Source organism: Melanostigma gelatinosum (assembly GCF_949748355.1).
Source record: "Melanostigma gelatinosum genome assembly, chromosome: 7".
Classification (NCBI taxonomy): Eukaryota; Metazoa; Chordata; class Actinopteri; order Perciformes; family Zoarcidae; genus Melanostigma; species Melanostigma gelatinosum.
The window spans coordinates 10030549-10152444 of NC_136640.1; the positions used below are offsets into that span (position 1 = coordinate 10030549).

General features: G+C 41.8%; 8 protein-coding genes across 13 annotated transcripts in view; 3 read left to right on the forward strand and 5 right to left on the reverse strand.

Moving 5' to 3' along the window:
• The window catches only part of msantd4 (Myb/SANT-like DNA-binding domain containing 4 with coiled-coils), a gene marked incomplete at both ends in the record, with an annotated part of 4154 nt that extends 1511 nt beyond the window's left edge, over positions 1-2643 (reverse strand). The window contains 5 exons of the mRNA XM_079271575.1: positions 74-373; positions 478-573; positions 1212-1400; positions 1876-1897; positions 2627-2643. Of these exons, the coding sequence (XP_079127701.1) occupies positions 74-373; positions 478-573; positions 1212-1400; positions 1876-1897; positions 2627-2643 (624 nt within the window). The remainder of the gene's footprint in view (positions 1-73; positions 374-477; positions 574-1211; positions 1401-1875; positions 1898-2626) is intronic.
• A 632-nt stretch (positions 2644-3275) lies between these two features.
• aasdhppt (aminoadipate-semialdehyde dehydrogenase-phosphopantetheinyl transferase) lies at positions 3276-10002 on the forward strand. The gene is made up of 7 exons (XM_079272428.1): positions 3276-3637; positions 3755-3868; positions 4325-4454; positions 5722-5843; positions 6560-6721; positions 8506-8574; positions 9020-10002. Exons 1-7 carry the CDS (start codon positions 3494-3496, stop codon positions 9185-9187), a joined length of 909 nt encoding a protein of 302 aa, XP_079128554.1. The 5' UTR covers positions 3276-3493; the 3' UTR covers positions 9188-10002.
• A 16020-nt stretch (positions 10003-26022) lies between these two features.
• gucy1a2 (guanylate cyclase 1, soluble, alpha 2) lies at positions 26023-52689 on the reverse strand (the record flags this gene model as incomplete). The annotated part of the gene is made up of 9 exons (XM_079272500.1): positions 26023-26242; positions 26376-26530; positions 31274-31417; positions 33258-33530; positions 34543-34755; positions 43168-44084; positions 45359-45483; positions 46647-46708; positions 52372-52689. The coding sequence occupies 9 exons, from the start codon at positions 52687-52689 to the stop codon at positions 26023-26025; spliced, it is 2427 nt and encodes an 808-aa protein (XP_079128626.1).
• A 5214-nt stretch (positions 52690-57903) lies between these two features.
• Positions 57904-72089, reverse strand: cwf19l2 (CWF19 like cell cycle control factor 2; the record flags this gene model as incomplete). Its single annotated transcript, XM_079271668.1, has 19 exons — positions 57904-58204; positions 58531-58632; positions 58751-58831; positions 58936-59091; positions 59200-59316; positions 59555-59767; positions 61592-61729; positions 62189-62317; positions 63653-63754; positions 64642-64750; positions 66033-66279; positions 66489-67173; positions 67803-67921; positions 69007-69094; positions 69223-69342; positions 69587-69697; positions 69996-70118; positions 70560-70670; positions 71997-72089. The coding sequence occupies 19 exons, from the start codon at positions 72087-72089 to the stop codon at positions 58064-58066; spliced, it is 2985 nt and encodes a 994-aa protein (XP_079127794.1). The 3' UTR covers positions 57904-58063.
• A 2359-nt stretch (positions 72090-74448) lies between these two features.
• Positions 74449-82973, reverse strand: alkbh8 (alkB homolog 8, tRNA methyltransferase). Of its 4 annotated transcripts, XM_079272711.1 has the most exons (13): positions 82827-82973; positions 82216-82349; positions 82019-82119; positions 81672-81803; positions 81336-81431; positions 81010-81114; positions 80493-80563; positions 78356-78462; positions 77964-78139; positions 77229-77506; positions 75741-75890; positions 74897-75320; positions 74449-74797 (listed from the first exon to the last, which is right to left on the reverse strand). In XM_079272711.1, the coding sequence occupies exons 1-13, from the start codon at positions 82962-82964 to the stop codon at positions 74541-74543; spliced, it is 2169 nt and encodes a 722-aa protein (XP_079128837.1). In that variant the 5' UTR covers positions 82965-82973; the 3' UTR covers positions 74449-74540. The 4 variants fall into 4 exon arrangements, with proteins under 4 accessions (XP_079128837.1, XP_079128835.1, XP_079128834.1 ...); XM_079272709.1 differs by having other exon boundaries at positions 74449-75320; positions 77979-78139; XM_079272708.1 differs by having other exon boundaries at positions 74449-75320.
• Positions 82974-87520: 4547 nt separating this feature from the next.
• On the forward strand, positions 87521-89131 carry sln (sarcolipin). The gene is made up of 2 exons (XM_079271206.1): positions 87521-87865; positions 88319-89131. The coding sequence occupies exon 2, from the start codon at positions 88423-88425 to the stop codon at positions 88516-88518; it is 96 nt and encodes a 31-aa protein (XP_079127332.1). The 5' UTR covers positions 87521-87865; positions 88319-88422; the 3' UTR covers positions 88519-89131.
• Positions 89132-89700: 569 nt separating this feature from the next.
• On the reverse strand, positions 89701-95533 carry kbtbd3 (kelch repeat and BTB (POZ) domain containing 3; the record flags this gene model as incomplete). The annotated part of the gene is made up of 9 exons (XM_079271576.1): positions 89701-91666; positions 91913-92062; positions 92217-92507; positions 92628-92870; positions 93313-93603; positions 93712-93885; positions 94222-94404; positions 95035-95200; positions 95289-95533. The coding sequence occupies 9 exons, from the start codon at positions 95531-95533 to the stop codon at positions 91544-91546; spliced, it is 1866 nt and encodes a 621-aa protein (XP_079127702.1). The 3' UTR covers positions 89701-91543.
• Positions 95534-97593: 2060 nt separating this feature from the next.
• fam168a (family with sequence similarity 168 member A) lies at positions 97594-121183 on the forward strand. 3 transcript variants are annotated; one of them, XM_079272224.1, is made up of 9 exons: positions 97594-97695; positions 107831-107938; positions 108594-108685; positions 110888-110968; positions 111710-111733; positions 114693-114838; positions 115377-115563; positions 115883-116009; positions 116169-121183. In XM_079272224.1, exons 2-8 carry the CDS (start codon positions 107877-107879, stop codon positions 115993-115995), a joined length of 705 nt encoding a protein of 234 aa, XP_079128350.1. In that variant the 5' UTR covers positions 97594-97695; positions 107831-107876; the 3' UTR covers positions 115996-116009; positions 116169-121183. The 3 variants fall into 3 exon arrangements, with proteins under 3 accessions (XP_079128350.1, XP_079128351.1, XP_079128352.1); XM_079272225.1 differs by lacking the exon at positions 111710-111733; XM_079272226.1 differs by lacking the exon at positions 107831-107938 and having other exon boundaries at positions 97627-97695.
• The last annotated feature ends 713 nt before the right edge of the window (positions 121184-121896 follow it).

Consider the following 121896-nt stretch of genomic DNA (forward strand, 5'->3'; position numbering starts at 1 on the left):
TCTAGGGTTTAATTAGAATATCTAATCTACAGTTATCGTACCCGCACAGGAACGACTGAGTTTTCTTTCTTACTCGGTATTCACTGACATCGTCCTCCATCTTCACACCCAGCGGTGGCATCATGGCCTGCCCATTCGGTTCCCCGAGAGATGCCAGCTCCGGCCAGTCACAGTGGCAGTCCTTCGAGAGGCATGAGAGGTCAAGCAGCTGGTCACACCCGGATCCCAGAGAAGCTGCCTCGTGCTCAGGGGAGAACTGATCATACTCACTCTTCAGGGCCACAGAGGAGGAGGAGGAGGAGGAGAGAGAGAGCTCAGCCCGAAGCTGTTTTCTCTTCACCAGTGAACGCCAGTCCAGGTATCGACGCTTCACCTGAACAGGAGATTAGGAAGGAAAGGTACTGGTGTTTAATCGGAACTGTACATATATGTACACACATATATAAAAATATGATTCAAACATAGAAATAAACACACCTCAGCAGCAGTGCGTAGCTCACCCTCCCCCAGGGAATTAACACCTTCAGCCACTTCCTCCCATGCCTGTCTCTTCAACTCATTGATGGCTGTGTTCTGTTCACACGCAAAGAAAAGAGACGCAAAACACACAACAATTGTATTGTTTTATTCCAACAATTGTAACATGGCTTTTGTGAAGTTCCTGTCAAAATAACAGAGCTGACACGTCTGTAAAACAAAATGCTCCTCTATAGTACAGCCAGAGGATCATTTTGTCCTTTTATCATTCTAGACTTTTTTTTTCCACAAATACATCAAATAAAACATTTTTGACAAGGATCCCGTGAATTGGTTAGGAAACATGAAATGTGTCAGTGCTCTCTGGTGGTGATAATATAAATACTTCTCAATCATTTCAAATATATTTTGGCCTTTCTGCACTGCACTCATTTTACGTAGCAGCTGACCTGTATGGGACCCGGTTGGTTGGTCTAGGTTTACTCTTTATCGGATTCATCATTGTATATCTGAGTTGTGGCTTGCTTTTTGGATGAGCATGTCAGTTGATTGTGTCAAAGACAAAGTTGTTTGTCAGTAATTATATGAATGACATTAAACAACTGGTTTGAAAGCTATTTTCACATATTTAACAGGAGGTTACAAACGACTTAAAAGAAGTTGCTGCTGTATACGTGATAATTGGTTTGTGCTGCGGTTGATCTGTCCAAGAGAAGTGAAGAAGAAATCTATACCTGCTGTCTGGAGAACAGCACGTCCGTCCTCTTGTGGATTTCCCTGATGAGTGTCTGTGTTTCTCTCACACTGTAGTTGCTCTTCCTCTTCCTCTTCAGATGCTTCACCTGCAGTAAATCCAGCTTGGCAGCAAGAAAGGGGACAGAAACCCCAGAGACAGAGAGAGAAAAAGAGACAAGGAGAGACAACTAGGGGAGGGAAGCAAGAAGACAAGGGGAAGAGAGGGAGGGAGCAATAGAAGAAGAAAAAAAGGAGTTAGAAAAGGAAGGGTGAATGGAAACAGGTGTACAAAGAATGATAGATCACAGGTTAGAGTAAAGGGGGGATGTTATTTGTAAAGGTTAGTCCATGTCTAGGAGTGTAGCTTTCCTTCAAAATCACAGTGGCTTTCAACATGGAGGAATCCCTCAGTGGCTCCAGTATTCCCTGTGAAGTTCTCCAGCTGGGAGACTGATCCCAGCTGTTACACTAGATACTGGCTCTGTGTAATGGCATGTGAGAGAGAAGTGTGTGAAGTTGCAGAGGTCACACCTGGTTGGCTGGAGGATTAAATCATCAAAAGTATTCTTTTTTTTCCCAGTGGAGGGTTCACGTTTGCCTTGATGAGGCCCTGATTTGATGTAGATACTTCCACAGAATATTAAGACTTGCAGCGTGTTTCACCTTTATTCCCTGATCTGCACTGCTGCCAGTTGATTGTATGCAGGTAGAGAAGCGTCACAGGCTGAAAGGACTCTGCAGTCTTCCTGTATGCAAATCGGAGAGTAGTTCATATTGTTGAATAAAAAAAGACCTCTCAAGATATTAAAGAAATAGGATTACAGTATAAAATACAAGGGGCGTAATATACTACAACATAAATATTAAGTGCAATAAGTTATTCTCTCGCTTTCTTTTGATGAAAAATGCAGACATGTTTGTTATTTGTCTCTTGAATTGGAAAGACTATAAAGGGTATTTTTTAATAAATCGTAAGGGAATAATCTTTTAAGATATTTCATCATGTTACATTTTTAGTAAGGCCTCTTTCATTGACTGATTACCTGTCAATATGAAGAAATGCAGTATTTCATTGTCCCCAATGAAATACTGCTGATGTTTAAATTTTTTTCTGCAACACATTAACACACATTGTTATACGATGTTTACATATTCTATTAGGCTACTATAAGCAGACAATATCGACCACATAGGCTTACGTTACTAAAACATTAAAATCACAAGTGTAGCCTTGGGAGGTTTATTGTAAGTATATTTGAGATGTGCGTTTATTCTGTTAGTCTACGCGTAGACAGAATACATACAAGCAGTATGTGTTTCAGGTTATGCCCTCTTGTATCTCTAATATATTTCGAGTTAAAAATAACGTTGTTTTTTTTAGGAACGGTACGCTATGAGACTGTGTTCTTCGAACCAAACGAGTTTCATCATCATTAACAGAAATGTAACGAAATCGTGTGTGTTGCCGGTCCAACGACCACCTCCAATTAAACATTATCTTTCATATGTTGTGAAGACAACTCACCTTACACACACAGATGTACCGCAATCAAAACAACATCGTGGAGGTACAATTTAATGGTGCTTTCAGGTACGATTTGCTAATTTAAATTCCTAATATTGAATCAGTAAATAGGACGGTACAAGTTTAAATTGGATAGAAACATTTGGAAAGGCAAAATAAAACCCTGCATTAAAAGCATTTTTTCTTCTTTTTTTTATGCAGCACAGCGTTCTTTTCACAATTATGTTGCAGAATAGATATTTAATTGATTTTAAAGGATGAGCCCTAGCTGAGAGATGTTTTTTAAGTAGGAAGATTGAGATACACCATTTTTACAGTTAATATGCTTCAGATTATCCCATATCTCACTTTGGTATCAAAAACTGTCATATTCATTGATACCACAAGACATTTCTTTCATTTTTACAACATTCCCGAGAGCACGCGAAGGTATCGTTAGTTGTGTTCCGTTTTGATCGCTCCTATTGGTCAATTCTCCCCCGCGCCCACTTATGACGACATAGATATCTCGTCTCGGCTCTTCCGGGTTGCTCAGCATGCTCACCGCTGTCAGACACAAAACGTGTGATAGTAGTTTTAATAGTTGTCCCCAGTTATGCACTGCACACGGGGCACCACTGTGCAAGTAGTAAAGCATCAGATGTGACGTTCACAGAGTGTTGTCAGTCAAACCTTACGTGCTAACGCGCTATGCTAACGTTAGCTCACTAACAACTAGTTGTGGAAGAGTCCAGATGACCAGACGGAGGTGAGGAGATGGGCTCTGTTCGCTGGGCTTTTCGCTGCGGGTCGTGGACACCGACCAGGTCTGACTGGCTGTTTGCTGCTCGTTGCATTCAGCGGGAGGAGAAAGACAGAATCGGACAGTTTGTGTTTGCTAAGGATGCCAAGTCAGCCATGGTGAGTCTGACTGTAAAAACGTTTGTTTTTGCAACCAACTTGGATCCCTTCCCACTTGTCAAATCCAGTTATCCCTGTGTAATACACTCGCTGTGTGTCCCTGTGTTACCTCGTCAGGCTGGCAGGTTGTTGCTGAGGAAATGTGTGTGTGAGAGGATGGGGATCCCCTGGTCAGAGATCAGACTAGAGCGATCCCCCAGAGGGAAGCCTTACCTGGCAGCACCACTGAAGGTTCATACCATTATTATTTCTATCTGAAGTGTCTCCATAAAGAACAAGAAATAAAGTTCTGTGGGTTTGAACAAAGTTCTGATGCACAGCATGAGTTTAACTAGCTTGCCTGCTAAACTAGCGGAATAAGGCTCACATAGTATTTTAGATGTTGAGTCACCAGAACAGACACATTGGTCAGGTGGATGTGTGCACATTATTACATGCTGCACAGTATGAATATAATTACTTCAGATGTAACTTGGGCACTGGTAATTGTTGAGCTGCAGACATAGTTTATGTTAATTCGATTGTACGGGACTGTTGATCTGACTTGACTTAGTTTTCTTTCTTTCTTTCTTTCCCCCTCACTTTAAAAGCTTTTAGAAGATGTTAAAGTAGTTCTCTGATTGACGTGTTTTTTGTCATGATTGAAAATATCCAGAATTTGAATACTGTCTTGCTGTTGGCATCCAGGTCAGTCCAGATTCAGGTCCTGAACCCCCGGCCTGGAGTTTCAACGTGTCCCACCAGGGGGACTATGCGGTGCTTGCTGCAGAGCAGGGGGTGCAGGTGGGGGTGGATATCATGAAGACCACCATGCCGGGTAAATGCTGAGGGTAACAGTTGAAGCAGCATTCACAATATCAACAGATATGTGCACATACATTGATATCTGAAGAGAAAAAAAACAAAAGACAATGAATGATTGTCATGATTGTCTCAGCAGCCCACTGCTCCCAATAAGCTAGGGATGGGTTAAATGCAGAAGTTACATTTCATGTATGTGTATATGATGACTCCAATACAATCTCTATTCCTCACTAACATGACAGATTATATCAGATATAAATGAAACCACACAGTTAGTTGCATATGACACTATATATTATTGGAAATCAAATTCAATTCAGCATAAGTTGCAGTGAACAAAAAAGCTGTGAGGCTCCCGCTGTACTCCGGCACAATAAACAACTAAACATTCACAAATTATAACAGAAACCCCGTGTCCCATCAGTCCCAACGTTCCTTAATTCAACCCAAAACAAAATCAATAACGGGTGGAAGCGTGGCGAGGTGCTGCTGTTTACGAAATCCATAGAACACACGCTATCTCACCACAGTCTGTTTAGCTGCTGGGTCTTCCTTGTAGTAGTGCAGTGAAAGTTTCCTGCTTTATGATCTACAAAGGTTCATTCGGATCCTTTGCTGAGCAGTCGCCGGAAAATCCTACTCTTTCGAGCCCACTAAACGCCGACTGCTTCCCCTGTCTGCCCGCTCCATACCCACATCTTATACAATGAGGCCAATAAAAAGAATAGCAACCACAAAAAGACCCTGTATGATAACCGATGTTAACATAGCAGGTCGCTGATAACATTTATAAGTGCAGACAAATCTGTATTATGATCATCTGATGTCCTAAAGGCAAGGCAGAAATGGAAATGCTTTTGTGTTTTCCAACTTGACCACAAGAGGCCACTGTTGCCTTGTGTATGTAAAAGGTCTAGGCCGTGTGTGTGTGTGTGTGTGTGTGTGTGTGTGTGTGTGTGTGTGTGTGTGTGTGTGTGTGTGTGTGTGTGTGTGTGTGTGTGTGTGTGTGTGTGTGTGTGTGTGTGTGTGTGTGTGTGTGTGTGTGTGTGTGTGTGTGTGTGTCACAGTCACATAAATCGCTTGTGTTCAGACATATTTCAGAGAGGAAACAGTCCACAGTAATCTCAAAACCTGACTATGTTTGAATAACCCTGCCTTCTTTGTCTGTCCCTTCTGTCGGTGTCTCCGTCCTTCTTCCTCTCTCCTCTTCTCTTTCTTTGGCCCTCACACCTTTTTTCCTCCCTTTCTCCCTCCTTCCTTCCCTCCTTTTTCCCCTCCAGGTAGCAGCTCCGTGCCAGAGTTTTTCCGCATCATGACTCGTCAGTTTACCGCGTACGAGTGGACCGCCATCCAATCGGGCGGCTTGGAGCACCAGCAGCTTGCCGCGTTCTACCGCCACTGGGTAACCACGGCAACGTACTACCCTGTTGTCACATTGCTGTGTGTGTGTGTGTGTGTGTGTGTGGAACATAGAAAGAAATTACATTGACAATATCCTTTGAGACACACATTTGCACATACGTGTGTGAACTCATACATGTGTGAATGTGCCTCCTCAACTCTCATTTTTCTCCTTTTCTTACCTTTTGTCCTTCTCTACATTTCATCCTCACAGTCTCACACAATGGCCCTTTCTTTCTTTCTTTCTTTCTTTCTTTCTTTCCCCTTTCTCAGTGTTTGACACGCACACACAGATGGACAGCAACAGCACTACGGTGGTGCTAAGTATAAAGATGTGGTGAGATTGAGAGGGTGGCACAGAGACGTCAGGCTCTGATATCACCACACTGTTGACTAATGGCAGAGTTCGACGGTTGCCATGGCGATTAGCCTTGTAATACTGTTATTGTGGCTCATTGGCTACCGAGCAGGGTTGGTTTTGGCTGGACACACACACACACACAGTCACTCTTACATAGATTCCCATCTGTTGTGGTTTGAAGTTATTGTGATACTGAGTCAAAATATACCGCACGTACGCACACACACACACACACACAAAGAAGCACACCAGACGGACCATCTCCGCCCTGTCAGGCATACAAATGTATTTGTCCTTATGTGCTGGTGATCATTCTCTGCATGTAACTGATTGAGTTTCCTTCCTTTTCCACCAAGGCCTTGAAGGAGAGCTTCATCAAAGCCATCGGCACGGGTCTGGGCTTCAACCTGCAGAGGGTGGAGTTCCACCTGTCGTCTGAACTGCTGACACACAAACATGCACTGCGCCAGACCAAGATGCATCTGGACGAGGAAGAAGAAGAGGACTGGGTATTCGAAGTAAGTCTGTTCGAAGACGGGTGTGAAGAGTAATGGGGACACAATAGAAAAATCATCTGTTGCCTCTTCTCTCCTCACCTTCATTCCTCCTCCTCTTTGCATTTCCCTTGATGTAGTCTCCTTTATTTCCTCCCGTCCCTTACCTTCTCTCTTTATTTTACTGTTCCCCCTCTCCCCCCCCCATGTATTTTTCCTCTCTATTCCCCCTCCCCTTCCTCTTTTCTCCATGCCCAGTGGCAGGTGGATTAACAAGTGACTGCTAAAAGGTGACCACTGGTTTAAAAAGCCAGATGTTACGTCTCCTCTCTCCATCTCTCTTGAGGTCACGGAGGCTTAATGCTGTTTTAGTGTCCATGTTTTCACACCGGGGACTAAAGGCTCACTTCTATAGATTGCAGGGCATGTACATGTCCGCTCTTTAACTATAGACTGTCCACTCCATAGACTGTAGGGCAAAGTGAAGTATGAAGAGTTGCAAGTCGAAGAGAGAATCAGTGAAGCATAGAGAGAGAGCGAGAGAGAGAGAGGTGGACGTTAATATTTTGTTATAAATGTGCACTTTGTCCTTTACAGCTGGTTTATTCCACATTTGTTCAATATGACTTTTGGTTCGAATGGCCGTCAAGTACATCACCAGCATCTTAACAGAGCCATGTTAATACCTACATACATGAATAAGGCCAAATTAGCTCAAACAGTTTGTAAATGAATTGATTTGTTGTTGACAGAATGTTAATCTGCAACCATTTTGATAAACAAAGAATTGTTTGAGTCACTTATCAAGCAAAAAAAGCCAAACATCTTTGAGTTTGAGCTGTTCAGGACAAAACAAAGCATCTGAAGACGTTCCCTTTGGCTTTGAACTAAACCTTATTACACTCATCATACACATACAAGGTATTTGACGTCTGCACCCGCAGAGCTACTTGGGATTCATTGTCTGGCTCAAGGGCCGCCAGCCTTGTGGTTAAAGGATGAGCAACTCAACCAGAGTTTCTCTGTGCTTTGTTTACTTAGCCGGTGTGTGTGTGTGTGTGTGTGTGTGTTCCACTGGTGGGTTGCAAAATACAATCTCTTACATTAGATGCTTAATCCTGTGAAGTGTAATTACACAAAGGCATGTGCTTCATAATGTGCTGTTGACCTTGTGTTCTCTGTCTCACTGTCGGCTGATTCGCTAGATCAGAGCGCAACGATGAGGTTTATTATTTCCTGCTGACCTCAGGTGATGTCACCCCTGCAGCCTTTACACAGTACTGAGGGACACAAAAGCACACATTGAAGGCAGACTATAACATAATCTGAAACCGCAAAATTACAACATGTTCCCATTTAAATACAGTTCCTTCTGACGTTTCTCTCCCTATCATTTTTCTTTGAGCTTCTGTCTACATTCCCTTACTCTCTTCCATTTTCGAACTAAACCCGCACTACTCACCACCACCTGTTACTCCCACGGACACACACTCAGCTTTTGGCCTTTAATGTCCAAGTGTATTTTTCCAGCTACAAAGGCAATTTCATTTGGAGTAGAAGTTATAGAGTTTACACCAATTCTAAACAGACAATATGTCTTTACCATTCTAAAGGCTCAGTAGGTTGGGTATATGCATCGTGTGTGTTGTTTGAAATGTGAGCGGGTCTGATAAGGTTGCACATATGCATTCTATGTCATGTGGTATTTGCTCTGAATTTGAATGAGTGTGGAGTTTGTTTTTTTTATCATAATGTGCAGGCTATATATGTGCATGTGCTGATACATGTGTGTGTGTGTGTTTGTGCAGGAGAGCTTGCTGGATACTGATCATCATGTTGCTGTAGCACTCGGACCAGCAGACAATGCCGGCTCTGCAGTAAGAACACATAACATTTACAGGCTGCTCTCGTTCAGCAGGATTTGTCTCAGGATGCAGAATTAAATAAATAAAAAAATAATTCATTTTGATGAATCAATCAGATGATGGATAGATGGTTATAAACAACAACTTTAATTGATTTGAATAAGTTTTACACTATTTATAGAATAAAAATGGCAAACGTGTAGGTTTAATTTTCTCAAATAATGATGTACAACATTTCCCAACCTCATTAAAAAAACATGTGTTAAAACATAACACATTGGTCTCCAGGAATATGCGATGTGGGAGCATTTTACAGTCTAAATAACGAATAGATAAATGACTGAATGAATATTCACTTCAATAACTTTTAAAAACTGAAATGAACCATGAATTGCAGCACTATTAGGGACTCCACTCTATCTCACTAATCAAAGACTCTCTTCTCTCTTACCGTCAGCGTCTTCGTCCATCTCTTCCTCCTCCCACCTCATTCACGCTGCTGTCGTTCAGAGACCTCATCGCCTCGGCCTCACCTCTGACAGAGGAAGACCCCGCCTGCTGGGACAGCTTCAAGATGAAGGCTGAAGCTCCACAGAGACAAAGAGAAACGCATGCATCCAAATAACCACCTGTCTCATGCTGACACCTACACCCCCCCCCCCCCCTTTGCACAAACACACACACCTTTCAAAAGGGCCAAAAAAACACTAAAGCTGCTTTCAAGACAACACAAGTCAAGTCAGGTTTGTCTCTGAGGGCTTCAGAATCCATACGGCATCCGACACCTTCTATCTTTAGATCCTGATGCAAAAAATACACCTTCACATGCCTGATACACACGCACAAAAACACTGTGCAGCACATCTGAACTTTAAATGTTGATCAATAGATTGATATCCTGTGAAATTGTGTAATTTCAGGGTACACATTGTCCAAGATTCTGCACCGAGCTATTCATTATTACCCTTGTACACCTTTTTAAAAAACACATTGATTGAAATAAATCTGTAATACTGTATGTAGTGTAAGATAAGTAAGGCATAATTCACAGATAAATTGACGATTAATGACCATAATTACTTCATTTTTAGTCTACTCCCGATGTGGATCATAGATGCAAGGATCAAATCTAGAATTACTCCTTAGTGGCAATGTCAAAGTGTTGGTGTTCACTTGATGTTGCTCTTAACGAACAAATGTTTTTATTCTCTTCTCTCTTTCCTCCAGCAGTTATAGTGACTTCAATGCAGAGCAACTTATAAAGTATCCAATAACTACTGCACGTTGTGTTGGCCATTTTTTAATCTTTTCCTTGTGGTGATTTTGCATTCGTTTGCCATACTGGGTATCTGAAAGACTTTCTTTGTAACCATATTGCTCTAGAAGTGCATGTATGTGTTGTACATGTGTGATGCTTGGGAGTCGTGTGTCTTTCTACACTTCCTCTGTATAACAAAACATATCTGCCTCTCTTGCATTTATTTTCTCCTTCCTCTCTTCCTCATCTCTTTCAGTTTGTCGCTTTCTTTCCTTTTCTCTCTATCTTGTCTCACCATCTGGTAGCACATCTCTTTCAATCAAGAATATTTCGTCAACCATCGCGTTCTCTTTGCAGTTCATATCTGCTCCATCCTCCCTCTCTCTCTTCAGGGCAGCTCGTCGATGCAGTCGGTCTGCATGTTTACCTTCTTTCTGCATCGCCTTACTTTAATCGCAACATATAATCACACTTCTCTCCTGCACACCTAGAAGGAATTGACACGTTCGAGGCCAAGTGGTACGTACGGGCAGTGGGGAATGCGCCATGTTTGTGACATGACACACGCCACCGTACCTTCTCACAACCTGAGCTGAACAGATACATAAACACACAAAGTGGATGCTGCAGACATTTTTCATCATCTCAGCTCTGTCTCACGGCTTAACCCGCGACTTAATGTGTTATGTGAACTGTTGTCCACCAATGTGTCTCTGGCCGCTGAGCGGCGTTGATTCAGTCAGTGTTTGGCCTGGTTGTTCCTTCGCTGTTAGCTGACAGTCAAGCACACCGTCAAAAACAATAAAAGTGAGCGAAACTGTTCTCCCCCACTGTTTCTCTGGCAGCCGAGCGGTCGTGATGCACTCAGCTGTGTTATCACTAGCGGGGCCCGGATAAGAGTCGTGAATGAGGAGTCAACAGTCAATCAACATATCAGTATGAAACAGACCATGAAGGGTGTTTTGAAAAAAGTGTGAGTCACTACAAAGATGAGAGGTCCTTGAACTTTCAGCCATTAATGAGCCAGCGAAATACAATCCAGTTTGATGCAGCAGTATGTGAGATTAACCACAGACAAGAAATGCGCACACACACAACCAATCTCAGTACCTCTGGCTACAGAGTGAAACCAAGATCAATGACTTATCTCAATGCCAAAACCTACGGGAAGTTGAAATCAAATTTGTGTTAAACTATTAAAACCATCGACAAATACAGACAGAACATCCTAAGAGCAGAAAAAGGATATTATTGGCTATTGTATTTCTGACAGACAAATATACAATTGCCTGAACTACCTTGGACATGAGATCAGGTATCCCTCTTTCTTGATTCCTTCCACCTTCACATGTTCTTCCCATCGGCTGTTTTGGTGTTTTCTCACCATTGATTGTGCTTTTGTAATGATGGGAAGTGATGGTATTGTAACCTGCTTATGAGGATGGTTTCATGAGGTCCTTTGTTTGTGTTTGTATGTGAGACACAAACAAATGTAGACATTGTGTCGGAGGAAAAGTGTAGTCATTCAAGTGGACGTCGTAGAGCGTGTGCATGCACGTGTGTAATGCTTTGAGTGGAAAAAATAGAGCTTGAAAAACACACACATGTAGTCATTGCCTCCAGCTGGAGTGAATTTAGCCTCTCCACCATCTTAAATCGTGTGTTCTCTGCAGCAGGGAAGGAGGAGAGAGTGGGCAGCAGGGTCAGACTGGAGTCACACAGGCTTTCCTTAGAGAGAGGCCATTTTTAGTTGCCTCAGGTTTACGCATGTGTCAGAGAGGATACCTTTTTTTTTTAATGCAGGATGGAGACCAGTACTTTAGACTGAGGATTTATCTTTTTTTGGTTTAATCGGCTAAAATAAAGACGCCAGAGAGTAGCAGTGTGCTCATTGGCTGGGTAGGTACGCATTACAACTTTATAACCACGATCTAGAAATGTCTTTCTGGCAGAGAGATGAGAAGATGGATACCACCGTCGTATCCATTGCCTTTAATACTGAATGGACAGGTATGATCTTCTTGAGCAAGGATGCAAATTAACATTTTTGACCCTGCTTTGGAACATGCTCTGCACAGCTCAATATATGATGAGAAAGTTACAAAACATTTGACACAATCAAAGCACACACTTATACAAAGTAATACCGACGCAACCCAATCAGAAACATTCGCGCTTGTTTTCACTTGTTGGCTCGTACTGATTACAGACTCATCCATTATGTCTACTTCATGCTTCAATAATTGGGTATTTGTGTGAGCTCTTGTGCTACGTGTTGTGTGTATATGTGTGTGTTCAAAGTGGGATTGAGGTTTACAGGCAATCACAGACCATTGTTTTCCTCTCAGGCTAATAACGCCGTGTTTCAAATTGCCCATAACTCTGTGTTGCATACAGTGTTTGTCCATAAAGACATTTTTGTCTGGTTGACAGTAGTGAGGTTGCAATGGAATTTCTTATCGACTTTTGAAATACCAGCAGTTGTATTGATGTCAAGATGTGGTGTTGTTTTCCTGATCAATACATTTGACATACCTTTGTTGTCATTTGATAGTTTATGGACAGGCTCTGTTATCTGGAGTTAACTTGCAGCTCAGAAAATGCATATAATGTCCAAAGACTAATTTACTGTCTGATTGATGTGTTTTTCTATCCTTTGACACCGGTTTTATTGCAGCCCTGTTGGTCCAAGACTGGTGCGAAGATATTAATGACGAGGGCTTTTGGAGAATAAATTAAAACATCAGGGTAATATCGATAATCGATTTAAAAGGATAAAATATAGTATGTCAAAAAAGTCACAATATGGTATTTCCAAAACATTCGTTGGACAATCAATGTTGAAAATAGTGATACGTCAAAAAAAGTCTTATCGTGGTATGCCCAAAAAGTCTTAAAAACGTCATAGTTGAAAAAGTCATATTGCATGTCAAAAGAAGTCAAAAAGGTTATAGTATATTATGTTATAAATGTCATTGTATGGTGAACATTGTATGTCATTGCACATAGATTTGTCACTTTTATGTAACTGAAAATATTATGCAGCACATATTTTGCACATTTTCTTCCATGATTTCTTCCAATCTGCTAAGTGGTTGAATTTTGCATTATGCCACATTAACCCAATGCCTAACCATGAATCTAATCCTTCCAGCTGCGAGAACAAATATTCAACATGGAGGCTTTTACTTACACACACACACACCAGTTTCCAGGATCACATTTGCTCACCCATCTCTTACATGTGCAGAACAAGATCCTTAGGACACACATACACGCATTCACACAACTTAATCACAACCACTGTCTGTCGCTGCCCTATTTTCCATGTAAGTAGGGAACCTACATCCAGTGTGTGTGTGTGTGTGTGTGTGTGTGTGTGTGTGTGTGTGTGTGTGTTCCTAGCCATCTGCACAAATGCAATCGAGTGCTGCAGGCAGAACTCTAGCATCAGTCACAAGGGCATGATGGAGAGGAGGGGGTGGGAGAGAGCAACAAGAGAGTTACTCCAGTTTCCTTGGAGAGAAACCGGAAAGGAAATTGGGGGAAGAAGCAGGAGGGGAAATTGAGGCTACGAAACAAAAGAAAACAAAAGCAAGATCATACAAGATGAAGAGAGGAAGTAAAAAGGCGATATGACCAAACTAAACTACTCTCACCACACAGTGATGCCTGTGAGTAGGAATATTATTTTTGATAGAGCCTCTAAAACTGGTGATGTGGAGCATCCTGGTCATGCATGAATTGCTGGTTTGGAGAGGGGAGATTGATGCTGGGGGGGGGGTTGCAATTTATGCAGAATTTCAGGGAGAAAAAGTGAAATGACAGTTTGCCTTCAGGGCTTTCTGCCACGAAGCCACTTAGGTTTAGGAAAAGATCATGTTTTGAGTTAAAATAAACCCTTTCTGGCAGAAAGACCTGAATATAAATTGATCCCGTGTGCAATGAAATAAAGAGAAAATTGAAAGTGTGAAAAGAGGAAAAGGACTGAAAAGAAAAGAAATGCACCGAGAAAAACAGACGATACCTCCACCTCTACTTGTTGCCAATAACAGCAGCAATCCTTACTTTGTGAAGTTAAACATAATTGATTCAGAGCTGGACTTTGAAACAATTGGTTATCACACAGACACGTACATAAGCCAGTGAAACTGATCAGTAAGTGCTCGGGGAATGGTCATGGGTGCATGAAATCAATTCACCTTTAGGAAATTACACGCACACACACACACACAGCGTTAACGTCAGAGCAACGTCAGAACTGCCGCAGTGGATTAGACCTCAGTCTGGCTCCCATGTCCTGCACCGGTCCCCCAGAGAACATGTTGTTTCTCTAAGAGAGCGACTGTAACTGTTTGTGAGAAAAAGTTAGAAACGAGTGTGATGGAGACAGCTGGAAGGGACAAGGGTCAGCATAATGTAAGTCATTTCCAGTTTTTCCTCTCCTATTGCAGGGTAGCCTTATCTCACAGAAATACGTGAAATGACCACAACCTCCTAACAGCACATTCCGTGGAAACAATGCCAATGGAAAGTGAATATGGATTAGTTGTGGTGGTGGACACACATTTTAAACGCATCCACTTGAATGCTGGACTCAGAGCCAGTGACGTACTATGAACAGTGAGACAGAGTAGTCGGTGGGAGGGGAGGTGGACGGGTCAAACTAACTTTCAGCCAGGGGAGATTGACTCTTTTGTCAACAGTTTGAGTCGGCCTGTGGGTAAATTCCAATCTGCTTTTTTCCCTTTAACCTACTTATGATTTTTGAATCTTGTGTTATTTTTTATTTTTATGTGGTAAATCTATGCTGCAATCAAACTATGCATGAAAGGAAACAACTATACTCAAGACTATAACATTGCTCTGTTGTCTAAGTTATGAATAAATTTGGATTTTTGGAAGTGAATATGAATTCTAAAGAGATGTGTCATTTTGGGGAAATGTGTTAGGGAAAGGATGCATAAAATGTATCTCATCGTTTGCTGCAAATATCACTTGTTTTCATAATTTAAATTCCTTGTACTACTATTGTATTATATTATTATGCATCTACAGTGTTCTAAAGCAGGAATACAACTGAGATCAAATACCATGGTGACAAGTACCTTAACATTTGGCATTTGCAATTACTCGCACACAAACCACGTCTGGAAAAGATCTCTGCCGATCTGCGTTTTATAGTGTACGCCTTGTACGAACTCGGTCCCGGAGGAAATGGCGATATATTGTGCAGTCCTTTTAAAACCATTAAAAGCATCAAAACATAAGGCAAAAGAAAAGGAGATTTAACAGCAATTAAGGCAGCTATCAACACCGTTCCTTAAAGCTATGAGCTGTCCACTAATGTCACTTGGTGGCAATGTATGAAATATACAACTGTTTTCAATCAGAGGATTTTAAAGCTAAAAGAGAAAATATGTTTGGTTTCATGTTATCTTGATTGGCAGACTGAGTCACACAAAGATTGTTTGTTTCACCTCGCCACCAACATATGGCCTGAGTTGTAGTACTCTAGATAAGAAAGAATTAATTGTGTCTGAAATCTAAGATTAAAAAAGTATTTAATGTTACAGATGTGACTGTACATCCATGTTAATTGGAGTCTGTTATCTTGTGACTGGCAGCAGTAATGAGGCGTGGGGATAGTTTTTTTTTATGTATTAAAATAACCTTGATTTCAGATTCCTGTCATTAACTCGAAGTAACATGGCGTGTTTCACGCCTTTCACCTCATATTGGGTACTAATTACAGTGTGATCGATGGGTAAATGTAAAAGAATATCAAATGAAATTAACAAATGCACTTAAATATATATTTCTTGATGAATTCCCACTGTTGTCTCTGTATGATTAATCGCTGCCTATGAGATTTGTCTTAAAATGATGGGTAAAACTCTCCAAGATCATTTCCCTCAGCTGTCGGGGGAATAGGTTGACTCCATTCCAACAACAACAACCAGTGCACCCGTAGCAGTGTGGGAGTCTTGTGTTTCCTCCCTTTCACTCTCTTCATTTTTCGCATATCTCTCGATCCACGACTTAACGTTGTTTCATCACTTTTCTCCTTTCCTCCTCCCTTTGTGCATTTCCATTCATCTCGTATACGTCCCGTAAATTAATGTACTCACTTACTGTAAGTCGCTCTTCTTCATCTGCCAAATAACCAAATCTTATCTCCTCACAATCACATCTGTCTTCCTCTTCTGCTCTTGTTAAGGAGGTTAGACAGTCAGCATTCAAAAAATGACAAATATGTGAAAAAAAAAGAACTTAAAACAACAGAAAATACACACTCTTCACTACACACAAACATAGACTTGAGTGAGAACACATCCAGGCTTTCTGAGTCATTCGGATCAAAGCCAAGTGAGAGTAACTCCCAGCACACCACACAACCTGAGTTATTACCAGGTCAAGGCGACCGCGTTGTCTCTCCATCCATAGCTCTCAATTTGCAAGAGCCGGGTATTCCTTTGGAGGCCGCACACATTCACATGAACACACAAGCCTGCTCTCTGTTTCAAACACGCACAACAGGACCAAAAGAACTCTCCTAAATCTCCAATATATGTCTAATGTCTCCAAATTTTAACCCAAACCAGCTCAGGGAAGAGGCGAGGGCTGTCTAAAATGTACTCGCTCAGTGTAAATCCCTAACCATGTACAGTGACACAAACACACAGCAGGTGGTGCGTCCCTGTTCTAATTAGCTGGACGTTTGCAGTAATAATGGATTCCTCTCGTACTATATTCGGAATGATCAGATTACAGAGCAATCTGATTGGTCTGAATGAGTATCTAATGAGAGCATGATAATGAAGTTACACGATGTTCCAGGAAGTGGGAGGGTATTGAGAGCGTATCCTTAAATCACACATATTACAAGACACACACACACACACACACAGATACGTGCAGTTTATTTTATCAGCTGTGTATCTATGACCTTCCAGTTCCTTTGAGCAGCGATGGATTGACTTCAAAGCCTGTGTGTGGGTGTCTTTTACTTGTCTTGTAGGGACACAAATCTGTTTACACAGTCACATTGAGGGGCCTCGCTTCCTTATGGGAACAATATGCATGTTAGGATTAGGCTGGACGCGATTATCGTTGGGGTCGGGTAACTCTCCAGGAAATAAATGTAAGTCAATTTAAAGTCCCCAAAAGTCATGAAAACAAGAAATACACACAATTCAGACGGTTAAGTGAGGACATTGAGTATTATCTCTTGTTTCAGTATTTTGTATACTTCTCTTACCACTTCTGGTTGCAAAAAACAAGATGGCGACAGCCAAAATGCTTTACTCGAAGCTTCAAAACCGTAGCCCAAACAGAATAGGTGACGACGTGCACGTCTTACATAAAAGCCTAAAATGACAATTTGATAGCTATGGGGGCTGAAAGATGCTAAAATGCTCTGGATGAGCTGATATTGTGTTTTTTCTGCAACATTGGTGCTAATGGTGTATTTTCTGCAACAATAATTATAATAATAACAATAATAACAAAGGATTTCACGTATGGGTAACTGTAGAGACTTCTACAAAGAATATACATTTGTGTTCCAGTCAATACGCATCACTTTGTTCATCCTATGCGGATTAATGGAAGCCAAATGGAGTAAAAAGGCACATGTGCAGGGAGATGGGCATGATAGTGGAGGTGGTTACAAGCTGTCCCACACAGACACTTACTGTTTGCACTCACACAAACACATGCAGATACACGGCCTTGTGAGGTTGCCTCTGTGGATCAACACTAATCCCCAATCCTGCTCATCTCTTTTCCACTGTGGTGACCGTGGTGCAAAATATCAGAGCAAGGCAGGATATGCGGATCATTGCTTGTTTGGGATAAAGTGTGCTTAGATTTCAGTTTGTCTGTCATCTCGTTCACTGTTTATAAAGATTCTTCAACAGTTACACTTGATCATATTGTTTTCGTCTTTTGCTTCCCCTTCAGTAGGTTAAGGGTTGTCAAGGCCATCTTTTTCCACACTGTAGTGTCGTATTTATTGTGTACCTATAATCAAAATGTCAATTCTGGGGTTTTGAACAGTGTCACACTTCAAACGCAAGCAAAACTATAATGATTACGGAAGGATATAAGGAGATCAGTACATGAGCCATGTACTGAATACAGATGACTTAAATGTTACTGGCATTCAGCTGAAATGTAAAAAGGTGGTAAAAAATATAAAATAGCAGAACAACAGAGACTTTTATAGCCACGCTGATTAGAGAGGGACTTGGCTTGGAAAAAAAGAGGAACAGAGTGATGTGAAAGAATTGAGGGAGCTAGAGAGAGAAATGTAGAAAGTGATGGACGAGAGAAAGATGGAGGGAGGGAGAGAACAAATGAAAGTAGAAAACAAGTGACGAAGGCAGCAGTGATTCATTATGGACGATCACGCCCCTCGACTGAACTAATGCACACAGATACTGGCAGGGTGGTCTTGTAGTAGGAGTGAGTGGACACGCCCTGTTAGTGAGAGACACTGACAGTTTATTACCTAACAAGAACCAAGAGGAAGATGAAGGTCAGTCCTTTATAAATCTTCATCTACATGTTTACAGCGTATGGAAACATATTAATCTGATGAAGACCTTGATGTTATACATTCTGTTTTCAAATAGGCTTCGAGTATAACTATGTAAAGGTCTGCTTACAGTGAGAGATTTCCTGGAGCATTTTACCAAGCCGGCGCCGACAAGAAGTCCTAAAACGCGACCCACCAATGAAGACTGTGAAATACGGTTGAAAGAAGTGGATAAGTGGACCAAGAGTTGAGTTTGTTTGTTGTGTAGAACTTGAACTTCCAGAACAACTTCTAGACATTTTTCTTCCAAAGATCTGAAGGCACATTTTCAATATGTTCACGGTGACACTCGAGTAAAATATAAGAAAAACATGATCTCACAGTAGAAATTCTGCTCAAGCAGAAAGGAAAACATACTAAACCACACTCAATGTTCTGCTATACGGACAGCATCGTCTACACATGCACCCATGAATAATGGCTGCATAATTAATTCTGATGCAGAGTGGTCTGACACACATATACAATACACGCACCTTATTAACCCCACACCACCCTCACAACTCCCTGACAAACTGTAATACTGTCAGCACCCCATAACTCGGCCCTGCTTCATTTGGTTAATGTGACAAGCACAGTGTGTAAATTGCATGACCTTTGTTCACTCTTTCATTCCTACCTTCAATATATATGTGTGTGTGTGTGTGTGTGTGTGTGTGTGTGTGTGTGTGTGTGTGTGTGTGTGTCTGTGTGTGTGTGTGTGGGGGGGGATTTTCATTAGCACGTAAGCTTGTGCGATGTTATGCCACAGCCCATCCTCACTCCTCTGTGTAGTGAAGATGGTTTGATATAATCAAACCTCCCACAGCCAATTAGTGTAATAGTGATGTATTTGCAGATACAGGGTGCGAGGGGGTAAAAGATAAAGGAGAGAAGGACAGATTTTAGGGCTGGAAGGTTAGAGGAGAAGATAAAAAATGAGCAGAGAAGAGGGAGAACTATTAGAATGCATGGGAGGGAAATTAACCATCATCTTGGAATTGGCATTGAACGTTTTGCAGGCTTCTGGCTTAAGTGTTACGTGACTGTTATTACTAATTAAAGCTGCACGGTGTGAGAGGATTTCTACAAAGAGCTGCACATGAAAAACAAACATAACAGCAACACAACTCTGCTGGTTACCACAGTTTACATGGAAACCAATTTAATTTTGCAAATTGCATGCAGGCTGAGAATCATCAACACAATTTGAAAGCCTCCTTAAACTTTCAGATTGGTTGGCTGCCATCTTCTCTTTTACGTGCTTTTGTTTAAAGAGCTTTAGTTACACCTTGACAAGTGAGTACTAGGAGACTAAGTTAGGGAAGATTCATTTCCACCACCACCACCGCACACGGCACTGTTCAGAAGGTGCTCATGAAAGCTGGGACAGATAACAAAAAGCATGCTATTTTGCAGAATTCGAGCTTATTAACTGATACAATTAGGTTGACAGTCCCACGACCAAAGGACCTGATGACTAGCTGAAACCTGCAAAGACAGAGAAAACCGAATGCAACGATTGTTCATACCAACTTGCACGGATTTTGTTTAAATCCTTGACAGTCGTGAAGGAGCATAATATGCTGAGGGTGGGGCTCTGCTGAATATTACATAATGTCGCCTAATACCTCAACATTGCAGAAAGAGTTTCTGCTGTATTTATTTTTGCTCTCTGGCAACTTTACTGTTTTGGTTCAATCCCACAGCATCGGTTTCCACCGCAGCAGCCCAAGGACACTTCCACATGCGGTCCGATTACGAGCAACCCGCTCTACCTCGTCAGCCACAACCGCCCCCGCTGAACATAGTGCTGCATTTAGCAGCTAAAGAGCCCGATATTTCCCTCAAGACTTGCTCGAGACCAAATACAGTGCAACAAGAGAATGCATATTGGATTACATTCACAAGGTGGTCAGAACAATAACTCCTGATGATTCTCCTAAACTGAATGTATAAATAAGCAACTGTTTGTTAACGAGTTTGCCATTTCAACTTAAAAGTGAGCGATTGATCAGTGTTGTGTTCAACACTTGTTTCTGCTGCCATCAAGTGGACAAAAAATCTGTTATTGCAGGTTTTGTTCCTGCTCATCCGTCATATACAAATGTGTAAATGTATGTAGTAACAGCCACAGTCTTTTCTACTTATTAAAGATACTTGGTGTTTTTTTTATTTATTTACATCATATAAGACAGAAGATGTGCCCTTAATGTCAGTCAAAAACAAACGGCTGTCATCAAGCCTCTTCCACATACACACCTGATTCCAACGACAGAATCAAACGGGGTTCATGTCCAGGGTCAGCTCTGCAGGTTTACAACATGACATCAAAGTTAAAAACACTGTCCAACCAGCGGTTTCCAAAGTGACATCTGAGAGAGATCCCAGTGAAATCTCACTGAATTATATTAGTCTTAACGTGAGCTGGTGAACACATGTTATGGAAGCTACTATTCTCATGTGGGTGAAGCTTTACAGATTGGTGGAGTAATATGCATCCTTAAGGAGGGCTGGATTTTTTTTTGTGAACCCTGGACATGGATGGTAAGCACCCACCATGTTTGTTTCTGCTGTTAAAACCAGGCAAATGTTAAATAGGGACCAGTTTCCCATCAGCTTGGACCCACTCTACTGCAAGTCAATGGGGGTGAAGTTGATCTTGGCAACAAGACAGTTTACAACAATGTCCTGCAAGAAACATGTCAAGCAACTTTGTCTTTCAATAAAAATGACAGCGTCATGTTCATTCAGTTGCTTCATAAATCCATAATTTAAGAAAACCATTCCAAATTTGATGTGTAATAAAAAAAAGTACAACAGAGTAAATGGAAAAATCTACGTTCTTTTTCTTCTAAATTCTTTAAAAAAACAATACTTGAGGGTGGGGGAGGTTTTGTGGGACACTGGCATGTTGGGAAACCCAGCCTGGCTTTAGATGGCACATATACTGACATAAAGTATCTGAAATAGAAAACAGACAACAAAGCAGTGAAACATGTGACTACGTCAAATCATTTTGTGAATTATAGCCCAAAGAAAATCAGCGGATTTTATAACAATTTCCATCGTTTTATATATTAAATAGATCTAAATTGTACAGATTTGTTACAAGTACAATAGGCATTAATTAACAAATTATTATGTTTGTACATCTCAATAGGTTCTTATATTGTTTGACACACACACACACTCACACAGACAAATGTTGCTGGAGTTCCAGATGTTTTTGGCTTTCGCTCACTGGTTACTGGACCCTCCCTGACTTACCTCAGGCTCATGACAACATTTGCTCATATTCATTGTTTAACACTGCTTATACAGTACAGCTCAGTTGTATTGCCACTGCAACTGTGATGGCTGCCTGTTTATGAGTAAGCAACCTAGAAAAAGGTCCATTAATGACAACAACACGGTAGAAAACCAGTACCTGCAACCCCTCAGCTTCATAACAGCAAGATCTGACCAAACATTGAACATTATGCTGAGAACTTACAGACTTGGAGGCATGAGAGTTGGGACACAAGTTGCGTGGGTGTAGCGCTGGTGTAATGTCCTTTATTTAGCCGAGATACAGAATTCAGGCACTGCTGAAGTTGTATGTAAATGACATCTGCTCTACATGTATGCTATATTTGATTAAGTTCGTACACATAAATGCACGTATGCATTGTAGAAAATTGCAAGGATGGCAGTCAGAGAGTGCTGAAGCGTCTCTATATATAAAACCCCAGGCTCAATAACACTAACTCAATAACTAACTCAATAACCTTCTTTATGGGAAACCTAAAGAATTTTTTTTTTTATTGCATTGATCAGTACAGTATAACCTCATGGCAACAGGACAATATCTTGGCATCAGAAGCGTTCTGGTTTCCATTTGAAGTCTGCGTAGTATTGACTTATCCCTCTATGGGACTGTGTTGCCATACATCTTCTTTCCTGAGTAACCTCAAACTGTTACTTGTTCTATGTTCCTGGTTTGACCCACTAAAATAAGCTTTTACACAAGGTACTTCTGATCGGTTCAATTGTGCATATGGGATTTTGAGTAGACTAAAATGGAGCTACAGGTTCTTTCGTTATCTCTCTGAAAACTGATGTTTTTTATCAAATTGTCCATGTGGCCTTTCGTTATACTTTACTCTATTATCAGGGGGAAAAATAAGGCAAAACAGAATCCACTTTCCCGGAACTTTAAGACTCGGACACTTCTCATGGGTTTTTGTTAAAAGATGAACCATTCTCTAGTGTATTATATTGAACCTATTGGGCTTTTTTTAGGCAGGCATGTCAACATTACTATGAAGAGAAACGGCAATATGCCAATCTTCTGAAACACTGATGTGTGCATGTACACAACGTATGTTTCACTGATGTCCCAGGTAGTGGTTGCAGATTCTGGTTCTCTATAATATCACAAAAAAACATGAATGTTTGTTTCCCAAAAACGTTTTAGGCTGTGTTTCCACAAAGCAATAAAATGTTATGCTACTTTCTAAACAGGTGTAGCAAAACAAATGATCTACTGACTTGAATTTCGAGTTATCTTTATTAAATCAATTTATACTGTAGATCAATGCCTTAGGCTTCAGGTTACAAGGCTGCCCCTAACAATGGCACCTAATTCAGAGTTAATACACATTTCATTGTGTTCCTGATATTTTTTGGCTAAAAACTATGCTCCCAAGTCTTTGAGTAATTTAATTTGACTTGTTATCGTTGACTAGTCTATTATTCATTTTATATTGCATAGTGTATTTAAAGTAACAGGAAATAATTCTAAAAGTAGGTTATAGTTATTTTTGTTTGTGAAAAAACATGGATACGATTTTCAAAAATGTCTCTTCTCATTGCCAAAATCTTTCAGGACATTTACAGGAAATGCTGTAAATGTGCAAGTGTTTGAAGCTTTCCGATAGTCCATCTGTCAGGGAATCTGATGACAGTTGTTATAATTATGTATGACAATAATAACCTTTGACAAAAGCTTTCAAGCATTGTGAACTATCTTTGATTTAAACACTGGCAGGTCAAAATGAAATATTTTATATTCCCATCCTCCCCTCCTCACTTCATATGTGGCACACAGCTTTCTTATGCTGGTGTCGATCTCAGGTAGAGGACACAATACCCTTTTCGTGGGTGAATCTTTCAACCAGATGGACATTAGTTTTCATGTCCCAAGTAAATTATCATTCGGATGTTTTCCCACAAGCTGTGCTTTACATATTAAAGCCAGCATATGTTCCTGTTGAATCCCCGCCAAGGCCAGTGCGAAGACAAAGTGTTTGGCTGTCAACATGTGCTGGTCCTGCCTTTAACAACTGAACGTACATAGAAGTCAGCAGGGAAAAAAAAAATCCTTTGCCTTAGAAAGATGAGCCTGTGCTGGTGGTGACTAAGAATTAATTTGGCACATTTTATTAGATATTTTAGAGGTTTAGCTACCAATGTGTTATTTGGCAAAATGTAGAGAAATTGCATCATGCTATTTTCTTTCCATTCCTGGTGAAGGTTTGTGATTTAAAGGTGAATTTAAACCTGTGCTGGAGTTTTTCCATTGTCACAAATGTATGTTATGCTGTTGTTAATAAACGCCATTAACAGTTTAGTTATTAAGTCATATTGTGATGTTGTTGTACAATTGATAAAAACACTTATTTACGCCAAGAAGGTAAGCACGCACAGGTACTACCACTTATTCAAATTTAAGCAACCTAGATCATTTCAGAATTATTTTGTTATCAGTAATACATTTAAATTGGGATGTGATGTTGACAAACCTCTATTTACTTTTCTGTGAACATCAAAAACATAATATTTTATGGAAACTAATGCGTCCTACAAATTATTTTTTTCTTTGTGGGCCTGTAACAGCCATCTATTCAACATAAACTTGATGTATGATTTGTACTTCACTGATGTCACATCTATGTGATGTCAGCAAACAAAGAGAACAATGGCAGCAATGTAGTGCAAGTTAAATTAAGTTATTATCCAAATATGCCAAGTTTATGAAGTTTCTCTTCGACAAAACTTATTTTCTTATGTCTAGTTGTTGAGCTACGCAGAAGTGTTTGGAAGGCCTGAGATTTCCACCGAGTAAATCATGTTCAGTCTACCAGCCAACTAATAGACTTCAATTTGAATCCTGTTGGTGACATTTGCATGGGGCTGGTGTGTATTTTTATATCCACGTGGTAAAAAAACAATACAATTAAAAAAAGATTATGTCTGTAAAAGTGAACCGTGTCAAGCATGCGTTCTGTGACTATGTGTACAAGTTAGTATCGTACTATATTATTAGTACAATGTTGTGTTTATTATTCGTTTATCGGGACAAAGAAACAGATGAATAGAATTTTAAATATTTGAACTGTTGAAGAAGCACTTGATTTATCTTGCCAGTCACTCGTGGCTGTCTTAAAATCAAAGACACAGCTAGTCGGGACTCCTGGCGGCTTGGTGCGATAAGGTGGCTGTCGTGACTTGCTCCCAAATGTGGCTCATAACCTTTGGCACATGTCGTTCCCTCATCTAAATCTCGCACCCTCCAGTGTATATAAAGTGTCATAAAGAAATGTCTTAAAACAAGTAGAAACACAAGATAAATGAAGCGCTCCTTGTGTTTTTTTTCTTTTCAAATATTCAAAAATGAACCCATCTTGTATTTGTCCTGACTTGAGCAGTAAAAAGGCACTGAGCTGGGAATAATTTTCAGTCCTAAACATATTACCTGCAATGAAATGACTGGATTGTTGTTGGTTATAGTTTGCTGTGTACTCGTGTTTTTGGCATTTGTCTTTCGATGACCCCTTTTCAAACCTCGTTTACGCCTCTCATTCCTCACTTCCCACGCCGACCAACTGGTTCGAGAATGTCAGACGTATGGAGCGAGCAGCAGATGTTAGAAGTATGTTTGGTAAAGCGTGACATGACTTAGGGACAGTTGGAAGGGTCGCTGTATTGTCCTCAGTAGTCTTTCTTGTACAAGAGGCCACGATGCACAGCAAACATTTGTGACAATGTTGCCATCTTCTTAAAGTCCATACAACTTAATTCCTCTGCATCCACTTTGTTAATGGAAAGTGGACTTGTTCTGTTTGCACTTTTCGGTTACTAATGAGTGCAACCACGGTCATGTGAATGGACTCTCTCCGGGTTTTCTCCGAGCATTGTTGCCTCCAGACATATGTCAGGGTACTGTTTGTGAGAGTGGGTCCACTGGAGAGACCTAGAAACCAGGTACGGAGCTGAGGAACCCAGCTCGATCACTATGTTTTATATTAAGGTTTCTCTGCTAATTGACCCAATCAGTACACATCCTTAGGGAAGGGTCCATGTGAGACTAGCACAGTTGCTGATCCTCAAGTCTTTTGAACCACATCTCCGTCGCTCAGAGAAAATGAGGACATGTTGTTCTTTTTCAGCGATAATGAGAGCATTTTTTTTTTAAGTTTCATTCATATAGGCCATCTCAGAGGTCTGAATCCAAGTTTTAATAGAATGCATTGCATATCCCAAGATCCATGTGATTCATATCCTGCATGTTCCACAGGTTCAAATCCAGCCTCTCACAAAAGGAACACCTGTGTATCCTAGTCTGTGTGTATGGGACCTACAAACTTGTTTCTCTTAGAAACATGGTCCCAATGCTGTAGGAGACTTTCCTCATAGAGGCCGGGGGAGCGGAGCGAGAGCTGGTCAGTGAGGCATGGCTGTGAGATGTCCCCGCCTCCAGGAAATAACATGTCCCTTTGATCTCTTTGGGGAAATTCTCTGGAAGCTCCAGTCGTGAGCGAGGGACAAATGAAAAAGAACGGTCATCTTTCAGCAACCTGTTGAGAAGAGAAGCTCTCTTAAAGTCCCATTAAATGGCATTTATTGTCATTGCATGGTTGAAAGCAAGGTTGCATATATGTCTGTGTGCATGCATATTTGTTTGTGTGTTCGTTCAGTGCCGTTACTTACTGGTACGTTGTGGGACTAACATTGATACACCTCGGATGGCTCCCCGATTCAAACTTGCTGGCCAGTGTCACATTGTTCCCAAACAGGCAATAACGTGGCATTTTAACCCCGACCACGCCTGCCAGCACCGAACCGGTGTGGATACCTATCCTCAGCTAAGAGAGGAGGGGAGGAAGAAGGTGTTGGGAGGAGAAAGATTAGAACAACAACAAAACCGGCAGGATTTTTAAAAGCTCAAACAAGTTTAAATTCGGGTTCATGCACATTCCTTGACAACAAAATGGAAGTGACGCTGCTGCTGTTGCTACTGTATTTTCAAGTCTGTTACTCACTCCCTCCCCCCCACTCTCCCTGTTTATTTATCCACACTATTTGCATGCAGCTTAATTGCTCATCAACTAAATCAGATCTAGAGATGAAATGATTAGTTGATTAACTTATCAACAAAAACCTATTTGGCAACTTTTTTGATCATTTGATAATCGTTTGAGTATCAAACAAGTTGCTAAACATTCACTGATTCCAACTTGATGATTCCTTTGGCCTTTGGGAGGCCATGTTGTTTTGAACTAGAAATGCTATGTGTGCGTTGATCCGCTAACTGGAAATTGTACTGTAGCAATCATACTTCCATATTACTGTTCTCATCTAGTCTGAGATCTTGCAGAATATTTGATGAAAATCTTAAAATAGCAAGAGTGAGAGAGGAAAACTAATCAAATAAATAATTGCCTCCAACGCGTGGTGCTCATATTATAATCTGGCTGAACTATGAATCTATAAATGGCTGCAGGCAGAGTGAAAGCGATCGAGCTATCATTCCAATTTGACCACACCACTTCATTGCCACTCGACCAACTATTCCCTCCATTTGGGAACAACAAGTTATCACACATAGAGCACACACACATGCATCTCCCACACACACCCACCCACACACACACACGCACACATCATACATCTCACACGCAAACGCGCATATACATCACGCACACACAAAAGCGAGTGGAACACAGTAGATTTCTAATGATCATCCTCTCGGTATCCACAATGTGCATGTCAGCACACTGCGAGGTAGTCATGGCAACAACAGGCAATGGGGGTAGTGAGGTAGAAAGAGCACAGACAGACAGAAAGAAGATACAATGGAGAGAAAGGCACAAAAAGAAACTTATAATTAGATGGCAAAACCTTGACAGCAGAGAAAAAGACAGAAAGTGTGCGAGAGAGAGAGAAAGAGAGAGAGAGATAAAGGCTGGTAGGTGCACTAGTGTGACCTATTTTTCAGCTAAACTGCTTACAGATGGCCATGCACTTGTCTTTCTCTACAACAGACAACCACTCACAGACACACACACACACACACACACACACACACAAATCTGCATCCAGCACACTCTCCTCTTTATTTCTTAGTCTCAAAACACAGACACGGTAACACTCATACACTCTTCCCCTGCTTTTCACTGTGAGTCAGCATCCATAGCACATGGCCCTCAGCGAGCCAATGAGCAAATGGCACAGCAGCAAAGATGACCAATCGCACCGTAGCCTCTGGCCAAGCTGACAGAAGGATACAGAGATGAGGTTGTTATCGAGTCAACTTTGTTACACTCAGTTGCAAGTTCATTAAGTAAATCTATCTCAAACTAATTCAGTCAGAAACAAGAGTCCTGCAATAAATCCTACAGTCACGAAGGTTATAACATATAGAGAGTTGTTGATTCAACTTTATAATAATTTTGGAGGATGTAGTTTGTGGTGCTGTTCAACTGTATTGCAGTACACAGAGAGGTGGAATCTCTGTGTACTGCAGACCAGGAGGTAATGGCAACTGCATGGTGAACATGAGGTCAGGGAAAAGCAGCCACTTTCGGGTGGCATGACAAGTCCCTGCATTTCTGAATTCACAATGCTCATATACTGCCAGTGTAAAGTATGATTGGTGGAAATAAGCCCACATAAACACATTTAAACAATATTAGCAGTGACAAGATAAGTACTACATCCCTAATATCCATACCACTCACAAGCGCACACATGCAGAAGGATCATGCCACAGGCCTGAAATTGAACCAGTAACGAAGCTGAAAAACACTTTGTTTTCTATGTGTTTCTCTCTTAATATCTCCCTTGTATATTATGTCTCTCTGTGTCGCTTGATCACTCTCTTTATTTCTCTCTCACAGCTCTCATGCTACTTTGCATAACAGTGCAACATTGGCTAGAGTTGAGTGCACTCCCTGAACAGCATTTATCATGCCGAAGTGTTGAATAGCTCTATAACTGTCCGTTATACCAACATGAAGTCAGGAGGGATAAGAAAGAGGAGAGCACAACAGAGAGGGCAACATATAGAAAAGCAGGACAAGATTAAAGACTGAGAGGAAAATGAAAAGAATGAGTGAGAGAGCGGTTGCAGAAGAGAGAGTGAGGGAACTAGAGAGGATGGAGAGAAAAATAAAAAGAGGAGAGAGAGAGACAGGCCAAACATTCTTGGCAAGGCCTTTCTATTTTGAGACAAATGACCAACAAATGTTATTCAGCAGTTATCTGTCTTAGCTTGTCTCTCACATACACGTTTTGTATCTGTGTCATTATGTGTATTTTTAAACAAGTTCAAATCAGTGGCGAACAATTTAAAAAAAAGTCGCTAACTTCTCAAAGATAGATACAAATTGAATATTTTCAACTCAAGTTGTAAAATATAAGTCTGCCGTCATTCTATACTTTTCTTACTGCCGACACATTAGCACAAAAAAAGAACAATTAGTCTGACTTAATACTTAATACTTAATACTTAATTACAATAATGAAATACGGGACATCGATGCAATTTGACCACCAACCTTGTGAATAAAGGACAAGCCGCTCTACCCGAAATTACCTACAAGTCTGTTGCAGTCAGCACCAAGGGCATTTCATGCTCCTGAATATTAATTTTTTTCAAAGTCTCAGTCATTTCCTGAAATGTTACTCAGACAGAAGTCAATAGTCTACTTGTAAAGGGCTATTTCTTATTTCATGAGAGCCGTTCGCAGTAAAGAAAAGATAGAACATCAGCATTACCCTGTAAGACAGAACATGACAACAATAACATTGTTCTAAATGTTTAAAATATCTACTGCTCTGCTTCATTTGTTGATTCTGTTTCACTGACGAAACCAAAAAAAAAAAAAAAAAAAAAAAGATTTAGAAAGCCTCATAGCACAGAGACAGCTCTGGTAAAAATAACTAATGACCTTCTAATCGCATCAGACAAGGGACTCGTCTCTGTTCTTGTCCTGTTAGACCTTAGTGCTGCGTTCGACACTATAGACCACTACATCCTGTTGCAGAGACTGGAACATTATATTGGCATCAAAGGAACCGCACTGAACTGGTTTGGATCCTATTTATCGGATCGATCTCAGTTTGTTTATGTAAATGATGAAGCCTCGATGAGGACCAACGTCAGTTATGGAGTTCCACAAGGTTCTGTGCTTGGACCAATCTTGTTCACCTTATATATGCTTCCTTTAGGCAATATTATCAGAAAACACTCTATAACCTTTCATTGTTATGCAGATGATACTCAATTATATATATCGATCAAACCTGACGAAACCAACCAGCTCGCTAAACTGCAAGCGTGTCTTAAGGACATAAAAACCTGGATGACCTGCAACTTCCTGATGTTAAACTCAGACAAAACTGAAGTTATTCTACTAGGCCCAGAACACCTCCGAAATCAGTTATCTAATGATATAGTTTCTCTAGATGGCATTGCGCTGGCATCCAGCAGCACCGTCAATAATCTAGTCTAGAGAGAACGAAGAAAAGAGGCAGTGATACGTCTTTTCTCTATCTGATCGCTTCATGTCCATTTCAGGAGACACATTCTTACAGTTTAACTTTTTTACATCATATTCACAATTTCTGTTGATCAACCGATTATATCGATGTTTCAGATGCAATATTTTTATCAACAATTATCGGATTCAGCCCAAAAAATAAAACTTGTTCAGAACATCCCTAACGGACAGACAGATGTGTGGAGCAGTGTGGGAACGCCCAAGAATTGTTTATGTCATTTCTGGGAGCACATGGGAAGTTCACCCCAAGCTACACAAAGCCAATAGGAAAATCATGATTTTCAATAATTGAGTCATTTCTCAATCAATGTCCCTCTTTTGAAAATGATTGAGCAGATTCAATTAATCCATTCTTTGAAATATCATTCAACCATCTGTTGATTGAGCTGTCTTACCTATATACCTATATCATCCCTCTTCCCATTTTCCACAATCCATCCCCATCCTCAAATGATGTCAATCACAGTCTCCCATAGCCAGACCTATCTCCACATAAAGAAAGGTCTGCCTCCACACGTTATCGTTCTGGTGTAGGGGAAGAAACACTTTGGCTAGTTTGTATTTTTGTTTTTGTCAAAACCAATCACAATTGGACAACTGTGTGATTCAGCTCAGTGGGGGGTTTGTTGCATGGCAATAAAGAAAGCCACAATGTCAAATGTTAAATGAGGAAAGAAAAAATGAATAAATAGGAAAAGTAGAGACAAACTGCCCAATCAGTCACAATCAGTTGCTGGTTTAATCAGTTAAAGCACCGGGGTTAAGTTAGTTTGATAATCAGCAGTTGGACACACAATTTACCTTTTCTCTCAGCGGGAATCCCGAGCTCTACCCACATTTAAATATGTAAAATAAAATAGACTAAATATAAAATGACACACAGAGATAAAGTTATGGATGAAATGCATTAACAAAAACGCAAAAAAAAACCCATACCAATCCCTCAATACCAAGTCGTTAATAAAATAGCAACAATTTAAGATTATTAGGCGAGTTTCCATGCGCTAGTAGCAGATTGGTGTTACAAAAAATAAAATAGCTCACCTTGATAGGTCTCCCATCAGGTGTCAGCACTTCCCCGGACAGTTCCATCATCTTCAGAGCCATGTGTGCAATCGGCTTTGCATGACTATCAACCTTCTTGTGAAGTCCTCCCGCCACACAGTAAGCATCGCCGATTGTTTCGATCTGTATGAGGAACAGTGGAGGAGAGGCAGAAACTGAAATGAATACATGTGGCTTAGCTGATGTGTGAAACTAACTAGCTATTCATTCAATCACTCATAACATCTCCACTGAGGAGCAAATCAAAGAACGCTCTCATTCCTCTTGTCACATTAGAACTACAGTATTTGTCTGTTTTTCTCTCTTGGCCTGAATCATTCAAAATAGGACTTGGTGAGCATTTGGAGAAGGATCTCGGCAAAGCCGCTCACAGCATCTTGCATTGCTTCTGACCCAGTCTGAGGTCAAACACATAAAAACAAGCATTTATATTCATTCTTCTTGAGGCTGTGATATACCGGACCACCACAGAACTGTCAAATGTTAATTAGTTGGCATGTAGAAATGCTTGGATCAATCCGGTGCCATCGTTATCAGCTGAAATACATCGCATTATTGTTTCTATAGCCAATGAAAAAACATCTTACTTGATTTTTTAAGCAACAGTGCAGTGTTTCCCAAATACAGCAAGCAATTAATTCACTGTAATGAGCTCATTCCGTACATTACATCTTCAAACAGAAGTCAAGTCATTCCTAATTCCATGTTTGGGCGTACTATGCCAGAGATGGAAGTACAGTAACAACAACTCTTCCTTGAATGACTTCCAAAAGCCCAATTCTAAACACACGTTAATAAAGCAATCCCAGGAATGCCGTTTTGTGTTGCCATATTTCCAGTTGAAGGAGTGAGCTAGGTGTCATAACAGTTGATGTGGTCGTTATAAAGAAGATAAAATGGATAGCGCAAGAGGAGGAAGAGGAGGGAAAAAGACAACTAGGACTCATTTAGGCCTGCCATCAGCACAATCATTTCGACAGTAACCATGACAATGGCAACATATGCATCCCTCACTCTCTTCACCTTGTCCTCCTGCTTCTCTCTTTTACACATATACACTCGCTCTTTAACTGCTGAACACATAACCCCTCTTTAATACACCCAATCTCTCTGCATCTCTTCTTTCTTTTCCCCAGGCATCTGACACGAGACATTTCTGAGAGATAACACAGAGGACAAGTGTGTTGATGGGATTGTAGCAAGTATATGCTGTTGTTACGCAATGAGAGCGAGAGCGAGAGCGAGAGAGACGATGATGGCAATGGTGATGATGGGGAGGAGAAGCAAAGGTGAAAATAGTAAAGATGAAGAGAAATACTGATGTGATAAAAGATCGTGAGGATGGCGGAGGGGGAGATGGCCCAAAGCCACACTGTCCGATGGACAATATTGACACATCTTTGTTCAGGTCCCACAGACTGGCCATCAGTCTGTTACTTTTTCCACAACACAAGCACACACACACACACACACACAGTTGTGTTTTCATGACTTTTGGGGACATTACATTGAATTACATTCATTGGAGACCTAGTCTAACCTTAGCCATAACCGCTACCAGCCTAAACCTAACCTGACTAACCTTAAACCAAGTGTTTACCTTAAAAATGTAATGATTTAGGTTATGGCGATGTTCAATTGTCCCTATTTTGACCCCCCCCAACACACACACAAACACACATAAATCGAGAACACAGACAAAGACACAGCCTAAAGATTTAGCTTTTGATACAACTGCAACATTTAAAAGACTCCATGGAAGGGGGGGCTCTAAGTTCCTGGGAAACTGTCACTTCCTGGAGAACATTTATCTTTTAAGATGACCTCAGGGTGTGCATATAAACCAATGAAGCCATTACAATTTTAAAGCAATCCCTTAACTGATATCCCATTGTGTCACAGTTTAGAAACAGATATTACGACATCATATGAAGAAGATGTGTGCGTCTTTCTGTCTACTGACCTTATAAACATCCAGAATGCCACACTGGTAGTCAAAGCGCGTGTAAAGCTCGTTCAGCATGGAGATGACCTGCATAGGTGTACACTGGGCACACACAGCAGTAAAACCCACGATGTCTGAGAACAGCATGGTCACATCATCAAATTTGCGAGCGGGCACTGGATGGCCCTGCCACAGTTTCTGTGCCACATCACCTGGAAATATGGAATAAAGGAGATCCACGGTTCTCCTCTTTTCCTCCTCCAGTGCCTGGTGAGTCCGCTCTAATGTGGCCTGAGAGAGGAGAAAAGAGAAGGAGATCCGGAGGATTTGTTCTGTGTGCTTTGCTTCCAAGAAGGCACCGATGACAACAATTCGTGGATGTGGGAGTACTGCACCAAATTAAAACTGCTGGTGCATGTAAATGTATTTGTGTTTGATTTGTTTTTGATTTTGTGTATCTGCATAATGAGTAATTGTGTCTGTGGGCGAGCTTCATAATGCCAAATCTGTCTGATGCAGTGCTATACCATTGTTCAAGCGAGCAAGTCAAACTAAGATACAGCTATTTATAACAGTGGCCTGGGGGAGTAGTTGCAGTGAGAGAGTGTTGCAGTGAGCAGATGCATAGGATTGGGTCAGAACTCGCTGTTGTTCAAGGGTACTTTGAAAGCAAATTATAAGAGCAAGTCCCAGGAGCCACGTTCTTCTAGCCATTATGAATCAGTCAGTGCAGCCAAAGCATTGCATTAAACAAGTTCACTTCAGTGAGTTGTCTCGCTCGCATGATGGAAAACAGAAATAAAGACCAAATATACAGAATATGTTTGTGTATTTTCACTATTTCAACATGACATGGTCACAGGTTGTCATTGTGATTGGTTGCCAATAGACAAGATGGCGGGTCTTAACTAACATGAGCCTGTCAGGGTATAGGCTCCAGAGAGACGGTAGAGAAGGAAGAAGATAGTGGCGTGCTGCTGATAGCAATAAGTCTTGTTGTTGAGTCACTTAACGATAACCCTCATCCTTGAATTGTTTTGGCTTAGTTTCTGTCTGCATCTGTTGTTAACCTAAATGCAGCAACAAAACAACACCACATGGCAAAAGCACGTCGAGCTTACTAGGATGCAGGTAAGGCCTTCAAGAAGCCACAAAGAAGAAAAGCATCTGATTGATTGATTGATTGATTAATTGATGAACTTGTTTTTTTCACGATGGCAAAGTGGTCCAATAAACTGAATTTTTCTAAGTTGTCCTGCTCTGTAAATATAGAATAGAAGAGACCCAGAATTAAGCACTCTACCTTAAGTTTGTCCATTCTCTTCTTCAGGCCATCCTGGGCCTTGGCCTGCTCCCCCACCAGGATAACGTCCCGCGTGGCATCATGGATAGGGATATCTGACAAGTGGAGTCCCCTGCCCATGAGCTCCTCCAACTTATCAACACGCGGCGAACCCAGAAACATCAGGGAGCAGGACTCGGGCACATGGATCATCTGACCCTTCAACTCCATAACCTGGCAGAGCAATCAAATGGCAAAAAGGAAAGCGTTACAAAAGTTAGGCCTTTTGTCAAGGCTGAGGGAACGTGAAAACCTTAAAGACAATCCTGATCATATGCAGATTGCAGAAGTACACTGAGCCAGAGGAGAGGGGTAGTGGAAAACTGATTTATGTTCGTTAATAGCCTCTCACTACTGTGGATTTCATGTCCACCTAATACTTGCTTTTCTTGAAACAATGGTGAACGGTTACATGGTGGCAATGACTTTAGCATTGGAAATGCATTCACAATCATACAAGTAACGAATATATTGAACAAACATGCCTTTCTATGCTTACATGACTGCATACATACTTATCCACAGCTTTATACACACAATGTAGTACATACAACAGAGACTATAATTGAATCGTTGATAATTCATTTAATTTAGCATGGCAAGGTCTGATGTATAATGCAGGCTGACCTGTATAGAGCCTGTAAAAACTGGATTAACTGATGACCTAGTTATTAGGGAGACAATCCTATCATCATCACAATGTCACTGGTTTGTCCCAAACTCCATCCAAATGTCCTTGAACAACCTATGACATCATATTGTGAAACGTCTTTGGATATTAAGCATTTGATTGGTTATCAGACAAATCGAGAAGCAAACTTGACAGTTAAATAATGATATTTCTCTCAGAAGAAACGCTTGCAAGGCTGCAGATCTACCAACAACTGCAGTATTATTGTCAACATAATAAATACTGCAATTGTTGGTGAATACGAATTGGGTTTCACTAGCTTCTTGACATTTTGCAAACAAGCCCTTAACCATGATGACAACACACACCAGGTGTGGGGAGCACAAGCAAAACAGCCTGGAGACATAGAAGAGAGATTGAAACAGGCATTGCACATTGCTGGGCTTTTGAATATGACTCCAGCTCCTGCTCAGTCCTTGCCCCTGTTCCTTCCTTTTCTTTCGTTTCTCTCCCCGTGTTCACCTGTCTTTCATTCCTGCCCGTCGCTCCCTCGCTCTCTATGCTCTTCTCTCTGTCTCTTCAATTACTTCGCTCTCTCTCTTTCGCCATAGTGTCAGATAGATTATTCCGCCAGTGAGCACACTGCAGCTCTGTTTTATTTATAGCACAAGGCTCTCCTAGGTCTGCATAATACATACAGTCTACATCTACACACACACACACACAGTAGTTTATGGTTTTACTGTAGCACTGTATGCCTAACATCTGCACATGCTGCCACACCAATAACAGCAGAAGTCATAGTGTCATATGGGAGTTTAACAACAGTTGTGAGTACACCCACTCAAAATCAGACATAAATTCATCTCCCACATTATAGAATAATTCCAGTTTTATTACAATTTAATATGTTTTATGTAGTTTCCCCATTTCTGATAGCAATTTACTCAAACTAATTACTGAGATCTGGGAACACAGCTGCAATAGTCGGACAGGGAAAGATATACAGGTTACACAATTGCAATACATGTTCTGTGGGATGAGACTGCTACAAGGAGAGGTGAACCATTTGTTACAAGTCAGTCTGCTACAAGCAATAATATGACCAGCAATGCAGATTGTGCAGCTGGGCCTTGCAACTTGCCATTCACATGAAAAAATTGCAAGGTGCACTTTTACTTGACAAGCAGCAGCTGGAACAATGCCTACTCAGGTAAACCTTAAATAGCCTGCATGTTAAAGCTAAGGTCACTACACTATGGAGTCTAGACTGAGTCAGTGTCCTGTACGCACATGTGGGTTTACCCTGCATAAAAACATCAGGAGCAGCAAACGCATCAAGCAAATCCTGCAGGACTGGCATAACCTTCCCTGACTGCAAGACAACTGACATTAATGCCATTGAGTTTCCTGTTACATCATGAAGATTGAAGCATCCATCTAACAACTGTTGCTTTTCTAATTGTGTACAGTAGGTATAATTATACTAGTGTCTCACCAGATTACTCTCTGTTTATCCGTCGCTCTCATTTTCGGTCTCACTCTGTCACAAACTCTCACACACACTGATGCACAGATGCAAACATACATGGACACACACACACACACACACCCGTACACACATCCCTGGAGGTAGTTGTGTCGGCCTAGTTGTGCGTCCGTGTTTAACTCGGCACTCTCTCCTCTCCTTCTGCCTGCATCTCTGGCATCACAGCACAGTGAAAGAGGAGGTGAGCAAACGAAGGAGGACGAAAGGGCAAAACGAGTGGTTTCGGAGAGAAAGCAACACGCAGAAAGAAGGGGGAAGGGTGGGAGAGATAGGAGACAGAGAAAATAACTCTGACACTTCTTTACAGAGAAACTTGTTCGAGTGTTGGAGTGCATGGAAACAGATTGTTGCTGTCCTGAAGCTTTGTGGCTGGCCACCGAGAACTGCCTTTCTGCCACCTGACTCCTCTTCACTCTGTGTACACATACATGTGTGTTTTGTATTTATGCATGATTGGGGCTTGTATTATACTGCATAAGTTTATGTTGATGTTTTATGTCTTACGATAGCGAGGCCTGAGCAGCACGCATTGTGATGTCACATTCTACATACACAAGATCTATCTAAGTTCAGGCTGCTATCGCCATAGGCAACAAGGAGCTGAAGATAGATGAAAAGGAAGGGGGGGGGGCAGCTGAAAGGGCCAGAGGTTACAGGCGGAAAAGACTGAGGGAGACAAGAGAGAGACGCGAGAACGACACACATTGGACTTGAGGTACGAGATACAAAGATGGAGAGAAGGACAGCGGGAGGTGGAACGGAGAGCTAATGGATTGTCTTTTGTGAGCGGACTCTGGCATGTCAACACACTCATTTGCATGAACAAGCACTGAGTAGCAAAGAGTCAATGAGTCAACCTCTCTCATCCCTCTCTTTCTCTCTCCAACACACACACACACACACACACTTATCTTGTCAGACCCTGGCTATATTGTGCCGTATTCTTACCTCCCACTCTCACAGTAAATGAAACGCACACACAGCATGTAGCCTAGATAAGCATCACATAAAAAGCACACACACAAACACACACTTGGATGGGATGTGCTTGTACCTTGTTGTTTCAGATGAAAGACTCAACAGAAGCTTTAATATGATGATTCACATTTAAAAATACACAAATAAATAAATAAAACACACCTGTGAGGTGAATTCATACGAGACTGGAATTAGAGGACAAAACGAGTCATATTGCAGGATCTATGTAAGCTCTGGAAAAATAAACACTGGCAATGTTTACATGCACTGGATGCTGGGAATCAGCTAATAGGACTGTTTGAGTTGCATTTAAATGAATTAAAACAGGAAGATCTGCACACCAAGTTATAGGAGTCACACAGCAATACAAATCTTCTAACAGGAGATACTTGGTGCGCGGATCAATTCAATCTGTTTTAATTCATTTAGATATTTTTTTGATCCAGCACTCATTCTATTGGACACTGGCTTTCTTCAATAATTTCACATGTAAATGAAATGCTGCAGTTAGGATACAGGAGGACAACTAATCTGCACCGGATTGAAAATTGGATCTAAACTGAAAAACAGACCATTTTCAAATGAATGGAAAAAACCCTGTCCACTTCAGCAGCTTTACTGTATGTACATCTTTCACACACCAAAGGTTTGGCCATCAACATGTTTAATGACTACTTTTCAAACCCTTTTATGCAAAAAGACTGAATAGCTCATTTCTGCATCATATGTTTTTCACCTTGAAAAAAAAACAAAAACACTATTTTATACTGCTCATTATACACATGTATTGTTAATACTCAATCATTTTCATTTTCAAGTATGAAGACATTCTATTCTCTTCATCTTTGTTTCAACAATCAGACTAAAATATGTTTGTCTTGTTTATTTCTTCTGGTGTTTTATTCCTGTCTCTGTGCCTGTGTTTCCTCCTTCATTGTATGTTCATTCGGCCTGTTTTTGTAAATTCATCAAAAGTAGACCGAGACAAAGAAGGCTCCACTGAACAAACGAACCATCATGGCAGTGATTTATCTAGAAACGGATCAAAGGTGGTGCCAATGTCGAAATTGTCTTTGTACTCAGACACGCAGCTGCACACATGCACAGACAAAGCTCATTCAGCAACCCCTGCAAATGCAATACAGGAGTATTCGTTAAATAACAAGTATGACGTTGCAAATTTGAACATCCTGTTTTGTGCCTCACGAAAGTACTCCTTCAACAAATCTTCCTCGTCCTCGATCTCCCACAGCATATTGCATTGGGTACAGATGTCATAGAAAAGAGAAGGGCTTGTGTCTGAAGACTCATGGCATTTGGTCTACAACTAAAAAGCAGCTGAAACCAAGACAACTGCTGGTTTAGGGCTCCGGCTCCGCACACAGTGTTCACTTGGAACCATAAAAAAAAGCACTGACTCATCCCAACCAGAATTCTGACTCTTTGACCCAAAGAGTCTGGGAGCTTTTGGGTGTTTACAGCGATGGCATCACTAATGCGGATGGCAGGTGTTGTGAATCATGGATTCTCTGTCGTATTCATCCTGATGTTCTTAAGAGAAAGGAAATAAGTCTACATCCACAGCTGGGCCCTGGCCCAAACACATGACATCAACATTTACATGTCCTGTTTTCAAGCAGGTTAAATACTACATTCGTCCAAAAGTGAGTGCATAACCTTGTTGATGTGTCTTATAACCAATAAAAGCGTATCTGCAGATTTCTGAGCTTAGTTCAACTCTGTTCCAAGCTTCGAAAAAGCATCACCTTTTATCAAGCCTTCTTCACAGTGACTGTATAGTTGTGACATCACGACTGTACGGAAGTCCTGACTGCTTGCTTAAAAGCACAGTTTCTGAATATGGGCAGTGTGCATCTCTGCGTTGATTGAGCGTTTACTTGCACAGTATTTATATCGCACCTAGACCTGCTTCATAATAAAAAGTGACTGGGAAAAGCTTACTTTCTACAATATGGGACCTTTTAAGGATACAGGAAAGTGTGGTGTAAAGGAGACATGATTAACAAGTGAGGAACTGGTTAGAGGATCGCTTTTGACAGTGCAACCTGTGTACGCTCCCCTGTGTGCGGATCACAGTGCTCACACTAAGCGGGGAGACAGAGAGAGCTGGGACTTGACCTTTTCAGGAGGTCTTTGGATGCCTCTTGCACAGCCCATGTCCCTGGGTGAAGAAAGGAAAGAAGTCAAACTGAAATTCCACTACAGGCTACACATGGGTAACACAGGGGAGTGCTCTTTTGTGGCCTCTTTACCTTGGCCTGTCGCCTTCTCTCGCTGCCCTTTCCAGTGAAAATGTCAGCCCGGCCTTCTCTTTCTCTCCCCCTTTGTTCTGCTTCTCCGCCCAGGTGACACAAGATTCATAACGGCAAAAATAAAGTAAGACAATGGCCGTCCGTCCAACTCCACAAACACATACTGCAACACCGATTTTTAAAGTGTCTATGATGGTGTTTGGAGCCAGTGTCTAACTTAAACTTCAGCAGTACCAGGTCTGATTAATGCTGATACACATTAAAAAAAAGGAACAGAAAAGGCAGCTACACTGACTCACTGAAAACAGCATGAATGTGCCCAAGTGCCTTTTTTTCCAACCAGTGGGAGAGATGGGAGAGATAAGAAAGACAGTTTATGAGGCCACCGCACCAAACCAGAACACTGATACTTCAGCCGACCATGAACTCAAATACAATCCTTTGACTGAACCTCCTGTCAGTGATTCACGTACATTGCCAGCCCCATTCATCTGGCATCTAAAAAGGCAAAGACTCAAATGGTATCAATGGTTAACAGCCACAAACACATACTAATATACATTAGTGAGGCAACAGTGACAATGTGCTCAATATGATTGATTTATCCAAAAGCAAAGAATAAGTCTTTCTTGCGTCTTGTACCATTTTACTTAGGATTACACTAAAATTACACCTACATTTCCTCGGATCCACGAAAATCAGAGAGAACAGATGCCATTGAAAACAATAAAAGAAGATACTGACCTGTAAAAGCTTAGTAGCAGTTACAGTAAACTACACATTTGGGAGTGATGTTATTGGTGTGCCGGCCATAAAAAACAGAGTAAAGTCTGTTTCTCTTGCTCTGATAGAGAAGTGAGAAAGGAGAAAAATGAAGACTCGTGAAAGAAAAAGCACTTTTTGAGCAATTGTTGTTGCTGCTTTTCCATTTTTGAGCTATAAACCCTTTTCAAATTAAGTAAGTCTGAATCCGCCTGAAGACGAAGCAATTAAAAAAAAAGATGGGAATATCTTAGAGAAGAAACACTGCAATGCGAGGTCAAAAATAGAAATGGGTAAGTAGCAGAGAGGGAGAGATAATGATAGCGAGTTCATGAGAGACACTGACAGAGTAGATGACAAGTAGAGACAAGATGTATTGTAGTGGTCCTCGAGGAAGGGAATCCTGCAGCTACTGTGAGCATTGTAGTGTCTCATTATGTGCATCCGCATGTATGTATGGAGGATCTGTGAACCCATCTGTTCAGATTAATGCACTAAACCCAGGGATTGGTATATTTGGCCAAAACAAGTCCAAAATCACCCAATTAGAGCTCTGTGTACACACAGCTGGAACACTATCCTAGCCTTCACACTACAGTGCAAACAACATGTATGGGAGGAGGCGGAGCATATGAATGATTCACTTTTGTGTCAAACCAAATTGTTCACAAATTGTAGCTACTCCTATTTATATTAACAACCGTGGGTAGTGTCATCTTGAAATATGTTATCAAAACATATTAATAGGAGATCTGCAGTGATAGTCATAAAGTGAATTGGCAACTATTTTGGTAATCTAATGTTTCAGTAATTTTTCAAGATAAAATGCGAATCATTTGCTGGTTCCAAATTCTCGATTCCCTTCTGTGAGAATTTGACGCTTTTCTTCGTCATCCATGAAAATAAACTGAATATCTTGAGGTTTGGACTGTATTGGATACAACAAGACATTCAAAGACCTCATCTTGGGCTGTGAGAAATGATAATTTTTCACTATTTACAGACTTCATAGACAAAACTATGAATCAAATGATCAAAAAAGATCGCCAAAAGTAATATCTAGATTTATACAAGATACATTGCCCTATTCAATCCTGAACATAAGGCATTCTCTGCAGCACTGACATGACATGAACTGAAATGAAGCCGCAGACCACCCTAATCATCGTGCATCTTGTAGCATACTAAAAAAAATTACAGAAATACAGAAAGTACGAGTATTATAGTACTCTTAAATGAAAAAAAGGCCGGGCTTGACACTTCAGATCTTCCTCTATAATCTTCCTGGACATACTTAAACGGACAAATTTAGTGGAAAAAACAAGTTTTGTTTTTCAAACTTAGTTATAAGGCTGCAGGCTTCGCTCTCCCTCTCTCGCTCTCTCTCTCTCACACACACACACACACACACACGGCACTGTGGTTGTACTGATCCATCGCCTCTCTGTCAGTTCTATTTATCATCAGGGAGTTTGGTGCCGACACTGACAGCCTGCGCTGACCCACCAATCAATAAAGAACTGGATATAGCATACAACTCAACAGTCACAAAGCAAAGTATTAATTGTTTCTGGCAATTTGGAACCAATTCAAACCTCATTCTTCCGAAACATCACAGGCGTGCGGGTGGAATGGCATTCTGTATAGACAGTTTTTTTCATTTTTCGCTTGGTAGACCCAAACTTTAATGGTGGGCAACAACACTGCTATGCTCCCTACAAGGCTCAGACTAGAGCAAATAATAGACATGTTCAACTACACCAAACTCAGACACTACATGGTCTTGACATACAAACTCCTGGAACACTCTGGCAACCTGTGTGTTAGCTTCCAATGGAAACATATAAAACAAACTAGAAATTGAACCACAATGTGGCCGCCCTGCATTCCACCTATGAAACACAAAACTCTCATTTGATAACATTATAGCACAGAGATGGTGATTATTGTACTTATTTCTATCATGGAGTGAATGAATCACAAATAAAAGTGCGGTTATAAACCAAATTGGCAATTAATAAATGTGTTCCTAAAATAGGTGGATTTCATCATGAAGCTTGCTGCACTGTGATCAAAAATAGAGTAGCTGAGTCATTTTTTAAATGAACTACCTTGGCCATCACCATTTAAATAATGGAATTTAATATAAATACTGTCTGTGGTTACACAGACAGTACTTGCTTCGAGGACAGATTCATCGCTGCTTTTGGTCTTTTCACAGGATTTGTTGGTAAATAGAAAAGACAACACAACAGCAGCCTTATAGTTTCAAATTTGAAACTTGATTTGAGTTTACCAAGCACTTACTAAAATTGCAATAATTCTCTAAAACATGTGGTGAAAAGTAGGATTTGAGCAACAGTGTCATCAGTTATGTATGAGATATGTATTACCTTCTCCTTGGTGTCGGACTGTGTGGAATCAGGCCTGGTGCGGATGGTAAATGGGGATGCAAGTCTCAGCAGGATGCCCTGGAACGAAGGATCCATCTTGGGTGAGACAATCTCAAAAAAGTCCTTGAACGAGAGGGTCCGGTGAGGCTCAATGCGAGCCTGTTTCCTCAATCCTTCTCCAAGCTGCAGTAGCTCCATGCGAGGCCCCAGGACAAGGTGAAACGGAAAGGCACGGCAAAACGTGGCCAGGGATATGCACAGATCACTGGAGTTGGTGGAGAGTGAAAGAAGGGGCCGTTTGGTGCCCACTGAGGCAGCATTTGAGAGGGCGGAGAGGGAAGGAGGGCTTGTCTCCTGGATTTGGAAGGACAAGCAAACTGTGGGAACAGAGGTTGTGAAAGGAGAGGGAGGCGATGGGGATGGAGACGAGGAGGGTGTGGCAGTGGGGGACGCAGTCGGGGTTGGGGTTGTGGAGTCTCCGTCTGCGTGTTCTGTGTCTTCATTGGGCAACAAGGGAGTTAGAGGTGGCACTTCTTCCACCTCAACTTCCAAATGAAAGATCCGCCTGGCAACGGCTCTGATAAACCCTGGCATGACCAAGCCAACAACAGAGGCAGGGTTGAAACAATGTAAAAGCAACACCTTCCCTCTATCATCTGTTTCTCCCTGCTCTCCATCTTTATCAAATGTTCTTCTCCCTGTCTCCTCTTCATAGGGATCCTTGCACTGGAAGGAGGGGCTCTCAGATGAGGCCCGGCGCCCCGTGGAGGTGCGAATGTGTTCCAAAATGGCGTCAAAGCCATTGAAGAAGTCCTGGAGGTTGCCGCCTACAGCCCGAAGCACTCGTTCATTTTCTTCAAAGCAGAGGCCAAAGAACTCCTCTCCGAAATGCTCTCGCAGCTCACAGAATGGTACTCCTGTGAGAGAGAGAGAGAGAGAGAGAGAGAGAGAGAGAGAGAGAGAGGATGCAAAACATCGACGTCAGCGATGTCGAATAGCACTCTTTTGAGGATAACATCATGAACTGATGACACAACAATACACCTAACCTGCCCACATGCACACAATTGAATACCCACACTGACTTAAAGAAACCTACTTATGAATATAAGCAATATGATTGAGAAGACATGTCATTCAGCAACAAACAGACTTGCATCTTTGATCGCTGTCTTTCAGTATTATTCCTCAATGCATCACCGTAAGCGTGTGTGACAATTTCCCCTTACAGCTGCCTTTTACATGAAACCCAGCCTTACATCTGATCCATGAAATGTCTTGACCAAGATTTGAATTCAGCAAAAATTATTTGAAGCAAATCAATCACAAAATAACACTGTTCAAAGTAATCAAACATCAAAGCCTTGTTCAAAGAATGAATATTGATAAGATAAAATAATCATGTCACATGCCTACTAACTGAATAATAACAGGAAAAAAATAGGATTAAGGGATTATAGCTCAATTAAAACTGATATTTATTTATTATAAATAAAACTTGATACCACAAAAAATCTCAAAATGCGAAAGAAAATAAACAAAATTTGAAAAACATAAATAACGATTTAAAAGTGTGTAATTATACAGGCTTGCAGAGAAAACTGCCAAGAAGTTAATGTAGGAAGTGACGCAATGGAAAAATGCTGTTGAAAACATGTCAAATTTGCAGTGATCGTACAACATTGTAATAGAGCCATTGTAGGTTGTAGATAGGACAATTGAAGGACCTTGGACATAGAGTGGAATTATTGCTCATTCTAATTGAAATGCGTCAATTGAGGTGGTTTGGGCACAGAGGTCTTTACTGGCAGCAAGGCCTGGTGGACGCCTCCCTGTGGATGCATTCCAAGCACATCCAACTGGGACGAGATCCCTGGGGTTACCATGCTGCAGGGATTTGATATCCCTTCTGGCCTCGCGATCCCACAGGAAGAGCAGGAAGACATGGCATGAGGCGAAGGATGTCTAGTCTACTGCTTGCTGCCACCATGACTCACATTCAGGTAAGCGGCATAAAACGGTTCCATAGAATACTATATTAGTGTCTACCATGTGTTTTGAAGGTCTAGCCTCTGTGGGATGGCTTTGAAAACTAGAATAAATACAAACATATACTCATTAGCACGCCAACTTGTATGCAGTGGAGACCACACACACACACACACACACACACACATCTTACTTTACTCACCCAGTATGGTTGCCATGTACTGTAGGATTTGTAGGACATCTTCTTCTGAACCAGAATTTTCTAGAAAGGGGCACTTTTCATCTCTCCTTTCTCTTTGCTTCTCCTCATTGCCATCTTCCTGACACCTGTCAAAGGCACAAACCAAACACACTCAGCGTAAGCCACGGTTAGCCATGAGTTCGGCAAATAAGAAGAGATAAGAAGAGATAATAAGCTAACGACACAATGAACCCACATCTCATCCCTTCAAGACATACTGTGGACGGGGTTTTGTGTGGGGTTTTTTGTGCCAAAATCCATCAGACTGTAATAGTTCACCACAAACTGTGCTGATGCAGTTCTTTAGGAATATTTCTTCATGAGAAAGTCGATCCAAAAAAAAAAAAAACAATGGCAGTTGTGGGTTATCTATTCAAAAATCAATTTGAATAGATAATACAATAAAAGTTAAGTTAGAATGTACTGAATACACATTTTTGTGATTTGGGTGACACTTTAAGCAGCTTGTGTCGGTTCCTATTTTTGGTCGATTTTTGGCAGATCTAGTGAAACAGCTGGACAGCAGAAAGGCAGGGAAATGTTCTCAAGGGCACCTCGTGCTCTTTCACTTCCCACAGATTTGTTTCAGTCTGGGAATTAGACCAGAGAGCCTCTAGTCACAAGCTTAATCTTTAACTTTTGCACCACTATGTTCTGTCCAGCAGAAGGAATACCATTGCTTTCAGTTGCTTTCTTTGGATTCAAAATAATTGAGACACTATATATATAATTATTGACAGACTACCATGTGTCATTATATGATTTGCTTAAAGTAAAACAGGAGTCAGTTGCACTGTACATGAATAAAACAGGGAACAAATGAGTGCCAACAAGTAAGGCCAAGGGGTGGAGGACAGTTGACAGGACAGAAAAAGAAAACAGCCAAGGAAAAAGAAAAATCGAGAGAGGTCCCAATGTGCTTTTCTATATTTGTATTCAGCATGTGCTTCATGGACAACGTTGGTACGTGTTGTGCCTGGATGAATGTTCTCTTCTGCATTTTACTGTTTTGACAGGGAGGGACCGTGAGAGAGAGGCAGAGACAAGAGGTGAAAGAGTGCGTCTATATATACGAGTGTGTCTGCCTGTCCGTCCTTCTGTCTGTCTGTCAGTGTGAGTGATAGGGACGCTGGGACAAGACAGACAGCACGTAGACAGCAAGTGCGCAGTGGAGACTGACAAGAGAGGACGGCAGACAGAAAGAGAAGCGCCAAGAGAGACCAACGGCAAGCGGTAAAGACAGTCTTACCTGATCTCCTGTTTCCTGTAGAATTTTAGAGTTCGCTGTAGAGCCTCCTGAACAGTCTGCGTCTGCAAGAAGAAGTGAAAATATTACACGAGTAAGTATGAATGTATTTGTGAGTCCATTTCTGCATGCAGTAAAGCTGCAATACTGCACATATTCACTGAAATCATTGGAATGTATTTACACACAAAATGGTGGCTTCCTCTCCTGCCGTTATAAGGTTCGGTGAGGACACTTTATGAGTCAATATATTTGATTATGGATCCAGTATTGGAAAGCATGACACACAGTCCCGCCCAGGCTTCATGCACACCTGGACCATCTGAGCAGACGAGCTGGCAAAGTATCACCTGAAGTGTTTATCTGCAGCCAACACACATTCAAATTGAATAGGTCTCTTTCAGCCGACACATTATGACATGTCATAGCAGGAAGAGCACAGGTGTAAATAATCAAATGAACGATGGCTGATTTCCACGTTGCCGCTTTAGTTTCATGATCTTGGTGTTGGGCACGCTGCCTCACAGGCTCAGCTGTCACAGCTTACTGCACTTGATTGGAACATCATGACATCATTCATGTTATTAGTAACACCTGTGCTTGGTGGAAATATAAATATTGTATATTTTTCCATTTTGGCTGAGGCTGAGAAGCTTCCACAACGTAATTGCTGAGAAAACTATGATTACTGTCGTAAATTTCATTTTATATTCGTGAGAGTCATTTCGACAAGGTCTACTAATAGCCCAGCATCCGTGGAAAAAAAAAAAAAAGAATGTGCTCCCATCAAACCCTGTGTGTGTGTGTGTGTGTGTGTGTGTGTGTGTGTGTGTGTGTGTGTGTGTGTGTGTGTGTGTGTGTGTGTGTGTGTGTGTGTGTGTGTGAAGCTGGCCTATTTTCCATAACTGACAGCCTAAGCTAGAGGAGGCGGGTCCAATGTGATTATCTGTGATACGGCTCAAACGCAAGGCTGTAGTGACAATACTAGAACACAGTGTGCCAGCTGGAGAGTGATTTTGTATGTGGGTTTTTTTGTATGTGGGTTTTGTGTGTGTGTGTGTGTGTGTGTGTGTGTGTGTGTGTGTGTGTGTGTGTCAAGAGATAGAAAAGGAGAGGTTGTAGAGGAAGTGACAGAGACAGTGTGTGTACAGTCAGAGAAAATAAATCTAAATATTCGTCAGCAGGTGTTTTAAAAGGTGAATAATGAATATACGTAGTTATTTCACTATCAGGTTAAATAAGAAATAGACCATAGTAGCTAACCAATTGGTGTTACAAATAACTGGAGCTTCTCTTCTCAGTGCTGACTCGTTTATGTCCATATCGGCTGACATAAAAACACTTTTTCACTATTAGCTACAGTGAACGATACGTCAACTTAGCAACAACAGGAGCAAGCTGGTCACTGATAGCTTGAGAAATACGCAGTGGGCCGTATTTTCACAGTCTATCTGTGAGGGGAAAACTCCCTGTGACCTCTCTATTGCATGTGTAGAGCAGAAATGGCGTCTTCTCAATCTCCTCTTACTGCGTCCTTCATTCGGCTACTCATTTACCACAGAACATGCACATTACAGTGTGTGGGCACACAAGATTCCTGCAACATGACCAAACACACGAGCACTAACTGTTATCAGCCACACATGCACACATGTGCAAACATACTGTGCGCATAACATCGTTATTAGTCTATATTGTCGCAATCCCTGGCATGTTTACTGTACACACAAGTCCATACCTCATCACACATTCATCTCACTAACACACCTGCTCAAATGGCTTACAGCTAGTAGATTGCCCGGGTTGTCAAAAACACACTACAATATCGAGCCTACACTGAGAATATTCAATTAGGAAAATATATACATAACATGGTAAAACAGAATTATTATTGTGTTATAATAATAATAGAATTTGTATAAATGGAATGCTTTCATTTCGCTGAATAAATATTTTTATGACAATGGCATGTAAGGGAAGATTAGTAAAACTAAATGTTCCATTGAAAGAAAGTGGCCAGGTAAATTTCAGGTTGAGAGTTTAAACTCAAACTTTCTCTCTCTCTTAAGACATATTCTCCTTTCCTCCGTCTCCTTTTCTTCTTCCCTGTGGCCTTTATCCAAACCACTCGGTCTCATTTGTTTGCTCTGTTTCTTTACCTTGGGAGGGGAGCAGTATCTCACCAATACTCACTCCATTCCGCTTGCTCTGCGTTGCCTTCTTTCAGTTACACTCTTCTCAACTATGTGAACCTTTCCTGTCCTGTCTGTCTGTGTGACCGATTCCTTCGCTCCTTTTATTGCATCTTCCTCCGCCGAATTTTCCAATAGCATGAACCGGTGTGGTCTATGGTCACAGCGCAGTGGGTACTGGTGCTGCCCCCACTACTGAAGAAAATAGAAACTCACACACCAGATGAGACCCCGCAACATCCCAGCATGAGACGCGTACCAGTGTGTTGGAAAAAACTAAAAAGTTAAACAGTTCAGAATTCCCTCTCTCATATCTATTTCACATTGCTCTGAAAACATATCCTTGAAACAACTGTTTTTAAACTTTAAAAGATTATTTGAACAGATCATGACACGTTATAATTAACTTTCACCTAAAATTTATTTTTATTGAAGTTCTTGATACTCATTGTTATCAAATGTTGCTTTAACGCTACTCGAGTGTTCTACCACAGGTGTGTAGTTTGGACGTGAGCAGGATGTACAGATCGGGTAGCGAATGACACATGTTGTTGTTGTTGTTGTTGTTGTTGTTCCTGTGTCGCATAAAGGGCTGATTACAGCAAAACAGCCAACTTCAACAAGTACATTTTTACAAAGCGGAGAGGAAAGATTACATGAAAACAGCCAGCATGTGTACACATACAGCACAATGACCCAACTGTGCTTGTAACTAGAAGCAAGGTAAATGTACTCATGAAACTGGACCTTGATAGGGAAGATGTAGCCACATACTTGGGATATGGATCTACCAGAAGACACATCAGCACACTCACACAAATGTCTCACACTCTTGATATTCATGGCCGACACTCGTGGCCTTTAATCAGCGTCGTGGGTCACTCAGTTAATGGCCACCGTTCATGTGTGTACACGAAGCTGAGACAGAGAATTAATGTTTGCACACATGTAACTTGTGTGTGTGTGTGCGTGTGTGTACATGGCGGAGGGGGGGGGGGGCTTGTTTTACCCATCTTGTCGGGACATTAATCTGATTACACTGTCACAATGTAGGGACTCGCCTAGTGGGGACAAAATGTACATCTCCAGAACGTAAATCGTTATACATAGACAAAGACTTGGTTTTAGGTTAGGGTAAGGGTTAGGATTAGGTTGGTAGCAGTTATGGTTCAGGTCTCCAGGAAATGAATGAAATGTCCCCAAAAGTCATGAAACCAAAACTGTGGGTGTGCGTGTTGTTGCTTCTGGGTCAGTGTGGTCAGGGTGAAGACAACCACAGAGAGCTTGCTCTGTTCTCTCTGTCACGGTCCATTGCAGTCAACAACAGCCACTGCACGCAGCCACAGTGTGTGCGTGCGTGTGTGTGTGTGTGTGCGCGCACGCGCGCGCGTGCGTGCGTGTGAATAAACAGTGTGTTTTTTCAGTAAGTGAGTGAGTACGTGAATATATATGTCTATTAGCAAATGTTCTAGTATAAGTTCCTATAAATGTGTTTACAAAATGGACAAACTATGCAAATTAAAAATACTATGCAAAAAGTGCCATCCACTGTATGGCTGTTTGGTGGAGAGTTTAAGCTGCTCTATCAGAGTCCAGCCTAACTCACGCATGCACATAAACACCCTGAAAAAAGACCTTGGACATTTACCCTTTCCCTGTCCCTGTCCCCAAAGCGCATCACCACACCCTTACGTATTTAGACGGAAAGGGGCTCCACTGATGATGCCCAACTGATGCCTGTAATTGCACTTATTGGCAAACAAAAACATACTTACACAGAGACACACAGAGTTCCACAATGCCAGACATTATCATTATTGAGTGGCATACAAACCTGTCTTTTAAGTGTTCCCTCTGCTCTATTTTTTTTCACAGATCTATTATAAAGATCAGGGCCAGTAAGAGCCTCCAGCTGAGAGCTGAAGTTGGCTCTCAGTGGTCCTCTTCAATATACACCAACTTAAATCCCTCCCTAAAATAATTAAATTCAGCAGCGCAGCTAAAAATCTGCGCTGCTGAATTTAATTATTTTGGGGAGGCTGTGCCTGGGCAGCGAAAAAGGCTGACAATCACTGCTCTCCTATATCGGCTCCTCTGCAACATCTACAGTATTTCCACCAGGAATGGGACCACAGGGTCTGAGCAATTGCAATTTGGAGAAGCCTATTCCCACAACCTCCTACAATCTGAGCAACACACAGCAGTGCTCTTACTATGTGGGGAACCAACATAAATAAACCAGAGACTTTGTCGGTTTTAAATCCGGTCAAAACTCCGATGTACATTTTTTTTCATGTTACGTGTTTTCTCTACCTATGTTTTGGTTTCTACGTTTTATGCTTAAAACCATTTTAGCGAACAAACTGCTTACTTACACATGAAAAACAGAGCAACATAAGAATCTCAATGTGGGCTTCACACCGGCCACATGTAAAGAAAGCGTTATTTACAGATGTTTTACTACATGTTTTGGTTTGTGTATTTAGATACTGTATATATATATACATTTATTAATTCTGGTGTCTGTGGAATCTCTGCTCAAGTCATAAAGAAGTGTGTCGATTACATTAAATTACCTTTAAAGTTGGATATTGTAATTTGAAGCAAAGTGCGATATTCCCTGATGCAGATTCACATTTTGCAGACTGGAAGTTTAATTCTTTGATCTACTTACTGGTATATGTTATTGTTGCCCAACTAACAGGGGCCACATTACAGGAGATGCAATCAAATCTCAAACTGATGTAGCCTCCCATCACAAGGGACTATGCTATAGCAAATGCCCTAATCGCACATCATCCGTCACAATTGGACTCCGTTCTAATAGCTGCTTTATTACATTAGAGCCGGTAATACAACTGAGACACACAGAAACAGGCTCACTCGTCACACTCCTTACATATAAACAGACAGAGCATGGGCTTCTCTCCCCCCCCCCCCCTCTCTCTCTCTCTCTCTCTCGCTTGCTCCCTCCCTCACAACAATATATTTATTATATAATCTGCCAGATGATTCAGGTTGAAGGATGAAAAGAGGCTTTTTTTTCCAGACAGTACAGCAAACGTCACGTGATGATGTGAGAAAAGACATCGTCTGGGATTTCAGACAACATAGCCTGCAATGGTGGAATAGCTTGAATGAGGTCTTTCTCTTGCTCTTAAAGGCTGTGTGTCCTCCTCAACTTTGGTGACAGCTGTTTGGAATGGAATATATGCCTCTGGCTGTTTGGTCATCATTGACTTTCTCTCTCAAAAAAAAAATAGGCTATGTCTTCTGATGACCTACAGTCATTGATTTGGTTTATAATGTTCAGCTCTATTTGAACACAGAATGACAAACTAACTGGACCTAATACATTTGAACTGATTCCAGTAGAATGCTCCATACATTTAGTTAGGTTTTATTCATTGGACCCTTGTTGAACATGAAAGTAATGTACAAGATGCCTTTTATGGCTATGGCATTACAATTCAGGACTATTGACTGACATTTCGCTAAGACACAGTACAGCCCTTCTGACTGAGCTGGAGGCCTACCGTGGGTGAGGTCAGTCGCCTCAGGCTCTCCCCCAGCGAGTCCAGGTTCACCCGTCTCCTCCTGGTGACCCTCTTGTGGGGACCTCCTTGCGGCTCCTCGCCCGCCGGGCACGCTGCCGGCCTCTCGGCGGGGCTGCGTCCGTTCCAGAGCACCGCTCTGTGGGACGAGTGGAGGGAGGAGAAGGGGCAGCCTCGGCTCTCCTCCGTCGGCTCCAACGCGCCGTCCCCTACGTCTCCGCCGGGGCTTTCGAGCCCGCAGTCCGAGCCCACCGAGCTGCTGAACGACTCGGATGAGATCTTGCGCGACGACGAGGACATGGTGGTAGCGAGGAAGAGGAGGGTGATTGTGAAGATGACAGTGGCAGTGTTGAGGAGGAGGATGATGCTGCTGCTGCTGCTGCTCCAGTCGGTTCCGTACCACGTCCACCTCTACGCCGGGGAGTCATCAGATAGTGGCGGGTGAGAGGGTTTACTGGGTGAGGAGGAGGAGGAGGAGGGGGTAAGGTCTGTTTGTATAATTACGTATGCATGTGAGATGTGCGTCTGCGTGCGCGTGAGATAATGCCCAGGTCGGTCTCTGTCTATGCGCGCATATGAGATGCGTCTGTCTGCGTGTGAGAGACTCTGCAACCTATTCAGTGGGAGAGGGGTGGTCTGCCGAGAGCACTAACGGCACGCAAACATTTATGTAAGGGGGAGGAGGAGGTGGGGGTCTCTCCTCTAAAAAACGTCCTCCTTTACCCCCAAAACAATCTCACTGACAGGCCAGACAGTCTCCAAAGGATGCTTCAAAAAATAAAAGATACAAACAGAGAAACCCTGTCTCCAATTTGTTTTAACTTAAGTTGTATTGGCCTTGACTCGTGACGCAACTATGTTATTAAAGCAGACATTAGCTGACGAAATTGCAAAACAGAAAAAAAAAAAGGTCGCCAAAATTCGGCACGTTGGTCCACCACGGTAATTCCGACACATGTGAATCCTTCCTCTCACACGCAGTGATTCTTTGGCATCCGGAAGATGTGGCGTCCACTCTGCCGGAGAGAAATCCCCAAAGTCACGGCAGATGTGACTGCTCTCTCTCTCCTCCGTGCCTCCTGGTTCCACTCCTTCGCGTCCTCTGCGACAGCGGTTTTCCTGTCTGTCTGCCAACCAACCGTCCTCTCATCATTCCTCCATCCTTCACTTGTAAGTCATTCACCGCTGCTCTTGTTCGGTGTCGTCTCTCTATATTGGTCGTCGCTCGGAGTGCGGACAGTGAGAGAGGTGGCTCGAGTGGAGGTGCGTGAGATGGGGAGACGCGGAGAGAGAGAGAGAGAGAGAGAGAGAGAGAGAGAGAGAGAGAGAGAGAGAGAGAGAGAGAGAGAGAGAGAGAGAGAGAGAGAGAGAGAGAGAGCGCTGTCAGCCAACGGCAGCACGCACCGGTGATGTGCTGAGCGCGCTGCGAAGTATGCATCAGCGCGCAGTTTGGCGTTTTAGTTGCACAAAAACACAACCAATCGGTGAACGGACAGACGGACACTTTACACCTTTTTGGTACAGTTGGCTATAGCTGTTGTATTAACATAATTGGCAGAATTTACAGTGAGGGGCACAGATGAGACATCCTCGGTGTGATGACTCCAAATTACCTCTGCCTAAAATATTTTACATTAACCTTCTGGACCCTAAGCCTATTTTTGGCATCTGATGCCAAATATATATATATATATATATATATATATATATATATATATATATATATATATATATATATATATATATATATATATATATATATATATATATATATATATATATAATTGATGCTATAATAAAAAGGGAACACTTGTCAGATTTGTTCAGATGTGTAAATATCTGTGTATATGTTACTGGTTAACAACCAAACCAGTGGTCTGTGAAAAATGTCCTGTGAATTTAGCTGAATTACATGTCCTGTAGCTGCCTTCGGTGATCTAAATAGGCTTACAGTGCTGTAAACCCTGTCAGGTGGATAAATTACGAATCCTGTTTATATGTTTTTGATTGATATGTTTTCCTTAACTCAATTGGGAATAATGCACAATATTCTATCATACATAAATTTGTGTGAAATGGTTGAAAGCTCCGCAAGTAAGAAAACCAGTAAGTGGACATTGAGTCTGGATTGTTTTGAAATAAAATACTGTTTCCACGGTCTACAATAGACTTTCATGGATCATCCTAAAATCACAACAGTTCACATGTGAACAGGTCCATCTCCATGGCAACTGATCCAACTCCCCCAGCTGGTGAAGACAGTGTGATGCGGTTAAAGCCAAGCGGGCCTTCATTCGGGATTGTTTAGTAAAACTATTACGGCATAGGGTGACTTCTTGGTCTCTGCACACAATGCAGCTGCCATGTGTAGTCTGCTGTGTGCACTGCACTTAATGGGCATTCAAACACAGACAGGTGGTCGGTGAGGGCGAGGCGCATCAATGGGGCCAAACAGCAAAACGATTCAATTTAAAATAAAAGAAACAACATTTTAGTTCGGGTTATTGTTCCGGTTTATTTTTACAGTGTCGTATACAGTCATGTTGACATCTTGGCTGGCGACAAACAGCAGGTGATTGTTCCTTAATTAACTAACTGAAAACTGCAATTAAGCAACTTCTGATTATAATCTAACAACAGTCATGGCCAATAAACCAAGTTCATGGCAATGTGCCAAATGTGTTCAACCTGGGTATTCAAGGACAAATATGGCTCCACAGGCAGATAATGGAGCTGGCAGCAGTGGCGCACGCTTGTAGCCTCCCATTAGAGAAGAGAATGACGCTCATGTCTGCCACTAATCACAGCCATGACCATGACCTCCATTGGTAGAGCATGTCTGGTCATTGAGGGCCTCCAAAGGGACAAGCAGAGAGCGAGACACCGAAACAGACATGATGCTTGCATGACACACACACACACACGCGCACACGCACACACACACACGCACACACGCACACAGTGTAATTTCCTGCGGTGCCGACTAATTCATTCGACTTTCTAGAGCAGCATGACCCCAATACTTTGCATAGAATTTAGCTCCTTCTCTCTCTCTCTCTCTAACACACACACAAACTCTCTTCCTCTCACACACAGCATGCACTAACACACTACACACACTCTAACGCTCTGTCTCTCTTCCCATTCCCTTATCTGGTCGCTTGCTCTTAGCAATCAGTCTGCTATCCATCAGTAATAATGTGTCCATTTAATAAAGCCAACACAGCAATGGAATAAAATACTGTTCCAGTGAAGATAAGCCCCACGAGCAGCCAGCCATCTATAGCGGAGTGCAGACAGGGCAATAGCTCAGTAACTGCGCGGTCATGGAATTAAAATAAATAGAAGGGGCACCTCCTGGTATCGTGGTAATCTCATTCAATAGGTACAGCTAAGAAGATGGATGGCAGCACATTTTAATAACAATACCATGGAAATGAAGTGTGGAGTCTAACCCTGAGTCTCCGCGGTGTTGCCTCCTACAACTGAACAGGATTGAACAATCAGGTGTATTATGGTCATCTTCATGCACTCGTCCATATGATTGTGTTTGTAAGTACGATGATGGTCAATCATTAAGTTTTGTACATATACTTTTTCTGTGGTAACATAACATTTGGTGCACATTGGCAACTTTTACGATAATATGGTATATGACTGATCAAAAACTTAATTTGAATGCAAATAAGCAATGTCAAGGTTATTTTACCCGTGATAGTAAAATTATCAAATTATCATCAATTAAAATGAATCAGACACGAGTTACCTTTAAGGCAGGTTTAAATGTTTTTAAATATTAAGCAATAAATTTGACAGGATTGCAGTAAATTAGACTACATACATGAGAAGAGAAGGAGAAGTAACTCACGTTCTGCAGACCGATTTACAGGGTCTTCTCAGCTACAACCCTGCAGCATATTTACATGTCGTCTAATACGCACACATACAGAAACATGCACTCACACAAACACAGACTGTCAGTCAGTTTCGATTTTGTGACACAGAGTGCATTGTATTTTTTTGCCTTAAAAATAATAGAAAGGACATATGTGTGTGTGCGGCACAGACAGGGAGAGAAATGTCTGTCTCGGTCATAAATCTGCCCCCCAGCCAATCTAATTGGCCATAACCATATATCACCCCAGGCCACTCTGCTGCTTTTAACCATGAACCTCTCTGTCACTTGCCTCATATAAATAAGATGCTGCACTGTCCCACGGGACGGTTTCAAAAGGTACAAATCAGGTGAAAGAGTAGAAAATTGCTTGTTGTGGTGTTACAATAAAAACTGCATTATGGATTCAGTTAAAATGATCACATTATGATCGAACCTTTGAAGACACATTTTGACTGTGGGATTTATTTTTGGCGGTTACATCATACTCAATGAACAATAAATAAACCACAGTCCGTTGACTGCCGAGCAGCAAAAATACTATGGCAGCCACGGCCTGCTGATCTTTACAGTGAAACCAAGGTGACGCTACAATAATGATTTAAAAGTTTACTTTTAGCATACACCCTTGTTCAATGTGACGTGAAATTAATGCAAACTGTTACATTATAAATGAAATGGCCAAAGTGATAAATGTGTTCAAGAGACTACAGGAGACATTATTTCACTACTATGGATTGAAACATTGCAGGGTGATGTCCCTCTTCCTTACATGAAAGTTAGAATACTTTCCCATTTCTATATTCCAATCACAAGGAGAAAGTCATGAAATTGTAACGAGACAGATGCTCACAGGGGGTTTAAAATATACCACAAATGATGTTTATCCTACATAAATAAAAAATGACTGAAAACAGTCGACCCATGGGATCTATTTAGACTCTCAGAGTGTTTCTTTTAGAGCTCTCTGCAAGAGAGAGAAAACCTGATCCTGAATATTTTTCTCCTTGTGACAACATATGTACGAGTACTGCAACAAAAGACAAATTCAGCACTAACCAGCTGCACCCATGCACCACATGGTGTCTGAGATGACACCTGGAAATGAGATTGGTCTCTGAAGTGACGAGCTAATTAGAGAGCAAATAGCTGAAAAAGATGAGGTTGCATGTCAGGGCAAGGTGGCTGATTGATGTATACACTTGCACATGTGGATGTGATGACACTGAAACCTCTTAGAATAAAGAGACAGCTGCAAAGGATCATGAGGCCACAGAGTAAGAACAGGGCTGGAGAGCAAGGAGGGTCAGTACTGGAAAGAAAAGCTTAAAAAAAAAATGAGCTTTTGACAGAGACACGACTCCAACTCAGGTCTTTGGTGCCAGAAACTGCTTCATAGATGTTCCACAACCCACCAACCCAGCTCAAAAGAACTAAATAAGACAAAAACCTCCCCTAGAGTCTTATTTGATACTGAAATACCTTCAAAGAGTACACACAAATCAGTGTTTAGGCCTTCTGGCATGTGTGATGTTATGTTTGGTTATGCAACATACAAATAACAACAAATACATGAATCAAGGTTGTTTCATTAATTTATTTATTTGATTAAAACCGTTTAATATTAAACATTTTAATAGGAACTTTACATCAAATTCTGAATAAGTAGGTGCGACAGTGTCTGCACCACAGTGTGTGTGTGTGTGTGTGTGTGTGTGTGTGTGTGTGTGTGTAATCTTCACTACTTAGCAAAGTATAAACCCCTCAGAGTGTGTCCAGCTAGCCCTCAGTCTTGGTGCAGTCGTACGGTTTCCACCACTGTGCAAACTGAAGGACTTTTTTCCTCTGGTCATCAAAGTTCTCTCTGATCAACTTCCTCCAGCGTCGCGGCTCCAAGTCCATCATGCCTCCGACCACTTCCTGTGAGGGGAAAGAGGGATTTGGTCATGTTGAAATATTGCTGTAAAACTAACTAGAATAAATTTGTTATTGCATAAAAAAGGTGACTCTCAAATAAAGAATAAACTCCTTACGATGTTCATTTGAAACAACATTGGCATAATGCTAGAGGTATAGCTAATGTAGGCAAAATGTACGTCTGCATTTGTCACACGTCATTAATGCACTTTTATCAAACCAGTTGTAGCTGTGACCCAGAGTCACACATGTTTAGTTACATTGTATAGAATCCTGGAACTAAAGGAGTGTCTTCTACTAGCTAAACCAGTCTCAATGCACACACCAACCTTGCCAAAGTAATGGGGGAATTTCTGTTCATTTTCAATGACGTGAGCGAACCCTCCCTGGAGTCCAAAGTCAACAGCAAAATAGGGCAGACCTCGAGGAACCTAAGAGGCATCAAACGAAACAAGTACCAACAATTAACAAGGAGTACAAGAATCAGACAAAACCAGAAATATTACAGAAATAACAGACGGGAGGCAAAGACGAATGAAGCGGGCTTACAGCGTGGCGGATGTCTTTCGAAGAGAGGTCGACGACCTTCTTGTTCATGGACCATTCCTCATCACACTCCATTATAGCTTTCTGAAGGCACACAACAACTCAATACCTCGCCCTACAATACTCAATTTCCAGTGTACAACTTGACAAAATGAACTTGACGAGAGTCAACACAAACATTTACAGACCTTAAAGTATATAGGTGCCATATCGCCCAGTTCTCGGGGTAGTGGGATACACTCCAAGACCATATGTTGTCTTCTGCGTGGGTTCATGTGCGTCTCCATGAACACACAGTCCAGCTCCTGGGACTCGAGCATTCGCACCAAAGTACGCCGGAACAGCTGAGAACGCCAGAGCAACAACTCCATTACATTTTAATCGTTCTTGTTTGAGGTAAACACTGACATTGGAAGTTGTCCCTTTTAGTCTTTGAGCGCTGACTGGCTAACCTGCATTTCTGACCACACGTCCTCGTCCAATCCGGTGGCAGAGCAGTGATGCTGGAGTGGACAGATTCGACAGTGGCCCTCTGACATCGACACTCCCGCAGGCACGCTCAAGTACACCTGGACACAAGATGGAGAACACACACACAATTTAGTAATGCATCAATTAATCTAGAGATTCTTCTATGTGCCTTTTTCTTTTTTCAGACCGGCAGATTAAACCCATTTCAAGGAGAAAACCTGCATATGGTCATATTTGAGAAGCATGAACAAGTGAATGATTTGCATTTTTGCTTGACAAAAGACTATCTTTAAATTGTTGACTGACCAAAACCATTCTGTATTCAGGACCCCCTACCTTGCTCCCTATTGCCACTATGAGGTGCTTCTGGAGCTCTTGGCTGCTGAAGCAGTGCTGGCATTTCTCCATGGAGGCAGCCAGCCTCCGACTCTCCCCGATGGCTTTGCCCCTCATCCTCTCCTCCTCCTTCCCCTCGCCCTCCCGCTGCGCTGCACTCGACACAAACATGTCATCCAGCGTGTAGTTGTCACCGTCCGTCTTCCCCATCATCTGGAGAAAGGAGTGGAGTAGAAGTGGTGGTGGAGACGACAGGGACAACAGAGGAGACAACGGAGAAGAGTTAAACAGGAAGGTGAACATTCTTGGCCAAATCTGGTACAGAATACACTCTAAAGTATATATATATATATATATATATGTGGTATACTTAAGCAAATTATGGACAGGTTCTATTGATACAGTGACTATATGTAGTTGTCACTTCATGTCAGGCTTAAAACAAAAAGCTTTCAGCACTAACACTTCATAAAACAGGGTACAAAGTCATCATCTGTCCTTATAAACTGGTTCTATCTTCATTAATTAACTGGTGTCTGTAGGCGCTGACGCAATAGGACCGTCCGTCCTACTTGCCCCGTATGCGAGTTGGTCTCTGGTGTGCGTGTGTGTGTGTGTGTGTGCGCGCGTGTACAGTGTGAGGCAGGATGCCGAGTATCGACCCCGGTGTGTGTCTACGTCCGAGTCCTGTCGCCATGGCGACCGGGCAACAGGTTGGAATGGTTGTGCATGGGCGAGCGTGGCTGAAGTGTGTGTGCATGACTCGCTGTGTAGGAGTGAGTGTGTGAGAGTGAAAATTGGATTAGTTTAGTGACAGCGTGGGCGGGAATGTGTGCGTTTGTGTGTGTGTGTGTGTGTGTGTGTGTGTGTGTGTGTAGGAGTGAGTGTGTGCAAAGGACTGCACTTAAGTGTGTAGCAGCACATGCTACATTTGTACAAGAGACAACACACATAAAACAGTTCCACTGTTGATGATTTATTTTATTTATGTCTTAGCTAATGATAAATTGACACATTCTTGATGTAATTTAAATGATAGATTATGAATTCAGCGAGTAGAAGGGGTCGACATGTGTCTGGTCCACTTCTCATATTCTGTTTGAAAATACACTACATTACATCTCCAGACAATGCTCGTCTGCTAACAGACTCCGTCTCTGACCGATGGATGAAACTGGTATTTATAGAAGCCCTGCCATGGTAACTGTAGATGTATTTTTAGTGTCACTCTTTGTAGGTGCAGAATGTGTGTGTGTGTGTGTGTGTGTGTGTATTTTTATACGCATGCATGTGTAATGAATACATGAGTGAGGGCGAGTAATTGTGACTGCGTGAGTGAGTGAGTGAAGAGGAAGTCAAAGAAAGGGAAAACATGGAGAGCGCTAAAGCATTTTGTCTTTTTTTTTTTATTGCAATAGCAACTCCTCCCAACGAGAGCGAGAGCGCGCGAGAGAGAGAGAGAGACAAGTAATAACTAGTGGATGGAGAAGAATGGATAACAACACAGAACCAGATGCATACAGATCTGACAGAACAAATCCTAAACATCTATCCTCGAGGTAATCCTTCACATAAACACGCATAGATTTTGTCGATTTGTACCTTTACCCTGCCATATTTCTGTCTGCCTTCATCTATCTTTGTTTACATCCCTGCAGTTGGGATGAGTAATCCATTTCCCAAATTTAATTTGTCAAACAATGGAACCTTCAGTATGTATTTGGGGGAGCAACATGGTGTTGTGTTTAACAGGTTCTCAGGTACAGCTGATCTAATCAGTCCAAGATCTACTTCCTTCTATTACATCATTTAAGTAATACTTTATTAAAAGTTAATAGTTCATAAAATAGGCTTTATAATTTGACTATAAAATAACTTACGAACCAAGCGAATGATGATCTTTTAAATACAGACGGTGATCTGGAGACACTTGAACCCATATTAGGTATGAGCGACTGCAACAACTGACGAAAGCCATACGTCTATTTCAAATAAGTTGAGCTCACTATTAAACGTTTAACTTTAACATTTTCATACCTTGGAAGCCATGCGAGCGTAGAGGGCGTTCTGATCCTGTGCAGAGCTCATCTTCTCCCTCCTCACCATCTCCTTCAGACCCACATTGTCATCGTCCTGGAAGTAGCGCACACGCTCCCCGTCAACATGGGTCTCAATCTGATGAGAGGGGGAAAGAGAGAGAGGGGAATGTGAGAAAAAAAAAGGGGGGCAGGAAGAGACGAGGTGGCGAACATGAAAATACACTGGAAATTTGGGTGCCGAATGTCAAAAAAGGGAAAATCTTTAAAGCCATTCAAATCACAGACGCAGAAACATCATACCCGTGAAAAAGGAGGAATGAGAAAGAAATGAACGAAGTGAGATGCTGATCATGATGAAGACAGACGGTATGGCAATCTGGGCCACTTCATAAAATAACCAACAACTGAGAGTGGAACAGAGAGCTTTGTTTACAATACAGGTGATATTCCTGCTCTGCTACACACGCTGATGAATACCAAACAACATGGAACAAATAGCAGGACACAAACCTCTGTGTTCTAGTTGCAACAATGTACAGGATTCTCTGTCTGTGGTCTACATTTCAGTCATGGACAGTCATCCCTCTCTCTTTACCTTGTTCTTCTTCCGTCGGCCCCCGTGGGGTTCCTGGGGTCCAGAGGAGTTATTGACTGGCCAGGCACGACCTGATTGGTCTGTTCTGAACAGCAGGACTTCCTGGTCTTCACTGGTGCGACCTGTGGCCTTTAAAAAATAAAAAAAAAACACATCCAGGTCATTATGCTTTTGATTACATTTTGATTTTCTATCAATTCCAAAGAGTTGAAAAGTTAAAGATCCTCCGTGAAGACAAATACGTTTGAGAGCTAAGTTATAGAGGGCACTTTTAATTAAAGAGTGGTGCGTTTTCTGACTTCTGCTCAAACTTTAGTGGTAGAATGATGTCATAAAACTGCTGCTTCAGTGCCAATCTTCAGCGCTCAACACAGGTCTGTGTTTTACAAAAGATCAAAAAAAGTTTTGAGGAGCTGAAGTCTGAGTTGCACAAAGACTGGAGTTCGACCTGACAGGTCGAGACAGACAGCCCAGAAACAAGAACACGGTGGGGAGCAGCGGAGAGGATAGGAGGCGGTCACAAGACATTTAAACTGGACTGTCAGAAACAAAACGATAGAAGAGAATATTTTCCCGCTCAAGGCTCCGCAGTGAAAATATGAGCCCGACAGCCAGCACGAGTCAAAACACTGAATGGCGAAGACAAGCCAGAAGTCTTCTATAACAAGACTGATCGGAAGGATCTCTAAAGAGTGCAAATCAACAGCACTCCATCTCTAGTGCTGAAGCACCTCTCAGCTGATGAGTGCACTAAAGCCCAAGAGTTATTATATTTTCCCAGAAATGTTTCGGAGGGATTTCACACTTCTTTTAATTTGGACAGGACCGCTTTAGAGGGGATGAACCTGGCCTAACTTTCACATGATGATATACTGTACGGTCTATAGAAATAATCACAGCCTGCTTTCCATGTGTTTATAAAGTTGTCAGGAGTCTGCTCTTGTCGGAGATAGACCTACGTTTATTACTGTGTGTGTACAGGCGATAAAGCAGTGCTGAGGTGTCAGGGCACTGCCATTGCTCTGTTAATTGCCCGTTGTACAGACGCAGACAGGATGGCACATATAATCTCTACTGTCTTCCTCTCACACACATAACACCGGGGGGCACTATCTGAACGACCCCTGGTAGGAGAGTGTCGTCAGCACACTGGCAGACATTGGTTTCCCCATTAGAGGGTCTGCTGAAATGCCAAGCAGGAGCCTTTTTCCATGAGGGCAGCAAGACATGAGCGCAGAGCAGCAAAGAGACTTCAGACAAACAAACTCCTGTTAAAAGCAGTCAGACGTAATAACAGCAGAGGGTTTGGTTTCATCTGAAGACAAGTATGAGGCACTTTTCCTCACTTGTACAGTGAGAGAGATGGATGCTGCTGCAACCTGCTGTGTGTGTGTGAGTGTGTTCTACAAAGACTGCGACAATGAATGTGCAAGACGACTTACGGTACATATCGCATTTACAGACCTGCTTTGATTTAGCCTCTTCTTGTAGCTGCTTTCGGGCGGCGTAGTTCTCTTTGGCTTTGTGTGCCGCGTCCAGCTGTGATCTCAGCTTTTCAACCATGGCCTGAAACATAGACACGCACACACAACACTAGAATCAGTCAATATCGTTGTGTACAGGGTTTTTTGAGCACACAATGTGTTTACACAGTCTTAAAGGAAAAATCTAAGAGCATAATAAAGAGGCCTTCTTGACCTTTTTTCCTGTTTAAAAACAGACAAGCAGTTTTTTTTCTTTCTTTTTTTTTTAATTCTACAAAATAATATAAATGTACCGTACTGTGAATGTTATCTGTGACACATATGTGTGATTAGTATCTTTAAATGCTTGTATCCCACGCCTATAATTAAAGTGATCAGTAGATTTAAAAAAGGACTAGACAGTACCGGTTCATAAAGTACATAACATGTAATCAAGGGAGTGTTGGATTATGGGTTGTTTGTAGCCTTAATGTTGCTGAGCTAGCAAAGTTTCTTCATTAAAAGTTACAATGTGTCTTTGCGAGTTGGTCAGTCCTAAAAGTGTTCATTTAGCCCAGTTTAACCTTCAGGAGATTATGACGACTCGTGTTGCATGGAAATGAATTCCTGGTGCGTGAAAACGAGCTGGCAGAGTCTCCCACACCGAAAACAAAATGGCAACAGCCAGTAAAGAAATGCCTGTCTGAGTGTGTGTACAACTGTACACACACCAGCTCCACAAATGCTGTAGACCAGCTCCACAAATGTGGGATTTATGTCCTGCTTTAACGGAAGTAACTTATGATTCACTTTTACGGGAGATCTTCTCCTAGGAATGACAGTACCTCCGGGACACTTTCACAAACAGCACGAAGCTTACAAATTGCTTCCCATCTTTTAAAAAAAATATGTTTTTGGAAAAGGGGCGAGTCGTCTTATAATCAGAGTTGTCTCATATTCAGCCCGATACAGTGACATAACCAATCTCACCGTGTTGCCCATAAGTTCCGCCTTCACCAGTTTGGCTCCCAGTTTGTTCATCTCGTCCTCTGACAGCGGTGGAAGCTCCTCCTCTTCCTCCTCACTGTCACTCTCACTCCTAAGAAAACATGAAGAGGAGATTTTGAAGACCAGACCAAAACCAGCAAGTAGAAAAGGACATTTTAGACAAACCTTGTAATATAGTGTCCTCTTGTTCAGCACCTCCCCATCTCTTTTCCTACAGATCTCCCCCAAAACAGGATTTTATGACTAACATTCTACCCTATTAGTAATCCTAACCCCTCTAATGAGGAACTTATTTGTGTAGCTTTTTAAATTCAAACCATTTAGTTGTCTTCTTGTGAGCTCTCATCCAGAGATCATTACAGCCCTGCCTCGGAGGATCTGAACAGCAGCCTGGGAAGGATCGTTCTAGGCTATTACCCTTCTCATAGCCTCGTTTCATTCTGCGGACTCATTTCATGCTATGCAACTTAGCCTAATTAGGCAAAACACGGAACAACTAATAGAAGGCTTTACAAAGCAGTGACGCCCCGACAGCTGGCCTACAACGGCGCTGTGTGCTGGGTTGCCATGAACGTAGGAAAACGTGTATGCAGCAATCATGCGACGCAGTTTAGAAGAGTTGCTGTGCCACTTACTGTTGCAGTTCAATGTCACTTATAATCAGATAGAATGTTTGTGTATGTTGCAGATATAGCATCATGAAATGCACTAGATTAAAGACTGAGGACTATGTTAGGAGCATATGTGTGTCTAAATGTCTGTTACTAAAAACAGTGCTTTAGACACACGGACTGCTCTTAGGACAGAAATAGTGCAGATAACATGAGTTCAGAGGCAGAGGGGTTTTTGTGGGAACATCAAGACTAATGTCAAAAAGCAGATCCTCGTAGGTCCCTTGGAACTAACCAAGTACATATGTGAAGAGACAGCCATGTTTTATGGAAGGGATTACAGTGAGAACGTCTCTGAGGAGGTTGGCAATGTAAATACATAAACATGACCAAACACTGACTGATGCTTTTATGCACGGTCTTGAAGTTCCATTCGTAGTTTTTGTTGTGCGTGTGTGTGAGACCTCTTTACGACAAAAACTTGTAACCAAACACCTACATAATGTGCCAAAAGGACATGATGATTAAATATACCGTACTTGTACTTTTCTTACACAAGAAATAAGGAATATATTCACAATCCATAAAGACGATTTGTTTTACTTTGAAAGTCACCATATCTGCATTTTTGGCTTTAAAATTGGAAATACTGCAAAAACTCATACAACATATGTGCTACACATACATACACACATATATGTATAGAGTTCGACATCATTAGGAAACCATGTTTTTAAGGCAACAAAACGAAAAGCTTCCAACCTTGATGTCGTCACGGCGGCTTTGTCACCATGCGGACCGTCTTGAGGAGCAGTGACACTTTTCCCAGGATCCCTCTCTTTCTCCTGCTGGGGTTTTTCAAAGCTGGCAGATTCCCGAGCAGGATTGCTGCTGTTCTTCCAGGCTGGCATGTTATTGCTATTACGTGGACCAGAGTCTTCGTCGCCAGAGCTGGGTTTCAGGAATCCTGAGGACGGCTGCGCTGGAGGACGACGACGGCGCTGTGGAGCTGCACAGGAAAGAAATCACAAAGCATGTTAAGGCTTCCAAGACTCGCGGCATGTTCAAGTAGTGTTTCCTGATTTGTGATATTAATTGAGCAGTTGTTGCTCCTTTTAAAGACTATTTAGAAGAAAAGGAGCACATGGTATTTGATAGATGGTATATGTCGAAATTAATTCCAACATCAAATCAGAAAAGAACTCGACATCAACCCACCTTCACCTTGGTCATGATCCTCTGAGGGTTTGAGGAAGCGGCTTTTAAGTGACCCAAGAGAGGGAGGCCGCTGACTCCAGTTTTGCCCAGATGATGATGCAGCACTTCCTCCATTTCTTTCACTATCCCGATTTCTATCGCTTCCACTGTCTCTTTCATCATCTCTTTCTCCATCCTTCTCTCTATCTCTTCCTCTGTCTCTTCCTCCATCCCTCTCCCTTCCTCTATGTCTGTCTCGATTGCTTTCACTGTCTCTTTCATCATCTCTTTCTCCTTCCCTCTCTCTATCTCTTCCTCTGTTTCTTCCTCCATCCCTCTCCCTTCCTCCATCTCTGTCTCTATCGATTTCACTGTCTCTTTCATCTTCTCTTTCTCCACCCCTCTCCCTCTCTCTAAAACTGTCTCCGTCTCGATTGCCTCGATACCCTCCCCTCTCCCTCTCCTCTCCTCTACCAGCATAGCATCTCTCTCTGTCTGTGGGTGAGGAATCTCTCTCCCTTTCGTTTCTTCTCCACTGATCTCTCTCTGCCCCTTCTCCATCTCGTCTCCTCCACCTCTCTCTGGCCTCGTTCTGGCCTTTCCTCCACCCCCCTCTGGCTGTTCTGTCTCCTTCTCCTCCTCCTCTGCTCTCTCCGTACACGGCTTTCTCAGCATCTGCAAGTCTTTGCTGGAATTCCTCCATTGACTGTAGAAGGAGAAATACAAGACATATTGAAAATCTTGAACACATTCTCAGGTTTTGCAGCTCAGATCTTAACAAATGTCCAAACTGTGACATGTGGCACTTTATTGAAGGTCAAACCATTGTAAATTACAAGGTACAATGACAGCATATAAGATGTTTATGTTTTGCTAGAAGTACCGCCAATGAGGCACACTGCTGTGGCTGGCTGAGCTCTGACAAAAAGAAAAAGAAAGCACACACACACACAATGTTCTGACAGTGACAGTTTCTATGCTGTCACTTGGAGGCACAAATGCTGACACTGCTAAAAGTGACTTAACAAAGGACACTGTGCACTGTGTGATGTCAGACGGCAAAGCGATTAATAATAAAACAAAGTATCCAGACACACATTCCTCCCACAGCAGAGAGCAAGTACCGGTATGTGTGCCTGTGCGTGTCCTTGAGTGAATGCATGCAAGTCAGAGCAACTATGAATCAAAGTTTTTAAGTCCAAAACTCTCTTTACAATAAAGTGATATTACGCAAGCGCCATCTATTTGTTAGCTTTTTTTTCCGAGTAACTGCATGTGCCTGCTAAATTGGGCATGTGACTATTGGAGCCCTGCCAATGTGCCACGAGTTCTCACTCCGTATCTCTCGGACACCACGTCGTTGAGGCTGCGCTGCTGCCTCTCTGCCTGCTCCTTCATCCTTTGGTAGCTCTTCCTCAGCCAGCTCAGACCAGCATCATTCACAACCGAGCCTCCTGGGAACAAGGCGAGGAGAGGAAAACGTTACAAAGACGCGCATACAAAAACACAACTTGTTTGTGCCGTTTAAGTAATACAGGGCCTCCAGTGAGTAAGTAATGTCTTCCACAATTTGTCTCTCAACTTAAGTTCATAAAATCATACAGATTCATTTTTTGATATGGATTAAAACCACAATGATGAGTAAAGGATATTCTAAAGAGAGATGTGAAGAAATGAAGAAAAAAGGAGACAGTAAACAATCACGCCACTTGAAAACTTGAAATTCAGTACCAACAGTTCAAGAAGTCATCTAATAACAAGACTGTTATGATTTAAAAATAATGTTAATTACAAAAGGAGGAGGAATTGGGAAAGAACATGAGTTAATGTTGTGAGAAGCTAAAAAATAAATCAAATCCAGAAAGAAAAATCCCCAAAAAGGTTAAATCCCATGCTGATGAATTAGAAAGAAGAAAGGCAGATCAAGGAAATAAAAGAAAAGAAAAGAAGAGAAGAAACAAAACTCTTCTACAACAGCTCATAAAACTTCCCAGAAAGATAAAATGTGACGAGTGTAGTGCCCCAAAGCCTCTGGTGAAAGTCAAGTATCTGATTCAGTGTGTTTGAGAACACACTATTGTTTGAGCAAAACAAAGTGCATCCAACACTGTCAGGTTAGTGTTAAAATAGAGCTTATAACAGAGAGGCCACGCCAACTCTAGATGGAACTGTACTTCCTGTGTAGAGATAAGAGATATGTGGACCTGCGTTTGCTTTTTTAGCTTAACACAGCGTGTGACAAAATTACGCAAATCCTTTTTGAAGCTCACAGTTTTGGGTCAACCAACAGAAAGATAACTCTCATATATATGTATATATATCCATGCACTGGTCAAGTGTAAAATGTACTTAAGCCAGTATGTTTGAAGAGGGAGGACAGGACAGGAAATGAGAGAAAATTCGGGATGAAGAGTACAACAGAGTCTGAAGTGAAACTTTATTCTGGAGGTGCTGAGACCAAGACGTGGTTTTAGTACATTTTACATAACTGGAAAATGTATCTAATGCGTCAATAGAGTCGACTGATCTCTGTTGTTACCTTTCTTAGCTGCAGCCATCTGCTCGGGTGGCAGACCGGTTCCTCCATCTTTCCAGTACGGGTTCAGCTCCAGTTTGTGCAAACCAGCCTGAGGGAACGACAAACACACACACGTCAAAAGCACATCAGGGGAGCAAATGCTAAAAGTTCAGACTAAAACGCCCTGCGGACAACAATAAGTAAATAAATAAATAAAACACACACACACACACAGACCTGTTCAATGGCCTGAGCCTTTGCCCTCTCCTCCTCTTTCAGTCGGTCCTTCACAGCTCTCTTCTCTGCTGTGGACGTGGTTTTCATTGCCAGGAAGTCAAAGGTCATCCATTCGTCTCTCTAAGGGACAGAGACAAGTCAGTGTGGGAGGTCAAACAAAGACAAAGAAAGATACATAGATCTAGGGTGGTAAGTAAGTCTGGTACTAAACTAGATGAAGCAAATAATGCATGTACCTCGAGATACAGTATTACCTCCAGACACTTGGACTCCATTTACCTTTATTCAGTATTGAATTTATTATGTGTTGTCTGATAAAAAAAAAAACGCATTCAGTATGTGTGAGACCAGGTTAGGAAGTTACCTCGACATTCTGCGCTGGGTTGAGATTGCTCTCAGAAGGCTTGGACTCATCGGGAACCTGCCAGGCTTTAGCGGCTTGTGTTTGAGCCTCAACCCACTCATCCCCCGAGTCCTGACACAGAGAGAGCGAGAGAGAGCGAGAGCGAGGAAAATGATGATGAGGAAGGAAAACAAGAGATTAACATATTAAAACAAAAGAATGGAAAATTCCTAAATGAAGGAAGAGGCCTGAGGCTAAATAAATAAAAACAAACACCATCCCTGTGTGATAAAGACTTTGTAGTCTTGTAAGGAATTCTAAATTTAAACTTTAAATCATTTTAAAATATTGTACCAGTGTAGAATCAACTTGCACTATTCAGGTGTTAACTTGTTTAAGGATTCCCGAACTGGAGAATAACTTAACACACCTCTGAGCTGTCATTAGAGCCATCTTCTGCTGTCTTCTTCTCCTCCTTCTTGGTCTTCTTCTTTTTCTCCTTTTTCTTTTTAGATTTCTTCTCTTTCTTCTTCTTGCTCTTTGCAGACCCCTCCTGTAGAGTCCATGAATTGAGTTTTTCGTTTTTATTGGTTGCATTATTGTTTATCATGATGCAATATATTCATAGAGTCAGCCCTCTATCACACACGGTATGCAGGGACAACTTCTTTGCTCCATGTGTCTCCATCTAGGGGTGTGCTTCACAAAAGTACGATTGACTACACTCATAGTTCGGGATCAAACCACCGAGCTTGTGGTTAAAGAATGACACATTCTCTGCACTGAGCCAGTCAATTTCAGCAAGATCTTCCCAATTCTACATTGGATAACTGCTTTAATATACCACATCATAAGGGCAGTGAAAGCGTTGATAAATGTTTGATACGATTACACAATACTAGTGTTTTGAGGTACAATACAGTTGAGACTTGGCGGGGAGTTAGCCTAAGATTTTTTTGCAATACAGTGAAAAAAAACAACCTTTGTATCTTACTTCTTCTATCTCCTGCAGCCTCTGGTTGATCTCAGGGAGCATCCAAGTGTCCTCGCCTCTCTGCCTCTTCAGCTCCTTCCTCCTCTCTTCCTTCTCATACTGCTGCTTGGCCTGAATGACACAAAGGAAATAAAAAGGCATTACTCAAAAAGGAAAATAAGTACAACAGTTCAAAGTAAGGGTGCACCAACATTTTCAGACATGTCTCTCTAAGCAGATACTTTGGGCTGAAGTTATTGATACGAGTGATGAATAAAGTCCACAGACAGAGACGTTTGTCTCATTGCGTAATTAACGACACAGTATTCCCATTGCCGTGATTTTGTGAGGCCTGTTCTCTTTCCAGGTTATGTGGTGAAGAGGAGGTAGTTTGGCTCAGGCTCTAGTTCTTTGGCGACACCTGGGAGCTGCTTTACATCCTTCTGGATCCAACTTTTCTCATATATGTTCACATTCTATGGATTATTTTGTCATATGGATTATTTGCTTTGAAATGTTATTATGTTGGTCTATTCTATACGCAATACTTCGACTGCACATCTGTCTGTCCTGGGAGTTGGATCCCTCCTCATTTGCTCTTCCATCTCTTTCCTGTTAAAGAGTTTTCCTTATCCGAAGTGAGGGTCAAAAAAAGACAAGAGGGTGTCCTATGCTGTACCGATTGCAAAGCCCCATTAAAAATGTACTTGACTTGAAGTGATAGTGCCGATACGAGTTATGATTTGCAAACATTTGAGCATTTACGACTTAAAACCTGCACACACTACATCCTTGGCTGCACTGGTAATGACGATGAGTTCTTAAGCCATTATTGAGCAAATTCCTCTTCAAATACATCAGAATGAATCAGACCCAACTGAGCTCTTTGCTTTGGCCAGTTCAAGCACAGATGAGCGGGGCGGATAATGTGATTACAACCTTTAGTGCTCATCCACAGCGAGCATCATCTGCTCTGTGTGTCATGCCAACACAGCTGCACAGCTAAAACAAAAAGATAACGTACAATTAAATGCCTGTGTACATGTGTGATTACAACGACCTGACATAAAACCTAAACAAAACACAGCCGCAGGTCTCCTATTTGCCCCAGCAGTGTTTGTCCTGAGGGTGCAATTTCCTGCCTGCAGGTTAACAGTATCCGTCTGTCCAGACACGGGGATTATCGGGTTAATGTGAAGGCACACAGGTACTGATAGCTCTCCGGAAGTCGGAGAGAGACGCAAAGATGCCAATTTATATCACGGTTAAGGACAATTTTACTAAAAGGATAGTGTTCAGCCACTGAGCACATTCGTAGCGTTAACTAGCCGTTCGCCTACTTAGCTTTGTTAGCTTGCGTTCGGACTAAACGGCTATAATTAAAATAATAATAGCCGCCAATGAAGCTAACCCTCAGATTACGATGGGGTTGTTAGCTACAAAGTTTGCAGTTCTTACCTTTTCTATCACCTCTTCTCGTGCTTGTCGTTTACTATCCTTTCGTTCTTCGATGTAGCTCGTACTCTCAAAACTGACTCCGTGCGACGCCATGACACTGTCGTAAATAGTGTTGTTAAGTGTCGTAAAGCGCCGCCGTTTTCGTCAACCGTTGACTTGTGGTTGTTGTAGTGCAAAAACACAGCACCATGAACTAATTTGATCATATTCAGTGTAGGAAGGGGGGAAAATAGTCAGCCCTCCTTGGGTTGGTTTATGCATTACTTCAAGTTACTTTTTACCTCACTTAAAAAATGTTTGTAAAACATTGAGATGAGATGGTTATTGTCCTCTGCCCATTAATACAGAACATGGGCATTGTATTATGTGCAAACCTGTTGGAAACAATATCAATAAATCCTGTTTTAGCTCAGGATGTGCTTGAACCAGCTTCTAAATGTGCCAGGTAAAAAGTTTCGGACAATGTGATATGGCTATTAGTAGGGAAACATTACACCTACCGGTATCTGTGGCAAGTCATTTCCATTTATAAAGCCCAAAATCACGAATTTGCCTCAGAGGGTGTTGCAATCTGTAGAACCAGCATACCACATAAGACACCCTTCATCCTCAATTGTACCCTTAGAAACACCACAAATACTCCTAAAAACGAATCTCAGAGGATCTTCACGGATGGACAAACATGTAAATTAAAATGTTGTATATGCAGAGACAGAAATAGCCTGGCTGGTAAAATTACAAGATTATACAGAACACCTTATTCCAAATCTATGACCATTTATATGTTCCTATAATAGCCTCAACTCTCGTTGTCCCAGTTTGTACCACAGATGTTGGGTGGAGGCCAGTCAAGTTCTTCCACACCAAATAATACAAACAAAAACTGCTTGTTTTGTGCATGCCAGTATTCTCATTTTGAAACCAGAAAGGATTTTTTTCCCAAACTGTTACCCCAAAGTTGAATATTGTCTGAAATATTGTATGCTGTGGGCTCCTACATACTTTTGGTTGTGGATATAACACTACATCTCTCCCTGGAATTATTCCTTTTTCAGCACACTCATACATCACCAATGCATCAGGGAAGGAAGTATTGCTATTATTTCAGTATAAATGTCTCTTGACTCCTGTGAGCTGAAGATTTTAAATGTCTTGTATCTGTTAAATCAATGTGCTATACCTGGGGGAGGGATACCTTTAAATTCTGATTATCACTCCAAATGTCAGGCAACAAACTCAACAATACACGAACAACAACACTACTACACACAAATACACGATTGTGCATTAAACTATAAATGATCTCTATCACAAACACACAGAACAGTCTGCTTCACCTTAATCAATAAACCACTGTCACTAAAAGACACCAAACCATCTCTCTGCACCACAGTGTTTGTTCGTGTGGGTGCTGCAGATTGAGGAGCCACAGGGGTAATTTACTTGGAGCCGCTGACCGATTACCGTACTAACCTGCCACAGAGGGGCTGCAACAAATAAAAGCACTACACTCCTCGGCCATCAATAAGCCATTATCCTACAGTTAGTTGTGTCTTCCCATGCCGTCTGGTAAAACTTGTTCTGTTAATAGAATATAGTGTGAACGTGTGAGAGTGGAAGAAAGAAAGAGTGATAAAGTCTTACTTTGGTGTTCCTACGTTACACCAAATCTAATATAAAATACAGTGTCGAATATCAGTTGATGCAACACTAAATTAACTACAGCAACACTAAAACTGTTACTTCAATAAATGAATAAATACTTTTTATCCTGATTTAATATCAAAGAATAAATTCTGCTTCCACATTTTAAGGTAAAATGTGTTTGAACTTTAAATCTCTATGCCCTTTTCATTTCCGTAAACACATACATACTACGTCGGTCTATTGCATTTACAGGGACTGTGATGAAGTATTGCACAGTAACTTTATAAATCAATGTACTTGGACAATAATCTATTCTCTGTCGGACACGTTTAAAAAAAAAAAAGAAAAAAATGATATGTATATTCTGCTTCTTGAATGTCAACAAATCCCCCAGCACCTGAAATGCCATGTTACACATTGGCCCTTTAACTTGAAAAGGTCGGGCACACGCCGTTTACGGCTTAGTTCCAGCTCAGTGAATTCAGGGCAGACACCAAGGTCAGTGGAAGAAATAAAGTAGTGAGATAAAGATTGTCGGTGGCAGTCAACTGTACAGTGTATGCACTCTGGAAGAGCCTTGTTTGTACCTTTGGGTTACACAGAGCCAGAGTACGTTTACAACCTGAGCTTTGAAAAATACCTCCATGGTTTGTTTCAGTTAGCTGCAACTATTTTCAGCAAAAGCCGACTGCAGGACTGTTCGAGCCATGTAAGTGTCAAACCTTTCTAGGAATGATGCAAGAAGGAGCACAACAGAAGCAGGCATTTTGTAAAATCATTACATTTATTTCACTCATCTGTCCACTTTTCTGCATTTATACAAATAAAGGATCTTTTCATTCAGTCTTTGTTTACATTGCATTACCTCTCTTGTTTGAATATGTATTTGTTGCTGAATTATTGTGACAAGTCCTTCACTAAAATAACACACCAGTTACCCTGATCGTGGTAGCTGCTCTGCACTTTGACTCCAGCCTCCTGACCACACAGCTGCTCCAGCTCCCCCTGCTGGAACACGTGGTAATAGCGGTGAAAAACGGGCGCGGGACTGCTCTCAGACTCCGACTTCAGAGCAGAACTGGAGGTCTGAGTAGTGTCGCCACTTGCACCGGGTTTAGAGTCTGGGCTGTGAGTGGCATCACTGGTGTCAGGACCTGATCCAGAACAGATGTCAGAGAGAAAACCTGCACTGGGACCAGGGTTACAGTCTAATTTGGCTATGGAACTTGAACTGTAGGCTGAGCAGGTGTTACCTGAAGTCTCTTGGGATTTCTCTTTCCCTTTATCCTTCTTTCCACCATCTCTCGGTTCTTCCTCCGCTCGTTTTTTCCCTTCTTTCAGATGCCAGGGAACCAACAGGTCCTGGGTGTTGAATGCTGTTCGGTTGGTGTGCACACTGAGTTTGCCATCAGTCACATCGATGTTCTCTACAGGCCTGTAGTTGTCTTCTAAATGTCTGCTGGGATGGATACTCGATGTCCCGTGAGGTTCCTGGCTGCCTCCTGTTTGTGTGTTTTCGGTAGCGCTGTGGTTCTCAGGATGCTCTTTGTTCTGGTCTTTGAGGTACTTGGACCTCTGCTTGTTGTACTCTTGCTCAAAAGCCCAAACGTAGATGAGCGCTCGACCCCCAGGCTTCAAAAGTCTCACCAGCTCCCTCACTGCTGCCAGACGACGCTCCTACAACACACACACACAAACTATTTATTTGACCATTTCTATCACATACTCCTAAGTGACCCCATGATCTCATAAACTAACTCAGGGACCAGTGTTTGATTGGCTACAGTGTCTCAAAGCATGTGATGGTTCGGCAAATCAGTCAAATAACGGATTATAGAAAAAACACTTGATTTGAGGCCGAAAAACACTAATGGAATAATTATTTCTTAAATGTCCCAGGAGCCAAAACTTGAAAATCTTCCTTTTGAAACTGTGGTAAAGTTCCGGAGGTCCCTAAAATATTCCAGCACTCCCGGCAGTCTAAAAAAGACTGTGACTGATGAACAATTGAGTGAAGTGCTTGTATATTCGTGTTGGGTCATCTTTCAGTTGCTATATTGTTTTCTTGTATCGAAAAGAGGATTTCAGTGTGTGTACCTGTGTGGAGAAGTGGTGTATGACAGCTATAGAGATGCAGGCGTCACAGGAGGCTGTTCGCAAAGGGACACTGAGAGCATCGGACACAAACGCCTGGAAGCCCCTCTCTGCACAGATGTGGACGAGAGCGCTGCTCCGGTCGCAACCAACCTGAAAAGAGAGACGAAACACACACATGGGCATGCATGCCTCATCCCAATAACATTATGATATATGGTTGTTTGGCTCATGTCTATCAAACTGGTCAAAAGGCCTCTGCCACCTCATCCTTCTGAATCCTTAATCGGTTTCCGTGAAGTAGCAGCAGAGGACTTCTACCTCATTTGTTTGCCACTGATCTTTTACAAATTGTAAACACATCCCTTCTCTCAGGTGTCTTCCCACAAGCCCTAAAAACTGCAGTTATTAAACCACTCCTAAAGAAAGCTAGTTTAGACTCCGCAATGATGAAAAATTATAGGTCAATATCAAACCTCCCATTTTTAAGTAAAACAATTGAAAAAGCGGTTTTCCAACAGCTGACCGACTTCTTGGCCGTAAATAACTGCTTTGATGTTTTCCAGTCAGGCTTTCGACAGCACCACAGCACTGAAACTGCTCTTGTTAAGGTTTTCAACGACATCCACTTAAACATAGACAATGGCAGAAGTTCAGTCTTAGTGTTACTAGATCTCAGTGCTGCATTCGACACGGTCGACCATGCCATACTCCTAGAAAGACTATAAATCTGGGTGGGACTCTCTGGCACAGCACTTAACTGGTTTGAATCCTACTTGAAGGGCCGAGAATACTTTGTGTCTGTAGCTGATTACACATCAGAGCTGACTAAAATGACATGTGGTGTTCCCCAAGGTTCAATACTGGGGCCTCTTCTGTTCAACATCTACATGCTTCCACTAGCTCAGATTATGGAAAACAACAAAGTGTGTTATCATAATTATGCAGACGACACACAAATCTACATAACTATGTCACCAGGGGACTATAATCCCATACAAGGGCTGGGTAACTGCATTGAACAAATCAACAACTGGATGTGCCAGAATTTTCTTCAATTAAACAAAGATAAAACAGAAGTAATTGTTTTTGGTACCAAGGACGAACAATTGAAAATCACCGCTCAGCTTCAGTCACTGATGTTAAAACCCACAAACCAAGCCAGAAATCTAGGTGTAGTTATGGATTCAGACCTCAACCTGAACAGCCATATCAAGACAATTACAAAATCAGCCTACTATCACCTGAAGAATATATCAAGGATTAGAGGACTTATGTCTCAACAGGATTTGGAAAAACTTGTCCACGCATTTATCTTCAGCAGACTGGACTACTGTATCGGTGTGCTTACAGATCTCTGTAAAAAAAATCCAGATTCTGTTGTGTGGAACTCTACAGTGAGTCGCAATAAAAAACAAAATGGAAAAAGGACATTTCTCCACGGGGGGGGGAGAATGATTGTAAATTATGGTAACCCATGATGACACTCACTGCAGCCACCTCCGGGTTGACCCCCAGGTATTTCCCATTTCCACAGCCCACGTCGGCCAGCATGCTGCCAGCCAGGAGCGATGACAGGAAGTGGCAAACGCGGGGCCAAGGGGAGTGGCGAGTGCTGCTGAAGTGCGAGGCGATGGCGTCGTACACCCGGTGCACGTACTCCTCCTCCAGAAGGGCTGCGTCGGCATGGCAACAGGGTAGTGAGGGGGGAGGAGGCAGCGGTGAGGGTGCTGAGGGAGCTCCCTGGCTGTCACAGGCAGACGGAAAGGCTGGAGGGGGGGGAGAGGGGGAGGGAGAGAGAGCGAGAGACACAGAGAGAGGGACAGAGAGACAAAGAGAGACGGAGACAGAGAGACACAGAGATACAGAGATACAGATCGAGAGGGCGAGACAGAGCGAGAGAGAGAGGGCGAGACAGAGCGAGAGAGAGAGCGAGCGACAGGGCGAGACAGAGCGAGAGAGAGGGCGAGACAGAGCGAGAGAGAGGGCGAAACAGAGCGAGCGAGAGAGACAGACAGAGCGAGCGAGCGAGCGAGAGAGACAGAGACAGAGCGAGCGAGACAGAGAGAAGAGGTCCATCAGACCGTATGTCGTACTTTGCAGGTGGTGATTTTGAGGGCAGAATTTCGCCTCAAGAGGATTTTGCTCTAAAAATGGGTTGTCTGACATTTCTCGAACAATGGTGGTGATTCTGTTACAAACACACTATGTTGTTATATTTTGCACCTGCAAGATTCTCACCGCAGCCGCAGGGTTCATGTCTGATCTTGCGGAAAGTGAAAGAAGTGCGGGTATCCCTCTTGCTCAAAGTGAGATTGCTGTAAGTACTGAGATCAGGCGTCGTATGAGCAGGGGATTGTGGGTCGCAGGCCGGCATGATGTCGAACTTCCGAGGAGTTATCCTGGGACAAGATAAGAGACAGTTGTAGTCGTGGTTTAAAGAAACCGATAGCAGCTAATCTGTTATGGTGGTGGACTTTATGTGGATAACATAAGATGCGGATATGCATTTTGAGCTGGACGGAAAGTGATACTACAAAGCATGTACGATACACACAACATGAACATGTCACATTCAAACAGAGATAAACCGATCCACGTGACACAGTCCAGCTCACCCATGTGTCCACAGGTATCTGCTCTCTCCCTTCATCACCAGGAGGCTCCGCTCTGGCAACACCACAGCAACAAGACGGCCGTCGGGATGACGGAACTCCATCACTGTCTGCATTTAAAATAAAGAGCATTTAGACCACTCATTTGACAACTTAGGAAATCAATCAGAGACACACACACACATAGCAACAGGATACAACTATCGATTTCTCTACAGAACACAGCAGAAAGAAACGGTGGAGAGGCAAAGAGCTGACAGTCGTCTGTGTCTCACAGCAGAGCAATAAAAACGGAGTTGGTGGCCCGCCATGACTCAACGAATGTAACCAATGAGAGGAAACAATGTATTTTAGCAAACGTTTTCTTATAAAAACTAACAACTATTATTACTCCCCCAAAACTGTATCATTAATGAATAAAATATGGAAAAAACATTTTTCCAAACATAAAAACCTTCTTTCCTTTTACTCAGCAGTTTTTAGCTAAGTCACCCACAGGAGAAAAAACAAACACACACACACACACACACACACGCTCCGCCTGCTCTCTCTCACTAACATCCAGCAGAATCATCTCCACCCGTTGGTGTTTGATCCTGATGTTTCCTTACAGCATGAGCTCTGCTGGGAAATCACATCTACACAATTTAAAACTGCATCGCTCCGACTACTGACAGCAGGAAAATTGGATTTTGTGAAGTAGAGGGGTGTGTGTGTGAGAGAGAGAGAGAGTGGGGAGTGGGGGGGAGAAGAGAATAGAAAGAGAGAGTTTGTGTATGATTGTGAGAGAGCTGACATACAACACCAGCAAATTATCTGAACTTGAAACCACAACTGAAATCTCTCGCACAGACAGAAACACACACATACAGGACTGTGCTGTTCCCATCAGGGGAGTATTGGCCAATCAATGAAACCGGTGGAATGTGACTAAATCGATGGTGATGCAACCAGTTACGCTTTACTGCAAGACTATTCATTAATCAGTCTCACATGCACCCCCCCCCCCACACACACACACACACACATCAACATTGCTTTATTTCTTCTCTCTCTCTGAAAACACAAACAAGCTCAATAAACCTGTAAAGTTCAACACTGTTTCATATATTTAACTGCAGACTGGTGGCTGGCTGAAAGGGACATTTGATGATGCACTAAAGCATTTGATCACAGCTGGATTAACTTGATAAACAGATTAAAGAAATAACAACAAAACCAGAGTAAATAAGACTTTGACTCAAAATCTCCAGGACAATGGATTAATCATGTGTACCATATTCATTGTGCAGACGTCTTTCTTCTCGATATTGCACCCGATATACAACATTTACGGTACACTTTGTGTTGCTTAAAATCTCCACTGAAGAGCTCGGACAAAGAACACACTGCACTACACACACGTCTGTCAATCTGTGTGTGTGTGAGAGACAGACAACAGCTGATTGTTAATAGAGCCCCTGCCTTCCAGACAAGCAAGGACAGATGGGCGTTCATCTACAACAGTCGCCCTGCAGAGACTAAATGAGCATCCCAGCACCGTGCGACACCATCTAGTCACACCTTGAATAGTCAAGGACAAAGCAAAACTGATTAAAAAGGGAAATCTGGTTTTCTTCTGTTCATTAATTGTTCACAAAATGTCCCACAACCAGGGAGACGCCTCTGAAAGAGTCCTTAGCTACATTCTGTATCAATTGAAGGCTGCAGTGAGCAGGAGATTATGAGATGTTGCAAGCAAGGTGACACAATGTTCTCAGTAAAATCACAAGGACACAGAATCCAAACATACTGTTGCACACACTCATCTCTGACAGTGGTGCCCCCTGAGACAGATCAATCACACTGGTCAGTGAGGTGACGGGCCATATGATTGATCGAACCCCAACACAAAGAGGCGTACAAACAGAAGCTTTATATATATAGATGTACATTTACACCCACTTTCTAACTTTGCATCATTGATGAATGCACCTTGAGCTCCAGTGGTCGATACTGGCTCCACAAGCTGACGGCTGAATCGTATAGTTGGGGTGAATTACCAACCCACGGGGCTGTGGGGAGTATTTCTGTCAACACTGCTAGCTGGAGTTTGCGAAAAAAAGTTTAAACTCACAAAAGTGATGGACTGACTTCTCACCTTTGCTCCAAGGCTCAGCGACAGGATGGCGTCCTCAAAAGCAGAGTGAGTGTCCACGTGAGGAGGAATGCCTGGAAATATCATAAAATGTACATTTTAATAGTCGTACTCGTCAAAATGTATCACGAAGCAGAAACTTTCATCACTCATCGATGCATTTTGGAGAGGTTCTGCTGCCACCTTGTGGTATAAATCCAAACGTGTGCCTACTCCATGTCTGTTTTAAATCCCTGCACCTCAGAAGATAATATAGTTTTGATTCAGTGTTGATTAATCATCCAGAGAATCAGTTATCCAACTAAATATTGATTCCTGAACTGCACCAAGGTGGAAGAATTGATATTTCTGTGAGTTATTAATGGGTACAAACCATTTCCATTTTAATAATGTTGCATATGTGTTGTGCTTTGAACAGCTGTCATTTTCTCCACATGTAGTCAGACATATGTACATGATAACCTCTGAAATGTATCTTAGTCGGTGAGTCATCACTAGAGACATGACTGGAAAATCTCACCCTGTCCAGACTCATACTGGTTGACAGTCAGCTGGTCTGGCAGGATGTCGACGTGTTTGTTCTTCACACATCGCTCCAGAACAGCTAGACACTCCTGAGGAATACCTGGAAACACACACACACACAAGCAGAAGGAATCAAAATGTAGCACCTTGTTGCTCACTATCCAATACATGAGATATAGGTGAAAATAGAAATATAGAGATTAAATCTACTAACAGAGCCCAAAAATATCAAAAGATGATTTTAAGTGATGTATTGGCCAAAACAGTAAAAATACTTAAAATTGAAATGTTTCGATTTTTTTGTTTTTAATGGATGCTTACCTGCAGCCAATGGCTTGTCCTTATCCACGTTGTTGTTGTCGTAGCGAAACTCAAAGCCATAATGTTTGACTCTTCTATGCTTCAGAGGTTTTTGAGCTAAAATGCATTAGAATGAAATTAGCAAATAAGGTCCAAATTCTTGTATTTCTTATCCGAATTCTACACAACAGTTTTGTACATTAAACTGGATTCATTAAGGCTCTGCCATCTGACTAATACTCAGCTTTATGACAAGATTGAATCAAGTTCCTGGATGATCATGATAAGTTCTACATAGTTCTCCTCTCAACTTAAATTGAGAAACAAACAAAGACAGCAAATTACGCAGACCCTCACCAGTGACATCATCATTAGTGGACGACCAGTCGACAGCAGCGCGCAGCAGAGCCTCTTCCTCTGGAGACACAAAATCCTCCACCAAGACTAATCCATCAGGCAAAGGAACGGACACTTCCTCCTGACAGGTTACTACAGACACACAAACAGAACATACAGTCAGGATCACACTACTGGCTGCAAAAGTATGTTTCTTATTAGACTAGATATCCAGCGCATGAAGCACACAAACTTCAGCTTTCCAACTTACTGTTAAAATATGAGGTAAACAATGCTTCAAATGAGTGTAGCAGATCTGACAGTATTTTAGGCTCACGTCTGTAGGTGTCAATGTTTAAGTCCAGTACCTGAGTCGACATAACTGAGGTAGAGTGTGACGCTGTTCTCTCCGCATTGAAGTTTTTCCCCATTGAGGTGGGTGTGGGCTTTCCGAGCACTCTCTTCAGATCTGGAAACAAGATGACAAAAACAACAGTGTGAGTTTCTTCCAGAGAGGTTAAAGCAATTAACTTGTGACAAAGTATTTTCGGCCCAGCACCTGTACCTGTACGTGACAAAAGCGTAAGGTTTGTGAGGGTGCATGATCAGCGTCTCCACCGCTCCCATCTCGTTCAGCACTGCAGACAGCTCCTCTCGACTGACTCCGTTCCCCAGGCCACCATTAGCCACCACCAAGCTCTGTGGAACAGACAAGAGGTTGACTCTATAGAGACCCGTTTAACAACATAAACAATTTGCAAGATGACATCCAAAACAGGCTAATCACTGGTTGAACCCTACACCTCAAGAATCAATGGCTTCTTCCACCAGGCTGTCTGTTAAACACCTAAACAGACTGTTATTTCCTTATAATACATCCAAACAGCCCAAGACACACGTACATTTGTACATTGTATTCCCCAACAAAGTTTAAACTGCTATTGTTTTCTTATAAACGAGAGAAAACAGTAGCTACAAGCTAATATTAAAGTTATACCTGCAAATTAGCGAGCCAGCCAACAGCATGCACTCTTTCATTCAACTCACTGAAAAACAACTTTGAATTGTGAATGTAATAGCTGTAAATATTTAAAAGAAGTAGCTCGAAGAGGCTAAATGTTAGCTAGCTCTCTCTTCGCTGCCACTTCCTGTATATGAATATTAATTTTGTGTTACCTTGGTAGGCTGCGGTGCTGTACTGATGCCTTCATGTTTCAGCAAAGTGTGACTGGCTTTTAACTGTTTACGAATAACTTTTCTGTCCTCTTTACTCCTTCTGACGGCTTCCATGTTGTTTCCCACACTAGCTTCCATGGTACGTCCGTGTATTTTGTCCGGGTGCAACAAGCATCAAACAACTGACGGTTCCCGACGATTCTCATCCGAGGAGAGCAGAGCCACCATGCACTGTTGGCTCCTTTGAAACCCTTATCAGACAAAGCACAATGGCAACTAATACCATTAACAATGGCTGTGTTCCAACAGTTGCAATGTGATGCAGCAATTCATTGTAGGCGTATACGTTTGGCAGCCCAAAATGTTAACTGTTTCACTCTACATTTTCCTCTGGTTGTGTGCCCTTCTATAATGTGAGTTCAGACCAGCAAAATAAGGAAAGAAAGTCTATCTTTGTTACTCAGTAGTATGTCCAGTGAGATTACGGTACTTTCCATGGGTGGACTAATAGTCTAATACTGGTATTAATGTCATAGTATAGGCTATATAATTCTAATGCATCCTTTTCAACAAAACACATTACCCCGCACATCAGGGCAGATGCTGATCAGATACAACCAGTGATTTACGTTCAGACATGTTTCTAAATTGTAATTGATGTATTCTGTCTATTGTTTTGTTTTTTTGCCCTGATTTCTGCTCTCTGTCTGCTTCCTCCCTCACAGGAGCCAATTAGCTCAGATCCTGCATTTTAATTCCTCTACAGCCAGATCAATGACTCCACAGCCCCTTTGGGTGCGAGTATGTGTTCCAGCATGCATGTATGTGTTCGTGAGCATGAAACTTTTGTGCGTCAGTGTGTTCGATTATACACGGGTGTGTGTAGTGTAATGAAGCCCTCACCTGTCCTCAGCCATCTCAGTAATCACAGTGCCCGGCTGAACTCTGGCCAGTTGGAACCCTTCGTTGTTTTATTAGCACGCTCAGTTTAGTCTTCAAAACAGCAGCTGGTCAGACAGGAGACTGTGGCTGCCCTCTTCAACACCATTACAACGCTCTGCCCCATCTTGTTTTTCCAAACAGCCAAATAAAGAAAGAATATAAATAGTCCTCTCCATTGTGGGTGTTGGATGATGCCCAGAGACTTCAGTCACGTACACTTGCTGGGAGATTAATCAGCAGCAAAGCTTTATCCCTTGCTGCAATTTCTTAGCATTCACAACACACACATTTTTATCCAGTGAACACGATAATGAAAACACAGGGGAAAGACATTAATCAATTCTTTGTCTGATGACAATTTTGTTGCAATCCATTACTCTGAGTCAGTCTGACTTCCCAACTGTCTTGTCGTAGAAAAAAGCGATCTCACTAATAGCTCAATTAAGTAGCTGCTGTGGAGTTTTCAAACACAATTTTCCTCAGCGAGCATGATTACTTGTACTTGAAAATGTTCATTTTATCAGAGCACTTAAAGAACGTCTCATGCAAACTGGCTTAACAACTGAGGTGCAACGTAATTCTTTGACATTGGAAACAGAAGCTGAGGAAATAATCTCACCACAAAGTCCACTAAGTATCTGATGAATGAACCATCTGCGATTAAAGACCATGGACTTTGTGGTCAGATTTTTTCTCAACTGCTGTTTCAGACGAACTGCATCTTACAGATCTAATTTCAATAATATATTTCAGAGTTGGTCAGCCATGAACATGTGATCAATGAGTGTCAGCATTCTACAAAATGGAAATATCTCTTTCAGGTTATGAACATGAGATTAGGATGATATTTTCCTTGCCAGGGCTTAAGAGCTGCTTCACCTCACACTTCAGCTAAATTGTTAAAAAGCAGGGTAATGGTGAGAACTAGAGTGGAACCACTTGTGTACCCAGAGGCATGCCATTACCCTTTGTAGGGCCAGTAGCCAGAGGCCAAACTCCTGTTACTGGCATCTGAGTATTCTGATTAGCTGCAGACTGCATGACGGAGATGGACAGATTGCTTTTTGAAATAGTTCTTCAGTTCTATAGGGACTATATGCAAGCAGATATCGGTCGTTGGAAAAGGAACTATGGCAATGAAACCGGTAAAAGTACAGAAATATATCAGCCAAAATCCCTCACGTTTTCTTTTTCATTGTTCTTTCATGTTCTCTTTCCAGAGATGAAAATATTTTCGGGACATGGTCATTCGGTCCAATCTTATTCAAAAGGAAATATGACTGATATGCAACCAGGTCATTTTAACCAGGTTTGTCTGGCATTACAGATACCAACAAGATAATACATAACATGCTGTAGCATTGACGAATGTACAGATCCATCTATTCATGTTATGGGAGAGTTCACAGGTAGGACCCAAACGCAAGACCACAGGAGACAGAAGTTACGATTAACAGGTTTTATTTCGAATGTGTGAAGGTGTGGAGCCCGTGGTCCGACACCAGAGTGGCAGAGCGACGGTGTGAGGCCCGTGGCTCGACACCGGAGGGCTGGCAGCTTGACGGCGAGAGTAGTCCGTGTCACACAAGGAGGGCAGAGCGGCGGAGTGTAATCCGTACACACAAGGAGGGCAGAGGACGCCACGGGGTTGACGCGGGTGAAAGACGGTACGACCTGACAACCCCAGACTGCAGGGCCAGAGCTTATGTAGTGACAGGAGACTCATTAGTTGGCCCTGAGTCTGGTGTGTCAGGCAGCAGGAGGTGATCGGCTGGAGTGTCCTCAGCTGTGCACACTCAAGGGCGCGGCCATGGGAGGCGTCTGGAGGCAGAGGACAAACAGAGAGCACATGGCACACAATAACAAATGGGGGAATGACAGAACACATGAGGAGAGGAGATCAGGGGAAACAGAGGTAACACCGAACAGGTCAGACAGGGATCCTGGATCCTGACAATTCACTGTCTAGCTGGCAGCTACAATGGCTATGAGACAGACAGAAGTTACGAGTTGAGGTCGTTGGCAGCGGATCTGATGTTCAGACATACTATTTCAACTGGCCTAAAGTATAAACAGGCCTGAGCCTTGTGTTTGCTGCCTGTATCATCTCTATGTCAGGATCACAGTCAGCTCAGAGAAATTCCTGTCTCTCCTCGTCAGCAGGCGTTTAGCTTAGCATAAAGACTAAACGCAACACCTCATCTTGTTCATTTTTCTGTGGATTAAACATGCTACAACATGTTAAGCATTTGACTAGCTGTATCCCCGTTGCTTACCATCATTTATGCTAAGCTAATTGTCTCCTGGCATGAATTGATTGTTGATATTTTTGGTATTATAGATGATTTGATTTGTCTTTTTTTTGCCATAACATTCACAGCTGAAAACCATGAAATTGTCACCAAACTTCACTGGTTATAAACAGTAGTCGTATTGCATGCACGTACACCCACACACATAGCGTCCCAGAATGTGTGGAATGGTGTTTCTGAGGCCTTGTTGACACCCCTCCGTCTCTCCACTGACTTAGAGGGTAACCCTGCCAGTACTTTTCTATCTTAAACACACACAGCTGTCAGAGTGGGCCATGGCCCACCCCGCACAGAGATGCCTGCACACCTCGCCCTACTTTATTCAATCACCCCGGCGCTGGATCTCCGTGACAATGGGAATCCCTGGGTCAAATAGCTTTTGGTTTGACGTTGGCAGGGCAGCAGGGGGATAAAATAGCAGACGCTTTGATCTCCTCTGGGAAAGACCTTGGAATCCTGTGATGGAGAGGTTCAAGGGAGCCAAGCTCATACACACTTTGTCCTGCTGTGACCCCTGTGAACAATGGTTATACATTACCACGAGAGAGAGAAAAACACTTTACAATCAACATCTATTTAAAGGAATAGTTTTGGCAAATACACTTTATGCACTTTTTTGCTTTCTGGCAGATGAATTAGATGAGAGGATTGACAGCACTCGCTTGACCTCACAGTAAACAGCCAGCAGGTGGTTATCTTTGCCCAGCATAAAGACTGGAAGCAGGGGGAAACAGCTAGCCTGGATTTGTCCAAAGGTGGCAACATATGCTCTCTAATTAACACGTTGTATCTTAGTTGTTTAATGCCATTGCAGTCAGTACTGGTAGCTCAGTAGGTTTCAGTTCATTTAGGTTCAGAAATAGAATGACCAAACAAAAACACTAAAGGGATGAGGGTTATCTGTCATTGTCGATTACAAATAGGGTTGTGCTCTCCATAGCGTGCCACTCTCCTCTGGTTTTTCCTTTCTGTCACCCACAGGCCGGCCTATACAATGAGTCCCACCCTCTTGAGAATGGCCCCACACATCCTTTTATTGTCTATCCTGGCTGGTAGGTGTCATCCAGCAGTCACAGAGAATATTGAAAGTAACTCAAGTACAGCGGCATGATATTACGTATTAAAGTATCTAAATAACTAAGGGAGGAATTAACCTTTCCTTTTTCCTCTTTGACTGGCCAGACAGCATGATAAACTGTGGTATCAACTGGATTTACATCTACATGCCTCCAATGTTGTATTTTGGAGAGGTCGCTCGGTTATTGTTCTTTGCCCCTGTGCATAGCTCACACCCAGACACAGATACTGTTTCAGTTTCCTACATCCATCAGAAGACATGGGTATTATGTTTGGAACAACTGTAATCCACCTATCTGCAATAAAGTTTTATAAATAACCCGAGTCCCTCCACTGTTGTGTGTCTCTGTGTAAGAGGGAGACTCTGTATGGTTATACATGGAAAACACCAGTGGATGATATTGTGGAAAGTAAGACACTCTATTGGTTGTTTAGTTGCTGCGTGACATCAGTCCGGTTGTATGTGAAACATGGGCGGTCCGCTAGGGTGACTACTTTAGGAGAGGTGACTACTTCCCCTGGCGACCGAAGAGAGCTGGACAACAGCAAGAAGATCAGCTGCTAACAGATGCTACGGAGAAGAAGTGCCACAATAGAATTGTCAGCGAGAAGACAAGCTATCAGAGATCAAGTACTACTGGAGCGCATGAGAACGTCTGCTTTCTCCTCTTCCTGCTCATAGTGAGATTGCTGCCAAAAAAAGGAAAGGTAACAGTTCACCGGCTACATCTGATTTTGAAAATGCAATGGGTGCAAAGGGGCTTGTATCTATTTTTTTTCATGCACCAATAACTTTCCCATACAGCACTTTCTAACCTGATCACATGTATGATAGTGTATCATTGAGTATACTTTGCTGGTGTGTGTGTCATCTCCCATGTGTTTATATGAGGGCGTATTGTTGAGCCCTCTCCCTGTTGAGTGATGGAACAGATGGAACGACCCGCCTAAGAAGTGTCTGATCCCTCTAATCTATGATAACAAACATGCACACGCAAAACACAGCACATGTGCAACTGTAGACACACATGCACTTATATATATATATATATATATATATATATATATATATATATATATATATTTTTTACCACCATACTATTTGCCTTGGTAATACCTTAATTATATGTTTCATTGCTCATATCTCTCTACACTTCTCAGGTCCAGGACCGGCCTCAGCCCTTTAAAAAACACTCAACATCTGCACCCTTCGTATTTGTCTGCTTCTTTCCTCCCCTCCTCCTCTCCTCGGGTGTGATACCACCATGGACCGCTCGGTAAAGGAGCTGTTCCTCAACTTCATTATCGTCTTAATCACTGTGCTGCTGATGTGGCTGCTGGTGAAAACGTACCAGGCCTAAACCATGGAGCAACGAGAGACGAGATGAACGGGAAGAAGGGGAGACAGAGAGATGTGTGTGGAAGGAAGCCAGCCTGATTATTCTTCAGACACCGTGTTTACATCTTTTCATTCATTTTTTTGTAGTCTGGTCCAGAGCTCAAGTAGTGATGCAATGTCTAAAATCATGCGATTGCTACAGACAAAAACTAATCTTGGATCAGAATTTGTTTTGAGGTGTTTTTTGAAAGTGGCCTTGAATATTTGGCAAGAGCCAAAGGGGAAGTCACAGTAGAGATGGGAGGGTGAATAAAAATAAATAAACAGGGGTTTTAAAGCGACAGCTATGAGACACAGTAATGTCACATAAACAGTAGTACATGCAGCATCCCATGTGGCATTCCTGTGATAATGAAACAATGAACCATGCTGTTGAGTCTATTGTTATGTTTTTACTAAGTGATGAATGTATCTATGCAGATACTATATCTAATCAAAGAAGAAGACATCTCCACAAATAAGGAAGCATTATGTTTATGTTCACTTCTTGCCACTAACCTCTTGAACACTGCCCCTATTTTTAGGCCTCTGCTCGAAAATTGCATACCCATACTAAAGAGAGTGTATTTCTGCAACTACAAGGTATATTTTAATAATTTTTTTAATGTATAATACAGGTAACACTTGTGAGATGTGCTGATATCTGTAAAATTGTGTATATGTTGCTGGTTAATAACAAATACACATATGGCACAGCTCAAATTGAAAAAGTTTCAGGTTCGCCTGAAAAAAAGCACTTGTGTCGAAAATATTACTTGAAATAAAGCCTAAAAATTTCAATGACATAGCCACAGTCATAGCACAACCGGTTTTACAGTCTCTAAAACTGATTTGACTTCGATTGAGTGAAGCAGGCCAGCATAAACCAAGCAAAGGCATGCTAAATTATCATTTTTGGAAGCATTTGGTTGCATTGCTGTATTAAAATTTTATATAGTATGTAACTAAATATGAACTATATATTCACTTGTTTTATCACTAAGAGTGTTCAATAATCCTAATAAAGCAGTTTGACACCATTTGGAATAATTTTGAGCAGTTATGAATATCATATCTGTCAATCATAAAAATATATGAATCATAATTTGTGTCTGTGTGACTGTAAAATGGACTGTAAAATGGGCTGTGCCTGCTCGATTTTCACAAAAAACACATTTTTCGATGTGGGATAGTCCAACGGGAGCCATGCGGGGGTGTTTGACAATCTCCTCATCTGTTTACTGACTAACAATCGGAAAATGCTGGGCGAACCCCCCTCCCAACATGGATTGGTCCAGCTCACAGTTTCGCCTGCCATTTCCTCGTTCAGTGAGCCAGTGCATTGATACCACTCACAGACACACATCACAACATGGGGCACACAGCTGCGCCAAAATCCGCTGGAATAGATCAGTTTTTCATCCATAAAATCATCAAAACGTAAGTTTTTTGACCCAATTTCTTTTGTCGTGACCTGTGGCTGATATTGGCATGTATCCCCATAACTTTTGAACGGTTTGAAAGAGAGTAATTTTGAAAACGATACCCGAAGCGGGGTCGAAGCACGGCCCTCTGAATGTGCTCATCCGCCAAAATCGCTCCGTGCTTTCTCATCAGAGACCAAAACAAGTATAGTACTGCAGTTTTTTGTCCAGAAAAACGTGGTTTTGTGGTAAAACTTGAAGTATTATTCTAGAGTTCATGTATAATTGTGTTTTGCAGTGTGTAAAATGGCTCCCGTGGTTGTTTCGCCCAGAATCTCTTTGTTACACAGGTATTTTTTATTTTTTTTATTCGTATGGCAAAAGTGAATTGTACACAAGTACACCACCCCCCTACCCCCCTCTCCCCTACCCCCCTCTAGCCCCCTTTAAAGGGGGCTGTCGTGTTCAAGAACAGACTTTCATTTGTTGGATTAGTTTTCTGTTTCACAACACAAATGTACTTTGTATTTACGATTTACACCGTGACGCCCTTTTCTCCTCCTGCTCTCTGAAACGTTAAGCATTTGTGTTCTTTGAAGCTACAGAGTGTTTCTCTGTGACAGTTGCACATTTTCATCAAACAAGCAGTTACTGAAGCTTATCAGGAGATTTGTGGATTGATCACATGTAGAATTATACATCATGAGAGGAGAAACAGGGCATGCATGGATACATGGCAGTCGGAAACAGAATAAATGCAAGTAGTTTAAAATGAAAATCCACCCAGATCATTTACACAGCATTGCCGTTCAATTATTTTAGTTGAGTTTTAAATAGTCAATTATGTATGAGCAGGTCTTCATCAGCTAAAACAAAGGACAAATCAGGAAAATAACAGGGAGTCCTAATGACATAGAATGAAACACAAACTCATAAATAGGACCATTTTCTAAAAATATTACCATCTTGTGAAGCACATTTAGTTGAAAGGGACAAAGTTATTTGATCCATTCATGATGCAAATACCCCAAATGCAGGAAAATAACACTGAATTCCTCATGAAGGCTGTGTAAATGGAGCTTCAAAACTGTTACATAACAAAGTATTATTTTCTATGTTAGCTGTAGGAGAGCTGATAAGTGTACAGATACTATGAGTTATTTTTCTGGGGAATTCTCCTTTTCATACAAAGCAGGAAAAAAAAAATATTCAGTTACTAAAATAGGATTTCTAAAATCGTCTTCTACTCTATAGGGTTCCTCCATGGGACAGACCACATGTTGAATGACACAACAGAGACCCTATGACAGCAGGTGCTTCACAAATACAAAGTTAAGGATTAAAGTCTTTAAATGAACAAAAACAATAAAATAAATACTGGTTTACGTGCTCTTGGGATGTGAGGATGTGTGAGTGATGCGGTGATAGTCACAGATTGTCATTCTCTCAGTCAGCTGTCTGTCATGCACAGAGGGTTGAAAGCCTCAAAGGGAGACTCATGGGTACTTGCTTACATCAGTGACACATGTAACACACACATGTATATCCACTCACATGTTTTCATGAGTGGGTGTCTGCTGTGTATCAAGCAGTGTCACCCCATGGGTCTTTGTATCTGTTGAAGCTGATTAGCTGGCAGTGGAACTCAGTGAGTGGTCTGGGCATGGGAGTCACTTCCTCCCATTGGTTTCTCTCACTGTGGTACACCTGTACATGTCACAAGAAAACAGACAGATCTCAGATGACGAATACCCTCTGTTTGTCTTTGCAATGGGATCATTTTGATGCTAATGTTTCTCTGGTGAGCTCCTGATCACGTCTTCAAGGCCTCTTAAAAATAAAGAGACATTTTACCATCAAGTGGCCTCCACTTTTAGCTCACGAAAAACTTGGACCACCCCCTTTAGCCAATAAAAGTCAAAGAAGCTACTCTGGATAAAAAAGTTCTCGTACCTGAACTTCATCGGTGATCTCGTCAGGTGAATAGTCTCCACCCAGGATGTAGATTCTGTCTCTCATACCAACCGCTCCAGCATTGAACCCAGCACACTCAAATGACCCTTCACCCTTCCACACGCAGGTCTCTGGACAAAAACTATAGACCTGGATGTTGAGAAATAGGCGAATTTTGAAGTCCGAAATTTAACAATAAACCTGCTCAGAAAACGTAAACAACATAACCCTTCGTAAATGCCTTCACACTACAATGTAATGACTGACAACTCATGCATTCATCAGTGCTGATCTGATGGCTCACTTTGTAAGTGGAGAGGTCACAGAGGTGCAGTGTATTATGAATCGACACCGCCTTGACCAGTGTAGCATGGAAGAACTGGCCAAACTCTGCCACCAGGCGGCTCCACTGGTCCTGCTGGGCGTCGTAACGGAAGAAGCAGTCCAGCGAGGGGTTGAAGGAGTCTGTGAGCTCCACCTCCGAGCCCAGTGTATAGATAACACTTCCACAAGCACTGGCCTCAGGGTAGAAGATGGCAGTGGGCAGCGGGCTGACTGAGCACCAGGTCTGGATCAGAGGGTCATAATACTCCACCTACAATACATGATAGAAAAGAGCTGTGTTTAAACTGAACATTAACAAAAAATCCACAGTTAATAGTCGAGCAATAAAAGGAAATCTTCACCCAATTGTATATAAAGGAAACACTGTTACCTCCAGCAGACTGGGAGCTCCCCCTCTTGATCCCTTGGTCCGTCCTCCAATGACGTACACTCGGTCCAGGCAGGTCACAGCTGTGTGCGTGGTTCTGGGCTTTCGCATGGCAGGCGCACGCGTGCAGGTTAGGGTCACAGGACAGAAACACCAAACCTCGTCCGTGGCATCGTGGAACGGCTCGGCCACATGGAGACGTATTGCCCGGCAACAGTTCCCCCGGCAACCGCCTGTCACAAACATCTTAGATCCAGTGGAAAGACGATAAGTTGGCAAATTTATTCAACCAAAAAAAAGGAATGGCCCCATTTGTTTGTTGTCCAATTTTCTGCTCCTTTTACATCTTTTCTCTAAAACAGTGATTCCTAACCTGGAGGTCAGGACCAAAGATAAACTCAAGGGTGAAAAGATAATACAAGCAATAATAGTGTCTTAAAAACAGGTTTCTTCTCTCACTTTTCCTGAATTGTTTTTTTATTTCTTGTGAAACAATACTGTTATCGGCATACTTTTACCTCTTGAGGTCTCTAAAACACCTTAAAACAAAACAATCTGGAGAAGAAAACTCACACCCCATGCACACACCAAGGCAATAACTTGCAATAAGGGCTCACAGGTTGACAAACGGTTGGGAACCACTGACTCCAAACAGCAGCAGGACTCGAAGTTCAATCCTAAAACGTACCTTCTCAGCAAAGCTGGTAACGCAGGATCCTGGTGGGTCTGGCATAGCAGCGTCCCCCTCTCCGTGCCCTGTCGCCAGCTCTTTCCACTGGTCTGTTTCCAGACAGTAGCAGAAGGTGTGGCGGATCTCTCCGTTCTCCTCCGTCTTGTGGGTGTAGATGTAGCTCTGTGTGGTGGCTGGCCTGGCATCAGAGAGCAGGCCGCTGTACTGATCCTGCTTGCTAAGAGCCTCTGAGAGCAGGGCGAGACACGACTTACCATCGCAGAGGAGGGCGTCTGAGTCACGCAGGGTCTGAGAGAGAAGGTGAGGGGGAACATTGTTGAGACAATCACAAGACCTCATTGCTGAATCAGCATTCCAGCAAAAATCCCAAATCCCGCAGATGCAGCATGCTCATACCTTTAGTACAGGTGCAGGTAAATGGTGGAGTCTGATTAGAGATAACAAGCCCGGCAGCAGTTTTTGTCTTCTTGAGAGATCATGGCGTGTCCATCTAAGAAGGGACATCACCACGGCCTCCTCACTGGGCACGTTTAGAGCATCTGAACTTAGGCATGCCTCCAACACATTCACCTATAAGAAGCAATGGAAATAGTAAATACTGACTGAGTTCAGGCTTTTTGATGTAGGCAGAATGATAATAAGATCACTTGTCTCAACTTCCTTCTTATATGGATGCATCATCACGTTATGAATCACGAAGCGTTACAGTTGACTGGTTATGAAATATGATTTGTAGTTGACATGTTAATTACTGAGAATGAGCAAAAACAGATTAAAGTCAATGCTCAGACAGATTGCAGACTCTGCATGCATAGTAGGAATGTCTGAGTTCATTGACAAATAATCTACATTCATCCTTATATACACGAAAATGCCTTCCTTATCGTGTCCTTTCTTAAGCAGCACCTGCATATCCAGAAAGTCGTGGGTTTTGGAGAGGTCAGAGAAGTTCTGAACCACAAACTCGTTGGCACTTTGGAGGAGGGAGGCAGAGCCGTAGGCCTCAGCGAGGGAGAAGAGGGACAGACAGTTACCAAGATCCATGGTTCCTATCAGGAAGTTGCTGCATGCTCGCGACAAGACTGTAACCTGAGGACACAAACAGTATTGAAAAATGTTTGTCAGGAGGCCTGACAAGTCAAAATAAGTGAAGATGCTGGAGAAGACATCCGTGAGGTTGTACCATTGGAAAGGAATTCAGCCATCATTCATTTTGTTATTTACACCTGTGCTTTACAGTCACTGGGTGTTGAAATATACCGGTATTTACAATAACCGTGACATTTATAAATGAATTATTGATGATGTGATAATATCATGGAAATAATCCAGCACCTCTTAAATAATTTTATATATGCAGCTATGGTTACAGACTCATGTAACATCCCCCTACAGTCGTGTTTTGAGTGTAATATTTCCAAAAATAGAGAAGAAATGTGAAATAAACAAAGTTAAAGATGACTTTGATGATTTAAAAAAATGAATAATATTTTCCACAAACATTGTGAACATTGTTAGACTGAATTATTTTAGTCATGACAATCGTGCAGTAAAAATCTTGTGATACTGTTACAGCACTAACTGTAACATGTCAAAATATGATGAATATGTAACACCCTGTGGCAGATGAGGAGGCACTAGTTATGGCACAAATTTAGCAAAACAACTGTTTGTTTTAAAAAATAAAGGGGAAAAAATAAAGAATTGTTGTATTTCTACCTGCAGAAAAGAGGCAACCTGAAACAGCATGTCTACATTGCCATCAGTGATGAGTGTCTCTCCAGAATAGGCAAAGTCCAGGAAAGAACCCACCGCCACCGGACACTGGTTACCCAGAGTCACTGAACCATCACCACGCTCTCTCATGTCCACCTCGAACATGGCCCTAAAGACAGAGCAGTTACTATCGATCGACAGATAGATATATAGGTAGGTAGGTAGTGGAAAGACAGACAGACAGATAGATAGACTACCTGAAGAAATCACTGCATGCTGCAAGGACACAGCGATGGCAGGGAAAACTTTGTTCCTGGACCTTAATGGTGAAGTCAAACATCAAGCCCTGCTCCCTGAATGATCTGAGCACGGCCAGCAGCTGGAGTCCGTGGGACTCCGGCGCCCGCAGCAGGGTCCGGCACTCTGGGACTCCATTGCATTGTGAAGTGGTGCCGCTGGAGTTGTGGGCATCGGTGATACAGGACTCTTGAGGTTCATCCATCTTCCCAAATTTTGTCAACATATCAAACAAAAACCAAAGATCAAAATGCATTTCCACAGAATATAGTGAGCCTGAGATAAAGGGGTTCATAATATTACAGGAAAAAAAAGTTTAAGGAAAGATCTGGTGTCTATCACAGTCAGTATTGTCACAGTTCAAATACAGATATTAGGTTACCCAGTACCTTAGATAATGAATCACTGTTAAATGTCAAACACATTGTAGTAATAGAAATACATGTGCAATATATTGGTATGTTGTCTGAAGAAGAACATGCACGAGGCTACTCACTGTGTCAGCACCTCGGACAGCTCTCTCTTTCTCACGCCATTCTAACTTCCGGAAGCGTAAAATCACGCGACGACTCGTGCGGCTTTTTCTGTGTTAGCGGCTGTATTTGTCGGTAGCATCATATTTACTGAAAGCGCACCGTTGTGTTACTGATATTGAGCTATGTGTCTCTTTTCTAAAAAAAAAAAGTGTTGCGTGTGCATGTATGCGGCTCTTTGTTTGCGGTAGAGGGATGCGCAATGGCAGATGGGAACTGTAGTTCTCTCTTATTTGTAGTTTTACAGACGGCTAAATCTCGGCGAGTGTGCTCCTATCGTGTAGCCCAGTTGTTAGAGGTTAAACTGTTATCCGTTGCAGAAATATACAAGAGTTCTCAGTTCTCAGCTTTATTTGGGATGTTGCTTGCTGTTGCTGTTTGTGTTGATATTTGCTCTGCAGATATCCATTAGTCATTAGAAATCCATTGTCAATGTTGTTGTTCTTTAGGTTTATATATATAGTTTTGGATATATATTTATACACAGTACATGTTTATGCTTACTTCTGTTCTACTTTGTTGTCCTTGTTTATTTATTTAGTATATTTGTATATTCTCTGTCTGTACGTTGAGAGCAACGTAAAAACCGGAGTCAAATTCATGGTATGCGTACGCATACATGGCCAATACATTTTGATTCAGATAGTCCAACTTCACTCGTTTTTATTTGTTTAATGTTTGTTGGCATGTGTACCAGCAGTGGTATCTGAAATACATTAAACTAATTGCAGCAATCATTCACTCTGGACTACTTACACATTATTGTTCTAGTTGTAGGGGGCAACTTTACGTTACAGCTCAAGAGACTGGCTAAGAACTAAGACAGCATAAAGCGGATTACTTAAATAATAGAGATACAATAAGATATTAAATTACAGAATTACAATATACAGTAAATGCTAAAAGGCAGGCAGCGTGTCAGGACGTGTGTGTTTTGAAAATGTAGTCATTGTGTTGCATTATAACTCATCACCACTGGGTGGCGTTGCCTTGCTGTGAAGCAACATTTGTGGTTGCGCTTATGCACGACGTAAAAGCCTCTTGTTTGAGTTAGTGAACGTGAACTTCCAGCCATGCTGCAGTACCGTTTCACCGCCACGGTGCTGCTGACCACATATAACAGACACACAATGTTGATTTTCGAGATTCCACATATCAGCAGGCTTTTTGTAAACATATACCAATATTACTGCAGCGCTGTACTCGTATTCATATACGCAACAACATATAGGTCACTTCTCATCAACACAACAACCACAGACTCAATCATTGAAGTGCGAATACACAGAAAACAGAACAAAGAAGTAACAGTGTTATTATACAACAGCCTGTAAATTAGACCTTCAACTACATCATCTGTATTAGACTAGCATTCAATAGTCACGCTAACCCTTACAATGGAATGCTCCATTATTGATTGATTGAGAGTAGGACCAGTAATATATGTCAAGTATGAAAAACGAATGCCCTTCTCATTTGCTGTTTTTATTGTGGTTAAAAGTCTGAACCACATCGATCTGCGCTACATATGATCATTATTATTATTATTATTATTGTGCTATAATCCACACCGCTCCACTATATATATTATCGGTGGGTCAGACCCCCTCCTCCCTCCTTACATCCCTCCCTTCCTCCCGGCAATGCATCCCCATCCCCCACACGGTGGCCGTCTCTTCGGGTGAAAGCTGTCTTCTCTGCGCCACTGGTCCGACAAAACGCTGCTGTAGCAGAGCCAGTCCGCACCGACCTGAGATCAGAGCAGACACACGGGAGAGACATCACGTACTCGCACACAACACACGGGGAATCTTTTTATTTGTTCGACCAAGTGGTAAGTCTTCTCCGATGTTTTATAATGGAGGGCAGGAATGTCCATGTGTCGACTTCTTAGTTTTCCAGTCTTTTTTTTTTTCCTCCTCCGTTTCCCTTCAATTGTCCTCCGTGGTGGCTACAGTTTGGAGGACTAGCGGGCTAAGCGAAACGAGCTAGCATAAATTGCGGAGTCCAACTGACACTAACGGTCGTTGTCGTGTCAGTATTAACTGGTTTACCGTTGGTGGTTTGAGCCTAGGTCGGTATAGGTAGCCGCTATTGTACCGGTGCAGTCCAGTCTGACTCACTGCGAGTGTGTTTCATTGTCGTTGGCTAATCGCCACTCAGCTAGCTCGCTAATTAGCCATTTGAGCAGCGTGTGCCGAGGGATGCGAGGATGCTACGGAGTTAGCGGGTCTCTTTTTAGGGCTATCGGACAAGCTAAGCCAACGTTATTAATATAGATTCCTGCATTGGGGTGCCTCAGAATGGGTTGAATAGCCATGCTAACAGTAGCTAATCTGGTGATAATTGGCAAGATGGCATCTCGGAGTTGTTATCCAGAAATCGGCGGATTTTCAAAATGGTGTCTTAAGCTTGTTTGAGTGTGACCCTTTTTGTCCAACCACGGCTGTTTTGGCGTTGCTCGCTATCTCAGGAATGCCGTGTGCTGCCATACTCTGATGGATATAAACTAACGTTATCTATTAAATACAAACGCCTGCACGCCAGGCTGTCTCTAGATTACCACCCCCAATATGAACAAAACAAAGGTATCTTGGAGTGTAACCAATTCGTCTTAAACGGAGTTTTGTGCTGTTTGAAATATCCATAGCGGCTTTCTGCATAATGGTCATATTTGCACACTGGCTTTTAAATGGACCACTTTCACGAACGTTAAGTCTATGCACATCATTCACTCTTAGGTTCATTATAAACGTGGTTCCTGATGTTAAAGTTTTTGGTTAGATGAAGACCCCTGGCTACTGTTAGAACAAGTATTACAAATGCAAAATACAATTTGTTTTGGCAGAAACTAATGATTATGATCTGTATTTATTAATTTGATCAGTTTTTTTTGGATTGTTCAATCTACAAAATGTCAGAATACATAACATGTCTCAAAATCCATAGTGACACTTTCAAATGTCTTGTTTTATTTGACCAACTCTACCTTATCAAAACAATGTTTTGTATTTTCTAAAATAAGGACATGTAATCGGAGAACTGGACGTAGACAATGTAATCGGAGAACTGGACGTAGACAATGTTTGGCTCGGTAAAGAACTTGAACTATGATCAAGATTCTTATTGATTCATTTTCTTTTGATCCACAAATCATTCAGCCTTAGAGATGCATCAGTCTGTACTCACTGAAGACACAGAAGCCTCACATGGTTCAAAAGAGACAGGATTACACAAGATGCTTAAGGCATAATTTTCTTCTCTCTTACGACTAGTCTTATCGGGGAAATTAATACTCTTCACATTCTTTTTTTTTTGGGGGGGGGGGTAACCTGCTTTAGTCATTGACTGCTAATCCAGTTTAATTCAAGAAACCTTATCTGTAGAAAGGGATTTCTGAGATACTACTGTTCTTGGCCCTCACCAGAGCAAAGTTATCAGTGTACAGCTCAAAATGGTTTTCTGTAGAGACTGGAAGATGCACACGGCCCCATGTATGTTAGATATTCAGTCATGTGGTTTGTTTGAAAATGTTGTGCTTCATGAGGCGAAACATTAGTCATATTGAATGCACCCAAAATAAATACAACAAATGCAAATTCAAAGGCTGTGCACAGTGTTTTTAAGACTAAATCAAGAAGCATCTGGCGGAGTTGCATCACCCTGATGAAGGCATATTAAATGCAGGAACAATGCTCAGAAATGACAGTATATTGATGACATTTCATAATTTTTCGCAGTGGCCATAAACTAGAGCTTCAGTTTAATCTTCGGTCTAAGGTCACCCCCCACCTGTCTGCCATGATGGAGGAAAGGGTGGGTAATATGGGTTTTGGCATGCGTTCAGCACATTTTGTGTATGAATGGTGGGCTGCACAATGCAGCCGTAAAACTGTCAGACGATAGAAAGCTGGAGTCACTTAATGTTACGAGAGTCAGTGGTTCTAAAACGGGCCATCTCTCTAGCTCTTCAGTCCCGTGTGGTTCGAACCACTTAATAAGTTTATCATCAGTGAACAAGATTCTTACAGACGGCAGCGTGCGGATTCACCCTCCTCTGGTGTCCAGCCCACAGTCCTCTGACATGATAACCAACATTTATTTGAAGAGAGTAGCAGATGCCAACAACTGGCTTTGGATTGGCTTTCATAACACACCTTTATATCATTTGAGTTCATGACTTAAACTGCGGCACTAATTATGATATTCATCATCTTTAAATATCTAATCATCTCTTTTTAATAATTGATTAGTAGTTCAACTATTAATGTTAACTTCTCAAAGATAGTCCAAAACCCAAAGATACACATTTTACAAATTAGGAGACAATTGAAAGCAGTATTTGAACAGGAAATGGATAATTATTTTCCACGTTTGCTTGAAAATAGACTTAAATGATCAAGTGACTATCAAAATAGTTCCCAATTAAGTCTATTGATTGGCTATTTAATTAACAGACTAACCATTGCAGCGCTAATCTGCTGACAAAACACTGTTTATTTATTGTCCGAACAGATTCCTGATCTGCGTGTGCGTGTGTGCGTGTGTGCGTGTGTGCGTGTGTGTGTGTGTGTGTGTGGTGGCAGGTGAGACATGTCAAAGGGAATACAGGACAAGGATAAAAGGTTGAACTGATCCCTGGAGACAAAGTTGTGATGCATTCAGTGTCAATCATATGGGGGGGCGGGGGGGGGGGGGGTGGTCTGCCACTGTGTACACACACACACAGTACACACTTACACAGGCTACACATGTGTCTGCGCTGCACGTTGTTTCATTACTGATAACTACAGTCACGATCAATCGTTTTTATTCATGCTGTAGTCCAGTAGCAGTGTGTTGAGTGAACGGGCATCTAATTAAACCCAAGGGATAAAGCCTGACAAGTTGAAGAAGAAGAAATGTATTCTTAAATCAGCTGGAAAAAGTAAACTCATTGTATAGAGAAGTGATCGCCCTGTACATAAAGAAAATACATTTGACTGGCTTTCAGTCGAGTTTATAAGTAAGAGATTGGCAGCAGTAGTCATAAAGGGGGCATATGTTTATATTTTCATTTCAGTGGTCTACAATATTTTTTTACTTTGCTTTAATGTCCATAAAAAACTAAATATTTGTGTGTTGTCCATTGCTGCAGCGCCTCTTTTTGTCTGAAATGGCCTGTTTTAGAGCAGGCTTGTCTCTTTAAGGCCCCTTTCAAAAAGCCCTGTCGACTCTGATTGGTCATCTGACACAGGCCTGAGCAGGCGCCGCCCACTAATTCCATACACAGACGGCCATGTTTCCGCTCTACCACATCTGCTTTAAAGCCGTCTAAGCACAACTATCTGAGTTTAGCTGCAATTCTACCGTGAATATCACCACAATAACTAACTGACAGCGAGTCTCCTGCATGTAAACATCGCCTGCTTTTAATGCATAAATAAATGACTTTAAATTCGTAAGGAATACCTCTTTATGATGTGGTCATCTGCCATATATGTGTGTGTGTGTATATGCGTATATATATATGTGTGTGTATATATGTGTATATATATATGTATATGTCCATATATTCGATACATTGTCTTATTTTTCTTCGAAGCAGTGTTACTAATGTTTATATTTAAATAAATTCAACATCAAACTCATGACCAAATGTGATCTTTGTTCTCACCCAGCAGCTCGTTGTTTGCTCATTATTGCAATAGACAGGATGCACCAGTGCCTGCCTTTTTAAATATTGTTATAGAAGTGTTTACACAGTGTTGAGGATGCAGTTATACCACGGCACATACCGGCACGCCAGAGTCGGCTTTTTCTTTAATAATAAAGGAGCTTTTAATAACTCTGCTACCATGGAGGCGATTAGCATGGGTTAATTCTCTTGCAGGCTAAATTGTGGAATAGAACAAGTCTTGTAGGAGCTTCAGGTTTCTACAGCCGGATATGCACATGTTCGTCTGTAAAATATTCTATTGGATGTTTATAGATGTAAAATATTCTCTTAGATGTTTTTAACTGGTTTAGTGGAGAGGTAGAACTTTGGCTCATGGTAACGTGGTACCCATAGATATCTCTTGGCAAACTTTTATCTTCATCCAGTAAGAGTGTTTCAGCCTCATGGCCGTAGACTGTCCAGTATCGTTCAGGCCTGCTATTGATGTTGTAGTTGCTTTGAGAACTCATTAAAAGTCAAATTACTTGATGCTTTCTTTATAAGAAAGTTACACAGAATACTCAAATTAACACCTTTATAAAAATACTTTGTTGTCACCACCCTCTGTTTCTTTTAACGTTATTGAAGGTAACACTTTAACCTTTTTTACACCAGAAACGGTAAGTTTACGATTTCTTTGTTCATCATGAAATCATACATTTTTTAATACAAGCTGTGTCATAGCAAAATATCCAAATGTTTTTTTTTTTGAAAACGTTCCATACTATAATTTGTGACCACAGCAGGTGTAGAAATGTCTATAAATGGGTAATGTTTAAGGTTGTTTATTTCATGGTAACATTTCCATTTTCACTGGGGCTTTCACAATATTGTCACATAATCCAGAGATGCAGACCCATGAGGTGTGTGACGGATGAGACTGTTTTGGAAAAGGAGAATGGAGTAGGAGGAAGCCAGCACAGAGGAAAAAGAAAAAGGAGATGCTGTCCCAAAGACTCTAGTGCTGTCCTAGATTCAAAATAGCCCCGAGGCTGTTTGGAGCTTGTTGCTGCAGGGCAGGTCTGATTGTGTTGAAGGCGGGGGAGAGCCTTTGAGCGCTGTAGCAAGATGGATCTGGTATCTGACGTGATTATGGATGTCGGTTCTGACTGTGATAGCATGACACTGTTGGTTTGGTCTGTGTCCCTTGGGCCTGTGTGTTGTTAGCTATCAGGCTGTAGTTAGCATTGCTGCTATTTCAACAGCCACAAAAACCTTCATGAGCACAATATGTTCTATAAATATTCATTTCAAAGAGAAGCACTTAAAATGATACGTTTCCAGGGGCTTTAACGCAGCTTTGTGGTTGCTTGTCAAATAATATACCTTCTATGTTCTTGATATCGTTTAGTCAATAAGATGTCAGAACAAAGTGAGCTCAGGTAATATTTTTAAATGGCTTGTTTTGTCCAACGGTTTTCAGTTGATTACCACAGAAGGCAAAAAAAATCTAGAGAACGTTCACATTTGAGAAAGGATGTGAAATAAACAACCATTCCTGATGACTCATTGTTTCAGCTCTACAGTACAGTGAACCAATACAATAATATGCTGTAGAATAAAATCAATAAATTGGAAGCTGCCTGCATTACACATTTAATGTATGACTCATTATAAAGGTAGGTTTAAAAAATAATAATAATTCTAATAATGCGCCTCATTACACTCAGCAGTTTATCGTCTTGTGATTTCTATTTCTCAGTTTCCTTTTCATATGACCCAAGTGAAATGCCGCCTTCTTGAGGATTAAAAAAAGAAATGTGTTGAGCTCTATTCTCTCCTGTGCTGAACTGTGATGACGCCCACCGGTTTTGATTTGTTGCTTTAAAGAGTAGCTGCCTGGTGAGGTATTATGTGAGAGGACGGCGTAGGTGTGGGGGTTGTATTGTACATGTTCTCTAGGAATGGGAGCACTTTGTGTGTGTGTGTGTGTGTGTGTTGGAGTGAGTGAGTGAAAGGTTTATTCTTTCACAATCCTCTCATTATTACCCCCCCCCCCCCCCCCCCCCCCCCCCCGGGCTGCTGGAATCTCCCTTTATGGAACCACGGTTATTGTTTTGCAACACACGCATTTTATATTAACATACACAAATTAAATATGTGGGGGCGTAATCTTTAAAGATCTGAAACAAGGCAAGGCCTGACTATCAAATTGCTGAGCTCACACAAAACAATGAAAAGACACACAGCAGCTCTGTTGGCATGCAGACCGGGACGAGCTGTGTTGTGCTCGGGCCTTGAGGCTACAGCGTGTGAGTAACAACACAAATAGAGTCCCACTAATAGAGTTTAAGCTTAACAAAGTCCTGGAAAATAACTGGTTAAGGCACGCAGCTGGAAGCGCTTCTTAATGATGTCGGTGTGTGTGAGTTTGCACACTTTGATGAGTATTGATGTTGCCGTTTAGCCGACACCATTAGTCGGTCAGCAGAAATTGGCGACTATTGTGTTATTAATTGCTTCAGACGTTCATCGGCGGGGGAAAAAGAGAAATATTTGCTGCTTTCCACTTTCTCAAAAGTGTGGATTTGATGCTCTAGTTTTTGTAATTGATGATGGTGATGTTAATATATTTGGGCTTTCGACTGTTCGGTTATATCCTGTTAAATTTTGTGATGTTTTTATTGGAAAACAATTATGTTCAATGATTATTTGTTTTTTTTACTTTTGTTATGGTTGAATGTTCTCATGGCCTTGAGGTCAAGTTGAGACATCTTATTTCAAAGAAAAGCCTTGTCCTCGCAAGTGAATCTTGAATGAGATGTGTACTTTTAATATTTGGACAGTACTAAACAAATCAAGTCAAAAATTGCAAACATCCACTAGACGCACCGTATTTTGGCTGTTGTGTAGCAGTTTTCAGTGCAAATCCAATTGTCTGAAATGTTTTTCATCGTCTCGGTGTCAGACAGACGAGTAGTCGGGTGAAAAACAAAAAATGGAGTGAGATCCAATTTCATGTTAAAGATGGCAGACCGTTAAAGGGCCAGACGCGTGGTAGCATGGTCACCAGTTTGATTGTCACAAGATATCGAAAGGCGTCAGTGGTCAGCGGAGGAGCAGAAAGCGTTTCATGTCGTAGTTTGATCATCCTCAGCCCTTTAGACTGATGGAGGAACGGTACACTGCAGCTCTCTGCCGTCTTTGAAGTCTGCCGTGTTTGAGAGAGAGAGAGAGAGAGAGGTGTTTTTTTTTTTTTTACAGGAAGAAGCCAACTGTGTGTGGGGCGAATTATAATGAAGCTGAGAAAAATAAAAGAATCTCGATGAGTTAATCGGTGGCTACCGGAGAGATGGAACGTCTTGTACCTGCAGCGCATCAAAGGCTTTGCACCAGTTCTGCTACTCGAACTACTCTGCTTCAGTTTGGCAAATGTAATGCTTTTTCATGCACATGCTGTACCCTTTTGTAGAATATCAGCTCTTTAGAAGCTTGTTTCCTGCAAGACGACAATTTAAAAATGTATCTCTGTGAAACGTATTAACATTATCTTCTCAATGTTTGAATAAATAATAATTCCAAACACCGTATCATCTGATAATTATTTGGTAATAGTTTCATCAATAACTGTCAAACATTTACTACCTTTCTTTGTCTTAAATGACGAATGATAATGCTCAATTTGTCAATTGATTGACACTTGAAGGGTTTAGGAAATGATGATTGTGATGATGTAGATTAATTGGTAAAATACTGCATGACATGGGATCATTATTTGCAGCCGTATACCAACATGGCAACTGATAGTCTGACTCCAGTATGGACGGTACAATTCCCAAAAAGGGCAGATTTTTCCTTTTGTGTCATAAGAATTGTAGCACACACAGCAGAATCATTTTGACTTCATTGTAAGCACCCAAAGTTGTTGTTTGCCTGATGTGTTATTGATATTTTCAGACCAGCAATGTGGTGTCATATTGATATTCAACTGCAGATGTTTACACTGTTCCACAGATAAATGTAAAGTCTCTTTTATGTTGACGCTCTGGAGAATGGTCTTCTACTCTCATAGATGGTGGGTCTGTGGAGCACAAGGTCTTCTGGCTAGAGAGGGGTTTTTTTTTTTTTTTTTTTTTTTAAGGACTAGAGAGCCTGAAGCTCCTCTCCATCCCCTCCCCCTGGAAACAAAGGGAGTTGTGTACAGACACTCCCACTCATCACATGTATTTCTGCCTTCCTCTGTTGCTCACAAACCTTCATTAGGCTCATTGTGGTGTCCCTCTTGTTCGCACCCATTCACTTTTCGTCACATTTGCCTACACACACACGCGCACACACACACGCACACACTGTTTCTCAGGCTGAGATGATGAACACACATGGCTTTCTCTACTCGGGCACAGTAATTGGGTATGCGTTTGCAGCACTAGACCTCGGGGTTAGCTTAGCCACCTGCCCGTGTGTTAATGGACATTGTTCCCTCCCGCTACACGTTTACATGCACATTACACCTTGACTCACTACCAGATTAAGCTCTTACACGGGGTGCTGTAACTTGGATCTGATGGTTTTGTTGGATAATTGCCTGCGAAGATGACGAGAGGCTATGGATTAATGGGTTAGCAACAACTTTGGGATGGATTTCCATGAATTCTGACAATCATGTCCCCCTCAGGAGGAAGTGTACTAGCCTCACTTTGATTCTAGCACAGAGCCACGAGGATGACTCTGGACGACTCTGGACTTTCAGTCATCATTGCAGATCAACTGTGTTGAATGGAAGACACTTGGGCAAAATCAGGGGGCTGCGTTTTTGAGATGATCCAGTTAAGCAGAGTTCTTTCTTCTTCTTTAAATGTTGCAGTGTGGTACAGTTGGAGTAATATTTGCCTTTTGTGTTAATCTTGTAATCATCAAAGATTTGCAGGTTGAGAGACTGATTAAGTGAGGTAGAGAAATCTAAAAGAGACTGAGAGGAGGGGCAGTGTTGTCCCAGAGGAAGGAATTAAACCATAGGAGATGCATTCGATTAATGAGAATGCTACTATGTGATGTGCAGCAATAGATTCATCCATTCAAATAGCAAATTCCTTTGTCATGAGATGTGAATTTGGGCAATTGACATATTGCCACAAACGCGCCCGGGTTCATGTTGTTGATCATTTTCTGTGTCATGCAGACGTGTGGTTTTTTTAAGGAGTTTGTGCTCAAAACAACTCAAAAGCAACTGCATTCATGTTTGTGCTCGCATTCAGTTGCAGAGTGCCTCTCGGCGTTTTGACGTCAGTGTTCCTGGATGGAGCGCTGAAACGCTTCCTTGCCTAATGCGAAGTGTCAGTGTGCCATTTGGCATCCCCGCGGTGCTGTGTATGCCCAGGAATTATACGACGGTGACGCTATAATCACCTGAAGGATTGGTTAACTGGCTACCAAGCAAAAGCCCAGGATGGATCGGTACAATCCCATTCTCAAATCTACCGGAAAAAGATTTGGACAAATTATTGATAGTCTGTACATGATGAACGGGTGATGTGCTGTGTGGGGGAGAGAGAGCTTGCCACAACATATTTCATGCATTCTTGTACACAGCACAGCGCCCCACTGAAAACCAGACTGAACCGGTCACTGCCAACACGTACAGGCTCCCATCTCTGTCAGAAACAGAAGTACAAATCAACACAAGATGCACATGAACTCAAATAACACGCAGCTCACGCACCTCCTTTCCTCTCTTTAATTTATTCCTCAGCTGGTCCGCTTTGTGTTTGTGCGATGCTGCTCTGGCTCATGCTTACTCATAGCTCGGTGCAAGACTCCGGCCTTTTTCGTGCTGTATTTTGTTCTCCGTCACTTGCCTACTCACTGGGCGTGTTGTGCTTTTTTTTTTCTTCATTTGGCTGTCTTAAATGTTTTTTGCTTTGCTGCTTGTATTGGATGTTGTGTACGGCACGTCACATATATGCACAATCATACTCATGCCTCTCTTTGTCTCGGACATACACGCGTCATATAGGATAAACATACACAGGACTGAATAAAATATTATCCCGAGACTGTTTTTATCAGCTAGAAACAACTTGTGTACGCACATAGACAACTGATGGTATAAGAGATTTTAAAACGGAAGCAAACGCGGCCCATTTCACACAATATTGACGTACATTTCTTTTAAATCATACACAAACTCACATGAATCACTGTCTCCCCTGCTGCGTCACTAACCATTTGCTGTTGCACTGGTGCTTGCTTCTTCTTTTTTTTAGCTATTTTATTTATTTTTTCCTTTTCCTGTGTTCGTTGTAATCATGACCTCTCGCTGTTTTAATTTCAGATTTGCATATCCACTTCCACTCCTTCCTCATTTGCATACAGCAAGAATGGCGGGCGGGCATCCCACAGACAAATTCAGTTTCATGTATCAACCAGACACGCACAAGAGGTACGGGGCACGCATGCACACACACTCACTCACACACGCACGTATACCATTTCCCATGCCCATATGCTCCATGGCCAGGTAAGTTGGCACACTTGAGATATTTTCATCCGCATTGGGGAGGAAGATGGCTTTATGGGAGATGTAGTATAAGTGGCCCTGATACTGGGCACCTTCACCCCAACCATTGCCAGCACCAGAGCTCGCCCTGCCTTGTTGGGTGCAGTAGTCAAAATAAGGTGGATGTGCAACATTTTTGGCAAGATTTTTATTTAATGCCACACGGTGATGCCAAACTATTACTTTTCGGTGGATCCATGCGTACGCGCGTCTCATTTATTCCAAAAGTCCGTTTTTTTTTTTTTACATACATACTAATGTTGAGCCTACTTGACGGTGAGACATCACGGGGCTTTATTTCTTTTGTTTTTTTGTTGCATGCTGGCAAAATCCTTCAGCTGGATGTCGCCATAAGAATCAGAGTTTGGGGTTTATGTGCGTGATGAGTGTGCGTGTGCTTGGTAATCGGAACAATTTTCTTTCCAATTTACACAGCTTACGTCTCTCTCGCTCTCTCTCTCTCTCTCTCTCTCGCTCTCCATTTTTCTTCTGTCGTCTCTTATCCCCCCCTGCCCTCTCACCACACTCTGTTTCTCAGTAAGAACAGGTTAGCTTCAGCTATGAATCCCGTCTACAGCCCTGTTCAGCATGGCACCCCATATGGAAACCCTAAGAACATGGCCTTTGCAGGTAAGACAAACACACACTCACACACGCACCATCTCTACCACTATGACCTGTAAGTGACAAACAATACTGCTGCTGAGTTTTGAGTTGGAGTCACACTGACTATCTGCTCTTTTTAAAACACTGCATATTTGTAATGATTCATAATTAAAAAACAGACAAATTTACTTCCATTATTTTTTTATTAATTCAATATTAGTAATAAATACAAGAGATGCGTCAATTGGAGGGTTACATTTCCCAGCATTGCAAAGAGAACCAACAAGAAAATAAATAAAATTGGGCCCTCGGCAGCATCCTTGCAGTAAAAGCACAGAATTCAGCGTGTTCTTAGTCATTTGACATTATTCACAAATAAATAATATAGACTTCTCCGTGACTTAAGCTTTGGTTTTGTTGTAGAGTATCGCTGTGTCCGTATTAAAAGATGGATTATGTATCTCTGTTCCAAAAGTGTGCAACTTGGCGCAAAAGCTTCAGTTCTCAATGACCGAGACCTTTCAAGAGATAATCGCGATGCATCCCCACCCCTAGTTGGTGTTCTAGCTAAGTTAATTTTTTTGTTTTTGTTTTTGATTAATTTATCCCAAAACTAGTATAGGTGTAGGTCAGTAGTGCTGCACTGCCGCACCATACAGTAACACCATCATGCTGCAAACAACACCGGGTTCTAAATGCATATTATTATGGTGCACCTTTAGCTTACAAGATACAAAATGTGTTGGTCTTGTTTGAAATGAATGGCACCATCATATCCAAAAATAATGGAAAGACCACAGACAATCTCTGTTTATCCCCAAAGTCTATAGAATGACAGTTTACAGAAAAAGGATAGACTGTGTTGAATGAGGTTCGAGGAATGTCTGAAATGACGGTCACCAAGAAAGATGGAAGAACAAAAGCAGTCATTATGAACTGAACATCAGACGTGTAAATGAGGCAAAGTCAGAGAAGCAGAAACTCAGCAGAGTAGCTTCACATTTTGACATCCAGGTCAGCTGGTTAAATTTGTTACATCACGCTGTGTTATGCCACAAAAAGATGGCCTCTTGTGACATCTTTTTAACGTGATGCGGGAGCATGAAGCTGGGCTAATCTGGCTGCTCTTTTATGGCCTTTCAGTTCCTTTCTCTCCATCCTTTTTGAAGAGTTTGCATATCAAAGTTGCCTGCAGGAATGATGCATGTTTAGATGTAAGGAGCAGTAGCTCTTAAGTATCAAACTTACTCATAGTTCAGTGAGGTTTTATAGGGATGTAACATCTGGTTTGTTATCGTTTATTGAAAGGTTCTGAGTCAATTTCTATGAACAATTAATTGAACAACTCGCCAGACATTCTATTCCAAACCTGCGTGCAGTGCTGCGTCAGAGAAAAGCAGCAAAAGCTCAAAGTAGAGCAGCTGAAATGAAAGTATTTATTTCACATCACTAATATTTGTCAGTTATCGAAATTGTTGTCCACTAAGTTTGTCGACTGATCATTTGATCAGCCGACATTTTCAGCACTTATCGTGACCGTTATGGAGATTTAGGCTCAATTCAAAATGTAATGCTTTTTTTTTTAATTTGTTTTCATTTACTTCATCTATAATCTAAACATATTGAGCTGAGCACAGGTTGATTAACCATCCCGACCCTCCGCTGCAGCGTAGACTGATGCCGATGTTTATTAAAGCGGTTACGTGTGAGCGGCCCGCCCTACAGCAGCCAGAGCTCCATATAGCCACAGAACAGAGTCTGTGAGATCGACTGCCAATAACGGCGAGCAGTGAGCAGCACTCCGCTCACTTACCGCACCGTCTCTTTAACTCGCCTGCGTTTCTCCTCCCTCCCTCTTTGTCTTGCTCCGTTCGAACTCGCACCATTGTTTGCTCGACGTGTAATTGACGACGTGTGTACGTGTGTGTGTGTGTGTATACACGTGTCTGCTTGTATGACTAATGTGTTGCTGAATTTATCTCCTCCCACGCCATATTGGCCGGTGTGTCTCGTCTGTATGTAAGATGCATTCAGCTGACTGTTATTGGTGCAGACATTTTTTTTTAATGAGCGCCGTCTGTGCACATCCTGTTCTAAACCAAATACTGTTCTGCCCTACGTGTGTGTGTGTGTGTGTGTGTGTGTGTGTGTTATGTACATCTGTGGCCCTCTGTTTGTTCAGATATGGTTTCTGATATGTTCTCTCTCGTCTGTGATGTTCTTCAGGCTATCCAGGAGGGTATCCTGCCGCGGCTCCCACCTATACACCCAACCTTTATCAAACAGGCAGTCCTGGGTATCCACCAGGTGAGCCCTAACGCCCACACACACACAAACCATTCAATGACTTTGTTTACATTGAACAATAATAATGTCTCGGGAGAAATTGCTTGTCAGTACACTGCATTTTTCTGGGAGTTAATTAGCGGGATGTTTGTCAGTTTTCCAGGGAAAACCCATCAGATAAACACTGAGTGTGAGGGATCCATTGAAGTTTTATGTGAAGGTTGACACACACAGACACACTGGTACATGCAGATGATTGCGCATCATTATATATGATTCTGTTTCCTATTTATCTCTTTACTTGTACAATACGATAAAGAGAAATGTAAGGACTACAGAGCGAAATGTAACCAGTTGAAACACGTGGAAAGAATCTCACGATACAAACAAACAGAGCCAGAAAGCCTAGAGCGTTATTACGTCGCTCCCATTGAGTCAAACATCACATTTCAGTTGGTAAACGGCAATAGTGCAACAAATCATCTGTGCAAACTTGACAGTACAATACTGTTACAGATGTAAATTCAAAATACAACGGAAGCTGCTTCTAGTGATCATGTTTACAGTGATTAACCGCTTATATGGGTAAAGAACCTGGAATTATTCCTAGACAAATGCTGTTTCAATAATTTGCTTATAGTAATGAAGTAGTCCTCTTATAGTGTTCATTTTGGGGCTTTTCATACATGTAATGCATTTTTTTTTTTCTTCCCTTAACTCCCATGGTATTTTGCCTCACGCTAACCCGGCTGCTTCCTGCAGGCTACCTGAAGCTGTTGCTGTGTGGTAAAGATAATAGTTTTAATAATCATCCGCTTATAGTGATTTAATTTGACCCAGACAGACGTGATCACTACAAACAGTTTCCACTGTAAACCCAAATACAGACTAATGTATAAATAAAGAGGAATGTTTTAAGTGTATGAACTCTGGGGAAAAAAGTTCACAAAATTAGTAGATTGAGTTTCAGATTCTAAGACCTCCAAAGATAGCTTTTAATTGTAAATGCTGCCAAGTCTGCTGAAGTAATGATAAATTATGTTTTTGATATGAATATTTATAAAATGAACAGCCTTGAACGACCAATAGATGTGCCACCATTTTATCTTAAATAACTTCCATAAATATGTTTCTGATGAGTAATCATTCAGTTCACACTGTAAAGTGTCTGTATTTAATTCAAGTTTGCCAGTGTTTAGGTTCATGCTGGGAAATAACTTAATGTGTTGAATAATTACGTATTTAAATTTGAAATCAGATGATCTTACATCTACAGAGCTGCAATTAATTCATGCTCGATTGATTCATACGACTCCCAAAACAAAAAATGTTTCCACGGTTTTAGTAAAAAGATTTGTTGTGAAATACTACAATCACTCCCGCTTTATGATAGAATATTTTGAGCAAAGACGGTTGTTGCAGTGATGTGAAGGCAGTGTGGACTGAGTGGTGATCTCAGCCTGAAGGGCACTGATGGTGAAGGAGAGGGAAGCTAGCAGCTAGCCGCTAACAGCTGCCAGTAGCCGTATAGCAGCAGAGACGTCCTCAGCTGGGGCTCACGGTCTGGTCCCCGTAGCAGATGGAATAACAGTTGTCTCAATGCTCTCCAGATATGGTGCGTCTGTATAGATGTAGATTAAGTTCAGTGTGGCCGGGTCTTGAGCGGTTCACTCAAGAAACACAGACTGGAGGAGTTCAAAGATCAAGCTTGTTTGGTAAATGAAACATCTATTTGGTAGTGACTTCAATTGGCAAATAAAATTCCGGCAATAGGTCGAAAGCCATGTCGGTATGATCTTTGGTTTACCTGCTCTTAATAGTTTTAAGGGACCTCAAATGAATTACCGCCCGTCTCTTTCTCTATTAAAAGCAGTTTATAGGACGGCTTCTTTTCTTGCTTGTCTACAGTTATTTAGGTTTTATGAATTATCTGTAGGCAGGTATCACAATTTAAGATTTGAAAGCACAAAACAAATTATTGTCCAGTACGTTGCTGAGGAGAAAGGGAAGGGCTTATATAATGTCAAACATCTGGTATAATATGAGTGAAGTTTGGCTTAAAAAAACACATTTTGAAAGTATTAATTCCTATGAATCGACAAAAGATAGTATTTTCTGAACGGGAGGGGAATAACTACTCAAATAGTATTCTCCTGAATGTTAAGTATCTTATCGAGGCAGGGTGCGTTTGTAGATTTCGTCTGGGCTGCTTTTGAACCGCCTCTCCACTCGTCCCCTCCCCCAGTTTGGTTTTATCTTTTTGAAGTCGAACAACATATCAGGTATGCGTTGGCAAACCTCGCCCAGCTTCCTTCCAACAAAGGAGCCTAATTATTGAAGTGGTCTTTTGTTTTTTTTACATTCGCAGTGGTAATATTGAACTGCACATTTAATTCTCTGCGTTCTGCAGTGCTTAACGTATGCTGAAATCAAAAGTCTTTAGATTTTGTGTCCCAGACAAATATCAACTTCCAGACAAGCCTGCTACGCTCTGATTTAAAAACCTGTCTTTGGACAATGTCATTATTTCTCATGACCATTGAATAGACGAACCGTTTTCTATCAGCAGGGTTTTTGTGCAATTGTCACACACCATTGTCCTCTAATGCGCTGCAAACGTGCGTTTGTGTGTGTGTGTGTGTGCATACTCACACACACACACACACACACACACACTCACACACAACATCAGACTCACATAGCAGCCCCAGCATCTCTTTGTTCCCTTGTCCTTGTGTGAGAGAAGGGCTTTCATAAGCTCCACAGCAGCAACTAGCTAGTAGCATGTTTGACCTTCAGGCTCCTCCCAGTGGCGGCTCAGCAGTACTGCAGCCCACAGAGCCCAGATAACGTTAATGCAGCGGTCTGAGCCAGATGCCTTCACTGTCCGACAGTGAACCTTGTGCTTTTTAGCCGTCTGAGGTAGTGTCATAAGAGTAGTATTCAATGGTGGCTTCACTTAAATCCTGTGCACCACTAATGTTGGTTGCTTGACTGGATATTGTCCATAAAAAAAGGTGCCTATGCTCCCTGTACGTTGACTACAGAGCTACACTCTTGCCGTATGCAACACCGTAATGCCAGCTTCAAACATCGTGGTAATATTTGACTTTTGACTCACCCGTGGCTTGCATGGTTTTGAGGCTTCAGACCCATTAAAAGACGGCACCAGTCCCCCATCTGGTGGATTATGTAGGAAACGCAAAAGAGAAAAACATCTGAATGAGGCTGCAACTAATGAATATCGTTTGATCTATAATTCATCATAAAAGATAGTTTTGTCCAAGCAGCAACAGATCACATTCCCAAAATATAAAATGTCACTCTAATGTAAGACCAGAGGAAGCAGCCTAGTGGAGAAAAGTTACTAAACTGTTAATTAATCTGTAACCATTGTGATAATCGATTAACTGTTTGAATGTTGATGTAAATAATTAAATTAAGGATGTTTTTGAGTCACTAATTTGGTTTTGCTACAACCCCAAATTAGAGTATTTTGATTATATCTTTTGTCCATTCATGACATCCAACTGATGTTCAGTTAAGAATGACCTGTCAGTGATTTGTGCTAACTTGAAGCTGCTATAATCAACATGTGTTTACTAACAATAGATCACATGAATACTTGTGTGTTAGTGGTCGACTGTAGAGAATTATCCTCCGTGATGCAATGATTGATGTTGCTCTATCGTATATTTCTAAATCCTTCTTTCTGCTCTTTTCCTTGTGACGTGTTTTTTTTTAGGATATACTTCAGCAGGCACCCAGTACAAAGTGCCCCCCACTCAGTCAAATGGAGCGCCCCCTCCCTACACCCCCACTCCCACCCCATACCCAACAGCCATGTACCCCATCCGCAGTGCCTACCCTCAGCAGAACATATACACACAGGTAAGGATACTGAGTTACTACTGACATTACCCTGGAGACACACTCTGTACTCTGGTTTAATCTAAGTTTGTGGGAATGTTAGTATGGTTCATACCAAATAATCAACTAGGTCTCATAGTCTCAATGAGCTCCAGAAGTTAAACTCTCAAACAAACCTGGGACCTAAAAGTCAATTTAGTTTGCGTTCCCACAGAAAAACGCTGATGATTGAGCAAATTAAGCTGACTACAGATTAAAGCAGTTGCTCTGTTAGAGATGCAGTTACACCGTCACAAGTCAACAGCAACGCCACCATTTTGTTCTTTTGTAATTTGTTCTTTTTAATTTGGGGGTGTAGAAGCAGGACGATGAGTTTTCTGTCTACTTTACTTGTTCCTGCAGTGGAGAATGATTCCAGAGTAGTTAAACCTTCTTCCTTCGCAGCTCCTTCACGTGAATTAAAACATTTAAATGTTACAATAAGCTTTATTTGTCTCGCACAAATGCTCACCCTCAGCCTCACCAAACTCTTCCCCACCCCCCGTGTCCGTCCCGACAGGGAGCGTACTACACCCAGCCGGTGTATGCGGCTCAGCCACACGTGATCCATCATACCACCGTGGTGCAGCCGAACAGCATCCCCTCCACGGCCCTCTACCCGGCCCCCGTCCCCGTACAAGCTCAACGCAACAACGGCATGGCTGCCATGGGGATGGTAGCTGGCACAACCATGGCCATGAGTGCAGGTAAGAGAACCACCGGGACCCCGACACGTTTGTTTATGACCGCGTTCAGACACGACCTGCTGGCTAATGCCTGTGATGTCGTCACTGTTCTGTCTTTGACTGTAATCTGTAATTTGATCATCAATTAGATTGTAATTTTTAAGCGGAAATCGCAGAAATTACTTAAATACTTGAAGGAATTTAAATAAGGTGTCGCATCAACATGCTGACCTGAAAGTCATCATGTACAATGACCACATCTGCAGCCACAAGCCTCTATAGTTGTATAGAAGATTTATTTTTAAAATGACTCATTGATGTTGTTGTTTACTTCCTGTAGGGACCCTGTTGACAACGCCCCAGCACGCCCAGATCGGAGGACACCCAGTTACTGTGCCAACCTACAGGCCCCAAGGGACACCTGGGTACAGCTACGTACCGCCCCACTGGTAGAGCCCACCCATCATGTGAGTACCCTCACAACTGCCCCCCCCCCCCCTCGCCTTCTCATCGCTCCTTTTTTTTTTTTAGACGTGAGCACACTCTGCTGCCTCACAGTTCTTATTCCCTCTGAGGTCTGAGGCATCCATCACTAAGGTGTACCTCTGCTCTTCTCCTCTCACCAGATCTGGAGTCCACCATCGTATGCAACTGCTCAAATCTTACACGGGCTCCCAATGGTAACCATGGGAACTCGGCACCTGTCTGCAAGAACAAAACTAAAGTGCAACAGCCACTTTACTATTATTGTTATTGTTAGTATGCGACATTCTCTAACGTTTTTACAAAAAGCTGCTTTTATTTTTCTCTGTTCATTTGCCAACCAGTCATTATCTTGTTTCCTACAGTTTGTTTTTAGTTCTTATTTTTATCTCCTCATCTTTTTGTTTTTATGTGTCTGTCATTGGAACTCCAGAAGGACTCTTGACCGTGTGTGTGTGTGTGTGTGTGTGTGTGTGTGTGTGTGTGTGTGTGTGTGTGTGTGTGTGTGTGTGTGTGTGTGTGTGTGTGTGTGTGTGTGTGTGTGTGTGTGTGTGTGTGTGTGTGTGTGTGTGTGTTTGTGTGTGTGGTCCTTCCTGCTGCTGCTCAGTTGGCTGGAATATATTGGGCACTTATTCCTCGTTATCGCCGTCAGTCACTACAAAGACTTATTGACTTAAGCTGCCAAAGTTTTAACGACTAGATATCAGCACAGGGTTTTAACATTAAGAGCAATTTAGTTTTCTGGGTTATTTAAGTTTTTATATCCTTTTTTCTTTTGACCACATTCAACTGAATTACTTTTTTCTACCTTTTTGTTCTTCCTTCCTCTTTTCCTTTTTACCCTTTTTTTCCACTTTGTTTGTTGTTTTCAGTTTTAACCTCAGTCGTCTTCCAGCGCGTAGCTGTCCGTCTGGCAGTAGTCAGTCCATCGTCCCCGTCGTTACATCTCCACGTGGGTGCTATGAGCAGAGCACTTACTGACCATTACCCATCATGCTGCGTGTCCCACTGTGTCCACATCGCACACACGAAGACGACATCACTTCCTTCATGCTATGCAGGCTAGTATGTTGTGACACTATCGGAATCTTAACATTAGCGTAGGTCACTACGTTTAGAAAATGTAAGAATATTTATAAGAACCGTGTCAACGGCGTTGGGTGGTCATGCTCACTTTCACGCACACACACACACACACACACGGGGGCTCCTGTGGTGCGTCGGAAAATACACGATCTCTTAGTGGCACTTACTGCACAATACCCTCCAGTTAGGTTGTTACTGAGCAACACACACACACACACATACATGACATGGATTTGTAGGGGCGGGCGTGGCAGACAGCAGCAGAGAAGGAGTTTAAAGGGATTGTGTTGGCGCAAAGAGAGGAGGGACAAGACGGGGAGATCAGACAAGGAGGAGTGGGAGGGAGGAGGAGATCACATATTCACAGTCGGGTCCGTTCATTTCAAGGTACAAGACATTTGAGTTTGTGCCATTTTGCACTACTCTCATTGTACATTGATTCCTCACTGCGATTACACCGCCTCCTTCCAGGCAAGGACTTTGTAACCAAACACTCAGCAAATAGAAACCCAGACTCTTGAGCATGCAGGTACCAATGGACCAGTCCAATACACGTGTGCCGGTAGATGGTTAGAGTTCATTCCACAGTTTGTGCGAGTGCTGCAAACACCAAACCAATGGCGTGTCGCTGTGCACCACATTTAGGAAGACGGTGTGGCCAATCAGAGGGCGTTGATGTGTGTCCATGTCATAGTGATGATTAAGTGTTCTCTGAATTTGGGTTAACATTTTAGCTTAATACATGCGGATTGCAAGAGGACTCAAAAAGGTGCTGGTCTTAGTGTTCATGGCTAGTTTAAGACATTTCGGATACTTTAGCGCGCGTGCAGAGCCGTGATGACGTGTTGTCACTTCAGGCCAGTTGACTTTTGAGACTTTTAGCAGTTTTATGAAAAAGATGAATCCATGTGTTCTATTTTTATTTAGTTTGTTCACATTTCTGGAAAGGAGACATGTCTGCTTTTACTGACTGAATTTTAAACATAATTCTCCATTTAAAAAAAGAAAAGAAATCCAGCATAACCTTGATGGTCATCAGATGAGGATAATTGAGCCAATGAGACGTGGAGCATATACAGCCATTCTCTCTTGCCTTCTTATTCTCATACATGTAAAGGCAGTATGACGACCCGTTCTAACACTACAAACATACCAAGTAGTGGTGGAGGGGTTTAATATTTAGGTCATTCTTAGGTAATAAATAATTTATTATTTCAGGATTTACACACAAAAAAGGACGACTTCATGATCAGTAGAGTACAGAGTTGTATGACAAAAGCATTTACAAGCATTTGTGCGGGTATATAGATGAAGTGGTTTGACATTGCAATAAAATAAGAGGGAACGCCTCCAGCTGTTCACAGACACTAATTAGCGTCTTGAATTGATTTTTTTTTTTATGCTTATTATTGTAATCGTTAAATATGGATTACAGGCTCTGTATGCAGCCTCCATTCAATACTTATTACAGTTACTGCTAAGAAGTGAAGTAGAACATATCAAACATTTGGGTATTGAATAACTTTGTGAGGGAATATTGCACAACTTAAGACAAAAAAAAACAACTTGATGACTATAATGTAACGCTAAGTAACAGGTACCTAGGCTTTGTAGTGCAGGAGGGAGGAAGAAGCAATTTATATTGTAACTACAAATAAAACAATACGGTTGTTTGAGGTATTCTTAGTCCAGATGTTTGTACACTAGTAGGTTAATTCTGCATAAAGCTGCTGTCGGATGAAAACCGCCCATCTTTGAGCCTTCCTTTTGAAACGATCCTTGTATTTTAGGAGGTAACGTGGTTCAATATTATCGGGTCGTACATGTTCCCACCACCGAAAGGCTCTTGTGCGTTTTAATTCAAGCCAGTTCAAATTGAAAAGAATCCAGAAAGTGTGTTTTCTTGCGACAGCAGTGATGTTCCTCATCGTTAGGATTTATTTAACCAACCACTACTTCCGTCAGTATTTCTCAACCAAGTCTTACGGGGTTATTTTCTTCTTTCACTCTGGTCAATTGAGCGTGATGGGTATGCATACTATTCAGGTGTATTTCACTATAGCATTGGATCTCTTAAGTTAAAAAAAAAAAGAAAAAGAAACGCAGTATATTTATACAGCAAGTGGTACATTAATGTATTTCTAGCTAAGCATGATTGCATCAGTGTGGCAGCTACTGTTTGTGCTTTTAATATATATATATTTTGACCTCTTCTGCATCTCTGTCGCCGAGAAAGGGGGCGAGAGGTTGAGACGAGGTCTGTCGACAAATTTGTGGCAATTCCCGTCACCAAATCCCACGTTTTTAAGTGTTGCCTGAACTTACAGACCTTGAGAAAGCAGCGGATTAATGACGGAAATGAAATGGACATGTGCTGTTTGTTTCTGTTCTGTGGATGTAAAGAACGATGAATGGAAACCCTCAGCCTCCATGCCCTTTGTGCTGTGCCATATTTCACGCGACCGTTAAGTAAATATGAGTTTCTTCTCCGAAGTAACTGGTGAATTCTGAGTCCTCGTTATGTCTAGCTTCCTGTGAATCTGTGTTTTCCCTATTACTGTCCTAATCCCTTGATGCGTATTGCCTTTTTCTCAATTTTATCTTTCTTACTGTATCTTCTCTGTTTTATCCTACTTTCACCTCAGAGGCCATTTTGCATCCCTCTAACCATTCAAACGTTCGTTTGTATTTCATTCAGGGAAGCAACATGAGGTCTGATCCTTTAACACTCTCCTCTGTGGTTTCTGGTCTTCATGTGCTATCAGTCTGACCTTTGCAAACCTCACCACCCCGTCTCATTAGCAGTCACATTGAACTCTATTATTGTCTAATTGTTTTGGTAAATCTCCACCGAGCCTTTTTAAACACTAGATGTCGTCCCGTGACAAAGTCTGAAAGTGGCATCACTGGTTCAAGGCTTTGAGCCAAAACTTTAAATGAATAATTTATGGGTGTCATTTACATCTTAGAGTCATACTAGGGCGTCATATTTTGAGCACTGAGAATTATTTTATTTTCCAAATTTAGACATTCTCAAAAATGCCCTTTTTTAGATGACAAATACGTTTTTTATTTGATTGCTAATAAGAGATTTTCTTGGGCTGTGGACCAATGCTCTTAAACACTACTTGTTTTAATGTGGCAGCTCGGTAGAGAGGCAGACCCACAGCATTGGGGGTAGTTCAAGTAAAAGATGGTGGAACTGCTTCTTCTTCATTTCACCTCATTCCTTGCCTCTCATTTGTTTCAATTTGCACTTAAGTGAAAATGGACAGTTGGGCACTCCGGTGTTTTTTTTTTTTTTGGGGGGGGGGGGGGGTGCAAAGACGTCTTATCATCTTTTTGTTTTCCTGCGTCACTCTGTCGTCTTTGACATGTTTAAACATTGAAAGGTGGTAACTTTAATGTAACCAGAACCATTCAGAACACCTTTCCTCTCTTCCCCTCTCCTTGTTTTTATTTTTTTATTTTTTGCCTTGCAGTTGCCAAGTCTTAGTTATTTTCACAAGTATAAATTAAAACACTACTATCACAGTGACTAGTAGGCTCTTAAATGTCTTCGATGTTCTGCTGCAGCTTGTTAATTTCAATTTGTCAGAGATATCTCTGTTTAATTTGACATGAAATGTGACGCAAAAAGTTGAAATTCCTTGTCTTCCAAAAAAAAAAAAACATACTTGTATCCCCCCCCTCCCCTGGAAGGAGTATTAGGAACAACCCCAGCTTTGGAAGTTTTAGTTTGGTACCCAGTTTGCACATGCTATGGTATATCTGTTACCGTAAGGTTGTGTTTGAAACTGAAGCCCAGCGTCTGTTCAGCGTTGAGAGAAGTGAACTGTATGTTAGCTATTTGGTCCAGAGTGAAGGACCAGCGTCAGGCTTGTGATATGAAGTGTAAATCTGTTTAAAATTTTTTTTATTTTTTTTTTGATGATTTTCTTTTCTTTTTTTGTTGAGTTATTTTTTTTAAAGATCAGTTAGTGATCCAGTACTATAACTAAGCCAAGTTTGTAATTGTATATTTACTGTAAAATGTAGAACATTGAATAACTATTAAAATTTTCCTATAAAAGGAAGATTGTTTTGTTTGACCTTTTTTCTTTTTCAGAATTTGATATTTTCTTCCCTAAATCTGGAAATGAATGTCTTAACAGTTGCCCTCTACAGTTCATCCCTATATACTGAGAAAAGACAAAGACATGTTGACCTAATGTTCTACGTGTTCCATGGAAGTGAACAGAATATAGTAGCAGAGAAATCCGAGCCACACCTTAACACAGAGCTCCTCTATAAAAGGGGCGGGGCTCTCTTCATGTCTGACATTTTGCAAAACTGCATGAGTCACGATCTCCATGCAAGATTTAGTAAATCAAAGGGAAATGTTGCCCTTACATGGGATTCACACAAGAAGTGTACGGCTCACTTGAATTTAACTTTTATTTGTCCGTCTCTGAAAGTGTTTAAGGTCAAGAATGAACTTTTAATCTCGACTGAGGCTCCATGTTAGCAAACATGAATGTAAACAAGGATGATTTAAACCATTCTCTGTATGTATGTGTCATGACTCCCACATAGCCACGGCAAATTAAAGCAGTTTAGAAGAAAGAGGGGGAAAAAAAATATGCCTTGACTTCAGTGTCTTCAAGAGAGTCTGAAGGAGCTGAGGTGACTGCTTTCATAATGATTGGAGGTGTTGGTGAGTGAAATGTTAACCTGCATGTCGGAGCCCCGTCACAGGACTGACTTAATGGTCTCAAATGATTTCAACAGTGAAATGTAAATCTT

What these genes read in the sequence shown, in the direction of transcription:
- aasdhppt (XM_079272428.1), top strand. Translation starts at nt 3,494, where the DNA reads ATGGGCTCTGTTCGCTGGGCTTTTCGCTGCGGGTCGTGGACACCGACC. An exon ending in CATGAAGACCACCATGCCGG is followed by an intron (nt 4,455 to 5,721) that starts GTAAATGCTGAG and finishes TTTCCCCTCCAG; the next exon opens with GTAGCAGCTCCGTGCCAGAG. An exon ending in CCGCGTTCTACCGCCACTGG is followed by an intron (nt 5,844 to 6,559) that starts GTAACCACGGCA and finishes TTTTCCACCAAG; the next exon opens with GCCTTGAAGGAGAGCTTCAT.
- alkbh8 (XM_079272708.1), bottom strand. Translation starts at nt 82,964, where the DNA reads ATGGAAGCTAGTGTGGGAAACAACATGGAAGCCGTCAGAAGGAGTAAA. An exon ending in CCTCAGTTATGTCGACTCAG is followed by an intron (nt 81,804 to 82,018) that starts GTACTGGACTTA and finishes GTGTGTCTGTAG; the next exon opens with TAACCTGTCAGGAGGAAGTG. An exon ending in GGACAAGCCATTGGCTGCAG is followed by an intron (nt 81,115 to 81,335) that starts GTAAGCATCCAT and finishes GTGTGTTTCCAG; the next exon opens with GTATTCCTCAGGAGTGTCTA.
- sln (XM_079271206.1), top strand. Translation starts at nt 88,423, where the DNA reads ATGGACCGCTCGGTAAAGGAGCTGTTCCTCAACTTCATTATCGTCTTA.
- fam168a (XM_079272224.1), top strand. Translation starts at nt 107,877, where the DNA reads ATGGCGGGCGGGCATCCCACAGACAAATTCAGTTTCATGTATCAACCA. An exon ending in AGCAGAACATATACACACAG is followed by an intron (nt 114,839 to 115,376) that starts GTAAGGATACTG and finishes CCGTCCCGACAG; the next exon opens with GGAGCGTACTACACCCAGCC. An exon ending in AACCATGGCCATGAGTGCAG is followed by an intron (nt 115,564 to 115,882) that starts GTAAGAGAACCA and finishes TACTTCCTGTAG; the next exon opens with GGACCCTGTTGACAACGCCC.